The 144,179-nt window shown below is 42.4% G+C and overlaps 1 protein-coding gene across 6 annotated transcripts; it reads right to left on the bottom strand.

Moving 5' to 3' along the window:
• Positions 1–25,757: 25,757 nt before the first annotated feature.
• CYRIA (CYFIP related Rac1 interactor A) lies at positions 25,758–135,619 on the bottom strand. Of its 6 annotated transcripts, none has more exons than XM_050754280.1 (13): positions 135,503–135,619; positions 93,675–93,830; positions 86,577–86,766; positions 63,673–63,752; positions 42,321–42,442; positions 40,573–40,678; positions 38,584–38,720; positions 38,038–38,115; positions 37,744–37,860; positions 37,573–37,652; positions 36,050–36,176; positions 31,390–31,460; positions 25,758–29,308 (listed from the first exon to the last, which is right to left on the bottom strand). In XM_050754280.1, the coding sequence occupies exons 4-13, from the start codon at positions 63,740–63,742 to the stop codon at positions 29,245–29,247; spliced, it is 972 nt and encodes a 323-aa protein (XP_050610237.1). In that variant the 5' UTR covers positions 63,743–63,752; positions 86,577–86,766; positions 93,675–93,830; positions 135,503–135,619; the 3' UTR covers positions 25,758–29,244. The 6 variants fall into 6 exon arrangements, with proteins under 6 accessions (XP_050610237.1, XP_050610235.1, XP_050610234.1 ...); XM_050754278.1 differs by lacking the exon at positions 86,577–86,766 and adding an exon at positions 101,301–101,463 and having other exon boundaries at positions 135,503–135,551; XM_050754277.1 differs by lacking the exon at positions 86,577–86,766.
• Between the last annotated feature and the right edge of the window lie 8,560 nt (positions 135,620–144,179).

Here is a 144,179-nt window from a genome sequence, read left to right as displayed (position 1 = left end):
CTCATACCAGAGACGTGGGATTCATTCTGGATCTTTCCCTGACTTTTCTCCCCACATATCATCAATCACTAAGTCCTCCAGAGCTTTCTTCCGCACTCTGTGGGTCTGCCCCCATTCAGCCCCTTCCTTCTCCCTCTCCCCTCCCTGGATGTCCCACACCATCTTTTCTTCATTTAAAGCTGGAGGATGGTTCACGGCACTTTACTTTTCAGTGTCTGTCAGTGACTCCCCATGATCCTTCTGATCAAGCCTGTCCAGTCACCTAAAACTCAGATGCCCTCCATGCTGCACACTCATGAGGCATCTCCCATTTCACGCCCTACTCCTCTCCTTCGGGAGTCAAACCAGGCTCTCGACTCCTTGCAGGATTCAACTCACATTTTCTTGATACCTCCTCTCTCTTCTTGACTTTTATTCTGTCTGGAATATATCTCACTTTGTCCAAATACTACTGCCTGTTCTTCATACCTCACTCAGATGCCACTTCTGTATGAAGCCTTCCTTGACTTGCCAGTCTAAAGGCATCTTATTTTTCTTTAAATCCCTTTAAGACTTCTGTTTGGAAAAGCATTGAGGTTAGAGGAGAAGTTTTATATAAAACAGGTTTGGCCTTGAAATTTGATTAAGCCACTAAATAACCAGGTACTCTTGAGTTAACATCTTGAGCCTCAGTTTTTAAATCTGTGAAAGGGAGAATGATCATACCACCTACTTTGTTGTAAAGATCAGAGCTGACGTATGCAAAGCAGTTCCACCGTACACACAGTAGGCACTTGATAGAGTAGGAATTGCTCTTGTTATTTATGCCAGTATACTGTACTGTCTGTGAGTTTGCTGGGTGTTGGGTGAGGCTCTTGCCCTCATCCATTTTCAGACTAATTCTGGTTCTGGTGATGTGCTGTTCCTAGTTTGTCACAGGGACGCTAAGAGACGAGGCCCAGCTCTCTAAGCACCAGCACTTTTCCAGGAAAGGTCTGTGTCAGCTGCCTGTTCTGATAGAACAGGGTGGCTGCCCAGGGCCTGCCCCTGGTCCATGCTGGGGACAGCTGCATTTCCTGTACTGGGGGAAGAGCAAGGATCTGATCTGGGGCTACTGAGGGCACAGAGCGGTCACAGAGAACAGCAGGTCCAAGACCCACATTATCAAAGCCTGAGGCCCTGCAAGGACTGGCATGTTTCATTCAAACAAAAGGAAGGGTTTCCTTGAAAACCCCACTCTTGCCTCCCCCACATTTCCCTCTCGGCTGCTTCTGTGGCCACACATGTTTCCGATGAATCCACATTCAAATGAATTTCAGCCAACAAATAACTCGATACAGCTCTTTGGTGGGAGAGAATTCCATCAGGATGAGGTCATGGTTTGGCTACAGTAAAATTAAAAATAACCTAAAGCCCCCCACTGCCCAGCCTGGCATCAGCCCAGGACAGTGCATTTGGGAACCATTATCGGGTTTATCGGGGTAACATATCACAGAAAACCTGCTTCTGTTTATAGACCATTTTATTATTCCGTTTTGACATTTCCCTTTTTTCTTCAACCCCTTTCCCCCTTAAGCAAATATCTATTAGACTGAGTTGAAATGTGATCCAACCAAACATACTCTTTTTCAACTTCAGGCTAAAGCAGGTCTGACTAGAAGCAGAAATGCTTAAGTGAAAAGTTATGATTTACTTTCTTTCTAAAGGGAAACAGTGTCAGAAGGAGAATTTTATGTGACAAGGGAACTTACAGCACACAGAGCAAGGGCTGACAGCTGACACAGACCTTTCCTGGAAAAGTGCTGGTGCTTAGAAAGCGGGGCCTCCTCTCTTAGTGTCCCTCTGACAAACTAGGAACAGCACATCACCAGAACCAGAATTAGTCTGAAAATGATCATGTCTCCAGGGTGGATTGTAGGTGTGTGGATGGTTAGAATGGAAAGAGAATGTGGAGCTCGTGTCCATTCTCAGCCCCATTATCTTACTGTTGGGGAAACTGAGGCCCACATGGCTGCAGTGACTTGCCCAAGGACACTGCTGGGACTTGAGTGTTGGAGGGCTTGAGGCTTAGAGTGTGGAAGATGTGAGTTTGAGAACTAGCTCTGCCATGAGCTGTGACACAATGGTCATTATCTTGTTGCACCTTGAGTACATGGCCCATAAAATGGGATAGTAATTGTTGCCCTGCCTATATCAGTGATTACTGAAGGACTGAGTGAAGAAACAGCTATTCTAGCAAACATTTACAGAACGCTTACTTTCCGAATGTTCTAATCCTTCGTGCAACCCATCTGCTCCTCACAGCAGTCCTGCCGTTTAGGTACAATAACGATTTCATTCTCAAGATGAGGGACATTCATGAGCGATATAATTTACATGAGCAAATTATGGAGTTGGAAGATAATAGAGGCTTGATTTGAACCTAAGTGTTTGATTCTGGAGCCTGTGCTCTTAACCATGACATGATTCTGTCTCTGTGACCAATTAAATCAGAACCCAGATGCGAAGGTGAAAGGTGAGATCCAGGGTGAGCCAGAGCAGAGACCCAAGTCTTCTCACTCCTGCTTCCAGGTCCTTCTCCGGGACCGTGAGTTGCCCTGACTTATACAGGGGAGGCCGTTGGCTGCTTTCCTGTGCTTTCTGTCTGACCTGGACAACAGATTAAGTTATGAAAGAGAAAGATGGTTTGAATTCTTCTTGAATGCATCAAAGTCCAGATCTGAAAGGAATGTTGCCAGTGAGGGTTGGGGGCACAAGGGACAGGCCCTCCCCTGAAGGCTGACACACATAACGACATTTCACGCACCACTGGGAGGTTGTGAGGTCCCCGCTGCTGAATCAGGCTTCTGCTCTTTGCTTGCTCCCCTCCTGTCTTCCTCCTTCCCCTCTGCTTTTGATTGTTCCCAGGCACGGCTACCTCCAGGCCGGTCCCTACACCGGACCCTGGGTTACCGCCCCACCTTCCTCATTAGTTCCACGTTCTTCTCCCTTGAGCTGCATACTCCAGCTCCACTGCTTTGTGTGTGTGTGTGTTTGTGTGTGCGTGTGTGTGTGTGATTGTTGTTGATGTTGTGTTCTGATTCCTTCTTGAATGCACCAAGCTCTTGCCTCCCTTGGAACTGTTGCTTCTGCCCAGAACTCCCCATCTTCGCCCAGCTAACAAGTCACTCTTTAGGTCTTGGTTCAAATGTCCTTTCTTAGTCACAATTAATTACTCATTACTTCTCTCATAGAATTATTTCCTTTTGTTTGTGCCTTTCCTACATTTTGCACTAGCGTATGTATTTATTTCATTATCTATCTCTTTGTCTAGACTGGCGATCAACAAACTATTAGTGCAATAAACTGCTTAGTTGAGACGAAGTTGCCAATGGTTAAGAATAGTTTTTACATCTTAAATAGTTAGATTTCAAATATCTATATAAGCACCTATGTCATATCCTCAGTTTTGATTCTTTGCTTCATGAGCCCTAAAATATTAATATTCATTTCTATCTTTTTTTTTTTTTGAGACAGAGTCTCACTCTGTTGCCCAGACTGGAGTGCATCTCTGCTCAATGCAACCTCCGCCTCCCAAGTTCAAGCGATTTTCCTGCTCAGCCTCCCCAGTAGCTGGGATTGCAGGTGAATGCCACCACACCTGGCTAATTTTTGTATTTTTTGTTAAAGACGGGGTTTGGCCATGTCTCAAGGGACTCCTGGCTTGTCTTAAACTCCTAACCTCAGGTGATCTGCCCGCCTATTTGAAGATAAAGTTTGCTGATCCTGCTCCAGACTGTAAGCTCCAGGAGAGCAGAGACCATGTCTCTTTTATCTACTCTGCTTCTCAATACCTGACTTGGTGCCCGGCTTGGAGTGGGTGTTTAATATTTGTCTATGGAAAATCAACGTATTCTCTATTCCTTCTAGTCCCCCCAGTGGAAGGCGGTGAGTTCGGTAGAAAAAATTCATGTTACATACGAAAATCTCATTCGAACCCTGTGTTTACCAGCTGTGGGACTCTGAATTAGTAAACACCTTTGACCCTCAATTTCCCCATCCTTTAAATGAAGTTAATAATTGGAGGAATTAAATAAGGTAATAAAAAATGTACAGGTGATTTGATAAAATGTAGAACATTTGTTACTATCATAATAATTCATGACGTTGTGCAAATAACGATTTATTGTTTTATAGTTTCGCATCCACCTTTCATTCCTTGCTCTGTGATAATGGAGAGGGACCCTGTAAATGTGTCCGCCTTGCCACTTTGGGCAATATTTAGCACCTTCAGTAGAGGGCGCTGCAGGAACATGTCAGGAGGAGGGCTTCTCTTCTGGATTCTGGATTCTGGTGTACACTTGGAGCATGGCATTTGGGGGACAGCCACTGGTTTGCAGCTCCATCAAGTTTCGGTGGCATCCCTGTGGAGCATATTCTATTAATCTTCAGTGGTACCCCTGTGGCAGATCCCCAGTGATTCTTATGGGCACTTAGGGCTAACTCCCCAGCCTTGCCTGCACCATGACGGGTTCCCAGTTTACCAGTCATAGTGTGGGTAACTGCCTGTCAACTGTGGCCCACATGCACCCCAGAGGTGCGTTTCTTGCTTTCCAGTTCCTTCTGTGGGTCTCTGCTCACCTGTGTCAGTCTACCTGTATCTGAGAAGAGTATTTTTTTTTCTGCCATGTTCAGCCATGGTTCCCTGCTCATCAGCCTCAGCCCGGTATCTGTGGACTAGTTCCAATGTGGGGTGACTTAAGGAACCTCCTGGCCAACCAGCAGAGTGCAAACCCCACCTTCCCAATGAAGGGAGTCCATCCTTGGGGAAGAGACCCTTCCTTCCATGTTTGTTTCTTTTTTAAATGTTCTCCATCAATCTTAGGGAATCCTTTCAAGTATTTTTTACACCTTCATAGGTTAACTGCAACTGTTATAGATAAGAATCCCTTATGTTAAACTTTCTCTGTTCAAATAACCCTCTGGTTTCTATTTTCTGACTGGACCCTGACTGATATTGAATTGTCAGAATTGCTGTTAGTAGTTGTCTAGGAAGAGAGACACAAAGCTGGGATTTGGGGATTGGTTTGGTTGTGTTTTTAACCTTGAGTGTAGTGCTGTTTTTTATTTTTGCAATAGGAAGTGAGATGCTAATCCATGACATGCAATGGCATCATGATTGACAGAGCTGTCACCTGTGGCTGAATGTGATGAAACGCCCACTGAGGACATGCCTTGGGAGCTCTAGTGGCCACTGCACTTGATTGCTGTGGCAGTCACAAGGACTCTAGAGACTGTGGTGTGGGATGGATTCCTCTAAATTGTGGTTGCTCAAGCAACCACAGAAAGAAAATGACAAGTTCTAGTCCTTTGACTATCAGCTGAAGTCACAGATTGGGAATCAAGGAGCTTTCAAGGTAGCCCTAAAATATGCTCTTACTTCTTATAGCGAAAGGGCTGATATTGCTAAAATCTGAAACAAAATTTGTTGTGCAAGTTGCTGAATTATAATGACAGTTGCGTTCAGAGTCTTTGCAAGTTTCTCATGTAAAAGGACACTTATTGGGAAAGGTTAGGATACTAAAACTTGAAATGAGAACGTCTCGTTGGACCCTGATGAAACCAGTAACACTGGACTTCCAAATTTTTCTGAGTTTCCCTTGACATTGAGATTAGTTGGCCTTTCAGTGTCTTAGGAGACTAGCCTCCCTTTCCTTGATAAACCTTATTATAACCTTACCCAGTGTTAATGCCTTAATGGTGGACAATCAATCTCTTCAAAACCCACCACAACTACCCTTTGTTGCCACTATACTCATAGCTGTAGCCATATCTCTCTATGTCCAGGTAGGAATAGCTTACACCAAAAAGGATTGAAATTGTGCAAATAAATATTGGCAGAAACCAGAGGGACAAGAAGTGGATTTTATGGGTGTTAGATTAAGGAGGATAGAATATAAGAATAGACAGGGTCAAGTTCTTTGATATTACTAGATATTCCAAATAACGTGCTTGCTCATGCATCTAGAGGAGGCTTTAAAAGCTTACTTGGTTGGTTGACTGAAACTTGGTCTCAATAGTGGCCTATATTAAGGATTGATAAACTTCAGACTGTGGGCAAGCTCCCTGATTTCATAAATAAAGTTTTATTGAAACATGAACACAGGCATACTTCATCATTTGAGTATTGTCTATGACTGCTTTCACGCTACAACAAGAGTTGAGTAATTGTGACAGAGATCATGTGGCCTGTAAGCCTGAGAGATTTACTCTGTGACCCTTCAGAAAAAGTTTGCTGACTCCTAGGCTACATTTAATGAGGATAAAATGACATAGTTTCCCTATATGGTTGGTGAGATATTGTGACTGAACTCAATTATGTGTAATCTGCACACCATTTCCCAGCTATGTTCCATGAGGAGGCTGGGAGTATAATTCCTTCACTAAGACACTGACAAATGCATTACTAAGGGGAGCACCTTTACCCTTGAAAAATTGTGGTTCCTGTCATTTACAGATCAGTCATGAATGTAGGGGATGCCACCATTATGACGTGTTTCCTTATTTGAATGAAGATGCAAGACTCGTGTAGAAAAAGAGGCCAAATGACTGCACTTACCTGCTAAGGACAAAGTGGGGGCCTCTATCATGAAGGGCACCAGGGAAGTATCAGGGCTTGGATTGATTTGGGCCACAGAGATCTTTCATATGACAAAGATCTAGTAGGACATCAACTATTGCTAAATGTGTAAGAGGAAAAATCCTACTATATCTGATTGAAAAAGAGAGAGAGAGAGAAAAAAAAAAAAACTTGACTTTCATCACCAAAGTGAGCACTCTAGGACTCTTTCCAGAGTTAAGTAAAATCATAACCCCAGAAACTATGCATTGAAATGAGACCAGGTCTCCTTGAGAAAAGACTCTGAACCATTTCTTCAAGTACATACCGTAAATATTCCTCCAAGTATTTCCAAAAGGGAATGTGGCCATTTACAGGAGTGAATGTTCATTTGTGAAGTAGAAATACTCAGACATTTTGCAATTATTAGGTGTTTGTTCTGAATTGATGTTAATTCCTGGGGACCCTAATAGACACTGTGTCCCACTAGTCAAAAATGGTACTTATGGTGGACAGGTGATAGATGGGGTCTTAGCCTAAGTCTAACTCTCAGTGGGCATAATTGGTCTAGGATGCACCCTGTGGATATTTCCCTTTCTTGAATCTACAGTTGGAATAGACATATTTGGCAACTGGCAGAATCTTCAGATTGACTCTCTAACCCAAGGAATGAGGATGTTAATGGTAGAGAGGGCTAAGTAGAAGTACCTGGAACTTCTCTTCCTACCAAGGTAGTAAACTAGAGGCTATACTGCATAATTGCAAAGATTAATGACAACATTAAAGACTTGAAAGAAGAAAAGTGGTGTTACCTACTACATATTCATTTAACTCAACAATTTGGCTTCTGTTGAAATCAAATAGGTCTTAGAGAATAACTGGATCATATAAACTTAATCAGATGTTAACTGCAATTTTAGCTGCTATGCCAAATGTAGCATTATTATTAGATTAAATCGATGCAGGTTTTGATACTTGGTATAATGTTATTAATATGCATAATTCATTTATCTCCACCTTAATTTGCAAGGACCATAACAGCCAATTGGTTTTTATCTGGCATGGCTAACAGTATGCCATCACAGTCTTGCCTTGACACTATGTTGATTCTTCTGTCCAGAGTCATTTGACATTCCACAAAGTATCACACACGTGATGACTTTGTATTGATTAGATCTTATGGGCAGAAAATGACAAGTATTTTTGATGCCTCAGTAAGACATGTAAACTAGTGGGTAGAGACAAACTCCACAAAAATTCATGGGCCCACCATCTTAGACTCAGTAAAGTTTCTTTAACTATTATGGAGTATCTGGAAATAGTCCCTCCAGGGTAGAAAGAGAAGTTGATGGACCTCATACTACCTAGGATGACAAAACAGGGGCAAAATTTAAAAGTGCATTTTGGATTTTGGAGGCAGCACATATCACATTTGAGTGTGCCATGTTGACCTACTGTCAGAGTCACTTGTAAGACCACCACATTTGAGAGTAAGAAAACAGTAGAAAATTCACTGGCAAGTTCAGTTTGTAATGAGAGTTGCACTACCACTTGTTCCTTATCATTCAACAGATCTGTGGATATTTGAAATGGCCTTGGAAAATAGGGGCACTGTATGGAGCATCTGGAAAGCATCTGTGGAAGAATTACAGCAAAGACTTCTACAATTCAAGTACAAATTTTTGCCTTCTTCTGCATGCAATTATTGTTCTTTTGAGAAATAGCTTCTGGCTTGCTACTGGGTTTCCTTCTACTTGATAGAATCTGAGTACCCAGCCATGACTATTAGGCAGCTATGAGATCTGAGCTTCCCATATTCAACTAAGTATTCTCTGACTTATCTAGTGATAAAAGCGGTCTTGCGCAACAGCAGTCTAACAAAAATAGCAAATTGTATTTCATAGAGAAAGCTTGGACAAGCCTAGAAGGTACAAGTAGGCTGCATGACCAGGTGCCTCAGACTCTCTCAAAATAGACTCCTGCTGTATCACCTTCTCTCTCTCAATCCATGGCTACGGATTGAGAAAGAAACACCCCTGAGGTGTTTCTTGATCAGGTGACTCAGGAAGAGACAATTCAAGACTGGTTTACAGATGCCAGCACTACTCAAAAGTGGATAGCTGAAGCACCACAACCTTGCTCAGGGCAACCCTAAAGGACGGTGGTGAAGAAAATCCTCCCAGTGGGTAGAAGATAGAGCAGTACATGGTTTCCATGATGCCAGAAGTGAGAACTACACTGATTTGTAAACAATTGCTAGTGTTTCGCTGGAGAAAACAGGATTGAAAGAAACTGACAAGGAAGTCAGAGGAAAAGCTATGTGAATGGACTTACCAGCATCAGCATGGACTGTAAAGTTGTTTATATCTAACATGAATGCCCATGAAAGAGGATGTATCCAGTGCAGATGGGGCTTTAAATAATTGAGTATAAAGGAACACAACACTTTAGCAAAAGAAATTTGGTTTCCAGGCTTCAAAGATCCCATTGGCAACCCAAGAGAGTCAAGAGCACCATGGGAAGCCCTAGAAAGGGTGGGCCAGTGACAGATTCAATTTGTTTTGCTTTCCTGTATGCAAGGGCCTCCAGAGTTTCATGTCCCAGTTGGTGCATCTGCATTTTCAAGTCCTGTCTTGTACAGGGCCTCAGCCTGGAAACTATGAGCTGGCAGGAGATGTGGGGTTGGCACAGTGAGGAGACACAGAAAATTATAAGCCTCATTATCTCCATATCCTTAGAAGACTATAGCTCTGCTAGGGAGAAAGACACAGAGATCCATGTAAAAAGTGAATAAAAAAAATAATTCCTCAGGAAAGCAGTTGCCCTGAAACAGTGAGAAAGTAAGCAGCACAGACAGTCAGAACTGTGGTCCGCAGGTGAGAGAAACTCATAGGGGATGGAGGGGTGAAAGTGTTCCTTGGAAGGCAAAAAAGGGCTTTGGTTGGAGCTGAAGGGGTGCCAGTGTTTGAGGAGGTCAAGACAGTGGAGTGGGGGTGGGTGACAGAAGAGGCAGGCATTAGATCAAGAGTGAAAGCCAGGCTAGAGATCAGGATCATGAGATCAGTGGAACTTGACACAAGCCCCACAGATGCCTAGGGCTGCTCCAGTTCCTGACAGGGCACTGACTACCAGCGTGTAAAGCACAACCTGATCGTCTTCAGCCTGGGCCCAGGGCTGCGGTGTCTCCTTTCTGCTCCTAACATGTGATCAGCATCGTCTTTGCATTCTACTCCGAGGCACCCACATTTGCCTGTATCAGTGTCTAGATTTGAGAAAACTAAGCCTCAGAAGACTAAGAGTGACCACAGCTGGTAGTGAACCGTCTTCTTGTAAATTCTAGTTTCTTGACAGAGGACCAGACCTCTTGTTTGAAGTGATTATAAATGGGAATGTCTGCCCCTTTCTTGAGAGATGACTCCTAATCTTAGGGATGTGACCAACGCTCACACCTATAGTTCAAACTCTTAGTGACAATATTTTGACCAAATACAATAGTATTTTGACCAGGTATTCTGGCCAAGCCTTTGGCTCAGCCCTTGGACAATCATTTCCCCTTGGGGAGCATGCTCTCCTGCCTGCTGGTGAAAGGCTGGCACTGGACAACCTGTAAGTGTCCTTCCAGCTCAGAGACTTTAGGATGCTAGTTCCATGTGCTTTAAAGCTCAGTGTGTACAAAGTGCCCTCTTGGAGGATCCAAAAACAGCAATCTAGGGAGAGTGGTGCCCCGTTTTCTTGGAAGAGATTACCCAGGTCAAATCAGCATGGGAAGAAAAACTGGGTGCTTTTTTTCTTCCTTTTGGACTCTGACTTTCATAGCACCAGTCACATTTTAGGCTTCTGAGCATTGGTAGTAGTTGGTTGGTCACAAATACCATAAAAAGAACTGCAGCCCTTGCAGGGCAATGTGCTTGGAAAGAGGTGGATTATGTTGTGTCTGCATCCCAGTTGGGGCACATTTGAATCCGATGCAGCCTGATTCTGGGACCATCCTCTGGAAGCTAAGCTGCTGTCCAGCTGGGGAGTCAAATTGGCGTTATGGGAGAGGGACTCCTTGGGACATACCAGGGATGAGGAGGCTAGTTGACCATCCACAAGGAGATTGTCCTTTCATTCTTGTCTCAGATGACCAGATTTATATTTTTGTTCATTGTAAAGGTATGTTGTTTTGGAGATAGCAGAAAACAGGCAGGGATCTGACCCTCCACAGTAAGTAGTTCATTGCCACATAGTAAAGGAAAAAGACCAGGATAGTGATAGAGCTGGACAACATGCCATGTGAGGGACAATTGAAGATGCAGGAAAGAAAAGAAATGTAGACGGGGCTTAGTCACTGTCCTCAGACCTCTGGGAACAGAGGGTCGCCTTGCTTTGTTTGGCCCAGTTTATATCCATTCCAGTGCTTGGAATGTAATGGAGAGTAAATGAATGTTTGAATGAATTAATGAACAGATCCAAACAGCAGAGTCAGACAAGTGTAAGGTAAGAACAAGATGTATTTTGGCTGAATATAAACTCATTAAAAATCAAAGTCACACAGTTAATTAACAAGTGTTCTTTTAGAGGCATAGACACTCCAGCACTGAGAAACTCAGACATCAGCATAATGACCCCCTCCCAGGAATGTCATAAAAGAGCATTTCTGACCAGTATAGAACCCAGGGAACACATGCCAAGCTGTCACTATCGGGATTAATGCTGATTAAGTTGTGAGAGATATATGTGCGGTGGCCTTGTGGGGTGGCGTTACCCTACATATCAAAGCGGGGAAAGGACACTTCTTTTGTGGTTCCATCTCTGAATTTCATGGACATTACAGCTGTGTTTTATCAGTACCTCAAGGTTTTTCCCTAAGTAAAGCACAGACTTGTGAAAGGGAATAAGGGAAGACACAGAAAGTCGAGTGACCACTGCAAGGCTAAGTTGGACATGTCATGAATTATAAAATAAAGATGAAATATTCCTTATTATTTGCAAATTCTAACTAAATCTATTAGGACTATTTAATTATAGCTATAAAAGTTGTCATCAAAATGGCCTACACTAACATCAACATTAAGAGAAGACACAAGAAATCTTCATTAGTTAATTAAAATTCTTAATTTAAGGAAGTAAATGTCATTCTGATAGATTAAGTTAAGTAAATATGGTTTGCCCTGTAGGTTACAAATAAAATCCCCAAAAGAATAAAAGTTTAAACGAATAACATTCTTTCCTTGTTTTGTTCATTCATTCATTCAGTGTCCTCACTGTAGTTTAAAATAAGAGGCATGCTATTGAATGTCAGAGCTGGCAGGATCCAGGACAAGGGATAGAACTCAATAAACATCCTTGCACACATTGATGATCATCTACTTCAGTGCTCAGCCATGGCTCAACCCGGGGGAAGAAACACTCTGTGCCAAACACAGTTGCATTTTACTAAGGATAAAATACCTCATCTACAAGGGCATTATAGACATTATCTGCCATATTTGGATGAGTTGCTCTGTGTAGCTGCCGATAACTCTGTGTTAAGTTGGGGAGTAAGAATGAGAATGATTTGATGTCTGTCTCCGCCGCTACTGTGTATTAATCATTCCTCACAGATTGTAAAATAAGTTTAGAAATATTAGTTCATGGTTGAGTGTGATGGCTCGTGTCTGTAATCCCAGCACTTGGGGAGACTGAGGCAGGATGATTGCTTGAGCCTGGGAGTTTGAGACCACCCCAGGCAACATAGTCTCTACAAAAATTTTTTTAGAAAAATTAGCTGGGAGTGGTGGCACATGCTTGTAGTCCAGCTACTCTGGAGGTGGAGGTGGGAGAATCTCTTGAGCATGGGAGATCGAGGCTGCAGTGAGCCATGGTTGCACCACTGCACTCCAGCCTGGGTGACAGAGGGAGATCCTGTTTCAAAAAAAAAAAAAAAAAAAAAAAAAAAAAGGAAAAGAAAAGAAACATTACTTCATTAACAGATAACAGTCCAAGCCCAGGACCTGCTGCAGGTGAATGCGATAACATTGGCTCCTGCAGGAAACTGAGCCAAACTTAGTAATCCAACAAGAGGTATTATTCCGATCTAGGGTAGTGTATCCTCTAACCAGCCAGGATATCCAGATGCACTTGGTAAAGGATTCTCTTTTCTCCTCTCATGAAAAACTGTATTTTGATTGAGGTGATAGTTTGATACCTCTTCTCAGCTGAAATCTCACCTGGCTTCAATCTTCCAACATCAGGGACTGACTGAAGTCGCACATGCTGCGACCTCTATCAGAAACAGGCAGCCTCATCCTTGCCCCTTTGGATGTTTTAACCTCCAGTCTTCAAAGCTTAGCTCCGCTGCCACATCCTGGGTAGATTTCTTGACTTGCCCCCAACCTCAGCCAGGCTAGATTAGATTTCCCATGTTATTCCTATTCAATGACTTGTGTTTATCTCTATCACAATACTTATCCAGTTGAATCATACTTTTATGCCCCGCCCCCTGACAACTAGCATGTGAATTGTATGACTTTCATAAATTGTATTCTTGGCAATTAGCACCTGGTCTTACACTGAGTATAAGTAACTTAGTAACACTACAATGAATGCCTAAGTGCCTGAGCTCAGGAGAAGAAATGAAGGCTGTTTCTACTGAGAGCTTCCGCTCTATCCCGTGTCAATGATGTTCATGTACAACAACAGGAATTCAGGGATGCTAAACTGACAATCCTCTGAAAAAAATGGTGCACAGAAAACTGTAATTCCACAGTTAGAGTCCTGCTAATTCAAGACTGCAAAATGACTTAATAACAGGTAGTTGAAGTCAACATGCCATGCATGGCTGCTTCTCAAACAACCCAACTCTGTCTAAAGCTAGAATGGGACATTTATTAAAAACACTAGCAAAGTCTGTCGATGTGAAACCTTTCATATCCGTAATTCCTGCCATCTGTAACATCTTATGTTACATAAGATTCCCTATTACCAGTAGCAGTGTTAATCCATCATCTGTCTTAAATATTTTTAGATGTTCTTCATATACTCTACTTTGCTCCCCTTTCTGTTCTTCTAAGTGTATGCTCTTTACTTGTCATAATTAATTTTATATGAACTTTATCATATTAAGAAACTGTCCAAAAATTTTTGGAATGACTTTTCAGTAGAATAGGATGTAGTAGTGACTTATATTGAAATCAAAGAAAAAAGAACAGGTCTGATAATTAGGAGAGGCAATCAAGTTTTCCTCTCTAATAATATAATATTACAAATGTGATTTTCTTACAGGGTTATCATTTTTGCCTAGATAAGAAGTAGCTCTGTCAGGTGAGTGTTACTATTTGTAATAACAGGAAAGAAGACAACACATTTTCAGGAAATTATTAATGCTAATTATTTCAGAATGTATCTGTTCTATCTATTCTTAATTAATACCAAAGTGTTATTTTCTCTTCAAGTTCCAGTTTTACATAAATAAACTTAGTCAAAGAAATGAGAAAAAATATTCATCGTTTGTTAAATAAGAAGATACAGAATTATATTCCTATTTCTCGTAACATGATTATGCTATTATATATACCAAAATATAATTGTCTTCCTTGTGATGTATTCAGCTTCCCCTCAGTGCAAGATTAGAAGCAAAGATTGGAAATTATGCCTCAAAAACATCCTTAAAAAAACAAAACATTATTATTGGCACACTTCAAAAATGCAAGTGACTTTATGTATAACCTGTCATCTAGGTCTCCATACTCCCTGAGGCAAACATGGTGTCAGCTGCAGCTGTGGTTGACAGTTCATGTGCATTGTCAGTGGCCTGCTGCTGCAGACTGAATGTGCATGTCCTGTCCAAAAATCTCTTTACTGAAATCCTAACCCTCAATGTGATAGTGTTAGGAAGTGGAGCCTTTGGGAGGTGATTAAGCCATGAGGGCAGAGTCCTGAGAAATGGGATTAGTGCCCTTATAAGAAAAGGACCAAGGGAGCTCCTTCGCCTCTTCCCCTTCCAGCACATGATAATAGAGTGAGAAAGCATTGTCTATGAACCAGAAAGTGAGCCCCTGCCCAGACACCAAATCTGCTGGTGCCTGGTACCTTGATCCCAGACTTACCTGCTTCCAGAACTGTGAGAAATAAATTTTGGTTGTTTGTGAACTCATCTATGACATACAGTTATAGCAACCTTAACAGCCTATGACCTACCCAGACATTGAACTATCTGCCTCCGCTTTTCAGTTTCCCAGCTTTCTCTGAAGTCAAAGAGGCTTGAGGCTTGCTCTGTCCATGCACAGGCGCATCTCAGAAGGACGGGGCACAAATATCACCCTCACCCCAGGCAAAGTTCAGTTAATGGGGACTAGGAAACAGTGGATAAATGCTGTAGTATCAGTCTTTGAAAAGACAATACTTAGGAGTTTCCGTGGTGGCTCCTCAGAGGGTTTTGAAAGGACTGAGCGCTAGTTTCCCACAGAAGCAACTTGCTCAACAATGCATCTGTTGTCAGGTGCTCCTCTTTCCCTGTCTCACTCCCTCTGTCCTCTTGCCCCTGCTTCCTGGGTTTCTTTCCAAACAAATGATCTGGGCCTAAGTCCTGGTATCCAACTCTGTTTTCAGGGGAATTCACTATATTAGGCTACACAGAAAACCTTGGTGAATTCCAAAGTGGTAATGATAGTATAGATCACACATTCTGATCATCATGCAATAATACTAACATTAATGACAAAATTAGAATGCAAAGCCCAACAAAATCCTCAACTACTTAGATTTTTTAAAATTACTCCTAAATAACACTTAAATGGATAAAAAAATACACAGAGTACAAAACAGCCTGGTAAAAATAATTATGAAATGCAACTAAATATATTGCCATAGAAAAATGCATTTCCTGAAAGAGATTTCCCATAAACAGAGAAAAAAGCATGAAACAGTCCACAAAATAAGTTATGAAAATAAGAAATAAGAAAGTTAATAAGAGTAGAAAATTTAAGATGGTAGAAAATAAAGATAGAAGTTACTATAATAGATATATTAATAATTATAACTAATAATTATTGATTGGTTACTACCTACAAGGCCTTTATTACATTTTTATAATTAACAGCCCAACAGTCCACATTAACAGTCCATTAAATTGAGGTACAAATAAAATTGCCCAATAGTGTACATTTAATAAGTCATGAAACTTAAATAAAAACCTAGGATGTCTGCATTTAGAATATCCCTTTCTCTCTCAACCCATTTACTATTGTCCAATAGCTACTTATTACAACACACACACATACAACGAAGAGTGCACAAATACATACACACAAATAGATAAATACTGTATTTGTCTAATCAAGGTAAATAAAACAAAAAACAAAAATTAAAAAAAAAATAGTTCCAAGGAACTGAATATAACTACAAGTAAAGAGAAAATAATTAAAAAGATTTTAAAAAGTATAAAAGTTTTTACTAAATATTTTTAAATGTGGATAAAATGTATCATTTTCTATGAAAATACAGATCACTGAAAATCAAAAGAAATACGTAGACTACATGAACAAGGTTCACAAATGTGGAAGAAATTGAGAATATCGACTGAGAATTCCTCCCCTAAAAAAATGGGGTTGAGAGGGTTTCTTGTTTCAGATTTTCAAACAACACATATTCTATAGTTTTTTTTGTTAATGCTAGAGTGGATAGAAAAAATAAATCTTTGATTCTTTTAAACTCTGTAACAAAGATTGTGAACCTGCACATGTGCACACATATATAATATGCTAGTATTAATATTAATACTGATAAAATTACTAAATAAAACTAAACCAAGGGGAACCCAGAAGTATACACTACTGTATTGTAAAAAATTGTACAGTATGACTGTGTAGAATTCATTTTAGGGCATATGAATTGTATATATTAAGAAACTAGAAACTTGTATAATTTTGCTCTTGATTACATTTTATTTCATAGGGGAAAATGATATTCCCATTAGATACTTAAGAGCGTTTGGTCAAAAAATTATTTTACTCAACTATGAAGTTTTCCAGCCTTACTATGGACTGAGTATTATTGGACAATGGTAATAAGGCAGTGAGCAACACAGAAAAGGACACTGACTTTAAAGTCTGGCAGGAAAAATTAATAATAATAAAGCACTTACAGATGGCGTGTGCGTTAATGAAAGAAAAAATATAGTGGATCATGGTAACACATAACTAGGAAGGATGTAAAAAATCTAAGAATTCCAGATGAGATGTCCCAAGAAAGTGATACTTAAGCTAATGCAAAATGATTGAAGAGTTCAAGTTCAAGGAGTTTGAAGAAGGGTGACTGTTACTCAAATCTTCCAGAAAATTGAAGAGGATGAAAAATTTTCTAACTCAATTCTATGAGGCCAGCACCACTCTGATACCAAAACCAGACTGACATTACAAAGATAAGAAACTACAGACCAATATTCCTTATAAACAGATGCAAAAATTATTAACAAATTTTAAGAAAATCAAATATTAAAATGTATAAAAAAGATCATAAATTATAACTAAGTGGAGTTAACCTCAGTAATGCAAGTTTGGTTTAACATTCAAAAGTCGATTAATATAATTCACCATATTAATTTTAAATAGATTTAAAAAGAAAAAAATAATATGACCATTTTCATAGATTCAAAAAAACATCGGACACAATCCAGTATGCGTTCCTGATAAGTAGTTAGCAAAATAAAAAGGAAATTTCTCAAGTTGATAAAGTGCGTCTACATAAAACCTACAATTAACATCATTCTTAAGATGAAAGACTGAATGAATTCCCCTAAGATCAGGAACTAGATAGGAATGTCTACTCTTGCCACTTCTATTCAACATCGTGCTAAAGATTTTAGTTAGCGTTCTAAGTTAAAAAGTAAATAAATAAAAGGGATTCCAACTGATGAAGAAAATGTATTCAAAGATTATCTATGTAGAACATCTTACAAAATTAAAGACCTAAACAAATGGAGAGATTTACTACTTTTTTTAATGGCTCGGAAAACTCAATATGGTTTATATGTCTATTCTCCCCAAATTAATATATATATTCTAAGGAGCCTCAATAAAAGTCTCAAGAGGATAATGTTTTTGGTAGGAACTGACAAGCTAATTCTAAAATTCATAAAGGAATTGAGAGCATCCAGAACAGCCAAAATTAATTTGAAAATGAACAAAATTGGAGAATTTCCATTATCTGAGTTCAAGATTTATTATCAAGCTACAATAATCAAGACAGTGCTGTATTTATGCTAAGTTATTAAGTTATACAAATAGATCAATGGAATTGAATGGGAACTGGAATTAGATTCACATATACAGTCAATTTATATTTGACAAAGATGCAAAGGCCATTCGGTGGAGAAAGGACAGTCTTTAGCAGTTATGTAGGAACTACTGGAATCTGGATGCAAATAATGAAATTCAAACCATCCCTAACACCATAGACACAAATAGACAAACACCAACACAAATCGATTATGGACCTAAATGTAAAACCTGAAATGTTAAATCTTTTAGAAGAAAACCTAGGAGATTATGTTTGTGATATTGGGTTAGACAGAACTTTTTAGATACAACTCCAAAAGTGCAATAGAAGAGAAAAAGAGTTGATAAATTGGACTTCATCAGAATCAACAAGTACTGCTTTTCTAAAGCTACTGTAAAGATAATGAAATGACAACCACAGACTATGAGAAAATATTTGAAAATCTTGTATCTGATAAAGGACTTGTATTCATTACACAAAAATAAGTCTGAAACCCCAATAATAAGAAAACAATGAAGACAATAACAAAAGCAGAAGATATGAAAAGATTTTTTACCAAACAAACAAACAAGACATATGAATAGCAAATAAAGTACGTGAATATACTCTAAACACCATTAGTCTTCAGCGAAATGCAAATTAAAACCACAACAAGGTACTACCCTTACTTATTAGAATGGCTAAATTTAAAAAGGCTGGTGGTACCAATTGTTGGTGAGGCTTTGTTGGCAACTGAAACACTCATACACTGCTTGTGGGAATTTAAAATGATACAGTCATTTTGAAAAGCAATTTTATAGTTTCTCGAGAACTTTAAATATTTTTGCCATATGGTCCAGTCATAGTACTCCTAAGTAAATAAAGCATATATCCATATAAAACTTACAAATGGATGTTTATAATATCTTAATTTGTGATAGTCAAATAATTTAAATGTATGAATGTGTGAACAAACAGTGTTACCTGCATGCAATAGAATAATAGTCAACAGGCCGAGTGCGTTGGCTCACGCCTGTAATCCCAGTACTTTGGGAGGCTGAGGCAGGCGGATCACAAGGTCAGGAGATCGAGACCATCCTGGCGAACATGGTGAAACCCCGTCTCTACTAAAAATACAAAAAATTAGCCGGGCGTGGTGGCGGGCACCTGTAGTCCCAGCTACCTGGGAAGCTGAGGCAGGAGAATGGCATGGACCCGGGAGGTGTAGGCTGCAGTGAGCCGAGATCGTGCCATTGCACTCCAGCCTGGATGACAGAGCGAGACTCTGTCTCAAAAAAAAAAAAAAAAAAAAAAAAAAAAAAAGAATAATAGTCAACAATAAAAAGGAACAACCTATTGATACATGCAACAACTTGGATGAATTTAAAAGCCTTCATGGCCGGATGCAGTGGCTCATGCTGGTAATCCCAGCACTTTGGGAGGCCGAGGCCGGTGGATCCCTTAAGGTCAGGAGTTTGAGACCAACCTGGACAACATGATGAAACCCCATCTCTACTAAAAATACAAAAATTAGCCGGGTGTTGTGGCAGGTGCCTGTAATCCCAGCTACTCAGGAGGCTGAGGCAGGAGAGTTGCTTGAACTCAGAAGGCGGAGGTTGCAGTGAGCTGAGATCATGCCACTGCACTCTAGCCTGGGTGACGAGAGCAAAACTCTGTCCAAAAAAAAAAAAAAAGAAAAGTGTTTATGATGAGTGAACAAAATGAAACAGAAAAGAATAAGTATTGTACTATTCTACTTACAACAATTCTAGGAAATAAAAATGTACTTATAATGACAGTAAGCAGATCAGTGGTCATTTGAGAATGGCAGGGGTTGGAATGGGAGAAGATTAAGAAGGGGCATGAGGAAACAGGATAATGAACACGTTTATTGTAATGTGGTTATGGTTTCACATTACGTGTGAGTGTGCATACATGTTAAAACTCACAAATGTATGCATTAAATAGGTTGAGCCTCAATAAATCTGTTTAAAAAGTAAGTGAAAATAAATTGGATTAATTATATAAAAAAACAAATTTTATGTATAATGTGTATGTATGTGTGTGCTAATGTATACACCTGCCCCACTCTCATATGCACACACTCACTGGCCTGGAAAGGTGTTCATTATATATTTTAAATTAAAAGTCAAGACACATAATTATATATAGTTTGAATCTATATGAAAATAAGAATTTTTTATTTCATGTAAACAATAATAATAATAAACTATGCCAAAATATTAAAAGTTTTTAAATAATGACATATTATGGGAAACCATTATTTGTTTTAAAGATAGTTTTCTACACTTCACTTATATCAAGCCTGAAGCTTTTCACTGTAGGCCAGTGGATGGGATCAATCCTGAAAGTGGCTTTAGTTATCGCTCCCCTGGTCCAGTGGCTAATCCTCCATCATCTTATTCAGTGCCTAGGCATTCATCGTTGTTGACCCAGGAACTTTGAAGATAACTGGGTTTCACAACTCAGCAAAGAGAGCTATCCTCTAAATAAGTTCACTTTCCATAGTGGAAGCCTACTACCTTATATGTATGTTTATACTTCTCCACCTTGTTGAGGACGATCTCTATCTTCTTAGGCCAACCAGCCCAAATGCTATGCCACCTGGTAATCTTGTCTCTGTGTCCATATTGTATGATTGCATTGGACTACAACTCTGTGGTATATCTGGATCTGTGGTGATGTATCCATTCTGGTACCCAAGAACCTTAGTGTGGCACAGGCAGCTTTCAGCATTAAAGGTGGCTCAACCTTGCTGCCACCCTTAAATTTGACTATTACCATAGAGATCAGTGATAAATATTTGTGATTAGGTTTTGTTATTCTCCCTTGCCCACATGTGTCATTGAACAATAACCCATATCTAGCATGAACATCTTGGGGAAATGTTCCTGTTGGAAAATCCTATCAGCATCTTATTGACATATCGTGGGAAGATTTATTTAGGTGAGAGTAGCGGAGTACACTGGCAGTATCAAATACACTAACAGGAGTAACAGGGAACCAATAGTGTCTGGATGGCGTGGTGCATGGCTGTCATCATTCATGCTTGCTTTGTAAGAATACAAAAAGATGCTCCTTCTTCCAGGCTAGCACAGTCCATGCCAGAATCATGGCTTGGAGAGTAGAGCAAGAGCCAGACTATATCCATTACCATGACATCTATTTTGAATCCCACATAGCAGTTCTGGACCAGTGTCTTTGGGAAAATGAAGCTCCCACCGGAGGGAGATCAGCAGGCAGAACTGTGTTTGTGTAAAAGCACACAAGGTCATCTTGCTTTGAGTGGTGGGATGGCCTGGGCTTCAGCTCTAAGCGAGATGAGGGAATTCATTTAAATATGCCCTTAGCAGACATTGAATGCTATGCATTCCATTAGATTATGTGAATAGAGAGGTTAAGAGAGAAATTAGACATAGTCACTGCCTTTAAGGAATCCATTGTTCAGGGAGGAAAGCATAAGTAAACACATAAGTGAAACATATTATGATGAACATCCATATACAACATGTTTTCATTTATGTTTGACTCTTTATGTGTTTATTTCTCCTATCTCACTCATCTTTAATAAAATATTAAATACCATATTATATAGATTATGTATAAAACTGCATATATATTAAAGTATATGTATTATGTATGTGTGTGTATATAGACAGATCAATAGAGAGATAGAGATAGAGAGAGAGAGACAGAGAGAGCAGAGAGAGAAAGAGAGGAGAGGGAGGAGAACCACAGAAAAGAGTCCAAACTTTTTTGGGATAGGACACAGAAAGGTCCAAAGAAGAAGAAACATTTGAGCAGGGCCTTGAAGAATGAATAGAATTTTATAAGGCATATGAAAGGAAGTAGAATTTCAGGCAGAAGGGGAAGCATTATTAGCAACATATAATTATGAAAAATTTGATGGTATGTGAGAAAACTGTGACCACTTTTGTAGCATGGGAAAATGGGATACATGTTTGATAGAAGTGAGATAGGAGAATTAAGCAATTTATCTCATAGAAGGCTTTGTATCTCAAGCTATTGGGTTTGACTTAGTAATGTTTTTACAGAATGCCAATGTCCATGAGAAATTACAGATGTTTTGTGAAATATACAAGAGTCTTTAGACAAATCAACTTGAGAATTGATATATATCATATGGTATACCCTTCCATGGGGATTGGCAATATATAAAAAAATCCAGTAGTAAAAACAATAGTAAAATAATGTGTTTAATCTTGTTTCACAAATACTTGGAAATTGATATCTTCCTCTCACCTCAAACATTGAAAACCAATTAACAACTCTGAGAACATATTTCAGGAAACTTTCTAAAGACATTAGTATAGTCAGATACATGTCAGCAAAATGAGTGTTGGCTGCGTGGAGAAAAAAATGCAGCAGCAACAGAAAAGGCTAGGTGATCTAGGGAAGAGATGATGACGGTTTGAAAAAATAAAGCAAACCAACTAGGGAGAAGTTGCTATATTTTGAGAGCTCTTTTGAAAAAAATATGTATGACTAAGAGGTGTGGGGCTAAAGAAGAAGGAAGAGTCATGCCTATAAGTTTGGCTTAAATCTGAAAACACCATAAATATGAACACTTAAGGTGATTCCTTGGCATTTCAACTTCTTTCTGCCCGTCTTGTATGATATTCAGAAGTTCCACAAAGAAGAAAGTGGGTTTCTAGCTACCTAGTAACTTTATTTTTAGAAGGAGCATATTGTCTTTGATAACCAGAGTTCTAGAGACAAAATTGAACCAACTAATAGGGCTTGTAGAATCCAGTATGAAGACTGCTCTTAGGGCACGACACCTAGGTTGCTCTCCAAGGTGCTGAATCAACATGTACGGTTCTGTGAACTTCCCTGCTTCTGGTGCCTTTCTCCCTCTGAGTGTGTCAAACTCAGCTTTCTTATAAAGTAGCAGCCTTGTCCCAGACTGATGTCCCAAGACCACAATTTAACTACTATTTTGGCTTCCTGCCCTTGCCAGGACTAGCTGACTGACTTTTGATCAAGACAACAGCCTGATTTCTCATCTGGACTCCTGGCAGAGCAGCCACAAGCTGCAGCCTGCATCCACAGAAGTTGAAAATATCCTGACAGGTAGGTAAATATTTCCTCTTGAAATAAAATTGGCCAGCCAAGGAAGCAGGTAATTTGTTATTGTGGATAGTTGGTGAGCTGTAGAAATTAATTCTCAGGGTTTGTTTCAGTGTATCAGGTCTCAGGAACCTGAAGTTTCCCCTTGGCAGGCAGCCTCTTGGCTACTGGCTTATATTGAGCTCAGCCTTCTAAGGGACACACTTAGGAAATCAAAATGTAGTAGAAAAAACAAATGCTTATTTCAAGTGCTATAAAGGGGCCTGTATTTAGTATCAAATAAGTTAAATGCATTAGGGACCCAGAAAAGGAAAGATTATCATGGACTGACATAATTAGGGAAAGCTTCACAACGGAGGTGGAGAATGACCTGAGCCTTGATGTACGCAAGTAGACTTCATATAGACCAAAAAAAAAAAAAAAAAAAAAAAAGGGTGTGCATTAATCACAGCATCATAGGTGTGGAAATGCCCATGACACATCCTAGAGATAATAAATACTCACTTCGTTCAGCCCAGAGCTCCCTATCATCTCTATGCATAGTCTAGCTTATACTCCCCATTCACATCCACATGGAACCCCACTGCTACTGTACCTTTCCTCACAGTGATTTTATTATTTGTCTCATATAAAAGGAATATTTTTTCAAATACATTGACATTTGGAAGAAAATAATTTGATGGCCTCGCCCAAGTGCTTTTGATATTTTCTAGAGGCATGTTCTTCAAGGTGTAGGGAGCCTCTTAAAACTTCTGTTCCTCAAATCACAGCACTGACTTTACATCTTGGGTGATTTAAGAATGGTGAATAAAATATAGCTCCCATCTTGTAACAAAGCACATCATAGGGCAAACAAGAAACATTTAAAGATACACAGAAAATGCCGGCAGATAAAAGAAATAATCTGGAAGTGTGAGATTTGATGGGAGAAAGTGGAAGACTTCATAGAGAAAAGATTTTCTTTTCTTTTTCTTTTTCATTTTTCCTTTTTTTTTTTTTTTTTGATGGAGTTTCACTCTTGTCATCCAGTTTGGAGTGCAATGGCGCGATCTCAGCTCACTGCAATCTCTGCCCCCTGAATTCAAGCGATTCTTCTGCCTCAGCCTCCCGAGTAGCTGGGATTTCAGGTGCGCACAGCCATGCCCAGCTAATTTTTGCATTTTTAATAGAGATGGGGTTTCACTGTGTTGGCCAGACTGGTTTCGAACTCCTGACCTCATGTGATCCACCCATCTCAGCCTTCCAAAGTGCTGGGATTACAGGCAGGAGCCACCGCGCCCTGCCAAGAAAAGATTTTCTTAAGTTGAGTTTCAAAAACTGTCTCCAAAGACACTCTTTTAAAATTAAATTATGAGATTTACCTAAAATTCTACATAGCAGAATTTCAAATGGCAATCTGATGGAGGTATTTTGCAGCACATATTTTCAGACCATCAATTTCCAACAGTTCCAGAATTTTCAGACATTTATGTAAGAGAAATAGGCAAGGAAAGCACTACAGCATCAAAGTCACAACCTCAGGAACCTGATGGGACCAGCACAGAAAACCTCTCTTCTTTAGAGTTTGACTTCTGAGCAGAAGCAGACAGAATGGCCGATAACTTTATTTATGATGTAAGAGGCACTATGAAGGTGAGGTCAGCACCGTATTGGGCCAGTCTGCACCAGGATTTAGGTATTGGATGGATTATTGTATTTAAAGAATACGAATACCTTAAATAAATTTGATCAATACAATTCAGTATTATTTAATCAGTCACTTAAGTTGTGATGGTCAAATACAACATAGACCTTTCAAATAGAAAACACCTGGAAATTCTAGCTACACATTGATAAGCCAAAAGGTGAAATCAGGTGTGAAGACAGACTGCAAATATTCACCAGGTTTCACGAATCTGGCTAGCTGTGCTCCTCATCCCCATCCTTTCAAGAGAACCCTGAATAACAGTCAACTTTCTGGCTGGTATAAAGACTATTCTGAATTGCACATCCATCATCCATCAGTTCCTCACTATCTGTATTTCTCTTGACAGTTACACATATTCTCTCTTCCTTATTTATTCATGTCTTTGACTCTCAACACTCATTTAATTAGGGACACACACATGCACACTCTTCAGGGCCCCTTTTCCTTCTCTTTCCTTCTAGCTTTTGACTCTTTAAATTTGTCCATTTGTCAATTTACAGAAAAATTCCCATTTCTATTTTTTTCACTTTGTGCCACAAATAATCCTAATAATTGTGCTTTTGACTTTTGCACAGGGCATCATGGAAGGTCTCTCTTGGGAATTCTGAGCCACTGCGAGTACACACAATTAGGTCTCAGGTGATCAGTTTCAGAAGTGCAGGGATTAAAAATAATCCTCTAGGAAAGCCTCAAAGTTGAACAGCTAAAAAAATCATTTCAGGGCTTACATTGTCTGAAAAATATACTCAAGGTAAAACAGGTTATTTGCTGATCTTGCCAAACCCATAAAGTACTACTGCACTCAAAAGAAAGCATACAAGATCACTTATTAGTGTTTCTTAGCATCTCTGGACAAGCAGGACTCATGCATCTCTAGTTATCAATCATGTCTCTGTTCATTTTCTGCCCTTTTTTGTAATTTTCTGCCTTTGGCTGTTATTCAGGGTTCTCTTGCCAAAATGAACAAAAGACAGCTGCTACCAAGAGTAGCACATTTTGGGTATTACTTTTTTTTTTTTTTTCTAAAAGAAATTCAGGTATAAAGAGGTGAAGGGCCGCTTGTGTGGTTTTCTCAGAGTACGTGTCTAGCAAATATCTATGTAGACTAATCATCATGTGCTTATCACCCACTCAACCCTCAGTATTATATAAAATAGAGGTGCATTTTTAAATATAGGTACCAAACTTTAATTTTCATTTCACACTCAAAACTCCTGTACAAAAAGAGGCAAAGCAGGCAAAAAGTTACAATGACTTCAGCAAACAACATATGAAAACTTCAAAACAGCTTTGGGTCTGTAATGGCCCTTACAGATGTAGTGAGAAAATTGGGTTCCAAGGTTTTGAACTCTTTAAGACAAAATTCCAATGTTTATTCCTAACATTTAAAAAATATTTGTAGCTGTACAGGATACAAGATTAAATGAGAAATCTCTGAATTCTACTGCACAATTGGATCCCAAGATTGGGAAGCTTAATTTTTCTTTGGGGAAAACATGAAATTATTTTTACTTAAATGTGATGATGCATCAGTAACCTCAGTTTACCATTAATGTCTTAATTTAATGGTGATAACTAGGAACAAATGTTGATCAAGCATGATATTAACTAGTAGTTAAAAGGTAATATCCAAACCTTTCTTTCTGGTTGTTAATACTCCACCCCTAATGATTAGCACATGTGAAGACATCCATTTCCAGTTTTTTTTTTTTTCACTACTAATTCCTAGTGGTGCACAAAGAGTTTCTCAGAAAAGAGTCATAACGCCAAAGTAGCAGTGCATCTGAGAAACATAATTTTTACCTTGTTGCTTTCCCAAAAATAAATATCACAGTCATGGAAAACACTGTTTATTTGAAAACAATGAGACCTCAAATATGAAATATAGTTAACAATGACATTGACACTGTTGCTAGCACTTTCCCCTAAACCACCCATAAGTCTTGGACGCATGTGCATGCAGCACACACACATACACACAAAAAACCAAAAACAAAGCAAAAAACAAAAAACAAAACAAAACAAAACAAAAACTCAAACACAGCAATCCATGATTGTTCAATGACTCCTGATGCCGGGAGGACAGCCTGTTAGAATTTGTCTCCCACAATATCTCTGGAGTGGGCACAAAGCCCATCACCTGTTAGTGATCACAGACATTCAGTTAACCTGTCCTTCCAGTAATCAGAGACAATTCAGACCCTGGACTTCTCAGAATCCATGTACTGCTGAGTCTTGGCTTTGAGACAAGGTGGCCTGGCTACATTGAGGCAGGCCAGCAGCCCCTTCCATATGTTTGGTCCCATTTGTAGAAAGTCTAATTTAGAGTTATCAATGTGCTCATCTATTTACTCTGAGCTCAATCTAATTTGACAGGTAATTCCTCACATTTTCTCCTTTAGCCAGCTGAGAGTCAGCTGTGGTAGAGACACAGGACATGGGTCCAAGTCCCTCATGAGCCCTGTGGTGGTTGGCAAGTCCTTTCCTTTCTTCAAGCCTTAATCTCCTCACTCGATAGAGGGGGAGAAATTGACCCAATGATGATAAACATTGTGTGGTTCTATCTTTCTAGTTTAGACAATTGTTGCTCAAGTGTAACAAGTGACTGCCAAATAGAATATCTCTTAAGATGAATATCTCCTAACTTTCCTCAGATGGTATGATCACATATTCTGGCTTCCTCTAGGGTTTAGAATCCATAGGTTCAAAAAGGTCTTGAAGACCATCTAGCATATTTCTATTCTGATGACAGACCCTCCATCCAAGCAGTTGTACTTCTTCAACTTGAAAATCTCCAAGTAAAAGAGCCTTTTCCTTCTCTGTGGACTGATGTTTAGATGCAGACCAGGGAATCTTTCCTGCCACTTGACTGAACTCCCTTGCTAAAACAACATAAGACAAGTGTTTTTTCCCTTTTCTTGGAGGATCCAAGGGTAGATCAGCTGGTCACTAAAGTCCAGAAAGCAATGGTGTCTTACAGCTCCTTCCTGGGATATTGCAAATAATGCCAAACTCTGATGTACTCAGACTCAACTTCTAGGATTATCATTCACTAAACGTCTGGGTGGCTCCTTCTACTGGAAACAGGCAAGTAACAATATAGACCAGACTGAGGATTTACTTAGAAGGGTTGAATCCCATCCCATAGTATGTATTCACAGCCATATGGTATAAAAGGAAGAACATGGAGTCAAGAGTGAAGCATCCTGGGTTCTAGGCCCGCATGGGAGCCATCCAGTATGACCACACCCTCTGGGTTTCATTTTCCTTAGGAGGTCAGAATCAAAGATTTTCATGGTTCCATTCGAACTAAGCTCTGATCTACAGACAGAATGACTGCAGGTTTTATAATATTGTTCATCAACAAGACAAGGTGGGACAATGCTTGCTGGATACTACTTCCTAAGGAAGAAGGGCAGAGTCAGTCGTTTTATTGGCATTAACCTTACAGGCCTCTTGAAGATTGTTTTAATTGCCCATTTTAGAGACAAGGAGGTTAAGACTCAGAAAGCTTAAAAACGTTTCCCAAGATCACACTATGAATCATTAGTAAGGCCAGGAGTAAATTCAGGTGCACCAGAGCTTTCACATTGCAACAAGCTAGCAACGGGGTTGGGGAAGAGCTACTTTTTAAAAACCTGGGAAACAGAAAACATGGATTTTTTTCCCCTCTAAATTCCCCTATACCATTCTGGTAGCTAATGGAGTACCCTAGACCTTTTTTCTTGTAGAGTCTTCAGAGAACAGGGCTCCTATGAGGGGGTGCTGTGCACCCAGCACTCTGCAGGTAACTGGAAGTTGCTAAACTCACAAATAACTTCAAAGCCAGAGCTCCATTTCCCTAATCCCTATAGGCAGAGGGCTGAAGCAGAGAGATGGCTGTCCTGTTGCCTGAGTGCACCTCTGTGGACCTGTCTCCCAGTTCCAAGACAGCCACCTTCATCAGTCCAGTGGCAACAGCACATCCATCTATTTCTGCTGCTCTCCTACTAACTGATTAAAATACAGGAGTTTTTTTTTTCTTGTGAAATTAAAGGAGAACATTAAAGGAGAACATTAGAGGGATATAAATCCAAACAGAAAAGGAATATGCTGATTAATAAAACACGTGCAAACAGAAAAGTTGCACGTGTGGACTCCAGTCTGAGGACAGAGAAGGGATGTGCTGAATTCAGAACACTTGGGTTTAATTCTCCACATGCATTTTTCTTGGATTCCCCTCTTCCTCTGTCAAGATAACAGTTGTGTTTCTTGTAGCTGAGCCGACACAGGAAATCAAATATTTTGTGTTTCTATAAACTATATGTCCCAGAGAGATAACACGTCTAGAATTAAAATACTACCACAAACAATTAGGAATTTTTTATCGTTACAGGTGTTGTTAAAGGACTCCAGTAGCAAAGATCAAAGTCTCTGAATTTTGCCTTTGGAGAAGGGGGTTTCATTTCAGACATCAAAGGTAAGGCTCTCAAGTCAATTTATGCTCTGCTGGGTTGAGTCAGTTAGGATACAAATTAAGGTCCATATATTTCAGTGACAAGAAGGAAACGGTTATGTAAATACACAAGTATTAACATCAATCTGTATTAAATTATGTAAACATATACATCTTCTGAGGTCAGCACATAGATCCTCTTCTTTGAGCAGAGCTCTACTGAAGCATTGCTCGAATCTGTTTGGAAGTCGATTCATCATTCAAGTGCTTTGTAGTGAACCTGGATGGAGACAGAATGGTAGAGGTTAGCGGCAAACAGTGCTCTGTGTAAGCTCCAGCCCATCGTTACCTTGGGAAACACAATTGATATGTGGGCTTATTTCTTTAGACAAAAATCCACACTTCAATGCTCACAGTCATTTCAGACAGATTTAATATTTGATTCTTCCTTCCAAAGGAATTTTGTATCATGGTTATTAAACCAAGTAGATATTTTACATAATCAAATAATTACACAGAGGAGATATGAGCGGTCTCATTTACCAGGGAGGTGGATTTCACAGGATTGAGTGCAGAATCCTGACCATTGAGGCTGCCCCTGCTGACTCACACATTTCAGAATAGAGATTTGCATAGCAACATTGCCCAGAACCTGAATGTTTATGGTTCTCCACTTTCCTGGCAATGCTTAATTAACCTCATTGCCACCACAAGGGGGCACAAATCCAGGTAAGCAAACCCACAAAAATGGTGCAATCTGCAGCCTCCCAATAGCCGGGTGTAGAAATCATTTATGCAAAAGAAGCAAAAGAGAATTAACACGTAATAAAACTTTGGCCAGGTCGTGGGCACTCCATGTTAAGTTTCGTGTTACAATAACTTTGTAAAGGTAAGGTTATTGCCTTCATTTTATAGAAAAGAAAACTAAGATTCAGAGAGGTGAAATGACCTATTCCAGATCACAAGGTTACTGATTTGAGATTTGTGATTTGTGATTTCTGATTCAAACCCATATTTTGCTATCTGGAGAGCCTGTTCTCCTCTGACATCATCACAGTGCCTCCAGGAGGCACAAATTCTAACAAATCAGATGGGACTCATGGCCTAGTACAGGGTTTTGCTTGATTGAATGAAGCTGGAAAGCTCAACACATTCAGAAGTTAAAGCTTTATTCCTGTGTATAAAAAGTCATCCTGGTGTGAAATGGACACCAGGAGAAAACCTTGATTTTTTCCCACAGACTCTGGAAGGCTCTTATATTAATACTAAGTCTCTTCTAAAGGATAATGACTTAGCAACTCAGCAAAACAGCATCAACCTCAGGGTCTATTTTGTTCATTTTATGTGTGTCTCAGTTTCTTCATTTATTAAGTGGGGGTAACAGATCAGCCTTACCTCTCTAACTTGTGATGATTAAATGAGACAATGTGATTAGAAGTGGAGTATAAAACATGAGTGTTGTGTACATAGGTAGAGCATTATTGATCCATCCCACTTAGACTTATTGAACACTTACTGCATGTACAACACTGAGAGGAACACAGGGGAATTAAAGATGAATAAGACAACAGGGACCATAAACCTTCTAGACTGCAATCTAGTATCAGAATGATTTACATAGCAGTGTGATTCAAGCAATTCTTATAGATGTGTCAAAGCTAAAAAAAGCATCCCCTCTCTGAAACGGATTAAGCACATGCATCCCTGGGAAGAAAGCAGTTGCCTAGGCATCACTTGTTAGCAGTGAGAAGCTGAAACATGCCACAGCTGGCCAAATACTTAGGCATCTAGACAGTGGGTTCTCAATTCTGGTAGCTGCACATGTGAACCACCTGGGGAGCTTTAGAATAAACAAAGAAACACAAAATGGATACCTGAGACCCTAGCCCAGAGATTCTAATTCATTTGGTCTGAGTCACATGCAGTCAGAATCACATGGAATGTTTTCAAAGGGTACCCACATAATCCTCAAGTGAAGCCAGGTTTGGAAACCACTGGTAAAGTGGAAAGTGAGAGCCTGGAAGCCTCTTGTTCTGAGGAGTCCCTATAAGCCCCAAAGCAGTGTGGCTGAGAATTAGGTCCATGACCCGTGGGGTCACCCAAACCTGGGTTTAGGTCCTAGCTTGGCCATTTACTGTGTGACTTTTGGCAAGTTATTTGACTTCCTTAAATCTTATTTTTTTCCATTTTTAAAAAGGGGAATGATAAAAATGGTGCCGACCTCAAAAGATTGTTAGGAAGATTCAATGTGTTAAAATATGCAAGGGTTAAGTTTGGTGCTATCCACACCAGTATTTAAATGTTCAATAGCCCTGAAATGTTGGCTGTTCCCTGTGAGCCTGACACAGGGTTGAAGCTCACCTGAGGGCATTTAGCAGCCCCTCCACACTGTCTGGGGCCTGCTCCTTCAAAACTTTTATGCAGCCTTTCATCTAGGAGGAGAAAGCACAATGTTTGTTAATATCTTAGTAATACTGTCTATGCCAATATCTACCTACAATAACACACGCCTATAATGTCACATTATTTCTTCTCATAGAAATTCAACACAGAAATGACCAACGGGCTTTCCTACCCCCTCAGGCTGGTGAGCAGTTCCTCTGGGCTTCTAGAGGATTCTGTATGACTGCAATCATCATCAATTTTCATACCCTATTGTAATTGTACATTTTACTTGCCTGGCTTTAAGGACAAAGACTTGAGACTTTGATCTTGCCTTGTACTATGGAGGCAAATGCAGGGCCTTCCGTCCACTCAGTGCTCAGTTGAGATTTACTGAATAAAATCAGAATAATTTTATGCCATTCTTCTGCCCTGAATGTTTTCTGTCCTTCACCTGTTTGACTGGCAAACCCTTAACACTTATTTTATACCCAGCTGAAGACCAGCACCTCCTAGAATCCTATTCTGACCTCATTACCCTCATTAGATAGAAGCAACCAACACCTTTCCGTGCTCCCAAAACTGCTCTGTCATTTGTCAGAGAAACTTGGAGAATTTGTGCCCATATTAACTTCTTTCCTTCACTAGACCAGGAGCTCCTGGAGGTCCAGGTCTATGTCTCAACCATCTTTGAGAGGACTGATGAAGGGCCACTGTTCAGAATGTGAACTTCACAGAGGCTAAATGCCTGAGTTTCCTTCATGCTTGTTTCTTTAGTATCTTCACAAACCTAGGCAAGTGTCTTAGCTTTTTGTGTCCGTATAATACAGTTGACCCATAATTTGGGAAGTGCATGGAAACTGAATTTATATAGATTACATTTCATCATGCATATCTTGGAGTATTTTTTGGCAAGGCAAGAATCTTTCTGCAAAGCTATTCACACACTGTTATATATTGGATTTGGTTATACTAAGGGCCCCTTTTGTGACAGCCCTTAGAAACATTCTCCATCATTGTGCTTCTTGTATGTCAAAAGCTTTATCTTACAGGCCTGAAAGACCCTGATAGACTGATGGAAGCTACCAGAACACAGGGTTGGGAATCGTGAGGATCACTATAGGTTTATCAAAAAACAAAGTCATGGCAAACAAGAGATGTCTGTCATGCATACCGGATTGGGAGAAGCTACAAGCATGCCAGGTATGTGCCACCCCAGGCCTGAGATGGCATCAGACCCAGGGATGCATTCTGTCCCTCTCTGCATAGTTGATTATCATAGTGCGGAAGTGTTCTTGTGAACCAGGCCTAAGAAGCAGTGAGAACGCAGATGTGGAAGGGGTGGAAGAGCAAGGAATACTGTTTGGGAATCTGGAGTTCCACTTAGGGTGATTAAAACTGTAGGTGTGAATAACAAGATGCTGTCAAGGATGCACTTGGGGCCAGATGCAGTGTGAATTCAACAGCATGTTCAGGAGTTGGGGGCCTTTACCTGTGGAAAACATCCCTGATAAGTGTTAAATAATCTAGTGATGCGGTTAATATGGAAAGGGACCAGAAGGAAGCAAGAACAGAGAGAGGAGGGGCAGTGAGAGCCCCTGAGGGTGGTGAAGTGTGGAAGCAGCAGTGGGCATGGAGGAGCAGGGAGAGACAGGGACTAATCGGAGGTCAACTCCATAGGATTTGGTGACTGATGAGATATGCGGTGAAGAAGTCATTCCTCATTCTCAGGGACAATTCTAGGCTCCGGATTAGACTTGTTGGAGGGTGATGAAATACCTGAGACAGGAACCCAGCAGAAGGAACAGGTTTGGGAGGGGAGGGGAATCTCTGGTTTGGGGATGGCCATATTTCAGGGGTCCACGGGAAATGGGGTCTGGAATTCTGGATAAAATCTGAGATGGGGACAGGGATTAAGAGGTGATTCCTTATTGGGCCATTTCAAAAGATTCCAAGGAAACCAATTGAAAACACCACCTCACCCCAACCCTCCTTTCCTGGTGTCCACAATTAGCATCTCTTCTCTAAATGGCTTGTGCCGCCTTGGCGGCCACTTTGATGATTCCCCCTGCCTGGAGGACTCTGCTTTCCCTCTGTCCTCCTGGGAAAATCCTACATCTTCTTCAAGGTCCACCTCAAACATTACCCTCTGTCTCTGCTCTTCAGCAAAATGAGTTTCTCCCTCCCCTGGCATTCCAGAGCTCACCGCATGTTTATTCTGCACTCCAAAGCATGCCCTTTGTAAGCACACACACAGTGCCTCCCCCAGGCCCTCAGAAAGAGATCCTGGGGTTTTCACAGTTGATGCTGATGCCCTAATGATTTATAAGCCCAGTGCCTATAACTACTGGCTTAGAAACAGACTAGCATCTGAATGGAGACCCTATATGTCATTAAAAAAAAGGTCAGTCTCAAATGGTTTATTGTGCTTGGTAAACCTGAAACTTTCTTAGAGGTACATGCAAACGTCCGTATGAACAAACCTTATGTAGTGAGACCTCCATGGACAAAAGCAAACTTCATCAAGACTATGTGTGAAGACTTAACATGATATACTGTTTACAGCCTTGACTGAAAGACTCAGTAAATGACATATAAAGCCAAGCTTTTTAAAGATAAGGGCTACAAGGCATAATTTTACCCAGTGTATTTTTAATTGTTGACTCTGTGACAAGTTAACAAATGGCTATGGCAATGAGAATATCTTATGAGTCTCAGGTAATGAACTCAATCCACAGTCAAATAATATTTATAGAGTTATTTATACTCAATCTATAGTACGAAAATGTTAAAGCCTCACAAAGGATACAGTAAAAATATTTATTGGTATAAAAATGCCCATAATATACTTCTATGTAAATGAAATATGTTTCAAAACAGCACGTAAAGCAGGGTCCTAATTTGTTAAGGACATCCACACATACACACAAGCATCTACATTAAAAGAAGGTACACACATATGCTGCTGTATGAACGGTGATCCTCCGCCTATGGTGAGGTTATTACAGATATATTTAATTTACTACATCTTAATTTCCTAAATGTCAAAATGTTTTAACATAAATACTTATTTTCTTGGTAAATAGAAATGATTACATTAAAAATAATAAAGAGTCTATGAAGAAACATGACTAACCATACTATGAATCCAGAAACTCAAAATAAGTAACCCAAGTTACATTTTTCTTTTTTTTTTTTTTTTTTTTTTTTTGAGACGGAGTCTCGCGCTGTGTCACCCAGGCTGGAGTGCAGTGGCGCGATCTCGGCTCACTGCAAGCTCCGCCTCCCAGGTTCACGCCATTCTCCTGCCTCAGCCTCTGAGTAGCTGGGACTACAGGCGCCCGCCACCACGCCCAGCTAGTTTTTTGTATTTTTAGTAGAGACGGGGTTTCACCATGTTAGCCAGGATGGTCTCGATCTCCTGACCTCGTGATCCACCCGCCTCGGCCTCCCAAAGTGCTGGGATTACAGGCTTGAGCCACCGCGCCCGGCCTCAAGTTACATTTTTCATTGATACATTATCTTGCATTCTTCAGACTTATGGCCCTCTTGGGCATGTAGACTTTCTCTTGCATAGGGCCAGAGCATCAGGACGCTGTTCTCTGCAGATGAGTGAACACAGTGTGCCACCCAGACTCAGCTATTCTGGAGTAAGTAAGTTACTACCAAGAGGTGCTATTCTGCACTTTAAAGGCTTTAAATGAGTACATGGGATACACTATTGGGTTGGTGCTGCAGGCAAGTGCTGGATGAAGAGGAGGTGTGCTTTATGCCACAATCAACAGAAAAGCAACTGTGCGCCAAAATCATGTGTTTTCAATTATCTTCATTCATTCATTCATTCATTCATTCATCCATCAAAACCCCTACAGGGTGTCTGTTGAGTGCCACCCACTATGTGCCAGGTACTGTGTGAGGCAATAGAGCAGACATGAGGTGTATAGATTATGGTCTCTGTCCTTGTCAAGAAATTGTCTGTGGGGGAGTCAGAAAATACAAAACAGTGAGTGCTCTGGGGGCCAGAGAAGCAGGAAGGCTCATCCCATGCAGAAAATGTGTTCTTAGATGAGGTGACGTTTGAAGCATGCCTGAAAGGAACCCACCCATCAGAGAGGAAGAGGAAGGGCTCTCTGGGCAGGAGAAAGGACTCACACATATCATGTATATCCAAATGATGAGGAAAGGCATGGGACTTGAGTGGAGCAACAGGTAGGGAGTGGTGGGAGAGGAAGTGAAAGGGTAATCTGGGATTTGACCATGGTGTCTTGTAATGCAGTATCTCCCAACTCTTCACAATAGGACACATATAGAATAGAAACCATCTATTTGTACAGCACACTGGGTAAATGAAGGGACTGCGTGCAGCTGAGTGACTGTCCAGCTGCTCAGCTCCATTAGAGCCTGAGGGGATCAGCATCGTAGCATTGCTACTATGCTTTTGAGGTTAAGTGTTTTGTCCTAAGCACATGAAAAAGCCTGGACATCTTGCAGTGAGGACAGCTGCCAGGATGGGCTGTGCATATTAGAAAGATCACTGTCAGTGGAGTGGTCTTGAGGAGCCTGAGGAAGAGAAACAAGGTCTGTTTGGCAACACTCATGGGTCCTTTATTTGGAAAGCACATTTCACTACTATTCTTACATCGATCTTGGACGTCTTGCAGAAAGCTCCCACAGGGTGGACATGGTCATAGAGGATGATGACTCCCACCATCACCCTCATGCAGAACATCAGGGTCTCTTCACTCGTAAACCTACTTCTGTACTCCCTGCAAGAGAAGAAACAGCAGCGGCATCACTTCCTTGTCAGAACATGTACGTTCTTTGGCCCCACAACTGGATACTTTAGATGCCTCCAATCTTCTCTTGGGAACAATCCCAGACCTGCAACAACCAGTTAATATGTTCCTGAGTAAATCCATGATGATAATTATCTTTGAATCTATTCAACCAGCAATTCAGTGTGAAAATAAGGTAAATTAAAGGGCAGTAAATTCCCTTCTCATCTGCCCTTCAGCAGGGTAGCTCATCATGTACATCACTCCTCCACCCATCAATCTTGAATATTTTATAGCAGGTCCCTCTGGCTGTCCAAGATTATAGAGAGTAATGGCTTCATTACAGAGAAAAAGAATCAGGCTCATTTCTACGGAGCAGCTATCATGTCTCCAGTCGGAGTAACTTCCTTTGTTAAAACACAGGCTGCAGATTGTATTGGATTGGCAAAAATACCTAAAAAAATTATGTACCATTCATTGAGCATCCGAGAGTATTTGTAGAGTTTGAATTTTGTTCACTTACCTTGACAGGGTCACTGATGATTCAGATAATTCAGGCCAATTCTAGAGGCTTTTTTTCTAGAGGCTTTCTTACATCTATTTCATTATGAATTGGCTCTGCAATGAAGATGATTACTATTTCTGCCTTGGAATAAATCTTAACTTTGGTACAAGTGAAATATTTGAAATTAGTGTCATCTTACATTTGAACAGGCTATCAGATTTTATAAGGTACTTTTGATGCCTTGGTCTTCCTAAAGACTCTGCAAAGTAGACGGTCTTATGGAAACTTCATTAGATGAGGAAACCAACGCTCAGAGAGTCAGGCCAGTTATTTACAGGCATAGTAGGGGCTACAGACATAAGTGGCATTCAGAATTTCGAGCACAGATTACCATGCTGCTTCATCCCCAATAGTCTCAATAATTTTTAAATCTAACTAGTAGTAACTAGCTTAGGTACAAAAAAAACTTGGAGAGAGAGAGAGAGACCTCCATTCTCACTCTTGAAACAGTCTTATCATGTCAACTCTTGGTTTTACATCTTCTCTACAATATATTTATCATGATGCCCCATCATTTAACACACCCTCCATTTGGTTCTTACACATCTTCTACAGCATCTTTGATCTGAGCCTTGGTTCTGCCACCTAACAAGCTATGCAGTCATTGGGATGTCAGTCAACCACTTTGGGCCTCAGCTTCTTCAGCTATGCAATAGTGATAGTGACACCTAACACCCAGAGTTCTTAATGAAATTAAAGCAGATAATATACATGAAAACTTTAAGGTGTTGACCCAAATGGTACATGTCATTAACATCATCATCTTAACAGACACTGGCTGGGTGAAGTCTCAACCACAAATACACCTCTGATTTAACTTACGGAGTTTCCAGCATGACTTTACAGACACTTGTCATTGTGCTGAGACAGTCTGTGGTGTTCTCTATTGGCAGGGTTTTGTTCTAAATAGGAGACACAAATGTACATTAGCTCTGCTTGCAGCTCTTGTATGGAATTAAGAAAAAAAGCACCTCGTTGCTCAACTTCACTTACTTCCGAGACAAAGTGCATTGTGGCATTGCTAAGGGTTTTCAGCATTGGTGTGGCTTCTGCATAGAAGAGGGACATTCTATTGGCCATTTCATTATTGACTTCATTCTCAATGTCTAGCTGATGAAAATAAGAAGAGAAGACGGATTTATAAACAGAAAGTCAAACGCTCCAAATACTCTTCTCTGGAACTGAGTTACAGACAAGGACATTGTCTTCTCTCTGTGCTCTGCCTGATGCAGAAATCAAAAGAGCCATGGAGAACGGTGCCAAGTTCAAGGCGACCCAGGGACTCACGTGCATATTGTTGATGCGGTTGCGACTGATGGTTCTTCTGTAGTAGCTGAAGTCATTCTGAATAGCCGGGTTCCTCATCTGAAATTCAGAAGACAAGAGTGAAAGTCATCTCTCAGTATCAGATGGGGGATATGCATTAGGAGCCCAGACACTGGATTTTATAAATACTCCAGGACTTCTCTTTGTTACATAAGAGCCAAAGCAACTTTTGGTTAAAAATAAGGACCCACAACTTCATTATTTTAAAATATGCCCTGTGGGCTAGATTTCAGGGAAAGTATATTTGGTCTCAATGCGGAACAGATACTTGAAAAGGTTTTCTCTGATTTCATTTGGCAGATTTAAAATTTCCATATACAAATCATCATCTTAAATTACTTTCACCACATGGAATGCAAATTCTCACCACATTATATGTCTCTCTAGGGAAGGAATTACATCTTACTCATTTCTCTACCCACCCACCCCACAGCACTAACAGAGCAGCTGTAAACAGTAGGTACTCAGTACAAGTTCCTTAAATTTTCACAGCACATGTGGCCTAACCTTCAGCTCATCGAATCGAAGGGTAAAATGTAAAATTTCGGCAAACTCCTTTGCCAGGGCCTGCTCCCTTTCCAGGTGTTGGGTTGGTGTGTAGGGTGGACAAGTCAGAGATTCCAATAAACTCTGAAGAGCTTTTTCTGAAAATCAAAGGGATAAATAGGTATATTGGAGGTGGCCCAACGAAGTCCAAATAACACAATTCCCAGACTCAGTTGACAATCTCAGAGATCACCTGATTGGGTCTTTCCCGATAACTATGTGAGGTGTGCTGCATGTGGACCAGGAAGAGAAGGAATCCCACATGACCAGGCAGGGGGTCTCCCCTGCGGAAACCCCCTATGGCCACAGTGTTTTGTAAATTTCTCTCTACGCTCAGCTGGACCTGGACATATTTAGTAATCTCAATTTCTGACACTGTTAGAAAACCACAAATACGTGTTTTTGGGTCATGTGCATGAGACAGCCATTCATGATTCAGGATGAGGTGAGACAGTGCTCTAAACACATGGGTTAGATGACTGGTTTTACAAAGAAAGACCTCTGCCCCTATTGAACTTTTCTCTGCATCTACACTAACTCAATCCCAGGAATAATTTTCTATGTACCCATTGCCCTATCTACCTCCATTATAGTTCTTGCAACATTTTCACCACTCCCACTTGTCTGTTTCTAAACATTCCCTTATAGCTTGTTCTCCAATATATTTCTAATAGCACAGAGTCATTTAACCAATCCTCTAAAGCAGGGATTGGCAAGGTATAGCCCATCGGCCAAATCTGGTCCATTACTTGCGTTTTGTAAATAAACACAAGTTTTATTAAAACACAGCCATGCTCATTCTGTTATGGAATGACTAGGGCTGTCTTTACGTGAGAGTGGCAGAGGCAAGTAGTTGCAAAAAAGACAGGATGGCCCACAACTCTAAAATATTTATGATTTGGCCCTTTACAGAAAAGTTTGCAGACATCTGGTCTATATAGTTCTAACATAACTTTTACAGCATTTCTACAGGGATGTCTCTGGCCTTTTTGAGATATTTCCATCTATAAGAATACACTCTGTTCTGAGGCAGCCAGTTCTACCTTGGCCTGCTCTCATAAGGAATTGTTTTCCTTCTGTAGAGCAAAAGTTTGGTTCCTCAGAATTTCCATTCACTGGGTCTACCATTTAAGGAAACGTAGAAAGAAGTCTATGTTCTCTTCTACTCTCTCCTATCTGAGAGTCGTCAGAAACCCTCTCTTCTTGGAAAAGCAGTTTGGTTCATTCAAGTACCTCCCTTGATCTTAGCTGCTAGTCCTCTCAATATCATGGTCATTACTCCCCCAATGTATTTCAAGTTCTCTGTTTTCCTCTTAATCTGTGGCACTCACTTTATGGCAAAAGTAGAGTAGAATGTGCCTTCCTCATTCAAGATACACTGTATTAACCAATAAAGCCTCCTCCCTGGGGAGTGATTCTGTCCTATTGCTGGTCATATCGATCTTATTTCCAATCAGATTTGGCATTGCTCAACAACTACAAAGCCATCCTGTACTTCCTGTGCTTGCACAGTTTTTTAAAGCTTAAGGAAATAATGTTATATTTGTTTTTCTTATATTTTACTCTATTACTTTTATCATATGACTCCAGACAAGCAAGTTCTTTGTTGGGTGCGCAGGTAAACTGTTATCTTTCAACTTCTCTGTTATTCAGAAATGTGATCAGCCTGCAGTAAAACTATTAAGAGTTGGACACAGATGAGAACAGGACCAAGAAGAAAAATCACTAGTAGAGACACACTAAATGTGCCAATAACTTCAGGGGAAGAAACTTTGTGGTGGACTGAAAGAAATGAACATGACAAGAGTTGTTGTTCATACATGGCCTCTCATTTGACACAGTGGATGGATGTGGGGCATTTTCCAATATGCCAAGCTGTTCCCACTACCTACTCAAACACCAAAACAGAACTCCATATGTGGGCCATGAAAACTACAAACACATACTCACCTAGTCTAATGGAAAACTCGTAAAATCTCTTTAGCCTCACAACGAGAGGGCACACTGCATTCCAAGCTTTTTCTTGAAGCTGAATGTCATTGGGATTTTGAATTGCCTACAAAAACACAGTAGCGCTGACTGTTTAAAAAGAAGCAGTAAGCTCCACATCAAAATGCCCTAAGATTTAGTTTAAAATACAATCCCTGCTATACTTTGCTGATGTATACTACTTAAATCAACACCGCTTCGTTGGACTGTCCTCTAACATGCTCATTCTGAACGGAAATTTTAACACTGTATACTACTTAAATCAACACCGCTTTAGTGGACAGTCCCCCAAGATGCTCATTCTGAATGGAAATTTTAACACTTGAACATACAGCAAGTGGTTCTACAATTACATCCTGTGTCATCTTACTTGTTTCTGTTATTTTGAATACAAAAAATTCACATCTAAGTGGGAAGAAACTCAGCCCTCTCCATCACCATTTGACTCCTCTAAAGTGGAATTAGTGCTCATTATAAAGTGCAAATTCTGTAGACATTTCCTTTCTCTTTAATAGGTATTACATTCCTGCCAGTTTGTAATGTTACCTAAACTATCTAAATTAAATGGTGACCCCTAAGTAGAAAAATCACCTCTAACTAGACTGTTACTTTCTTAGAAACTCCGCCGTGTCTAAGTTTCAGCAACTTGAGGATTATAATGGTGGTGGTGGTGTGCTTTTCAGAAGCATGGGGGCAGGGGCAGTACTGTGTGCATGCGTGCATGTGTGCATGTGTGTGTGTATGTGTGTATTTGTATGCGTATATTTATGTGTTGGTATTGCCACAAAACTAATGCTTTCAAATAAAAAGAGTGTGAAGTTTCTTGCTTTTAAGGTATTGGGAAGTTACAAAAATCAAAGTGGTGATTTTCTTTTTTGTTTTTGTTGTTGTTTTGTTTTCTGTTAATTTTAGAAAATCTCATAAGACATTTGAGATGACAAACTGAAAGCAAGGTGATTTTGGCTCTTGTGTATCACACTGGTGGAACCTGCCTGAGTAATTACCAAATGTCGGAAAGTACATGTCCACCCAGACTTCATGGTCCATATTTCAACTGTTGTTCACAGACTTTACATTGTTTCCCTTAAATGAAATAATATATTGACACGTTATTGTTTAAATGTGAGTCCTGCAATATCATTGTGTGTTTAGGAAGAGAATGGGTAATGTTAATCTATAGCACTGTGTGTGCAGATTAATGCATTAGAATAAGAGGGGCCATTCATGCTTTTTTTAACTTTTTTTTTTTTTTTTGAGACAGAGTTTCACTCTTGTTGCCCAGGCTAGAGTACAATAGTGCGACATGCAACCTCAGCTCACTGCAACTTCCGCCTCCCGGGTTCAAGTGATTCTCCTGCCTCAGCCTCCCAAAGTAGCTGGGATTACAGGCACCTGCCACCATGCCCAGCTAATTTTTTTTTGTAGTTTTAATTGAGATGGGGTTTCACCATGTTGGCCAGCCTGGTCTTGAACTCCTGACCTCAGGTGATCCACCCACCTCGGCCTCCCAAGGTACTGGGATTACAGGTGTGAGCCACTGCGCCCGGCCCATGCATTTTGTTTTTAAGGACACATTACCCTCCTTGTTCTTCCTGGTACTCTAGGAAATACTATAACTATTACTTAATCTTGCTGTGTATGTCTGTGTGCATGTGTGGTTTTCCCTCTGCTCCTCTGGTGTTGTCAGTTCAGTGTGATCATTAACATACGTCTCGGATCTCTGGGCCTGCGCCTTTGTAAGCCTGCAGGTCTGCAAGGATGCTCTCAGAATCCTGAAGGACGGCGCTGATCTGGTTCCAGATTTCTCTCTCTCCTTCTGTAGGCTGAGCATCTAAGAAACAGGGAAACCGAGAGACACAGAATGCTGGTGTTTACAAATAGCTTGGGAGGAGGATGGATATTCAGTTTTACCTGCTTGACAATCCTATCGTATTCCTGCTGCTCTGGTATTTGCTCTTTAACCTAATAAGCTGCTAGGAATGGAAAACTGACACAACTTTTGCTCATTACTCAGTTCAAAATAGTCAATGATATTTTTATAGTCACAAAACAAGCATACAGGAATCATTATAGTCACTTATTTATGTGGAACAATTTTTTTGCACACCTCCTATGTAAAACAGTGCACTGGGCGATAGAAATAATAAACATTGTGTTTTTGAGCCCACATTTTTTGGTCTTTTTATTATTTTATTATTTTTTCAATTACTATTTTTATTGTGGTTAAATACACAAAACATAAAATTAACCATCTTAGCCACTTTTAAGTGTACTGTTCATTGATATTAAATACGTTCATAATGTTGTACAACCATCACCACACTCCATCTCCATGACTCTTTTCATCTTGTAAAACGGAAACTCTGTGTTGGTCTTCTTTTTAAAGGAGAAGCAACTGAATATTTCTGCTTTGATTGAAAATATGTGAATCTGAGTGTAGATGGGAAAAACAGTCCGCCTTATATTTCCATATTTAAAAATACGCTTAAAAACTGGATAACTAAAATCCTTCAAATCACGACATATCATTCCTGAACACATGGGTGTGTAGAAAGCACTTCTCATTGAACCTGATCTCATGTTCAGGAGGTTTGGCAAAGACATGCAGGGAGTTCATTTTAAAGACAAATGTTCTGTTTATCTTTGGTCTTGACCATGACTGTTACCCACAAAAATAAGTGATACACTGAAGCTTCCATAATGAAAACAATATTCTAACACTCGCAGAAGCACCCACTTGATTACCTTCCTGGAGCCAGTATGTATTGTTGTTCCAGTGAGCATTTCATGGGAGCTGGTGGGTGCTGGTGGAGAGGTAGTAAAGATTGGGTTTTATTTATCTTGCAATTCCTATGCAATAGGTTATCTCCCCGGCCTAGTAGGGAAGCTCATCTCTCCATCTAAAACAAAGGCACTGCTCATGGAGAGGTGACAGATGTTACTTATAAAACTCTGTTTTCAAATCTCCAGATCCTGAGGCACTGCATGCTTGCAGCAGACCTCACTAACAGAGGGTGAAGGCTGAGTTTACACCTGGTCTAACGCTCCCCACATCAAATCTCAGTTTTAACTAATCCTTGTGGAAGTACAAAGGGCTGGTCCTGCAAGACGGTTTTTCACCAGTGTTTCTCTGGGGGTAAAAAAAAGACACGGCCGGGCGCGGTGGCTCCCAGCACTCTCGGAGGCCGAGGTAGGCAGATCATGAGGTCAGGAGATTGATGCCATCCTGGCCAATATGGTGAAACTCCATCTCTACTAAAAATATAAAAATTAGCTGGGTGTGGTGGTGCGTGCCTGTAGGCCCAGCTACTTGGGAGGCTGAGGCAGGAGAATTGCTTGAATCCTGGAGGCAGAGGTTTCAGTGAACTGAGATCACATCACTGCACTCCAGCCTGGCAACAGAGCAAGACTCCATCTCAAAAAAAAAAAAAAAAAAAAAAAGACAGAATCCACAAGGTAAGTGATGGTGAAGTGGGGCACTGGCTATGCTGACTTGGTGTTCGGAAATGCCGAGGTAAGAGGAGGAACTGAGGCAAGGTGGCTGCTCCTGTTTCAGTTACCTAAACTCTCCATGACTGGAGCCCATGGAGATTTTTAGACTAGTTGACTCACCGGGTCCTGCCTAAGACCTAAGAAACTGGTAGAGTTTCCTAAGAGATGAAGAGTGAAAATCATCAGTGCCATGGCAATTCTCTTTGAAGAAAAGATCATAGGTCCTCATAGGTTATTCAAAAACCTTACAAACTATACATTCAAAGGATAAGACCATTTCAACTGGGAAGTAAGGAGGTACTAGAATGCATGTGCATCAGAACTCAGAGAAAGAGAAGATGAATGTGGTCTGGGAAGAGTGGAAACAGTTACACGTAAGGGATAGGACTTGAGCTGGGGCAATGGAAGGTGAAACGGAGTATATTCATGAAGAGAGCACGGCTTGGAAAAAGGCATGGCAGCTGGAGAAAGTGAGGCTGAGAAACAAACAACAAACAAGCAAATCTGCTAGGTTAGGAAACAGAATCTACTGGAGACAGTGAGGGAAAAAGACATTTATTACAGGTTGAGCTTCCTATATCCAAAAATCTGAACTGCTCCACCATCTGAAATGTTTTTAAATGCCCACGTGGTACACAAAGAAAAGTCTCACTGGAGCATTTTGCATTTCGGCTTTCTGGATTTGGGATGCTCAACTGGTAAGTATAATGCAGTTTCGTTTCAAAATCAGAAACAAAAATCCCACGTCTGAAACACTTCTGGTCCTAAGCATTTTTGGATAAGGGGTATTCAACCTAAACTTTTTTAGGTTTTTATGGCCTATCAGTGTTTCCCAAAAATATCTGGTAAGTTTCCTCAGATACAATGTTACTCACAATATTAATCACTTTGTATTTTACCGTTTTCTGCTTTCTCAAACTTTTCTCAAAGTGAAGCAAGTGTTTTAAACAGAAACCAAAAACTCCGTAAGCTAGGAAGCCCATAACGGGAGAAAGTCTTTTTGTAGAATAGAATTCTGGGGTAAGGCTGGCAGTTTCTGATAAGAAAAGTGTCAGGGAAGAAAACAAGGAAAAATGCAAAGCAACGATCCTAGAAAACAAATAAAAATACAACACCGACTATTCAAATCCTTTCTCCTTTTGAAAAATCAAAAGCTAAACAAAGACAGTTTCCTAGAGATGGATTTATTTGGAGAAGAAGAAAAGCAAGCTAGTCTGTGACCAAGATTCTCAGGGCTAAGACTATTTGAATGTAATTATAGAATGGTATGGGAAAGAAGGAGGCACTTTGAGGCCAGAACAGAAAGCCTTCTAATCTCAGCTGTCACCTGGCTCCACCCTAGCAAGTCACCACTTGATAAGTTTTAGACAAAACAGAATTAAAACTAAGTGAGCCAGAGAGGAGAGCTGGAAATTTTTTTTAAAAAATCCTGTTGATGATTACTTAAACAGAAAAAAAAGAAAGATTTCAAGTCAGTCTTTAAAAATAGAGGCCTTTCTTAACTGTTTCAAAAATAAGACTGTTTCTGATAGGGTGGCCTGAAAAAGGTACTGGCACTAGAGACAAACAAACTGCGCTCTCCATCCCAGGTGAAGGGGTCCTTTCAACAAATCAACATTGACATTTATATGACCACAGAGTTGCATGAGTAACCAGGGGGCTGGTACCACTTCTCTCCCAGAGGAGGCGGACTTCGGGGGCTGTGGTAAACAAATACCTTCCATCCTACAGTAATTCTCTCCTGGCAGCTGGGGTGATCTATAAGACAGGAACCTCAGTCCTCAGCCTCCCTCTCTAAGAAACTGTTTCTTTTGGCAGATTTCCTGGTCCCTATTAGAAATATTTCTCATGCGGTTTAGCAGTGGTGGGATGCGGTAGGAGAAAGCCACTCCATGATTTCCGTCTTTCATCCAGGCTTAGAAATATGTTGCCTCATTTTCATCCAAAATTTGTTGGTTTTATTGGATGCCCAATTTCTTCCTTCTTTCCTGTCATGAAACTGAAGTCACCTCTTCCAGCTATAGACGGGCAGCACAGTTCCTGCCTTACGGGCCAGAGTGCTGTAAGATTCTCAGGGGATTCAAATCACAAGTGGTGTCAGCTTCCAAGGAAGAGAGTGACAACTGGGAGAAGCTCCAGTCTGTCTGTCTGTCTTTCTATCTGTCTGTCTCTCTTTTCAAATGGGAAAAGAACTGTGTGGTCCACAGTGACATGTGACATTGGTCTAAATCCCTACGGAAGTCCATGATTCATTCTATTTTCATCCCCCAGCTAAATGATCATACAGTCAGAACTAATTAATGAAAATCTTATCCATTAGACTGTAGGACTCTGGTCATATTTGTTTCACTTGACATTATATTTCTAGGGTCTGGCACAGGGCCTAGCACATAGTAGATGCTCAAGAAAAATTTGCTGAACAGTTGAACAAATAATTTAAATATACTACTCACATTGTTTTGTGATATTTTTTTCTGCTTGTCTTTGAATTCTGAGATCTTTTGAGAAGGCCATTGGAGACAGGCAATAAACGTGTGATGAATCAATGAATACATGAAGAAATTGGTAAGGTGGGATAGAATGCTAGGTACTTGAAAGCAGTGTAGTAAGTAAAGGTCCTATTACGTTTAGATCCTGTCCTCTGTCTCTACTATCAAAATGACTTTATTTTATTTTTTTAATGACAGGGTCTGGCTCTTTCACCCAGGCTGGAATGCAGTGGTATCATCATAGCTCACTGCAGTCAAATGGCTCTTGTACGGTTATATCTCTCCTGGTTACCATTAAGATGTAGGTATTTACCTACAGTCAAATTGGCCATCCACTCTTTCATTAACATCTATGTTCTCAAGTCATCCATTATTGATCTATGGCCTGAATGTCTCATCAGTGTGGTTAACACACTAATAGGGTATTTGTTGAGTCTGACACAGTGAAAAACTGCACTTATGTTTACTTTTTAAATCTGAAAACTGTTATCATTTTGCCATCTGGAGAATCCCTTTGAGAGGCTTTGGAGTCTGCACTTGGCCTTCTCCATATTCAGATTCAAGTGGTGAACACGTTTTTAAAATTTATTGTGTTTTCAGATGTCATGGGAAGACATCTTGAAAGGAACCCTGAAGAATTAGTGATTGAAAAGGTTTCTAAATTTAAGCTATCAGCAACCCCTTAAAGCATCTGCTGAGTGAACAGGAACTCTGAACTGTGAGCTTGGCTTTTCTATTTTTAATACAAAGACTGACCTTTAGTCAAAGAAAGGTACAAACACTCCTCACCACACACACACCAACAATGTTATTGGTGAAAAGGGGTCCTTATTTCTAGTTGCAGCCAGTGTTTTCTTTGGTAATGTTCCTTCTAAGAACCATATTCTAAACTTCTAACCATTGCCAATTATTTCACTGAAATTGAGGAGAATGGTTATATAAACCTGGGGTTACTCCTAACAATAAAGCTGTTAAAAATCTGTGATTTACACAGGCAATTTCAGAAACCAATACTTCTAGGAGCCCTGGAACAAGTGTATCCAGGACATTATCTGGGTGGGGGGGATGATTTAAAGTCCTGTTCTGGACTCGCTACTGTGGAGAGTATGAAAATGTATCATGTACCCTGCGACCTTACACACATACACATTTGATGTCAAGAACTCACTAAATTCCAAGTGTCTAGAATTTGCAATAGCGTAAGTACCTTATACATTAAGATAAACAGGATTTGTCTTTTTGCAGGGGCTCAATTTCTTAATGATGGTGAATATTAGCTGTCAATACTTTGCTGTCGCCTGAGGCAGGGTGGAAGATTTCATTGTGGAGAACAGTGATATTTATTTAAACCAATGCATGGCACTCCTTGATGCTAAGGGAGAAGAAGGTGGCAATGTGCTTTGTTTGTTGGGAAGGTCTTTGTTGAACCTGCTACAGGGCACAACAGCAGGGTTTGCACTGGAGAAGCGCTATTAAATCCATGTGTTCTAATTTTTATAAATCGGCCAAAGACTTACACTGTCTCCAAATGCACCAGGAACATATACACATTTGCCTAACAACCTATTTAGGACTGTATGGACAATTTGACAGAGAATCAAATAAACCTAAGATAATGTGAGTAGAAAACACCATTTATATAGAGATGTCTTCGGTTTAGAAAGATGCCCTGGCATTTCATCAATAGGATATACAGCTATCTCTGTGTCCCATGACTGTTGCGTAAACACTAAAAAAGTACAGCAAAATGGATTCGCCAAAGCAGTAAATTAAATTCTGCCCTTCTTTCCCACCCACTTTCTCTCTCCTCCAATCTCTCTCCCCTTCAGGAGAAACTAAGAAGCATAAATAATATTTCAGGATGTAAAATGAAGTGATTTATAGCAGAATGCTAACTGCTTATGAAAACAGCATAAAATTGCAAAGGTCTGCCGGAAAATATAAGTGTGACAGGGATGACATATTTATTCTTAGAGGACATTAGTCATCTTACACCAGGGCCCGAAGCCCTTTCCTATGGAACAACCACAGTAGGACTGAAAAGAGTACGAGGGTCAAAGTTCCTGCAGGCTGTCTCTTTCCTTCACATGCAGTGGGACACTGTGGTGGCAACAGTCCAAGGATGGCGTTTTTGAGACCAGGTTTCACTGCTACTCAATATTAGACCTCAGGGTAAGCCAAGTAATCTCTCTGGGCCCAGATTCATTCTTGCTAAAAGAGAGGGAAGCTAAGAATAGCCTGTTTCCTCCCTACCTGCAGGGTCATAATGAAGATGATGGAACAGATTTAAAGTACTTAAAAAGCAAAAGTGCCGGCTAGGCATGGTGGCTCACGCCTGTAATCCCAGCACTTTGGGAGGCCTCGACGGGTGGATCATGAGGTCAGAAGATCGAGACCATCTTGGCTAACATGGTGAAACCCTGTCTCTACTAAAAATACAAAAAATTAGCCAGGCGTGGTGGCAGATGCCTGTAGTCCCAGCTACTCGGGAGGCTGAGGCAGGAGAATGGTGTGAACCTGGGAGGCAGAGCTTGCAGTGAGCCCAGATCACGCCACTGCACTCCAGCCTGGGCAACAGAGCGAGACTCCGTCAAAAAAAAAAAAAAAAAAAGAAGCAAAAGTGCCAAAAATTGAAGATTTTTTTTTTGGTCACAGAATCTTTGTGTTGCCATCAATAGACTGCTTCTCAGGTATGTTCTGTTTTTGTTTGTTTCCTTTTGTAAAGTGAGGATACTAGACAAAATACATCTGATATTTTCCGGTATTTCCCCAATTCTAAGATTATCAAGCCTCCTCTGAACAGCTTAGCAGATGGGAGGGTAGCAGAGAAGAACTGATGAAAGAAAAAATCAATAGTGGCAGGGAGTGGTCTGAGTTAGCAACAACAGCAACAATCCCAGATAATAGGTTGATTTGACTCAACAGCCTTATTTTAAAGAGTAGGAGTCTATATTCCGAATAGGTCAACATAGTCAGGGCATTTTTAAGAGTACAATGATTTGAAGACTTCAGAATTTCTTTCTTTACACCCCAGCCCCCACCACATCCATTACTGATCTTGGCATTCCTATTATGTTAATTAATGTGAGTTTGTCTTGCAAGAAAACCATTTTTTTCAGCCACTATCTTCTAAGAAACATTTATTTAGTCCAATCTAGAACCTGTACTTCTGGCTAGCATATCCCTTGCTCTCTGCTCTGTTACAGACTTCTTCCCTACTACCTGTACTACTGTCTCTTCCATATGCTTACATCTTATCGCTTTAACAAAATTATGTGCTTCTTGAACAAGAGAGCATGCTCTTCTAATGTCCCTATATTTATGTGCTATATCTCATCCCTCCAGGCCCCCTGCCACACTAAGAATCCACACCCCACTGCTGCTGTTTTTGTCTGAGGAATGCAAGAGATGTTCTGCATAGAGTTTCTTCATTGGTAACTATCAATCAAAGTCAGTGTTCCTCAGCTTACATTTCATGCTCAGCCCTAGGCTGGACACTGAATAAGACACAGAATAATATAAACATAAAATGCCATCTAAATTCTCCCCTCAGGGATGTACACCAGTAAGGAGACAAACATACATTTGCAGAAGAAAACTACCCAGGCTTGATCACTGACGGTGTCTCAGACAGTTGGTGATTAACCACCAGATGACTGATTCTTGGCACTAACAGATGACTTCTCCCTGCAATTAATTCTAACACATTGATCAAATATTCTATATTTCCAAAGTAGTACCAAGCCAAGGTATGAGAGAAAGATAAAATTCAGAATTGAAAACAGAGAGTAGAATATTATGAGATAATAGGAAAATCAATGAAGCATATTTATTGAGCACCTATGATATGGTTTGGCTGTGTCCCCACCCAAATCTCATCTTGATTTCCCACCTGTTGTGGGAGGGACCCAGTGGGAGGTAATTGAATCATGAGAGCAAGTCTTTCCCATGCTGTTCTTGTGATAATGAAGAAGTCTCATGAGATCTGATGGTTTTATAAAGAGGAGTTCCCCTGCACAAGCTCCCTCTTTTTGTCTGCTGCCATCCACGTAAGAAGTGACGTGCTCCTCTTTGCCTTCTGCCGTAATTGTGAGGCCTCTCTAGCCATGTGGAACTGTAAGTCCATTAAACCTCTTTCTTTTGTAAATTGTCCAACCTCAGGTATGTCTTTATCAGTAGCTCATGAAAACGGACTAATATGGTAAATCGGTACCAGTACAGTGGAGCACGGCTGAAAAGATACCTGAAAATGTGGAAGCAACTTTGGAACTGGATAACAGACAGAGGTTGGAACAGTTTGGAGGACTCAGAAGACAGGAAAATGTGGAAAAGTTTAGAACTCACTAGAGACTTGTTGAATATCTTTGACCAAAATGCTGATAATGATATGGACAATGAAATCCAGGCTGAGGTGGTCTCAGGTGGAGATGAAAAACTTGGGAACTGGAGCAAAGGTGACTCTTGTTATGTTTTAGCAAAAAGGCTGGCAGCATTTTGCCCCTACCCCAGAGATTTGTGGAACTTTGAACTTGAGAGAGATGATTTAGGGTACCTGGTGGAAGAAATTTCTAAGCAGCAAAGCATTCAAGATGCAACTTGGGAGCTGGTTAAAGACATTCAGTTTAAAATGGAAAACAGAGCATAAAAGTTTGGAAAATGTGCACCCTGACAATGTGATAGAAAAGAAAATCCCATTGTCTGAGGAGAAATTCAAGTGGGCTGCAGAAATATGTGTAAGTAACTAAGAGCCAAATGTTAATTGCCAAGACAACAATGGGGGAAAAGTCTCCAGGGCATGTCAGAGAACTTCCCCATCACAGGCCTGGAAGCCTAGGAGGAAAAAATGGTTTTGTGGGCCAGGTCCATGGTCCCTCTGCTGTGTGCAGTCTAGGGACTTGGTTTCTTGCATCCCAGCTGCTCTAGCTGTGACTAAAAGGGACCAAGGTACAGCTCAGACTGTGGCTTCAGAGGGTGCAATTCCCAAGCCATGGTGGCTCACATGTGGTGCTGAGTCTGCAGGTACACAGAAATCAAAAACTGAGGTTTGGGAATCTCCACTTAGATTTCAGAGGATGTACGAAAATGCCTGGATGTCCAGGCAGAAACTTGCTGCAGGGGTGGGGCACTCATGGAGAACCTCTGCCAGGGCAGTGCAGAAGGGAAATGTGGGATGGGCACCCCCACACAGAGTCCCCACTGGGGTGCTGCCTAGTGAAGCTGTGAGAAGACGGCCACCATCCTCCAGACCCCAGAATGGCAGATCCACCAAGAGCTTACACTGTGTGCCTGGAAAAGCCACAGACACTCAACAGCAGCCTGCGAAAGTAGCCAGGAAGGGTGCTATACTCTGCAAAGCCAAAGGCAGGCCATGGAAGCCCACCTCTTGCATCAGTGTGACCTGTATGTGAGACATGGAGCCAAAACAGATCATGTTGTAGCCCCTCTGTTTTGGCCAATTTCTCCCATTTGGAATGGCTGTATTTACCCATTGCCTGTACCCCCATTGTGTTTATGAAGTAACTAACTTGCTTTTAATTTTACAGGTTCATAGGTGGAAGGGACTTGCCTTGTCCAAGATGAGACTTTGGTCTTTGGACTTCTGAGTTAATGCTGAAATGAGTTAAGACTTTGGGGGACTGTTGGGAAGGCATGATTGGTTTTGAAATGTGAGGACATGAGATTTGGGAAGGACCAGAGGTAGAATGATATGATTTGGCTGTACCTCCACCCAAATCTCATCTTGAATTCCCACATGTTGTGGGAGGGACCTAGTGGGAGGTAATTAAATCATGGGGGTAAGTCTTTCCTAGGCTGTTCTTGTGATAGTGAATAAGTCTCACACGATCTGATGGTTTTATAAAGAGCAGTTCCCCTGCACAAGCTCTCTCTCTTTGCCTGCTGCCATCCATGTAAGAGACATGACTTGCTCCCCCTTGCCGTCTGTCATAATTGTGAGGCCTCCCTAGCCAAATGGAACTGTAAGTCCATTAAACCTTTCTCTTTTGTAAATTGCCCAGTCTCAGGTATGACTTTATCAGCAGTGTGAAAATGGACTAATACAACTATTAGGTGCCAATGATGCCAGACACTTTTGGGAGATATGGATCCAACAATAAAGTTCCTGTCCTCAAGGACCCTAGGAGGGTGAGGACAGGATCATGAGATTCAGAAAGCATTTATTGGGTACTTGTTATATGCCTGCCACAGTGACAGGTGATGAGGGGGATGAAGTAATTGATAAAATAAGACTGACATCCTAAAGTGAAAGTATAAACTATCAGTAATAATTTAGTAAAACAGTATAATAAAAGTCATCATGCAGTGAGAGCTAAAGGGCATTGAATGTAGAGACTTTTTTCAGGAACAACCTAAGTGGAAGTTAAAAAAGTCTCTCAGAAAGGAAGATGTAAAATATGGCATCACTGAAGCTATTATTTCACCCTTTCTTGGAAATCTTCCCAGACTTGTCGTTCTGCAACTGTCTCTTCTGTCTTATCTCAGATCAAATTAGTTATTCTCTCCTGTGAATCCTGGGACACAGGTCGTGTCCCTGCTACAGCATCTACCAATATTGCATTATTGATGTTGGTCATCATGTCTGCCTCCTCCAATAGAGTGTAAACTTGCAGCTGTTCACACCACAACTAGCAGAAGCTTAGCACATAGAATACCCCTTTTATGATAATGTGAAAAATTGAACCAAAAGTATTGAGTTGTTTCCATTTAAAATAAACAGATAAAGGAAATGTAGACTATACATACAATGGAATATTATTCTGTCTTAAAAAAAGAAGGAAATCTTGCCATATGCAACAACATGAATAAACCTTGAGGATATTATGCTAAGCAAAATAAGTTAACAGCAGAACACAAACTGCATGATTCCACTTACATGAGGTATTTCAAGGAGTCAAATTCATAGAAACAGAGAGTGGAATGGTAGTTTCCTGGGCATGGGGAAGGGAAAATGAGAGTTGCTAATCAACGGGTATAAAGTTTCCATTATGCAAGATAAATAAGTTGTAGAGATCTATGCTACAACAACTAGCCTATAGTTAAAAATACTGTATTATACACTTAAAATCTGATCAGAGGGTAGATCTCATGGTAGGTCTTCTTACTATAATAAAAAAGAAAAGAAACATAATCCAATATATTGTGTGAATTCATTTCAGTTCTGATTACAGTAAAAAAACCTATTAAATGCCATTTGAGAAAATCAGAGAAATATCTACACATACTATATATTAGATGATACAAAATAATGTTAATTTAGATATATATCGGTAACACATTTAGATATAAATATGTAACACATTTTCACATTTTTTTAAAAAAATGTAAAATTCACAAAGAATATTGCTCTCGCCCTAACAAGAGAACAAGTTAGATTCTCTACAAATCCTTGTTATTTTCAACTATAAGAAAGTTGAGGTTGCAAAGCCCTTAATGAATTATAATCCATAAGGTGACAAGACTTTCCTGGGAGATATGAGACCACAGGTGATTTCAAGTTTTACAGAGAAATGGTAAGAGGAGAAAGCTGCCATAAATGCAGGTAACAAGAAAATAGCTGACATTTTCACACACTGTAAAAGGAAGAGTGTGAAGTGTCATGGAAGCTGAGAGTCCCTGGGAGCTCCAGGCAGAAGGACAGTCTATGTCAACCTCCAGAGTCTCTTCCATGAACCTTCACCAAGTGCTAACAAAAGAAGTTGAGAACAAGAAAGGAAAAAAGATTTTAAAAAAGAAACCCTCTGGGTTAGGGGAAGATACACAAGAGAAATGCTCCTGCCCTCTCAGTCTTACCTAAGGGTGAAGCGTGACCACGGGAGGGGAGGAGCATTGGGAAGGTGCCCTCTAGGGCCCAGCATGCCAGGCCTGCTGTGGCAGACAGAGCAGAAAAATGAAGAGAAAGCCACCAGGCAGTCCCCAGTAAGTAAAGAACAACTGTCTGCCTGGTGAGGCTGAGGAGGTTGAGAAAAGCCATCCTGAGAAGCAGGTGCACTAGAGGGCCTTCTGAAGCCTGAAGATGTGACAGGAAAACTGAGACAAACTCTTCAGATCCCCAGCTCTGGTAAAGGGCTTGCTTTGATCCTTCCCTCCAATATCTGAAATTTACAGTGAACCAGGTATAACAAGCAATAGTGTAGCCCAGATCCAGATTGGATGGACTCAGCCATACTAGTGGACTGACAGAAGAAAAGGCATGTGATTTTCTGAGTGCACATATTATTCACATCAGTCATCACTGTTCTGCTGCTTGACATTTGTTAAAAAAAAGCAAAGGGAAAGCCTGACACAAAGCAAGAAAATACCAAACACAAAGCAAGAAAATACCACCAAAAAAGTAACGATTCAATAATACAGTCTAGAGATAGCCCAGAGGTTGAAATGTATAGATTAGGATCCTAAAATAACTATAAAAATATGTTAAAGAATCTATAAAGTTGAATAATGTATGTGTAAAAATGGAAAATTTCAGAAAATCCATTGAAAGTATTTATTAGGTGGTGCAAAAGTAATTGCTGTTTTTGCCATTGAAAACAGAAATACTAAAAATGAAAAATTCCACATTAGATGGTTTCTACTAATGATAAGCTCCTTGATAAGTTTATCATTAGTAGAAAGTATCAGTAAACTTGAAGACAGACCAATAAAAATTATATAAACTGTATACAAAGAAAAAAAGAATTTAAAAAATAGAACAGAGTATCTGAGATTTGTGAAGCAATGTCAAATCACCTTACTTATATAATTGGTATCCCAGAAGAAAAAGAAAACAACAGAAAAAGACATTTGAAAAGATAATAAGCAAGAATGTTCAAAATTAATGACAGGTATTAATTCATAGATCCAGGAAACTAGAGAACCATAAACAGGATAATGACAAAGAAAACATATACAGGCACATCAAAGTCAAACTACTACAAAACAAAAATAAAGATAAATGATTAATAGCAGCCAGAGAAAAGTGTATTACATTTAGGGGAGCAATGATAAAAATGGCTTCTCATCAGAAACAATGAAAGTCAGAAGACAATGGAATCATTTCTTTCAAGTGTTTTAAGAAAAACAAAGCAAACAATAACTGCAACTCCAAAATCCCCCAAACCTGTGGATCTAGAACTCTACGTAAGTATCATTTAAAAATGAAAATTAAATGGCAATATATTTAGACAGATAAAAACTCAAAGAATTTGTTTCCAATAGACTTGAACTAAAAGAAACATTAAATTAAGTTTTTTAGACTTGGGAAAATGACACCAGAGAGACCTTGTTATGTGAGAAGGAATGAAGAACACCAGAACAAGTAAATAAATATGCAAGTAAATATGAAGGCCTTATTAAAATGACATGCATGCACGTGCACACACGCACACATACACTCTTAAATGATAATTGACAGTTTAAAATAAAAAAAAAACCACATTGCAATGAGTAGTTTATGGCATATATAGAAGCAACATATATAACAAAAGCACAAAGTGAAAAGGTATTAATTTGCAGTCTGCCAGCCTCAGCCTCCCAAAGGTATGGTGGTATGAGCCACTGTGCTCAGCCTAAAGGCAGATATTATCAGCCTGGATGAAAAACCTAGGACCAGCTATATGTTGTTTACAAGAAACACACTCTAATGATAAAGACATAAACAGGATGAAAGCAAAAGAATGGGAAAATATATGCCATGTTAAACACTAACCATAAAAAGGCTGGTATAGTCAAAATATAAAATGCTTAGGGGTGTATTTGACAAAAGATGTGCAGCACTTCTATATTAAAAACTTTAAAATATTAGTGAATAAAATTAAATGATATATAAATAAAAGGAAAGATGTGCTATATTCATAGATAGGAAAAATCAATATTATGCAGATCGCAATTCTCCCCTAATCGTTCCATAGATTTGATGCAATTATAATCAATATCCCAGTAGAATTTTTTATTGTAGAAACTGATGACTAATTAGAAAATTTATTTAGAAAAGTAAAGGAGTTAGAATAGCCAAAACAATCTTGCAAAAGAGTTAAAAGACTTACTCTTTATTGACTCTAAGACCTATTACTTGTTATATTTGGTATTAATTGGTGAGAAGGTAGATCAATCAGAAAAAACAGAGAGTCCTGAAGTAGCCTGTATCACACATATTACAATTAGCACATTTATGAAATGGACATTAAAGCAATCCACCTGTGCTACTACAATATTATAGACTATGAAAAAATAATAAACCTAATACCTTTTTCACAACATATACAAAAATTAGTTCAAGATCAGTCACTGATCTAAATGTAAAGCTTAAAACAATACAGCTTTCAGAAGAAGACAAAGCAAAATATCTTTGTGACCTTGGTATACGTCATAATTTCTTAGAATACAGAAAATGCTTAGCATAAAATTTAAAAATTATAAATTGTACTTCATCAAAACTTGAAACTTCCATTCATGAAAAGATATCATTAAGAAAATAAGTAGGTAAGCCTACTAGGTAAAAATATTTGCAAGATATATCTCACAAAACACACGTATCCAAACTACAATAAAGAACTCCTACAATTTACCAATACGAAGACAAACAACCTAACTAAAACTAGGCAAAAGACATGACAAGATATTTTCTTAAACAGATAAGCAACTATACAACAAGCACATGAAAAAGAGCTCAACACTGTCAGTAATTATGGAAATGCAAATTAAAAACACCATGAGATACTACCCCACCACTGCTAGAACAGCTAACAGGAAAAAGACTGACAATACCAAATGTCGGAGAAGATGTGGAACACTTGGAGTTGCTTAGTTGTTAGTAGGAATGTAAAATAGCACATCTCATTTGAAAAGCTGTTTCACAGGTTTTTTTTTTTGTATGTATAAGCATGTTTATTATTATTTTAATTTTTATGTTTATTTTAGATCCAGTGCATCTTAGTGTATGCAAATTATATCCTAATGAAAATAAAATTTAAAAAGTGGAGTTGTCAGAAAAAGAAGAAATAATTCTTCTTTTCTGTGAAGATGGAATAATGTCAGCATTAACCAGAAGAAAAGAATTGAATCTTCCAAAGGAATCCTTTTTTAAAAACAATTTTACAACTTTGTTGAGATTTAATTCATGTGCCATATGATTCACCCATTTAAAGTGCATAAACGGTTTAAAATATATTCTTAGTGTTGTTCAACCATCATTACAATCAGTTTTAGAACATTTTCATTAACACCCCAAAAAGATGTTGTACCATTAGCAGCCACTCCTCATTTCTCTCCAATCCTCTCCCCACCTCCAGGACTAGACAACTAACCTTTCTGTCTTGACAAATTTGCCTATTCTAGACATTTCATACAGATGAAATCAACAGTGTGTGGTCTTTGTAACTAGCATCTTTCACTTAGCACAATGATTTCAAGGTTCATCCATGTCATATCACCTATCAGTACTTCATTTTTTAAATTGATCAATAATATTACAGTGAATTGACACAACATTTTATTTGCCCATTCATCAGCTGATGGGCATTTGGGCTGTTCTCACTTTTCAGCTATTATAAATAATCCTGCTATGAACATTAATGTGCGATTTCTTGTGTGGACATATATTTTCATTTTTCTTGCATATATATCTAGGAGTGGAATAGCTGGGTCATATGGTAGCTTTATGTTTAACCTTTTGAAGAATTTTCAGACTGTTTTCCAAAGCAGATGTACAATTTTACATTCCTACCCGTGGTGTATGATAATCCTGTTTTTTTTTTTTTTTCACATCCCTACTAACACTTATTATCTCTCTTTTTGATTAGAACAATCCTAGTGGGTGTGAAACTCTATCTCATTGTCATTTTGATTTGCATTTCCTTCATGACTAATGACAGTGAACATCTTTTCATGTGCTTATTGGCCATTTGTTTATTTTCTTTGGAGAAATGTCCACTCAGATCCCAAAGAAATCTTTGATAGATCAAGTTATTTGCTGATTGAAAATAAAATAGTTCATGTGAAGTGAGAATGCATAGATTTTAATTTACTTGAACCTCTACCTAACTTGGAGATCTTCCACTCCAAGCTTTGGATCTTGGAGCTCCAAAAGTTGCATGGGTTAGCTCCCCTGTTGTAAACACTAACTACGTATCCTCACCTGGATGCATGAATTAAAGGTGGTTCACAAAGCAGCTTATCATCAGAAGCACCTGGAAATGTGGGAAAAATGGATTCTTGGGACTAAACAATTGAATCTGAGTTTTTCGGTAAGTCTCAGGTAACTATATAAAAAGAAGGTTCACCAGATGTTTCTAACGATCATTTCAGCCTTAGAATTACTGAAACTACTTCATTGAGTGGTTAATGCCTGCTGCCCATGTTGGGTGCCATAATGGTGGGTCTGATTGCACAATCTTGAGTAGAACTTCAGACATACTTATTCCTGTAAACTGAAGCCATCACTCATGAAAGATTAGTTTGTTGCATTAATCTTTAATTCCCCCCTGTCTCCCAGACTTCAAAGACTTGGACATGGAGACATGGCAAGGAAGTAGAGAGAGAACAAAAAGAAGTAGAGGAATGAAAAACAGCAATAAAGAAGATGTTAACTGGTTGTAGAGAAACGTGAATACCAAGTTTATAGAATGCATTGTAAAGGTCAGATGAGAATCTAAATCAGATCTATGCAACAGGAAAACCTAAGGACAGATGTGTCTAATTTTGTATTGTGTTTTGACCCAGCTTAATTATATCTATTTGACCCAGTTCAATTATATTCTATCACTAACTTCAAAAAGAATATTTAACACTCAAAGTAGAGGTGCCAAATTCATTAAAGTTGCTACTACATGCTATTCAGCCTTCCTCCTTCCCGCCACCTCTTCCTCCTTAACTCTTTACAATCCAGCCTCTATATTCAAAGCAACAAATTCAAAATCTGCTCCTCTAGTGGCCACTAGTGACTGAACAGCTCACTGCCTAATTCATCAGTCCCTTTTCAGACTTCATTCTTCTTGACAGCTTTGCAGCATTGAATCCATTTACATTCCCTCCTTCTTGATCACCTGTGCTCTCGTGACTGCCTGGATAGAGCCCACTTCACTCTGTTCCCTCATGGGATCAGCATCTGTTATTGAGGTTCATTCATGGGTTAAGTGCTGAGTCACAAAACTGAACTGGGCCTGGACCCTGCCTCCAGGAATTTCAGTTTAGTAAGATGTCCTCCTGCTTCTACAGTCTGACCTCTCTCATAGATTCTTGGACTGCTCAAGCCCCCTTTAACACAAGCACACCTAATGTTCCCATCTTCTCAGCTCTCTGATTTTCTCTCAGGGATGTCAGCTATTCTCTTTGGAGGTGATCCCCAGTCCTGGACATCTAGCCCTAAGCTCCTAAGCTTGGCAGTCTTGTCTTCTATGGTCTAACTCAAGCCAGCCTTCCATCTCCTTCCCCATTTCTCTCCAGAAAGCATTTGGTGTTTGTCTAAATTGGACCTCTTGCTGTTCTTCAGACAGGCCTTTCCTATTCTAGTTTCCATGCCTTTAATCATACTGTTTCCATCTGCTAAATAAACTCTCCCTATCTGTGCCTATAGAAAAATCACTCATTCTTTAAAGCCCATTCCAAATGTCATCTCTTGCAAGAAGATTTCTCCAATTCCTTCCATGGCCTTCTGTTTCCCGAAACTAGATGTATGCTCTTTTTCCTTCCTTACTCTCATGCCACTCTGTGCTTGTGTAAGTCCTTTATTTATTTCATCTTAATCTGAGTGACCATATTGTCCTCCACTCTAACCTGAGACTTCATTGGGCAATGACTGCTCTTGTTTACTTCTGTGTCCCCAACACTGAGTGGCTTAGAAGTACACTCACAACCATACTCAACATGCTCTTAGTGGACTGAATTGAAATCCAGAGACTGAAGGAGAAATCATGATAGCAGCCCACCTCCCCTACCCCTCCGGCCCATAATCATTTCTTGAAAATTATCTTTAGGAAATACGATTTTCAAGATGATTTTTTTTTTCCATGAAATGTCTTAGTTTGCAGACAACTAAGATATCCCTCTCTGGTCAGGGATAGAACGATTGCTGTAGCTCTTCTAGGCAGCTGCTGGTGGTGAGCACTTAGGGGAAGTAAAACCAGGGGAGGAGGAGAGCCGAAGAGATCCATGTTCCCATCTTGATTTCCTAGTTATTTCCTGTGTGACTTCACCCTAGTTATTTATCTTCTCAGAGTCTCAGTGGAATAAAGTTAATCTTCTCCATAGGACTGATGAGAAAATAAGCAGGATTTTATATATGTTTATAAATTTATAGTTCTATATCTTCCTTAAATACTATAGCTCTAGTCCCAGTAATAAGCCACCGAACATGGGAATCCAGTTCATACTTCTTCCTCTTGAGGAAATTACATCGACAAATGGAGTTTTAGTACCATAAACTATCATCAAAATTTGAGACTTATAAATGCTCTGTTTAGCCACCATGATCTTTCTTTACATAAAACATTAAGAAAATATTCAAAGTACCAGACTAGGCAAAGCAGAGTACTCTGGTAGTAGTGGGTGGGGGCGCATAGAAGCCCCTCTCAATGCCTCCCTACATGCTATGGTGGTGGGGGACAGAGTTTTCAAACACAGACTCAGAAATCTGATGCTCAGGAGAATACCAGTTGAAAACCAGTTTTAAATACCTGCAAATTCTACTTGGATCACTTTAAAGGCTTTTGAGATTAGACTTGACCAAGAATTCAACACGGGTCTTTCTGGAAGCATGGAAAGCTGAGACTCCAAGAACAGCTAAACAGGCAAGTGGGGCCACTGAATTCTGGGAGGTACACATGAGCATGCACAGATGCATATGGAATTTAGGGTTTCCAAAACATAACAAGCACATTAGTCTCCTACTCCCAGGCCTTTATAAACCCCCACAGTTGTGAATAAATGGGACATGTTACCACTATTTTGGCCTTTGTACACACTGAATGCAACAATGTAAAATGCATCTGATAAGAAATGGATGGGAACAATTAAACATGTAAATAGTAAAAGAAGGGTGGTGAGATTATAGATAATTTGTTTTGTAATTTTTTTAAAAAATTAATAAACCATTTTTTTAACAACATATGTGTGTATGTACATGTGTGTGTACTTTTTTTAGAGGAATACCAAAAGGTAAACCAGTAAAAAAGCCCATTTGTTTGATACATCAACTCACTCTGCCTCTAGTTAAACCCCTTACCAAACCAAACCAAGCCAAACAATAACAACAACATAGCAGGCTGAGTTAAATCAGAAGCAAGGCATCTTTCATTGACTATAAACTATATTAAATGTGTTTTCAGAACATACAAGCTTTGGGGACACTTTTGCTTTTCAAGTAGCTATTTAAAACCTGACAAAGACATTAAAAAAAAAAAAATACACATACGGAGCTTACACTTTTGGTTTAGTGGACCTTCGGAGTCTTATAGCAATTCCTTAGCAAACTTCTGCTAGAAGGTTTAATCTATATGGAAGGAAGTTCCAATTATTATTTTTAATGCAGATAAAATACTTGAAAAATTAAAGTTTAGGTCGGGCGCGGTGGCTCACGCCTGTAATCCCAGCACTTTCAGTGGTCGAGTTGGGCGGATCACGAGGTCAGAAGATTGAGACCATCCTGGCTAATATGGTGAAACCCCATCTCTACTAAAAATACAAAAAATTGGTGGCGGGCGTCTGTAGTCCCAGCTACTCGGGAGGCTGAGGCAGGAGAATGGCTTGAACCCGGGAGGCAGAGCTTGCAGTGAGCCGAGATCCCGCCACTGCACTCCAGCCTGGGTGACAGAGCAAGAGTCCGTCTCAAAAAAAAAAAAGAAAAATTAAAGTTTAAAGAATGTTAGAGTTTGCAACAGATGGTGATCACTGGGTAAAAAAGACATTTAACTGTGCTTGCTATTGTGAAATTGGAATTTCAAAAAGGGGTGAACATGAGAGTTAGGGAAGAAACACGGGCTTAGTTTGAGCAGACATAAATGTTCCTCATTCATGTACTCATTCTCGTTTGTCAATATATTCAATCAAAAAATAAAAAAAAGTCTCTGTCTTTTATCAGTCATGATTCTTAAGCCATTTCACCTAAGAAAAAATTAAAGTTTTTGATAAGAGAAACATAACCTTTAGGATAAAAGAGATAGATGTCAAAATCCTGAAATGGTTTGTACAATCAAATAATACATAAAGAAAAAAGGAAATGACTAAAAATATTCTGTAAGCCTTATTTCTGGTATTGATCATGATTTTCTTTCACATTCAGCAATATTTGTTTTATATGAATCTTTGTAAATTACTGTCCTTAGTATTTTCTTTGGAACGTGATACAGTAATTCATAAGCATTTTAAGGAAAAATACATGATGGTTTTCTTCACATCTTTTTTCTTTTGTATGCACTTAATAATTGTGGGCTTACGACCTTCAAAAGAAAAGCAAAGACTAAAATGTCCTCTATTTATGCTAGAGCTATAAAAGTTGATTACTTCCAAAATCAAAGAAAACCATGGGTATATTAAACACATTTTCCATTGGGTTTCTTAAAAATTAGGGAAAAAAAGAAGGAAAATGACATTGGAAATGATTTCAGAAAAAAATGCATAATGACTGATATGATTTGGCTGTGTCCCCACTCAAATCTCATCTTGAATTGTAGCTCCCATAATTCCCACGTGTTGTGGGAGGGACCCAATGGGAGGTAACTGAATCATGGGGATGGATCTTTCCCATACTGTTCTCATGACAGTGAATAGGAGTTTCACGATGGTGGTTTTATAAAGGGGAGTTCTCCTACACAAGCTCTCTCTTGCCTGCCACCACGTAAGACGTCCCCTGCTCTTCCACTATGATTGTGAGGCCTCCTGAGCCATGTGGAATCGTGAGTCAATTAAACCTCTTTCCTTTATAAATTATCCAGTCTCAGGCATGTCTTTATTAGCAGCATGAGAACAGACTAATACAGTAAACTTTGGATTTGATTCAACTATGATATAAAATCTTTATGCTATAACTTCCTTATCAACAAACTATAAGGAATGTAAAAAAGTTTCCATTATTATAATTTTTGGAACTTACTTTCAAAATCCAGGAAAAAGTGTGGATAGTTTTCAATTTCCCTGGTAAGGACTTTGAGCAGGTTTCCCATCCCAGCAAACCTAGGAAAGGCAACACAAAACCAAATACCATTAGCAACATAAAAAAAAAATAGACTTGCATGAATATCCCTGGGCCCCCCATAGCTACCTTTGAATACCAGAAGCATCTCCAACCCAGGGGCTGAGCAATAACGTAGCAACTCATTTCTGAATTGGTGACAGATAAATATCTCTGAGGTGCTGGGTCTCTAAAACTTAGGGACATGTGACCTAAGTCATACAAAGTATGATAATGATAGAAGTGTTACAAGCTCTCTCTTGAGAATACACATGCAGTCCATATCTCGTTCACCATATTAAAAAAACATAAATAATAGTCTATGAAAAGAATCAGGTATTTTCGTTATAGGAGACAAAGTTTAGGAATATTCTCCAAAGTGCCTCCCTTACACTTTTCCTAATCCCCTGGATCCTTACAACAAATGTTTCGGCTTTGCTTTGTTTCCTTTAGATAGATGTGGAACATATCACATCAGTGGACAAGACAACAAAGGGGGCATTTTAAAAATAACTGTCCAAAAAAGTAAGTTCCTGAAAGCTCATGAGGAATAGAGTTTAGAAAACATAGATTTACACTGCCAGGAACTCCTCTTAACATGTATGAGGCCAGATTTCTCAGAGGAGTGGCCCCTGGCAACTTAGATGATCTTGTGATCTGATATTTCAATGGTAATGACATTGGATACTTCTAGAAGCTTAACAATGAAAAGGCATAATGCCCAAAAAGTTACTCTCCATAAAATTGCAGCCTAAGATATTTGCAAAGGTGAGTCAAATCAACAGAAAAATACAAACCTATTACATATCAGCAGCCTAACAAAAAGAATAGCTAACATGTAGGGTTTTTTTTAATAAACAGAAAATTTCTACTGCTCTCAGTTCTAGACATTAAACTATCTTCTTAGGGAAGTCACCAATCCACACATTCATTCAACACATATTTACGGATGAGCAATTAGATGCTGGGCACTGTGCTCTTGGGAAGACATTCCTCTAACTCTCTGTAAGTGAACTCTTGTGCCTCAGATATCTCAGTTTGTGAAGGATCAATCTGAAAAATTACTTAACTGGTGCAAGGAAACTGCTGGGCTTCAATTTTCTATGGCTATAATTTCTAACAATATTTATGTTGATACAAGGAATTTTTAAAAACACACCACTCTAAGCAAGATGTGGCGAGAGAAGAATGCACTAAAAGGATGACTCTGTGCATGAGAATATGTAGCAAGTGGTGGAATCTGTTCTCCGTAATCCTCCACTGGGAAAACACACATTTGCAGACATACTCCCCGATATAAATCACTAACATGAAACCAGAAGACAGACTGTTTAAGTAGTCTAACCTTTGTTAGACGGCCCAGAAGACAGACTGTTTAAGTAGTCTATCCTTTGTTAGACGGCCCAGAAGACAGACTGTTTAAGTAGTCTATCCTTTGTTAGACGGCCGGTGTCTAATCCCAGCTGTTTTCTACTACCTCTGCTATCCAGGCCAAGAGATTTCATCTCTGTAACCCCCAGTTTCCTCATCTGTAAAATAAACTTTTGAAAAGGATCTATTTCATCGAGTTGTGAGAATTAATGAGATAAAAGTATAAAATGCTTAGCACAGCACTTACAGGAAGTGCTCAAGAAAAATTACGTACTTTTACTATTGATGATGATAGTTACCATCATCATCGTCATCTACATGATTATCCTAACAGCCTTCAAATGCTTGTGTAGGATTAGGCTATGAAAGATGGATTATAATAGGCTGTATGTTGTGCTAGGAAAGAGAAGACAAACAGAGAAATGATGAGAAAAATATTCTAACCATATAGTTGTCTGAATATTAAGTAACTTGCCTAGTGAGACAGTGAGTTTTCTCTCGCTGGTGATAGTTACGTAGAAAAATGCTATATCAGCCCTTAACATCATCGGAAAAATGAGTTATGTGTGGGGCAGAAGGCTGGACTGGACCCATCCTAGACATCTCCCACCTTGAGGTGTAGGAATATATTCGGGCATGCACGCACATGCACACACATACACACACGCTGGAAAGCAAACATCATATTTCTCCCTTCTCAAAAATTATTATTTGTCTTTTCTGTCATTCTTCCATTCCTTCCCTGCCTTTATGCACATTTCCTTTTAAGATATTTTTGAGCAAAACCTTGTGTGAGGTAGGTTCTGCCGAATTAAAGGTTGGGCTGGTAGAGTCCATCCCTGCCACTGGGCAGCACTCACTACCCCTCCTGGGTCTCTAGGAAAGGATCTGTTTCCAGATTAATGAACAGATTAATTAATCTGTTTCCAGATTAATTCAGATTAGGCCTGGAGTCACTTCTTGTAAGAAGATGATTTTACTGTTTTTAGGACTACTGATTTTCATACAAAGTGCTTTAATGGAAGTTAAATATTCTTAATTTTCCTAGTTTTGTGCTATGAATGTGTCAAAGGAGACTTGCATGGATTGGGCTTCCCCCTAAAATTCTGTCCTGTATGTGATTTTACTGTCAGAGTACCTGAGTAGAAGACATGCCAAGCCTTTGAAACTCATAACAGATAGAAACAAACACATCTAAAAGTATGTCCAAATATTAGCTGTGGAATTCTATCTCTTCAAAAGGTTATCTCAGTGGATTGACTGATATCATCAGATATTTTTGAGCATCATTCTAACATGAACCAAAGTTAATCACTTGAAAATCCTAGGATTCTAGATGTGTCACCTCTCAAGCAGGGACCTCTAGGACAATGACTGTGGACACTGTGTAGAAATAGAGTACAAGTCGCCGGGCGCGGTGGCTCAAGCCTGTAATCCCAGCACTTTGGGAGGCCGAGGCGGGTGGATCACGAGGTCAGGAGATCGAGACCATCCTGGCTAACATGGTGAAACCCCGTCTCTACTAAAAATACAAAAAACTAGCCGGGCGTGGTGGCGGGCGCCTGTAGTCCCAGCTACTCGGAGGCTGAGGCGGGAGAATGGCGTGAACCCGGGAGGCGGAGCTTGCAGTGAGCCGAGATCGCGCCACTGCACTCCAGCCTGGGCGACACAGCAAGACTCCGTCTCAAAAAAAAAAAAAAAAAAAAAAAAAAAAAGAAATAGAGTACAAGTCTAGTCTCATAGAACCTAGAAAACAAGTGTTTCATCTCATTATGGCCTAATGATGTGATGCTTACTGCCCCACTCCAAGGTTGATAAGAATTAATGCGAGTGTCTTCTGGTTTAGGGGGACCTGCAAAGTGAATTGGTCCATCATCACACAGATGGTCACCTAGTAGACACCACAGTTATTTTTAATTGGACCCAGAGTTTCACTTGGAAAGGCCTCTCATCCATATCCTGCATGACAGATTACTCTCCAAGTTTTTCAAGCAGCTCGTCAGTGAATACAAAATATATATTGCTATTACCACAGTACTCGGTAAATAGCTTAATTAATTCATATACAGCTTATTTTTTATTATTTTATCTCTTTCAATAAAATAACTAGTTATTATGCACTATTAGAGAATGCGAATAAACAATGGAAGTAGGGGCAGTAGGAGAGTAAAAGTGAAATAGTAACATAAAGGTAGAGGCAAGAAGTAGATTAATAATAAGCCATCCCATCCAGAACATTTGTTGGAGATGGCTTATCGTTTGCTCTTGGATAGACAAAGCAAAGCAATGTCTCCTTCAATATTTGGTGTTCAGAAAATACAAACAGGTTATACTAGAGAAGTATAGCTTTTTGCTTTGATTGACTGATAAAAAAGAAAGAGAGTCATGGCTAACAGAGAGTCAAGACAATGAGAAATCTCTCCTTGGGTTTCTAAAGGAGAAGCTGTTTCACAGAGGAAGTCATATTTGAGGATGAGATGAGTCTCAGGGCTCCCATGGGCAGAGCTGTGGTTACACATCCAAATGGGTGGCAGAGTAGCTTGGTTGGGGTGTACTCTGAAGGGCTGGGAACTCTGGTTTCTACATTCTATTTTGGTGATTCCAAGGATACCCTCCTAATGTGACCTGCTGTTGGGTCTATCCCAAGGGACATCAGTTTACCACCTTTCCCTATGGTGTGAGAGCTTATATCAGAGGGAATACGGCAATCCAGCGGGCACTCTGAGCTCCCTAGGATGACTTTAATCTGAGTATCTGAGTTTATCACTTAAATATAGTATGTTGTGTATACTGTAAAGTTTAGAATTACTTTAGACATACATATACAAATATGTACACACACACACACACACACACACACACACACAATGACTCCCTTGGCATGTTCAGAAATCATTTCTAAGTTGAAGCCCTATTGTGACATAATGTAGCTACACTGGTGCACATGGAAGTTTTCAGATCTAAATTCATTCCTGTGGGGAGGGTCTGGTAGGGGTGGAGCAAGGACAGAGAGTACAGGTTGAGTATTCCCCAGTTTCAAAAACCTGAAATCTGAAATGCTCCAAAATCTAAAACTTTTTGAGCACTCACACGACACTCAAAGGAAATACTCACTGGACTCCAGATTTTTGTATCTGGAAGGTTCAACCAAGAGGTATGATACAAATATTCCAAAATAAAAAAAAATCTGAAATTCAAAACACTTCTGGCCCCAAGCATTTTAGATAAAGGATACTCAACCTATACAAGGTCTTGGCTGTCAGATTAAGAGACAGGAGAGGATATGCCAGTTGGATAAGCACTCGTGAAGGGATGGGGTCCTGAAAATCAATATCCTTTATTTGGATGTTTCCTGCTTTGGAGAGTGGCATTGGAAGGTGGTCCTCCTTTCATCCATGTCCTCTCTGGGAGGCCTTTTACTCTTAGAGGTGCCAGTCTTCCCTGCTTAGATTTTCCAGGACTCTGCTCCTTCTCTACTGAAGTGAAGGTGTCTGGGCATCTGGGTCCCTGGGTCCCTGGCACTGGCTGGGTCTATTTTCCCATGCATTGCAAGCTGGGACTAACTTATAGAGATTAAGACACAGTCTTCAGAATCTGAAGCACAGAGTAGGCCAAAGTAACAATACGATGTGTTGACTCAGCTCATTCTCAAACATGACTTCTGTGAAACAGCCTCTTCTCTTAGAAACCAGAGGAGGTTTCTCTTTGTCTTGACTCTCTCTTAGCCATGACTCTTTTTCCTTGTTTTTCATTAAAAAAGCTGTACTTTTCTAGTTTAACCTGTTTGTATTTTCTGAACACCAAATCTTACCCCAAAAGGTGTGTACTGTAAGTAATACATGAATAGCATCATAGAAAAGAGTGCTTGAAAGAGCCTCAAGAATATAAGGCACCATCTAACTGCCTGTTACTCCAGAGCAAGTCATTGTAGCTGTGAGTCTTGGGTTCCTCATTTGCACCACAGTATGATAATAGTATCTCCTGCATGGAACTCTTATCAGGACTAAATGAACTGGGTGTGAAAGCACCACGTATACCATAAAGGACTGGGCAAATATTACCTATAATTGTTCAACATTACAACTCCTCTTACAGTTTAAGATATTCAGGGAATCTGACAAATGGATTAATGTCCCCAGCATGGTATGATTCCATATGATTTCCATTTTTCTTTATTTTTCAATATTGGTGTCCTAAGATCCATGGTCCTTTATGTATACCTTTTCCACATTAAACTATAACCAGGTAAATGCTTAGCGGCATTAATAGCTGAAAGAGACTTTTCTACATGCAAGACACTGTATTTTAGATACATTTTCTTATTTCATATTCAAAATGTACTTGGGGGAAGATATATATTATTAGAGATTGGAAAACTAAGAATTATTAAAATTAAGTATAGAAGCTGATTAAAAAACATAAATTCTTACAAAAGACAGCTAAATTTTCAAAAGAACAATTTTTATATAAGTTTGTGATAGAGGCTTCAGGTATTTCTACAAAAATTAAAACCCATTTTCAATGCAAAATTCCCAAACATAAACAAATGCTTTTAAGAATATGAACAGTGAGGTCACTCTCTTAGTAATACTAGGATTATCATCAAAGATTTTACTTTTTTTTTCTTTTTTTGAGACAGAGTCTCACTCTGTTGCCCAGGCTGGAGTGCAGTAGTGCAATCTCGGCTCACTGCAACCTCCGCCTCCCAGGTCCAAGCGATTCTCCTGCCTTAGCTTCCTGAGTAGCTGGGATTACAGGCACCTGCCACCACGCCCAGCTAATTTTTGTATTTTTAGTAGAGATGAGGGTTCACCATGTTGGCCAGGATGGTCTTGAACTCCTGACCTCAGGTGATCGACCTGCCTTGGCCTCCCAAAGTGCTTGGATTACAGGCGTGAGCCACCGCGCCTGGCCAGAATTTTTACCAAACAATTGTGTCTATGTGTACCCCATGTCATATAGCACAAAGTCTAAAGAAAATAAATGTCTAATAAAGAAAACCCAACCAAAGTGGTTCATAAATACTTCTACTGAAAAGAAATGAAATGCCAAAGAACAAAGAGTTAACACGTAGATTTTCTAGCAATCTGAAGTGGGGGACTTGGGGTGGCTGCCCGCTCTGGTCCTAGGAGATCTGGTTTATCTTCCGCAACACTGACTCTCCTGGTGAGAGCGACCTACCTAAATAAAAGGAAAAAGCAATGCCTATCCCATGAAAAGGTAGTCTGATAATAGTTTGGGTGGCAAGTTTCTTCTTCCTCCTTTGGTTCTCTAATGAACATGCTACCTTTAACAATTACTCTGAGAGAATGACTCAATCCCCAGGGCAGTTACAGGTGGTGTATGCACTGAGAGAAGACATGGCTTCAGCATTCAGGTGATGCATATTCTATTTAGGGAAACAGCACGAGTTTAATTAAACAATTTAATCTATCTAAAAGCACATATCACATTCCTGATAAATTGTAAGTACTCAAAGATATTAATTGAATATGAAAATAACCTTATATCCCCAGTACATATTAAGTAACAGAGTAATTATAGTTATTAATTCTATGATTTATGAGAGAAATAGGAACATCAGCATTCTATTGAGTGCCCACTGTGTGTGTGGCACTATACTTGAAGCCTTCACACACTTTATTTCATGCAAACCTTACATCAAACATCAGGTAACTATAATTATCTTCACATTGATTGGGGGGATGAAAAGGAGGCTCAAATATCTAAACAATTTTCCAAATACTACAAGAAAACACAAGAATCACATTTGACACTGAAAATCTGTGAATCGGAAGTCTATGCTCTTTTCTGCACAGTAGAAAGTCCTGGGGCTCCACATCCCTAGGAGGCCCCTGCTTGGGGACGTCAGAGAGTGTGGTCAACTGAAGGTGTGTGTAGGGTGTTGTACTGTTGAATGAACATGCTCATTTTTCTGGGGAGAGAGCCCATAGCTTCCGTTAGATTCCCAAGGGGCTGGCTCTACACTAGTGTTATGCAATAGCATGTTCAGGAAGGGAGGTGTTTCTTTAGGAAATGAAGGAAAAGAGAAAACTATGTGAGGTGAAGTCTTCTGGAAGAGCCTGCTCCATAGAAGCAAGCTGCCACCCAGATGCGAAGAATACTGGGAATCTAGGTTGACTGAGAGAAGCCCTCCAGCTAGGGGACAGATTCTGAGTGTGAAGGGAACACAGAATACACATTGGGTGACTCCTCAATCCTCCAAAAACAGAAGATTTCTTCCTCAAGATTCATTTTCTGCACTAGTATTTTGAAATAGGTTTTTCAATTTTTTCCCCCAAATAGTCTAGAGGAAGGGTGTTTCTCTAGTGACTTTAGGAGTGGCAGCCGTGCCTCTAAAGCCCGCCTGCATGCTCTTGCCAAGGGAGGCACTCATCTTTAAGGGGTGACAATCTTGGATGTACTCATGGTATTTTCTATGACCACTTTCTTGGCTGTCAGTTCAAAGCCACTTCTATGAGAGTTGGCTTTAAGGTTACTCAGTGGAAAACCATGACTCTCTTTAAGAAATAATTCTCTAGTCACATTTCCAGTTTCAAAAAAGAGAAAAGAATTCACATACACGGACACTGTTTTTCACTATTTGGAACCCTATTATTTTTTAGAAGAAAAAAATAAGTTGATAGCATTAGCTGCACTCCCAGAGTATAAAACCAAATGAAATCAAGCAGGGTTTATTTTAAAAAGAAGTGACTATGGTTTATGGAGAAATTCATTTGTTTTCTATAAATAAGACATATCAAAGGAAGCAGGCCCAGGGAACGGGGTAGTGTGAATGATGACCTCTGCCTGTGTATACCAAAATTTCAATGCTCAACCTTCATGATTAGATCACAAGCTCCTAGGAGGTTTCTTTTTTTTGGTTATGACTATTTGAAAGGAGAATTCCTAAGCCAATGCTACTTTTTATCAATAATGAACAGAAGGTGAGAAAATAAATCAATACCACAGCAGCCCTACCAGGATTTATTTTCTAACCTTTTTTGAAAGTCCAAGACAAGAATACTCATCTCTAACAGAGAATAAGACCTCTATCAGAAGGGGTAGATTTTCTTATCATTTTGAATGACCCAATACCTTCCAGAATCTATAATCTTTAGCATCTCTGGTGCAAAGACTTTAAGAAATCAAAGACTCAATTACCTATAACTCAACACTTTGGGAATACGGAAGTCCTGATTCATCCAATTTTTTTGGCAACATAGCATTTAAACTACAGACTGACCATGAATATAGCAATGCCATATATTTATATAATTTCACATATTTGTCAAAGATGTGTCTGACTGCATTTATCTTCAGTATGAGCATGTGTCAAAGGGAGAAAAGTTATCATTGGACCCATTTTACAGGTATAAGAACTCCATGACCAGGTATAGTAAGTGTCCTTCCCAAGGTCCTCCAGATGGGTCCTGGACTTCATAATATACAGGCCCCCTACATCCCCAAATTTAATCTGAATACACTCCACATTAGAACTGGGGTCATCTTTTTAAAGCTCTCATTTTACAAAAAAAAGGATGGGCCCAAGAATCCACAGCACATTAGGGTCAAAGAAGGGACTAGAAGAGAGACGTTGTGGCTCTCAATCTCACGCTCTGTCCATTAGTACAAAGAGTAAGTGGGACATCAAGTTCATTTTCTAAGACATGATGACCTCAGAATGCTCTCTGCTCCCTAATAAGGACACCCTCGCTGGTGGTCCAGAAAAAATTTGCACACTTCCCTTCCTTCTCAACTTGATTTTCCTGATTCATACCCTTGGCAGAGCTTGCCAGTATCCTGGAAATAGCCTCCAACTTGATCTTCCTGACACGAGTCTTGTCTCCCTTCCACTCATTTCCATGCTGCTGGCAGAGCCATTTTCCTAATCACAAATCTGAGATGTTACTTCCTAGCTTAATATGCTTCTGTAGCTTCCCAGTGCCTGCTGGATACAACGCATTCAAATGCATGCACTGGGCACAGAAAGCCTGGACCCTGCCCCCTCTACTCCAGCCTTGCCCTGCACATCCTGTCCCTAGAGTGGCTCTGCTCTTGACTGCCTCAGGGCCCTTGCACATGCTGCTCTGTCTGCTTCACATTCTTAATGATCTGCAGGCCAGAGTGAGGAGGGAGCTTTATGTATTATCATATTTTAATTTTTACGAAAACCGTATGAAATAGTGACTGCTATTATCCCAATTTCAGAGATAAAGAAAGAATCTTAAAGACTTAGAAACTTACTGCATTTCACCAGTGACAGATCAGGGTCACTGGAATCCCCTTCTATCTGACATCTAAGCACCAGCTCTTGGCAAGTGCTTCCCCTACACCTCCTTTCAAGTGGGAGGGTGAAAATCAGGACCCTTGGAAGGACCCCCTGAGCCCTCCCTCCCCTTCTATTCTACATCAGTAAAACCAAAAGCCATTCTCGTGAGTGAGCTCCTCCTCTCTGCTTACCTAACATGCCTTGGGTGCCATGCGACAGTGCCTATCACAGCAAACCATAATTACATACACTTTCTCCTGTATCTCCCTGTCTCCTGGGGCAGGGCCGCTTTTACACCTCCTTGTATTCCCAGTACTTAAGGACAGGCCTGGCATGTAGTAAGCATTGAAAAATAAATCCTTGGGATTGTTCTGACTGGTGGTTCCCAAGTCCTCCAAGGCAAAATTAGAAAAATAAAGCCTATGTCATGAGCCTTTCAGAAAGTTATTCAGACATTTCTATGTTACAAGGTTTTTATTTATCTTGGAAAACGATGTTGTAATTATATCCTAAATTTGCCAGGTTTATTTGGAAATGTTACTGGTTTTTGAAATCCTGAAGTCTAGGAACACGCACCCGGGCTCTGCCTTGTGCGGGACTGGGAGCAGAGCTACAAGCGTGACCTGGTCTCTCACGTCGTCGGGCCAGCGCCTTCACCTGCACCTGCTACCTCGCTTCGTTTTACTGCCTAAGTCTGACCTTCTAGCTACAATGCGGCCCCAAGATTTCCCCAGCAGGGTAGAAGAAAACAGAGTAGAGGAAAACAGTCCAGTTTTGGATTTAGGAATGTTTCTGGAGACTGGATGTGATTTTAGGAGGGCGATTAAGACAATCTACCTTTCATGTTGATCAGCAAGGTTCAGAGTTAGAGAAATCCTGATGGGCAGCCAGGTGGCCACTGCTGTCAGTGACGTCAAAGGCTTGCAGATGTCCCACAGTGCTCTGCAAAGCCAGCAGCACTTCTGGCTTCTCCCAACCATTGGCTGGTATCCAGTGGGTGTCCCAGGAGGAAGGGGCCCAGCCCTGACATGTCTAGTATTCAGATGACTCAGATATGCTTTCTCCTGGTCACCACAGAACCCTGTATACAACATGTACACCACTTGACTGTTCTGAATTACAAACTACCCACTTCCATTTAATCATCAACTTACCATATGTCAGATACAAAATAGTTGGTGTTAAAAAATACTTCTCATCGAAAGGTACATTTCTTAAATGATAGAAGCAGCTGCTTTTCTGGGGAAAAATATGCACCAGTGGAATGAAGTAGCTCAGTTGATACACTCTGGGAGCCTGTATTTGCTAAATCAGGTTAGTGATTTTAGATGGCAGGGCTGGGCTGCACATCGCTGCTCCATCTGCCGTTTTTTGCAATGAAGTCATGAGGTTTTCCATTCCATTGCCGAATGTATTGCCAAGAATCCAACAGATGATTTCATTCCAAGATGAAGGAAGAAAACTGAAGTGGAGTGAGTCTATTAAGCACTTTCATCTGACAATAAAAATGAGTTAATGGCTAAAATGTGTTTTCAAAATGTTTTAACACTACAAGTAATGGCACTCAAATGAGAAAATGCCTTGAATATTCTCATCGATCATTAATACTATGGTGTCCCTCAAAAGGGCTTGGCATTCCCCATGGAATACAAGCTGCTAGAGTCCAGTTGTAAGGCAATTCGTGGGAATTCTAAAAAAAATACCATGAAACCATTATGGAATTGAACAATTAAGTGTAGGTTTAAAATAGCTCTTTCAATATCTGAGTTCAGTTTTCTAAAATAGACTATTACCTCATTATAGCTAATTTTTCCATAAACATCAATAGTACAGCAGCAAAAACTACCTAAGAAATGAGGGCAAAATCAGATTCTTTTTTAGGGAATGAAAGTCAATGTGTCCCCCAATTTCAAACATTACTGACATGGGAGCAATTAAACTGGGCTCAGCTCTGGCCCAGGCCACCACTGGGAAGTCACTAGTGAATCTGTCCCCTTTCTCTTGGGAAATCAAGAACATGCTTATGAGGAAACTCCTTGAGACATCTGCTTCTTACCTAGGCAGGCAGATACTCTCAGCCCACCCAGGCCTGTTCTGCCTAATTTCAAAGGGAAAGGGACACCGTGCAGGGCAAGGGGCCCCAGAGACCCAAGCGCTCATCTTGGAGACACCATTCACTTAGTGTCATGTTGAGCAAGTTGCGTTTCCTCTCTTGGTTGGCTGCAACTCCAGTCTAGAAAGTAAAAGGGAACACCTAGAAGTCACCTCAAATTTGGGCTGTTCTGACAGTGAATTCACTTAAACAGGCTGTCAGTTCTCTGGATTACGAACCTCCTTTCTCCAGAATTCATTCTCAAGTATTTAAATAAACAACAGCCAAGACCCTCTAACCCTCTGAGAGCAGAGCTGCAGGTGAAGGCTTGTCATGGGCACCGCTGATCAACTCCTCCTTGCTGAGATGCTTGGGACCCATCCCCTTCCTCATCTCTCATCTCTCTGGAAGTTCCTCCTCAAGTTTCTACTTTCTCCATCTGGCCTTTAAGTCTTGGTCTCCATGTTCTTTCTTCAGCCTTTTCTCATACTCCCTGGTGAGACACTTCTGACTCAAATTTCCACCCATAGGTGGATGACTCTCAACCTCTGGCTCTATAGTGGACTTCTGTTCCCAGCTCCAGGCCCATCAATCCAAGTGAATGTCCCACAAGCATAGCCATTCAGGGAAGGCCATAGAAACTTCACTTTCCACCCTTTCCAAAATCTCCTCCTCCTCCCTCATCCAACAAAAGGCATTAATATCCTTCCAATGACATGACCAGAGCCCTGGGCACCAACTGAGATTTCTGTGCCTGCTGTACCCCTTGATCCACTCTCCTCCACGTCTTCCTTAGCTCCATTCCTCTTCCCTATGCCCTTCTCTTTGGTGTCCTCATCCCCTCTCTCTCTCTCTAGTCTCTCTCTTTCCTCTCCCCACTCTTATATTGGATACTTGAGAGACCGCTGGGATCATTCACCAGTCTCTGAACATACTACACAGAATGTAACATATACAATGAATTCTGGGGAATTAAATCTCTTCCATTTCTGTTGTCTTACAATATAACTAAAAAACAAAACAAAATGAAAAAGAGGCCTTCTTCTTTTCCCTGCTCAGCTTTCATTCCACGGGCAACTGCATCATCCATAGTTCTCTGGCAGGTGATAAAATATAACCTATCATGTCAAGGGACAAGGAGGTGAGTCCTGATGAAAACGGTCCTTCTGGCAAGCAAAAGGCCTTGCAGAATTCAATGGCCCCAGGACCATGGGATGACTTGACATCTAAGAAGGTTTTTAGATGTTGAGTTTTCTTAAGCTGGAGCTCATCTGGGTACCAAAGGAGGCTTTGGATTTGACATGTCAAAGCAAAGGAGCAAAGGAAATTTGCTCCTAGGTCAAATTTATTTTGAAAAGTGCAGGGGGATATAACAAATTATTTTGGTACTGAAACAAAAAAACAATCCAATAAAAGCCATCACATACAAAAAACCTGAAGAATTTGAGGCCAAGAAAGATTAGCATGCTCTGTGAAATCTCAAGCATCAAGAATGTCCAGAGTGTCAAAACCTCACTTGAAATCTCAGAGACAGGTGCGGCTCTGCCTTTGTTTCCAGCTTCTGAAAGGAGCAATTGCCCTTGTTTCAACGTACTCAACATTGCAAACAAAACTAACACATTAAAATAAAAGCCCTGGCTTGGTATCCGAGCAAGCTGTGCAGACGGTCAACCTAAGCCTGGGACAGGAAAGCTAGATGAGGTGAGAGTCTCTAGAGTGGTGGGAGGTAGGCCTGTTAGGCAGGGAGGGGCGGTTGGGGGGTGCTACTTCCTGAGACAGAATCCAGGGATCAAATAGAACAGTTAGCCGGGTCGACGAAGTTAGCCATGGTTAGCATAAACGCTTGCTAAGCTGGCTGTCAAATAAAGGTGGGTAAATTTTTTACTTGGTATGCAAGGCTATAAACCTGGCTTAGAGCTCTCTTTCAAGATTCTGGCCCTCTGCTGAAGCTCCTCTGATCACTCTGTACATAAGCCACACCAGAATATGACAGTGGAAGGGCTCCTGCCTCCTTGCTTCTTTTTTTTTTTTTGAGATGGAGTCTGCTCTGTCATCCAGGAGAGACTGCAATGGCACTATCTCGGCTCACTGCAACCTCCGCCTCCTGGGTTCAAGCATTCTCCTGCCTTAGCCTTCCAAGCAGCTGGGATTACAGGTGCATGCCACCACACCTGGCTAATTTTCGTATTTTTGGTAGAGACAGGGTTTCACCATCTTGTTCAGGCAGGTCTTGAACTCTTAGCCTCAAGTAATCCACCTGCCTAGGCCTCCCAAAGTGCTGGGATTACAAGTGTGAGCCAGAGCCCGGTCCTTGACTCTGTTTTTTTGCTCATGCTGTTCCTTTTGCCTTGAACACCTAAAGACGGCCTATAGTTTCTCCCAGTAACCTCCTCCCCAAATCTCAGGTATAAGTAAGCACCTTTGCTGTTGTGGATTCTTGCAGGGGCTATCTCTGAGTGGCTGTCGGTGTTTTAGCCATTGCAACCACTCCTCCTCACTCCTCCCTGCCCAACCATCAAGCAGGGTCCCACACATCACATTATTCATTTATGGCCACTGAACGGAGGAAAGGGCTGGATAAGTAATCACTATCCAGCAACAACAACAAAGATGTCAACCACACAGACTGAGCAGAGAAAACAGTCATTGGTGAGAGAAACAGGTCAGAGAAAAATAAGCATTTCCCCAAATATAAACACTTTTGGGTGATTGGCCCCTTTGTTTTAGGACCACAGACTACTTTGAAAGTCTAAAGAAAACTGGCTTTCTCAGAAAAATGCAAACATGCAGACTGATACATTTTCAGGAGGTAAAATAAATACACGGAAGCCCAGAAACGAGGGAATCCCTCATCTATTTTAAGATCGCAAATTTCAGTTTATAGATGGCCAAGTGGAATGAGGACGGCGTTTTGCAGTGTGTGGACCATGGGCTAAGCTACTCTAAAAAGGAAAGGGAATCATTTCATGGAAACAGCATGAGCTTTGGAGACGTTGGGAGAGTCATTGGACTCTTTTGAATCTGAGTTTCCCTTGTTAGTAAAATGCGAATCAAAATATTTCCTTTTTAGTATTGTTACTAAGTAAGTGAGATAATGCAGGTAGAAGTTCTTAGTGTAGCATCTGGCATGCAGTAGGTCCTGACAACAAATAAGTATCTGCGCCCCCTGCCTTGCATTTTAAAAATTGCAACCACAGTGCAAACAAGTCATTGCCCTTTTAGCAATAAATCCTGCACTGTTGCTTTGGAGCTGGAGAAGAAGGCCTACTCAGACCACCACGTCAGTGAAGAGGTGAAGCTGGGTGCTGAACTGCTGCTGCGACGGGATCATTCACATGGCTATTAATCATACAAGAGCCCATTTATGACAAACGCAGGTCACTCCCTTTGCATGACAAGGCACATGGGTCCACAGAGCCCCATTATCCAAAAAAAACACAGAGCATTGTGGGCGATGCAGGCGAAGGCGAGTGCACACACACAAGCGGACATTGTAAGGCTGTTTGCACAACCCCGCCGTGCTCCTCGCGGATTTCCTGCCAAGGAGACATTTAGATCTCACAGAGGCGGCTGCAGACATTTGCTCATTCAACATGGCTTCAGGCAGTGGCTGTGGAAACCGGGTGCACGGTACCCTCTGCTGGTCATCTCTGGAACTGCAGACCAGGAATACAGAGGATAAAGCACACAAGGGGAAACCCTGGGGCCCCAGGCTCTTCTCTCCCTCCCCTGTCTAAAGAGTACAGTGCAATAGGCATGAGCTTTGCTGTCTGAAAAGCCTGACTTTAAATATCAACATCTCAGTTGTAACATGGATTCACTACAAGACCCTGGGCATGTCATCTCACCCCTCCTCAGACCTCAGCTTCTAACTGGAGACCACATGTTTCTACCACAGGACCCTTGTACTTGCTAGTCCTTCTGCCTGGAACGCTTTTCCACAGTCTGCAGAGATTTTCTTTATATCTTCATTCGGGATTTATTTTTCAGTGGAGTTCAACCTAACTGTTCTGTCCAAAATACTACTTTACCCCCACTCCCCAGTAACTCTGCTTTTCTTTTTAGTATATATCTTAATTTATTTATGTACCCTCAACTCCTAGAATAGGGCCTGACACATAGAAGGAATGCCATACATATGAGTGGAATAAATAAAGACATCGTCCATGACTCCCCTGTCGCTTCTCCTCCTGAAACAAACCATAAGCTTCTTCCTCCATCTCACTGGGGAAAAGAGGTTCTCACATCATCCTGATATCTTATTCACACATTCTCACTGGTCAGAGAATTTACTACCATGTAGTATCCAGAACTGTTTCCAGGCCTCTGAGTATGGTCTGACCAGAAGGACTCCATCTCGCTTCCATCTGGACACTAAACCTCTACTGATGTAACCCAAGATGGTACTGAGGAATTTTGGCAGACACAGCATATTGCCAATATGTACTGATTTACAGCCAACAAAAAATGTAATTGAGTACTTACTGCTTACTTAGTAAGATGAATAATAATGATGACTTCCACAGAGTGTGCATATATTCTGTGCTAAGCATTGTGCTAAATACATATAGTGTCATCTTTAATGCCAAAAGCAAACTCAAGATTCTGTGCTACTACCATCATCTCCCTTTTAGAAATGAGAACACTGAAGCAAGTAAATAACTTGCCTAAGGTAACTCAGTTAATCACCAGCAGAACTGGAATTCAAACACAACCCATCATACCCGAAAACTCACACTCTAAGCCACTATGTTATTTTGTTGAATACTCCTGCGCTATAATTAGATGTTTTTGGGAAACAGAAAATGGCTTAAGACATGGCCTGTGGCCTCTGGTCAGGGCAAGAGGGCTGTGGAAACTCATAGCAAATTGTGTCTTCCTAATTAACTTATTAGCACATGGTTTGGCATTAGGTTGCCTGAATACATTTTTGCGAATTGTTGACATTCTCGTTGTATAAAACCCTAGAATGCTGGAACAGGGAGGAGTGTCCCTGATCCAGCCCAGTGGCCCAGTCCTGTTGAGTTACAGACGATAACGATGAGACTAAAAATCCCAAGTCCTCGGCAGCCTATGTACACTGCACCATGGAGTTGGAACACATGATAAACTTTTGTGAAGTTTCTAGAAATTATAAGCATAACCAAAATTTCTGAATAGTTGGCAAAACTGTATTGGCTTTGCTTAGTTATCTAACTACCCACATTTCACTTCCCATTTTATTCAGTTCTGCTGATCCTCCCTCAATCCAACACCCCTCATCATCCTTGACACTTGCCCCAAAGGTAGGATTTGCTTCTTTTAGTCCATATATATATATATATATATATATACACACATACACACACACACACACATATATATACACTCTGTATATCTTGCATATATTTCTATCAAAAATATAATATTCACACCTGTCTGTTGAACTCCTTAAGGACAGGTGTTAATCATCAATCCATCCTCTGTACCTAGCACAGTTCTTAATACAGTGCTGAAATCTGGTGATCAAGCCGAGGGCCGTGGCTCAGGCCTGTAATCCCAGCACTTTGGGAGGCTGAGGCGGGCAGGTCACAAGGTCAAGAGATTGAGAACATCCTGGCCAACATGGTGAAACCATGTCTCTACTAAAAATACAGAAAGTTAGCTGGGTGTGGTGGCATGTACCTGTAGTCCCAGCTACTTGGGAAGCTGAGGCAGGAGAATCACTTGAAAAATCTGGTGACTAGTCAAAGAAATAAATACATAAGCATTGCTCTTTTTAGAGACTAGAGCTAAATAAAATGTAGCTCCCGCAGTAAGGACCAGTAAGGACAAGAATCTGTGTTCAAAGATAACTGTAATGGGGAGGAAGACTCCAGTGAGGACTGTGATCTGGGTACAGGCAACGTGTTTGGGGAAAGGAGTCTAAAAGAAGAGGTGCCTCAACTGGACTAGAATATTCTGGAAGGGTTTCCTGCAGATAGGGGCTATAGCTCGAGGTAGAGGAGAGTGAACATCCCACTGCCAAGAAGCCTGTGAGCTGTGAAGAAGGGAGCCCAGTGTCCTTCACTTTGGGATCTGCTGAGATCACATGTACTAGGGGGTGGGTAGCGGTTGGACATGAGGGGTCTCTGGAGTGGCAACTGTGACAGGGATGGCTTTAAGATCTGTGAAAGCCAAGCTACTGACGGCTTCCAGTCTTCTAGCTATGCTGAAGCAGTGGGACCCGTTTTCCTGTGTGGCTCTTAAGTCTGCTCTGAAAGTAGTTTCCTGCCAGGCCACGATGCCTGTCCCAGTCCTGCAGGGGGGACTCCTTGCCCTCTGCACCTTGTGCCACAGCCCCCTGTATCCTCTCTTCCACCACATTTCCACATTCCTGGTCACTCCCGCTTGCCTGCCTGTCTTTCCTCCTAGGATGTGAAGACCCCTTGGATGGGAACTGGAACTTACTTGTGATTGAATCCACAGCAAGCCACCCAGGAAACGTGTGTGGCTGAATACATGAAAGAATGAGTGAAGAAAGATGGTCTGAAGGCCATAATCAGAATTCAACTGCCTCCAGCCTGAGGTCCTTCCAGGTAACTACTTAGAAAGAGAGAAAGAGGGAAGGAAGGGAGGGCATGTGGATGGGTGGTAGGGGAAAGGGTGAGAGGATAGGAAGAAGGAAGGAAGGAAACAAGGAAGAAAGAGAAAAGGAGGAAAAAAGAGGGTGGGATGAAGGGAGGGGAGGAATAAAAATTGTTCCACCATGGTGACACTCAGTTTAATAAAGATATAGCTAAAGATCTCATGCTACGCTTGCAAGTTAAAAGAAAGGCAATTTGAGTTGACAGAAAAGTGAAATATGTCCTCAATGATGCACAAATTAACTTCTAAAAAAGACAGCAGGATTTGAGAAGAGCCTGCCTCCCACTGCTAGGATGCGATGGCCAGAGACTTACTTTCACGATGAGAAGCCTGCAGAACCATCTCTGCTCTGGCCTCTGAAGCAGCCAATCAGCTGCAGGAGGCTGAGCTGTGTGAGAAGTCTAACTTCAAGGACAGACGTTGCAAAATAGCCATGTCTCCCCACCAAGCGGAGGTGTATGCTCATTTTATGGATGCTCCTTGATATGGCTTGATGGTGTCCCCACCCAAAATCTCATCTGGAATTGTAGGTCCCATAATCCCAACATGTCGTGGGAGGGAGGTGTATGGGAGGTAACTGAATCATGGTGGCAGTTCCCCCATACTGTTCTCATGGTAGTGCATATGTCTCATGAGATCTGATGGTTTTATAAATGGGAGTTCCCCTGCACAAGCTTTCTTGCTTGCTGCCATGTAAGACATGACTTTGCTCCTCATTCACCTTCCTCCTTGATTGTGAGGCCTCCCCAGCCATGTGGAACTGTGAGTCAATTAAACCTCTTTCCCTTATAAATTACCCACTCTTGGGTATGTCTTTATAAGCAGCATGAGAATGAACTAATACACTCCTTTAAGTCAAAATTCCAGCTGAAGGAATTTCGAAGAACACTGAAGGCTGGGAGACTTCCATGCATTTTCAGGAGTGCATTTTCAGGTATTTACTGCCTCCACCCCTGAGCAGGAGAGCCAGCAGGTAGTGCTGTCCCAGGAGAGGACATGATTCTCTTCAGTACCTTTTCCTAATGCATAGCAGAGCAGACACAGAGGACTCTGACACTGAAATCCCAAGGAGACTCATTCCCCTGCTTTCAAAAGGCCTTCATCTAAGTCCAATTCTCACGATCCGATAACTACACTAACAGCAGCCATCTGCTGAGTGTCAGCCCTGCACTCGATACTACGTTAAGTGCTACACGCAAATGCTCTCATTTAATTCTCACCATTACCCTCCAGTAGGTTAGTTTGAAGAGTTACTATATTGTATATTTCCACTAAATTGGAGAGCTTTTCTTTGGGCAAATGCAAGAGCTTGCAGTTAAGTACTTTATCCACTAAGGGGCATTATCATCTCACATTAAAAATGCCAGACCTGGTCAGGTAGGTACTTAACACAAATGTAGAAATTTGTGAAAAAAGGACAAAGCAGAGGTATCAAGTTCAACATCCTGAATATTTTCTAAACGTGATTCCCCTCATTTGTAAAAAGTGTTTAAACTCACAGTTGTAGTAGCCAATACTTACTAATATAGTAACTCAATTCCCGCTTCAAGATCATTTCAAAAGCATCTGTTTTGACCCTTTGCCAGAAAATGGGGCTATGACATTTGAGAAGGAAACATGAATAGACTTAGCCATTTGGCTTAGTAATTATCCTCTCCAGCCCCTTCAACTAATTTCTTAAGTCACGTTTTCCACTGAGGAAAACATCTGTGTTGTGGCTGAATCAACTTCACTCAAGTTAAGGATAAAAAGAAAGGTTGGAATCCTACCACGAGCTTATCAGGATGAGTTTCTATAACTCATTTAAATAAAACCCCCACTTAAAATTGTATTTTAGGTCTGGAAAATACTCTGGAAATGGACATGCACATAGTTGAAGACCCTCAATTCATGATCTGTACCCCTGAGCCTGCTCTTCTGGAAAGACGGGAGATGGACAAAGGTACAAGTTGCTCCCATGGAGGATGTCCCTGCAGGAAATCTGCAATCCAAAAGAGAAGACAGTAAAGTCCTTGTGGAACTTCCCTGTTTAGATTGATAAGCCAAGACCACAATTAAACCAAACAAACAAATGCACAAAGTTTGTCTCCGAATTTCTGTGTAAGCCCAGCCTGGCTCCTGATGACTCAGCCATGCTCTATCCTGATTTAAACTTTCCCCTGTCGTCGGGGTTCCCAGGCTGCAGTCTGTGGCCACAGAGCCCTCTACATTTGAACACTTTGCCTTTCACCCTCTGGAGAGCTTGCAAGCCTCCCAGACAGATCAAGCACTCTTTGGGCTATTTCTTCATTCCACTTGAAGACAGCAAATTGTGATTCCAACATGAGGTCTGAGTTGCTCCCCAGCTCATATCATCTGACAACCCAGCTCAACTACACAAAATAACCTCAGGTCCTCTGGTGCTCAGTGGAGGATGGAAAATACACTGAGCAGGGAGTGTGGTCACACCAGTCACCTGCCACGTAGCAGCTGTATGGCCTTGGCAAGGTGCCACATCCCTCTCCACGGCTGCCTTTTCTTGAATGCCTACTAGATGCCAAGCTCTTTGCTGGCTCTTACTCATCTTTAAAATCTCTCTGCAGAGTAGTGTTTTTAGATAAGGAAACTGCGGCACAGCAAGATTCTGGAACTCATGAAGACCGTTCCCTTCTGTGTGACTCCATTAGATGGACTGAATCTGGCTCCACACAGGAGCCAGTAGTTCTTGTCCATAAAGGAGCTCTGGCAATGAATTCTGCACAAATTGTTTCTAACCATGAAATACAAAAGGGATTATTTTTTTTTCTTTGAGTGTTCTAGGCTCTTACTGCTCTCAGCATGGTCTGGAGACTGGCACCCACCTGGGAGCTTGTTACAAATGCAGTCTCTCAAGCCCCACCTCAGAACTGCTGAACGCAAGTCTACGTTTTAATCGAGTCCTCAGTGGCCTCGAGTTTGAGAACCACTGCACTTGACTAAAGATCTGAAGTCCCAGTGTCATATACCCTTTGTTTCTGCATCCCCAAGTACCCAGTGGTTGTTTTAGGATTGGTCCCTAAATCGGGAGTTCCTCTCCTACCGGTTTAGTATGCATTTGGTTTTACAAATGGGACCCTTTATTTGTCCCACTTGGCCCAAATGAAAGTTTACATTGTAACCAGGGATAGGAGTTACTGAGCCCCCACTGCAGGCTGGGCTTTGTACTAAGTGCTTTACATACAATATTGCAGTCCTTGAGCTGGACTAGATGGCTATGAAGTCTTCACTCTTTCCACAACCAACACTACCTCCACTCTCGCAGCCTGCTTCTTCACCTGCAAATGGGATCGCACAGAGATAGACCCAATGATCCCTCAGATCCCTCCAAAAATAAGCCTTATGAAATTTCCAAGGTTCAACTCTCCACAGAAATCTCTGTTACAATAGAAAATCTACCTCGCTAAATGCAATGCAAAAGCAGAGAACAGTCAGCCTACTTATTGCCGCTATTACTGAATGTTACTGTAACATTTGGTGGCTCAGTGACTAGACAGCTGGTCTTTCTGAACCGAGACCAGCAGCTCTACCACTGGGATGTCCCTGGTGCAAACTGGGAAGTGCAGACAGGACACAGGGCAGGCGCCCTCCGCAGGCCCAGGGTTGGCATGGTGACGCCTGGGACCATCTTCACTCAATTCTTCGCTTCCGTTTCACTCGATTGTTACTGTGTGAGATCTTGCCCCAGAAGGACAGAGCAATCCTGAGGGCGAGGCCTGATGTCAGGGGAGAACAAGCCAGTCTTTGTCAGGTCCCTCAAGGGGACGAGGCCAGCCTGGCTCAGGCTGCACACAGAGGAGGCCTGTGCTCACTCAGCCGTAGAGTGGTGGCCTGCTCCATCCTTCATGGTGGGAACCCGCCACTTGAACATTCTACATCCCCCTCCTCCTGACTCCAGGGCTGGGCAAAGTGGAGGGATCTGCTCCTGGGGCCTGCAGGAATTTGCACTGAAAAGGCTTCAAGCAGAACTTACTGCTCACACTAGCACCAAAAACTCTTTGTTGAACAATTCCTCTCCCTTTGGCTGGTTTCCCACTGTCCCATTCACAATGGCATCCTTTCCTACGTCACCCTTTGTCAACTCTCCAGCCTTCCCTGGCTCCCCCGGGCTCCTGCTTCCACACTGACTCTGGGCCTCTCACTCCCTCTGAGAGGACTCCTCGCTCAGAGGACCGTCCTGCCTCTGGTCTCCGAAGGCCTTTCGTTGGTTGTCTGAAGGGCACAGATAGTGTCACACACTAGGGATGTCTGCTGGGTGTTCATCCTGATAACTGTCAGGATGCTGGCCTGGGCTTTGCAACTCAATCATCCAGGAGATGCTTCACAAATGGTCAGCAAGTGTTTGAACCTACCTTGTACTGCAGACGCTTGCTTCTAATAGAAAATTCAACTGAGGCTTTAAGTCAAAATAAAAATCGGTCATAATCACAGAGTCCTTACAATGCTCCAGGCACCTTTCTAAATGCTTACCTGTATTAACTCATGTAGAGATCACAGAACCCTTACAAGGTTGGTGCTATTAGTCTTCTCATTTTAGAGATGAGGAAATTGTCCTATGAAGAGGTTTGATAACTTGCCCAAGAGCATCAGCCGGTAGGGGGCTGAAGAGGATTCCAATCTAGGCAGTCTAGCTCCAGAGCCTGGACTCTTAACCGCAGCACTACAAAGGATTATATCAAGACCACAATTAAAGCAAATCTTACCTGAAGCCCACTAACATGTACAATATTTGTTATATGGGGGTCCTGAGACTAGGTACATGTGCCTCTGCAAATGTCATCAAGTTTCTAGGCTCCTTGTATTACACGTTATAGCAACTGAAGACAATTGATAGATGGCCATTCCCCTCTTCCTTGATGTGCAGCATAGTAAAGCCTTCAGGTCTGGAGACAGGAAAGAACTGAGGTACGAGAAAGAAGGTCCTAAGAGGGGCACTGATGACCAAGTGGGGATCTTAGAGGAAACACTGGCCAAGTTGGTTTCAGCAGTCACAATTCTTCATAACTCCTCTGCTAGTGTGCACCTGGTTCCAACCCCCAGACTCTACCTACTTCTGGGTCAGTGCAGTGTCCATCCTGGGGCCAGTGTGCTGCCAGCTTATAGCTCCAAACAGAGAAAGGCAGGTTTGCCATCAGGCCTAGGCTAAAACCCTCTGCCAAGCTGGTTCTCCTGGATTCCAACCCAAAGAAGGAACAAAGACAGGATTGGAAGAAGGAGAGAGAACTGAAACCAAGGAACTGAACATTGTCGCTATGCCAGAGCTCTCAGCATAGGGCTGGTAGCTGCCTCATTCAGGCCTGCAGCCGGGAGGGTGGGGTACAAGCTAGCCCCACTTCACTTTGTGAGCCAGATCAGCTGTTGTCTGTTGAGGGCTGACAGAGGCCTTGCCTGCCATGAAGAGGTGAGGGGTAATTTATCTCCCTCCAGCGGGGCTTCCTGTTGGTGGTGGTTTCAGTGCAAACCCCACATCAGGGTCCCGCCAGGCCACGTGGGATTCAACAGGACTCAAGGACTTTTTTGGGAGTTGGGTGTCTTAAAGACAAGTTCAGAGATGGAAGAAGCTGCATGATCAAGCCCAATTCCCTCATAGTTATGACGAAGGGAGGAGGGCTGACCAAGGTTAATTGGTGAGTCAGTGGCAGTTTGGACTAGAATCCATGTTAACCCCAGATAGCATGGACACTTTTTGCTTTTTGTTTTTCTTCCGCTCTCCCTTTTTGTTTATTTTTAAATCTGTATCCCTGTTGTATCAAGAAAGTGTGACAGAGAGGCAGCACTGTGGGGTTTTGAAGGAGAAAGGAACTCTTTTCAGCTGGGCTATCAAGTCAGGCTTCTTTGGGGAGGTGGCCTTTGGTGTGGATTCTGAGGACATGGAGGACTACAGAGCCCAGGCCAGGATGAGAGTGTGCTCGAACCTGGCTCAGTGCAGGAGCAGGGGCAGGAGGATGCTGCCTCTGAAAAGAACACTGCCCCTTTCTCCCCTCACTCCCTTTTCCCAGCATCTTCTCTTTCTCCTTTTAAACTATCCTTTTGAACTTCACTTGATGTAAAAGGAATGCTCACTCCCCCTGGCTGCAGCCAGGGTTTTGGAGAGAATGGGGTCAGAGAAAACACGTGTTGAGGTCTACTTCTCCTTAGAGGAAGAAGAGAAGAAACCCAGGTCATAGGTCTTGCCTCCAGCCCAGTCCATTAGGAAGAACAAATAGGGCCCCTAAGAACAAGAAACCAGACAGCCCTGGCTGTAAGGGGGGCAAGTGGTTCTAAATGCAGTTTGGTAAAGGGCATGTCATAGAGCTGCCCTTGTCTCCAAAAGATTCCATCAGAGCAAAGCACTTACCCCAAAGCCCCTCGCTGTTAAGATTTAGAGATGATTCTGTAAGGAGGGATAACTGCCCAGTCTCTAGAACTAGAACCAGCTTCCTTGTAAGGTGGTGAGTTCCCCATTCCTGGAAGCATGTGAGCGGACACCGAAGGGAAAGATGTAGCTTTCAGAGGGCTTCTAGACATATGCTGCTCTGACCTCACTGCTTGCCCAGTCCTGCATTTTGGAGTCTAAGTGAGACTCAAGTCCAAACACAATGCTTAGTTTCATAGTTTCCTCCTTGGTCTGCCTGAAGCCCCATCTGCTTATGGAGAGGATGATACACAGCATGAACAGTGCAAGAGGGGACAATTAGACAAAAGTTTTGATCCTGATGTCCTCATAGCTGTGGGCTTTGGTCAAGCCATTTCCTCCCTGAGTTTCAGTCTCATCTTCTGTACTTGGTCCCAGGCTACCTCCTGGAGCTTGTGAACATCCAATACCATGAAGTGCAGAGATCTTGGCACATCCGGGGAAGTGTGCAGGTGAAAGATTAAGTCTAGCGCATCCATTCATCTTCCAGCCAGCAGGGGTGATGGGAAGTCAACTGCACCATGCTCTGAGCTAGGTTCTAGAATAAATTCTACATAATGTACACATATATACATACACACATATATACACACACGTACATGCATATGTACATACACATGTACATAAAACCCTCTGTGTGTGTATGTATGTGTGTATATATATATATACACACACACATATACGTATTCCACCCCAAGAGTTCCAAAAAGAAAGTAGCAGGGGAAATACAGTTTTCACTTAGAAGAAGCAGACTCGGGTCTCTGCAAAGCTGCATTTTACCACCAGAGAGCTATGGTGCAATCCATGCTGTTAAATCAGTGTTTCTGGATGATGAAGACGAATTCCTCCTCCTCTTCTTTCTATTTCTTTTCTTGGTCCTCTTACCCTATTCTGCTCACTAACACCTCCATAGGGTCAGAGAAAAGATCAATTCAAATTAGTCAATTTGGTTCTTTTTAGTCACTGTTGGGAACAAAGTGGGAGGATGAGGAGGTGGCTACTAATGGATTTTTGAAAAGCAGAGTTGAGGCATTATCTGAGCATGAGGAGCAGGCTGGCTATTTCCTCCTCACCCATGACAGAGAAATCAATGTTGGCCCTTATTTATAGAGTGCAGTTCTGTACCTGAGTATCTCTCTTTCAGCTCCCAACTCCTACTCATCCTTCAATGCCCAAATCATACGGCTCCTTTTGGAGCCTTCTCTGACTGTCCTGGGCAGAGAACACATTCCATCCTCTGCATCCACATCGCTTTGTTCATGTCTGGGTTCTTATCTGCCATGTGCTCCTCTGACTGTTGGCTGCCTTTGTCTTTGTCACGTGATTAGAAACTCCTTGAGGTGCTGACCATGTCTCATTTGTCCTGATGTTCACGGCCCAACACGGGGTGTGGCCCTTGGTAGATACTCAGATATTACCTGTTTAATGAGTGTGTAATTTCTAAAAGAACACTCTGATTTTAGTATTCAGTGGAGAGACGGTTAAGGAACGGATATTACTCATTCATTTTCTGATGGGAAGAAAATGTAACAAGACCTAAATCCCATCATTTCTACTAGAATAGTTAAGTTTTTGCCAGCCAATTCTATGAGAAACAAAACTTACGTTCTAACCATTTCACAGCTATTTGTGTACTAAGACTTGGCATGAAATGATGATGTTTAACATTCATTACAGCACCAATGGTGGGAAGGGTCATTGTCTGCATCTACAACCCGTGGCCATCTCATTCAGTTGATCTGTGTGAACTTATTTTACAGCCAAGGAAAATATAATCTTATATGAAAGAGGTATAAAATAAGCATTTTAAGGAACTGGGGTTTCAAATAAAATTAGGCTCTTTGCCTCTTAAAACTCCAATCTTATCGACTCATCCATTTTTGCTTAAAACTGTGAGCAGCTCTGAGCTGTCCTCAAAATAGACTCAAACCACTTGGCTTGGTCTGGAAAATCCCTCATTCATACCCTCGCTTCCCTCCCTAAGTGAGTCCCTTGGTCTCTCAGACTCACCTCTCCAAATTCCACAGTCTCAGGAAGGAGGTGAAGGTGCACAGTGTTCCCCAAGGCACAGCTCTTGCCTATGTGTCTCCATCTCCCGGCCTGGAAATTCCTAACACCCTTCCCTGAAGCATCTTGACCTCTTTGCTTGATACCTGCCTGGCTATATCTCATCTCCAGGACTGAGTGCAGACAACCTACTCCTAGGTAGCTTCCGTGGTTGCACCCCTCTGTCTGGGTCAGGGGACTCCTTCTCTGGTCTCCCCAAACACCCATTCCTACTGCAACACTGATGAAAGTGTGTTGTCTAGCCATTAGTGTGTCTCCTCGTAAAACCAGAAGCAACTCAACCTCAGGGGCTGACCTAGTCCTCATTTATCCCCAGTGCCTGGTGCAGCATTCACATAGAAGAGGCACTCATATATCTGCTGAATGAATGATCCTCCTTCTACCCTGAAGGCAAGAAGCAGACTCAGGTCTCTGTAAAGCTAGACCAATTGTCTAGATAGACCAATTGTCTACCATGTAAGTAAATTCCAAGAGAACAGGTAAAAGTGACCTGTGGGAGGTTCCAGTGGAAAATTCCTACTCTAACAAATTGGCTCTATGATGATCAAATTAAGACAACTGTTTACTTCAACTTACTTTATCGATGCAACTTCCTCAAGAAGCCTTGATAGCACCAGGCCATGGAGTCCTAAGAAAGGGACCGAGACTCATTAATCTGCAGTCTCAGTAGCTAGGGCCCAGTAAAGATTTTCGAATGAATGACTAACACAACATTGGGTAAGAGCTCTGGGGAAGAGAAAGGAGGGGTAGAAGAATCTCCAGAAAAGCCAGTCAGAACATAAACGCCCAAGTCCTTTATGCCCTCGCTTCATTCCACAGGCTCCTCATTCCTTCTGCTCCAATCTTACTGGTCACTCAAGGTTGGGTAAAGCCCAAGCACATTCCCTGCTCAGAGCTTTAGTTTTGGCTCTTCTTTCTAGCCTTGCTCCCTCACTTTCTCCAGATCCTGCCCAAATAATGCCTTATCCAGAGGTGTTCCCTGGCACTGTATATAAAACACTAATGCCCATTTCCCTCAACTCTCTAGCTCTCTGACTTAGCTTTATTTTTTTCTGCTTTACTTTTTTCATAGCACCTAATACTGCCTGATGTAATACATGCATGTGTGTTACTTGTTGATGATCCCTTGACTCTACTTAAATGCAAGCTCCTTGAGAACAAGAACTTGGTTTTGTTCTGTCCTGTATCCCTAGCATCAAGATCAGCACGAGCCACCCACTGCATGGTTCATGTTCCATGAACATCTATTGACTGAATGAATGACGGGATGAATGACTGCCTTAGAAAAGGTAACAGGCAAGGAAGAAAGCCCTGAATGAGCATATGCTTGGACCCTGACTGTCTTGCTGAGTGCCAGGCCAGGACACCTGCCCCAAATCAATTGACCCTTACTCTTGGTCTTGGATGTAAGCTAGTCTGAAGGGAAAAAGCCACCAGGAGGGAGTTAGTTTTCAGCTAATACCTCATGGGACAAAGGGGTAGGAAAGTAGTGGTTCTAACTTTGGGTATGGCAGAGAAAACCTTCCAACGGCCAGGTTGGAGAGGCAATCTGGCTAAAGTCCAGGTGAGAAAAGGCTTCTATGGATGAAGAACTCTGAAATAAAAAAGGCTGTTAACAGTTTCTCTCCTTTTTAAATTGTTGAGACTTAACAGTATTTGTGGACAAGGCCTGTCCTAGATTTTAGGCACAAGGCTCAAATGAAATCCAGATATGGGATCAAAGCTATATTTAAGTAGCTCTTAAAAAGGGTGGGTAGGGAAAGGAGCTGGTATTTGCTGAGGTCTCCTATAAGCAAGAAACCATGCTCATGCATGATCTCACTTAATCCTCAACGCCAGCTTATAACATGGAGTGTACTATCCCTACCTTACAGGTGGGGAAACAGCAGCTTGGGGATTTAAAATGGTGATTTAAGCAAAATCACTGAGCCAACACATAGCACAGCTGAGATCTGAAGTCAGGTGTGTCTAAGTTGCAAAGCTTTTCTCCTTCCTCTGAATTATGCTATAGCTCAGAAACTACTCTAGAGAAAGAAACTACAAGAGGAAGAAAGGAAGCAGGCATGAGATAAACATGTTCCCCAAGAATAAGAGTCTGGCATAAGAAACAAGTCTGGGTTAAGACAATCCTGGGAATGCAAAACGAGCTTTAGATATCACCTGGTCTTACCTTCTGTCCTATGCTTAGCTTTATGAAATGCTTTTGCTTCTAGTTTTCAAGAAAAGTCAAGGTATCTAGCTGAAAAAGAAGAGTTTCAAGACAGAGGATAGCAGAAGATAACACCAAAAACTAGTGCAAGAGTGAAGATGTGTGGCCATCTTAGTGTGTTGGCTTTTTTTTTTTTTTTTTTTTTTTTTGATGATTCCTAACCGCGAGTCCTTACGCTGGGCCTGCTTAAGGGAGATGTGTTAATATACCACAGTCCAGGCAGCTGAACCCTTGACCCAACTTTAGTCATCTGGGAGGGATGTCAGCCTAAATCAGGTGCAGTTCCAGTGAAGACATTCTAGTATATATGGCCACATTCCTCGCACATAAGAAGGAAAGGATCCATAAGTGATTGGGAGGAGGGGAAAGAGAAGACCAATAAGCAGACAGAGCCATTGTATTGGCGGTCAGGGAAGTGGGTAATGAGAGTGGTTAGCTGCAGCCTGTCTGCTGCAAGTGCTCTTGGATGAAACTTCATGAACTGAATTTGTTTCTAAAGATATTGTAGCAGGTGGGATGCAAGTCAGTTCTCTGACATGGGATCTAAATTCCATCTCAGATTGGCTACCAAAGGACCTCTCCTCCTACTGTCTAAATCTAGCTGGGCAGAAAGGAACACTAAATGGTTCTGCAAGGAAAAAGGAACCTAGATCTACAGCTCGAACCTGTTCTTCCCCTGCATGTAATTCTCAGCTACCTTCTTTCATTCCTTAACCCCCAAAGACTCAAGATAGCACAGATCCCATTCAGAATACAGCTATAGAACCCAGAGCCTTGAACGCCTTCCTTGATTCTTTCATGTCTTTCATAATATAAGCATGCCTATGACATATTTCCTGCAGTACAATGACAGTTATCACTGTGCTACACGCTATAACCAAAGTCAATTGTTTCTTACCTGGAAATATCTCCTGTGATTCAGTTTCACCAATCCAGGCTGATGGGATGAATCAGCTTAGCTGCTGTCTGGCCAAAGGAAGTTGGGCTTCCCAAATCAGGACGGTGGCCTCCTAAAGTCCTGTAGCTTTTCTGTCCTTAAGATGGTGGTACCCTGCTAAAAAGGGAATGCAAGTCATGTTACTGTGAGAAGCAATTTCCTATTCTCTACTAGTCACAATATATTTTTTAAGGAGAGCAGAGAGTCACAAGATCATAGATTATCAGGCCTGAAGGACATCTAAGAGATAATCTTGTCTAATTCTTTCATTTTATAATTAGGAGGTTGAGGCTCAGAGAAGAAGCAGCCTCACTCGGGGACTCAGCAGTTTGGGAGTCAAATACACATTGGAACATATCTCTGACTCTCTGGCCTTTGACTTATTTTTTAAATGCAGCCACATGGTCAGGTTGACTTCTCCAACACGTGGTCATTGACCTTGAATGGGAAGTCATTTTATTTTTTGTTGAACAGTTTTGAAAAAGGGAGGTGGCACTTTTTCCAGATTGCTGTTTTTGTAGTTTCACCCCTGGGAGCTAAATTAGTAAAACAGCCCACCTCAGGCATGTGATTGGGATGGTTCTCCCTGTTTCTCACTAGAAAAATATTGTTATAAAATGCCATGACCCATGAACACAGTGACACAGTGGGGAGTGAGTGCTGCTCTTCAGTGAGAAGCATATGTGGCCCCAGGTCTCTCTCTCTCTCCCTCTCTCTCCATGTTTCAGAGAAACACAGCAACAGACATGGACTCTTTTTCCATGAGTGTTATTTATTGCAGGGTTTTCTTCCTGGCTCCTGTGCATTTGAATGGCCACTCCTTTGTGCAGAAAACCAAACCACAGAAAACAGAGGGGAGCTCTCACGTATTAAGCAAATATCTGTCAGGCATACCATGAGAATTGTATAGATATACTTTCTTATTAATTTATCCTTAAAAAATCCCGGTGAGATACCGTTAATTCCATTTTTCCAAAGAGGTAGGAAACCAGTCTTTCAAGATGGTTTCTAGGATGATCTGCAGAGTCAAAAAGAGATACAATGCAGAACCAGAAATAAACCCATGCCTCCTAAATCTACTTTTTGCTATCTAAACTGAACTATAGTTTGTTTCTAGGGCAAAACACTAGAGTTGCCTGCTTTTTCCAGTGTTTCAGCTTAAATGTATGAGACAGTTCTTTGGAAGCTGAAATTGTTATAAGGGCATGAAAAATTACTCTTATTAGATTCTCTTTCTGATGGGGGTGGGGGATGGTGGTGGGGCTTGTTGGGGAAGGAGGGGGTCTACAAGCCAAGACTTCCTGACAGGCTCCCAGGCCCCTAGAGGCTGGGCTGGTTCTGGCTCTCAGCAGCAGGGCCAGCAGCAAGAGGGCACCTCAGGAAGTCATAATTATCAATGCTCCCTGGCTCAAGGCTTTGTTCCTGTTCTCTGACAACAAGGGACATGCCAGGAGAGATGGGGTGGGGGTGGAGAAAGAGGAAGAAAAAACAGGAAGTGAAGTGGGGGAGGAGGGAAGGAAATGATAGAGAAAACATAGCAACTCTGAAATGTCCTTGGCTTGATGAGAAAGTGATTTCTGAGTGGACTTTAGTGGAACTGGGCCCTGCATTTTGGGAAACCGGATTGTGATGGTAATGGGGCGGGGCAAAGACGTTTATTTCCTCCAAACTCAGGGTTGGGGTCCACAAATTCCATTTCCCACCACTGGGCACAGCCTGGTACAGGGCTGTTTTCCACACACTCTGGTGTAGACACGGAAGGTGGTGAATTTCCAAAGAAGGAATCTGGGGTAAGGCCATGTTCCTCACCTCCTGACTGTGGCTGAGGGGACAGGCGTGTCACAAAAGGATCTGGAAAGTGATCAGGTATCAGGGAGAGCTATCCCATCCTCACTGCTTTTTTTTTTTCTTTTTTCTCAAATGTCCTCAAAATTGAACCCATTTTCAGAGTGCACGACTGGGACGGATTCACTCAGCTGGGTTCAGCACGAATGCTGCTATCTTCCACCACAAAACCAAGAGGGTCAGTCAGGCGGAACACTGGGTTTCCTCCTGATCATGATTCTAAGGCACCTCCTGCTTGTTTTCCTATCCATTTTGTTCACTCCATTTACTTACTGAGGCTTACAGAAATTCCCCAACTCCAAATGCACATCATAAAGAATGACAGTCACCTGGTAACTTGAACAACCACACACCACATACAGAGATGACCCTAATAATAACTTAATAATCAAATACCACTTCTACTCATGCTAATACTATTCATAGACCCCTGATGGGCACCAGGGGGTAGAGAATGCAGAGCACCCTTATGGGTAAGCCATCACATACCGGTCCCCCCTACTCCAGCAGGTCCCCCATACTGGCTATGCATCTAAGAAGCTAACAAAAAATACAGACACAATCCAGAGTAGCGATCAGGACACTTGTATGGTTAAAAATCTTCTCAGAGGGTTTTAGTGTCACCAACCTGGCTCCGATCCATGGACTAGCATTCAGTTAACATGGACCCCAACTCAGCTCTCACCCTCACCCCACCTTCTCCCAGCTTACAGATGCAACCACAAAGGCTCTCCAAGGGAAGGGGCTCACTCCAGGTCCCACAGCTAATGGCCTCCCAGGGATCTGCCCCACTCCTCCAAACCAAACATAGAACAAAAAGTCAGTATATGTTTGAGAGGACTCCACGCCTTCTGAAGCAATTGCTGATGGTTTACTGTGTGGGTCACCCCAGGGCCAAGTGTCCATTAGGGAGAACAGAGAGCAAGGAGGGGGGAAAGAAACGGAAAACTCTCATCTCTCGTCTCCACAGACTGCACAACCTCACATATCACCAGCAACACCAGCAGGCATTTGCTGCCATCCAAGCAGCCACGCTCGGCCCAGGCTACTTCCACAGTGCTCTGCCCCGTGCCTGGCCTGGTGGGGATGCACACAACCCAACACAACCAGGAGTTTGCCCTTCTGTAGCACCTGGCAGCCAGGAAAACGCTTTCCCATATCTTTTCATCTTTGCTCATTTCGAGAGAGGTGCAAAGCTGAGGGGTAATCACCCCAGTTTATAAATGGAGAAGCCGAAATCAGAGACAGGAGGTGCCTTATCCAGAGTCTCAAAACAGACCTAGGGCCTGAAATAGGCATCTCCTGTCTTCCAGTCTAGTGACCTTTCCCTGTGTCCTGTCCCTCCCCACCCCATTCAGGGGAGGGCTAGAGAACAGCATCAAATGGCTGCTGCCTTCCCCTTCTAAATGGTTCTGGAAATTGAAAAGCAAGGCAGAGCAACAGAAGGGAAGGCAATATCCACTATGAGAGGCCAAAAGGGCCCCAAAGACCACATCCTCACCATCCGGGGTGGGCAGTCAAGAGACCCAAAGCCCACGGTGGGGCATGCTTGTGCCCACAGTTTACCAGCAGCAGGGCTTAGATTGAGTCCCTCAATGCTAGCAGCACAGACCAACACTGAAAAACCAGAAGGGGTAGGTGTTTAGATAATAAAAATAGCTAACACTGATCAAGTACTTACTGCGTATTGGGCTTTGTTTAGCACCGTACATATGGTGACTCCCTGAAACCTCATGGCAACCAAACTACGTAGGCATTATTATTGTCCCCTTTTACAGATGAGGTAACTGAGGCACAGAATGATTGAGGCACAGAATGATTAAGTCACTTGTCCATGGGATTTAGCTTTTGAGTGAGAGAGTCAAGGTGTGAATGTAGGCAGTCTGGCTCAAATTCTGCAAAGCCAAATAGTGGAAAGAAAGAGAATAAAGCAAATACACTAGGAACAGACGACACCTTCCTTCAAAAGGAGAGAAGGAAGACAGGAGACTCTCCAGGCAGGAAAGACTGAGAGATGCTGTGCAGGCAGAATTAGGAATTTATTCCCTAGTCCCCTCTGGGTAGCAGCTGACCAATGTCAGCCAACACCAGTAAATGACATCCTAGTCTTCGTGTTTATACAGCAAGACTGTGGGAGGAGCGAGTGGCTGGGCCAGGGAGGGGACAAAGGGAGGGCCTGAGATGGGAGAGTCACCAGGATGGGTGGAGGGGATGATGCTTTGGGAATCCAATTCCTATGTCCCACAGGGATGGAGCAGCTGGGCAGGCTGGCAGGCAATTCCCTTTGCGCATCCCCAGCACCAGCAGGGCACACATGCCCAGGACACCAGGCTTTGGGGATGCCACTGGGTTTCAGCCTCATGAAGCCTGGGAAGCCAGGAAAGACAGGGGTCATCTGTCACCATTTCCCCCATGAAGAGACTAAAGCCAAAAACAGTCACAGCCCTAGAACAATAACAACAACAATAACAACAGTCACCATTTGTTGGCAGGTTATGATTTGTCAGTAAATATGCTAGATGCTGTATATAGATTATGTAAAAACAATAACAACTCTGAGAGGTCCATATGATTATTCTTAATTTAAGAAAAGCTAAGTAATTCTGCAAAGGTCAAAGCTAGCAGGCTATGAGAAAGGATCTGAACCACCATTTATCGGACTGTGAGGCCCCTGATCTCACCTCAAAGCCATGTGTGCTGTGAAATGGTTAAGTGACTTGCCCACAACCGTGCAGCCATGCTAACCCACAGCCAGCTTCTGGGCTGTCAGAGCACATGGGCATAGGCTTTTACGTCCACATACTCCCTACACTACACATCCACACTAAGTGCTGCTAACCACTTTTATATACACAGACAAACAACTGGGGTGACTTAATGGTTTATCATCCAAACCAGGATACCTCTGAGAGTGAAAGGGGGCCCTTTTAATAATATTGCTGGGACAACAGGCAGACACCAGGACTGTCCTAGGCATGTAAGAACAAGCGGTCACCTGAATACAATCCACACTCCCACAGGCTGGTTACTTTTATATCCAGTTGTGTTGGTAGAGAACTCTCCTGGACAATGCCTTGCTTCCCAATCCACACAAATACTTCTTTGCAATAATTCACTCTCCCTGTGTTCACCTGCCTGTCTTCGGAATTCATGGAACTCGTTGGCCTTATAGAGAAACAGACTGATGCCACTTGGTTATAAAGCAGACATGCTATGGTTTCAGAAGGGAGGGTGTCACTAACTGAAACAGTGTATTTTAAGAGACTGGTGGGTTCCTTGTGCCCTGGCAGCCCGGAACCCGAATACCCAGCTGTTCTGATAAGCAGCCAGTCAAGTCCCTTAAGCGCGAGGGCTCTGTGGCTTTCCCATTGAGGACTGCCTGAGGCAAGCAGACGGGAAACCAGCACAGGAGTACAGCTGCCACCAGTACTGGGCTTGCTGGAGAAACTGCAGTCTACTGGGAGGACACAGACCTGGGGTCCTCGGGGGACAGGCACATCTCTCAGACAAGGCCTGGCCTTTTTCTGCTGCCGATCATGCCTGGAGGTGAGCAGCTCTAGCCTGGTGAGAGATCTTCCCCTTTCCCCCTGACTGGGCCTCGTGGGGAAGGAGGTGGCATTTAAAGCTCGTTTTTGTTTTGCTCTTTCCCTAAGAATCTGCCTTCTTAGGAATCTCTGACCAAGAGGAAGGAAGAATCTGCTGTTCTTTTGAAGCCAGAAAATCAGTCTTAACAAACTCTCCCATCAATACAGGTAAAGTGCAGTGCTAATGAGAAAGCAGAGGGAATTTGTCTGTTCTCTGAAGAGACCGTTTCTGGCATATGTTTAATCGTGGAGCATCACAGGGCCTCGAGGCCATGGATTTTCAGAGGCCCCAGAGAAGCCTGCCAGCTCCCAGCAGCCCTAGAAACTGGCAGGGCTCTTGGAGGCACTGATGGGCAGGGCTCTGGGCCCTCATCCTGCGATAACAGGAATAGAGATACTTTTTACCTGTTTTGTGTAGGGGCTTCTACAAGTGATGATTTTTTTTGGTAAACAGATCCTTTTGCCAAATTAGGCCATGTGCACAGGTTGTGGGAGTTAGGGAATGCACTTACCTTCTTATGGGTTACCGTTCACCACACAACAGCTGTGATTATGACTATATGTTATAATGTTATTCTGGGGGACACTTGAGACCTAGAGAAGGAAAGCATCTGTCTGATGCCACCCAGCATACAGCCTTCCCACGGTGGGAAGCCCAGCATGGAAGGAGCCCAGAGACCAGATAGTGACTAACTGGTAGTTAGTTACTATCTGTGGCTCAGGCAGTCCTAGACAGTCAGAGGCCAACAAGCCAGTGATGATGGTGATGGGGCAGGAGATATCAACCTTATTCACTGAGCACTGACTGTGTGCCAGGCATGGTCTAGACATCACCTGGATGTTCCATCCAGCCCTCGCCCCACTCTTGCTGGAAAAGGCAGTGCTCCTATTATCCACATCTTACAGATAAGGAGCTGGACAGTCACTCAGAGAGGCTGGGTGACGAACTCTGGGTTAACGGCAAGTAGATAACGAAGCGTGCATTTGGACTCACATCTGAGGGACCCCCTCCTGGGCCCTGACCACTGTACTCTACAGCAAAGGAGAGGACCCAGGCCACCCTCAGAGGTGGCGTATATGAGTCATAGGGTGGGGAAGGCAGTTGCAAGTGGCAAATGGTATCAGAACCAGAACAAGAGCCCAGATCTCTACTCCTGGGCTCACATTAGTTCCATTTCCCATGGCTGTGGTTTAATATCTCTCTGTGGTCTTTGTAACACCTGAATAGCCATTAAGGTGAGTGTACCCATGTTCAGGGCAGGAGAACACCTGCCAAACTGGCTGCAGCATTCAGGAAACTCCACCAAGCTTTTCGATGAGTTCACATCGCACTGCCTGAACACAACCGCTGGGGTGGGTTCCTTCTCCTTGAGACTGCATTTCAGAATGTCAGTTACACCAGGTCTCCTCTGAGTGAGGAAGTGGGAGACACATTAGAAACCCAAGGAGACCAGCTTCCTCTTCTCTGACAGCCCCAAGCAACAACACAATTGGATGCCAGATAAAGGGGCATTTTTACCTCCCCTCTTCCCATCCAGGGCTCCAACTATAGGAGCATCACCATTCGGGAGGGGTAAGGGGCACACCTTAAGCAGGTTGGAGATGTCAGCAGCTGACAGCCTGCCTTGTCTCCATCAGGAAGGCAGCAATAAGACAAAAACCAGCAGTCTGGGCTGTGGAGTCTGAGCCTGACCACCCCCAGGGGATGCAAGCCAGGAGGATGCCTTGACTTAGTCTTGACCTGGGTCTACCCCTAACTTGGCCTTGGCTGGGCTGTGTGACCTTTAGTCAGTCACTATGGTCAGATCCTCAGATACAACACCTGTTAAATGCAGATCATATGGCGATATATACCAGCAAGCCTCTTTGGACTACTTTGAAAACCAAATGAGCTATTACATTTTTGTTCATGTTTTATCTCCACCATTGGGTGGAAAGTTACTTAATAGGAGAGGTCATGTCTCATTCATCTTTACAAACGATTGTAACTAGCCCAGAGCCCTGCACAAATGAGGAGTTGATGGTTGAATTTGTAAAATTCAGCTTCTCTGAGGGCAGTGAACAGCCCAGCGTAGCTGGGGATGAAGGAAAGTGGTGGCAGAGATACAGTGAGTAGAAAAAGAGGCTGTTGTCAGGCTGTGGAGGACTTTACACATACCGATGCTTCTAAATTTCATCTGTAGCTGGATGGTAAGCTGGTATCCCAAAAGCTTTAGTAAGCATTAGTGGAGGATGGTGCTGTGGAAAGAGCCTGGGGTCTCAAGCCCAGAAATCATGAACCTCAGTCTCTGGTGTTTGGAGCTGAGCCTTAGTTGCCTTATCTGCAAAATGAGAATAACAGGTTTATTCCAGGGTCATGAGGGGTGCCTAGCATTTAAAGTGACCAGTGCGGTATTTGGCATCTATTTGAATTTCGGCAAATACTACTGCCCTAAATGAGTCAAGCTGACCTTGACTATCAGATGTAAGGGCATGTTACAGAGGTTCTAGGCCAGCGCTGCCTTGGAGTGAGAAACTAAGCAATGGTACCATGGCCATACTGCAGTGAGGACAATCTAGAGTCTAGAGTCAGTCTGACTAGAGTCATGTGCTGTCCAAGTTTCCAGCAATCCTGGTATGCTCCGGTATATCCTGTGAACACCTACAGCCCTCATGCACCCAAAGGCCACATGGTGTCACATGGCAAACACCCCCTGAGTCCCATAGACCACCTCAAAGCTTCCCGGTGCCCCAGCCTACAGCACTATCTACAAGGGACATTGTCAGGTGGCTTCTGTTGGGTGTTCTGTAGAGACCACTTATGCCCTAAGGCCGGCTAGGAGGCACAGCACTCTGGGCTGAGAAGCAGGAGATCTGGGTTCCAGTTCTACATGGCAAGTGACTTGCCCTGTGCACAGTGGCTGAACAGTCTTGGGACTCTCAATGTGTGGAAGTGCCCTTCAGTGCAGTGTTTCTGTAAGAGCTTAACCTGAGACATACACTGCCATTCGAGAAAGTCATGTTCTTATCAGGCAAACCTCTGCTAAAACTACCCTGACAATGAAGCCCCTTCTGTAGAATGCTCCTGTTCAAACCCAACAGGAATATGCTAAAGTTCAGAGGGTTCCTGGTTTCTAGTTTCCGCCTGACCAATTCCTGTCTGTGCCACCTCCTGTGAGTCATTACACACCGATGAGCCTCAATCTCCTCATGTGAGCCTCAGAGGCAACAATATATCGCTCATACTATTTTCTAGCAAACTGTTTCTTAACACTTCACAGAAAACACAAATCTCATTTTATTTGGATACTCTGAGGTCGGTCATCCTTCATTTTTGTGGGCAGAGCCAGACACACTTTCACAAAGCAGGCACGGGGGAAAATGAAAAACTTCCATCATTCTTGGGAAGCGGGAGAGAGTCAGAATCCATAGGATGAGGAATGATTGAGAATGTACCCATGACAGCTGGGAGCCGGCTTATCTACGACGCTGGCAAGGGTCGCCCCTGGCCTCAGCAGACAAACACTGGCAATTGCGCTCCAGACAATAGCACAGCTGCTCTTGTTCCTGGGCTCCCTGCTGTGAGGCAAAGCAGGGGTCATATGATCAGTATTCAGCATTGCATTCGTCCCCAAGATGCAAAGGGATTCTGCCTTCCCCAACAGCACAGGGCTACAGGAGGGGGGTGCACACCCCCCATCCCAATCGGGGGAGCAGTGGATAGAAGAATGGATAAGGATAAGATCCCCACAGAAATTGACTACAGGAAAATGCAGTTTCCATGTGAGAACCACCACCTCTAACAAAATCCATATTCCTTAGCTGAGGGTACAAGTTCTTCCATAAACGACTGCATACTAATTAGAGCCATCCTTTATGTAAACTCCCAGCTTAAGCCCAAATGTGATTTACTGCAGCTTTGTACTCTCTTGCCCTGCCCTGCAGCCTAGATTTTCACCCCCTACCCTGTCTACCATCCTTCAAGGCCAGCAGCAGAGTCTTATTTCCTCCATGAAGTGTTCTCTGATACCCACCTAAGACCACAATCCATACTGACCTCTCCCTGTTCTGAACTCTCATAGAACTTTCTATCTGTGCCACTCAGCATTTAGTGCCTATGAGTTCTCTCATGACTTTTATTTATTTATTTATTCATTTTTGAGACAGGGTCTCATTCTGTCACCGAGGCTGGAATTCAGGTGCATGATCTTGGCTCACTGCAACCTCCACCTTGAATAGTTGGGATTACAGATGGAGGTCACCATCCCTGACTTTTTTCTTTTTTTTTGGTATTTTTTTTGTAGAGAGGGGGTTTCACCAAGTTGCCAAGGGCTGGTCTCGAACTATCTGCCAGCCTCAGCCTCCTACGGTGCTGAGATTACAGGCGTGGGTCACCACACCCAGCTACCTCATCACTTTCTGACGGGACCGTTACACCAATCCCCTAACTGGTTTGATCCTGCTTGGGCTGTGGCCCCATCCTCTGCAGAAACAACTTTTCAAAACACACATTTGATGATGTGTCATCCCTGCTTAAAACCCTTCAAGTATTTCCTACCACCTTCATGATAAAGTCCAAATGCCCTACCATGCTCCTACCCTTCTCTTGGGAGTATCCACATTCCAGTCACACCAAAGTGTTTCCCAAGGTTATGTAATGAGGTGATATCAAAGGCAGGAAGAGAACCTGGATCGCCTGATAACTAGCTGAGGGTTCTTCCCTCAGTCCCTGGTGCTTCCCAGGCTAACACTGGACCACAGACAGGATGACTAGGAGCACATGACACTGAGTCATGGTCAAGGTGAGAAAGTCAAGACCTACTAAGTCTTTAGGCTTGATGAGCTTACACTGTTGATAGCCAGCCGATCCACCAAGCAACCAAGTGGGCAGTAGGCGTCTGAGACTCAGGCAGAGGTTCATCTGCTCTTTCACCAACAGTGGGAAGGGGATCACTATTTCTCCTTTTGTAGGTGTGGAAAATGAGACTCCCAGTGGTCATAGCTGCTATCGGGACTAAAACACCAGCCATATCCCTTCTCTTATATTCCAGAATGGTAAAATCCAACATCCCCCCACTGTCACCACTTTGATGCCTCCCAACCATCTTACAGTAGACACATCTGATGGTGAGTAACAGCACCTAGTCCCTGCCCAAGAGACCATTCTGTCCAAGACCCCCTTCTGGGGAACTTCATTTCTGCTCTAAGGCCAGAGCTATCCCATGACTTTTCCAACTTCTTCAATGGAAAGACTGTGAAAAGAAACTTTCATTTAACAGAAGCGAGGGAAAACTCCACTCTAACTGCTTTATGTTTACCCAGAGAAGTTATCAAAAACTCTTACCAGGCGACTGCTTTCCCCCTAGGACATCACAGTGATAAGCGCATGTGTCTGGGGGTGGCAGAACAAGGTCCAGAGGAGAGCAAGACTAACATGTGATGAGCAGCACACATGGACCCAGGGGCATTCTGAGCCAGCTGGCACCAGCTCACCAGAGTCAACTGTACAGATCCCTTCCCAACCTCACAATCAGTGAGGCCATGGAAGTAGCTTGAAACCAGCCATGGTGGAAGTATTTACACCATGGAAATTGTCCCATGCTCCCAGCAAGTTTGTTTGGCTTTTGTTTATCCCAGAGAATTTGTTATTAAACATTTAGGAGCACACCACTGAATGGATCCATAAGATGGACACTGGGTTGGGAAGACAAGATTTAAATTGTAGCTAAAGCTCTACCGCTAACTCACTGTTTGACTTGGGCAAGTTTCTTCCTGGTGCCTAAGTTTCCTTAACTGTAAAGGACATAAACAGCACTTTGGTAAATGTAAAACAGGGAGGAGACATTTGGCAATGCCTGCAGACATTTTTGGTTGTCACAACTGAGGTAGATGTGGTGCTACTGGACAGAGATGCTGCTAAGCATCCGACCACACGCAGGAACACCCCTCCTCCTCCCTTAACAGAGACCTACTTTGCCCCAGACTCTCTTACTAGTGCCAAGGTTGAGAGATCCTGACGGGGAGATAGTCTCACAGTAGCCCATTGAAATACCTTGAACCCATCAGCATGCAGAAGGAAAATAAAATGAACTGGAATCAGCTTGCAGGAACCCTGGGAGGGCAGTGGTGCAAAACATTGCCACGGATGCTACAGGTTTACAATGCAAGGATGAGGTAGATCTCTTGCCCTAACATGGCACCGGGCACACCATAGGTGCTCGGTAATCATCTGCAGAAAAAGCAAATGTGTCTAGTTGAAATAACAATGTAGCCTCTCTTTAGCAAGCCTGTATTCCAGCGCGTGTGCATCCCCTACAGTGGCACCAGGCAGAAGAATCTGACAAGTGTCTATTCACCTCCTCTCACCTCCTCTGGGAGGGTAGTGAAAAGACACGGTGTGAAGTTCCAGCCCTGGAGACTCAAGTCAGACAAATAATCACTAGCCTGGCATCCAGAGCAGCGACGGTCAGAAGAGCAATTTTATTTAAGTCATTTTCTAATAGGAGTTGAAGCATCTTGAAAAGTGAGGTTTTCAAAGGCTCCTCCGGGGAAGCAATTGTCAAAAACACACAGCAGGCAACCTTGCTTTCGACACATTCAAAGCCACTTTTTAAAGACAATCCTTTTATTCTCTGTACCACTTGGGATTGAGAATGCATTTAGCACAAACCACCAGAAGCGGAAACAGAGTTGGGTAAGAAACGCGACCGACGTTGTGGCAAGCACAGGGAACTGCAACAGAATCTGATCAGGCTGGCACCACTCAGACACACACAAGGAAAGAGGCAACGCCAGGCAGCATATCTACTGTCCCCTAGCCTCTGGGGCCTGGAGTCAGCGAAAGTCAGGGGTGAGTCGTAACCACAAGCTGTTCCTGGAAGTCCCTTGCAAGACTCTGGATTCTGAGTTCTCACACTGAGAGAGGTAGCTGATTTCTAAACAAGCGATGACAGAACAGAGGACCTCCCTCTGTGTCTCCCTGAAGATGTGAATCTGACCGTAAACTATCTGACTCACAAAGCCCTTTAATTAAAAGCCCAAGGGCCTAGAGCTAATTCGAGATGTGGCAAGACCCAGTAGTTTCTCAAGCACCAGAACTGTGAGCAGATTAATGGGGATAATTTCACCCTTCCTGGTCTATAAATGACAACTCACTCAACTATAAATTAGATGCACTGAATGCCAGAGCTGGAAGCCACCTGGGCAACTCTCTGCCCAGCCCCTTGCTTTGCGGATGAGGAGCCCATGGTCCAGGATAGGAGGCTGACTGCCCCAGACCTGGTCCCCAGCTTCTTACTGACTTTCAGCAAAATGCAGCTTTCTTGGTGTCCAGTGCTGAGTCACCTATCTATTCGGAGAAAATGTTTTTGTTGAGGTCTCTATACTCCCTCTGCAAGGCTTACTCAGAACTCAGGACAAGCTGGTTACAATCCATCTGGGACCTAGGGTCACAGGTTGGAAGTAGGACAACTTCAGGGAAAGAAATTACCCCTGCCTGGGTAATATAGTAAGATCCTATCTCTCCCCTAACCCCTCGCCAAAAAAAAAAAAAAAAAAAAAAGAAAGAAATACAAAACATTAGCTGGGCATGGTGGCATGTGCCTGTAGTCCCAGTTACGAGGAAGGCTGAGGTGGTAGAATCACCTGAGCCTGGGAAGGTGAGGCTGTGGTGAGCCATGATCATGCCTCTGTACTCCAGCCTGGGTGACAGAGCAAGACCCCATTTCAAACAACAAAAAATAGAAAAGAAATTTCCAAAACCCCCACATACCAGGAGCTGGCTCCTTCCATCACTCCTCTGTCATTCATTCCTCACATCCACATCCCAGGACAGTGGGTCTTCTGATGCCCAGGCTAAGTGAGATAAAGAAATCTGCTTGGCCAAACAACTAATGGATTTCTTTGATGCAATGCTCATCAAACTCTTTTCTTTTTAACTTAAAAGTTGTAACATCTAAAGCAGCAACAAGATGACTTCTAGGAACTGAGTGTTTGTATCCCCCTAAATTCATATGTTGGAGCCTAAATTCCCAATGTAATGGTATTTGGAGGTGAGGGAAGATTCTTTGGGAAGAATCAGGTCATGAGGATGGAGCTTTGTGAATGAGATTAGTGGCCTTCTCCAAAGAGACACAACAGCGATGATGTTTTTCTCTCTTCACCATATGAGGATGCAATGAGGAAACAGCCATCTGCAAGCCAGGAAGCCAGCCCTCACCAGACACTGGATCTGCCCACACCTTGATCTTGGACTTCACAGCCTCCAGAACTTGGACTTTACAGCCTCCAGAACTGTGAGAAATGTATTTCTGTTATTTAAGTACTCTAGTCTGTGTAATCTGTTACAGTATCCTGAACTGACTAAGCCAATGACTTCTTCAGTAATGACAAAATAATTTTACCACATATTATTAATAAACCTCTAATATATTGGATTGCAAACTTGAATTTTTTCCTGCTAATAATGGCTAATACTTATGCATATGATTTATGTACTTTTCATTATACAAAATAATCTCTCATTAACAAAATAGCTTCAAGTAGCATCTACCATTCTCATTTCACTGATGCAGAGACAAAGGTCCAGAGCGCTCAGATGAAATTTCTGAGATCACACAGCCAGTCAATGGCAGAAGGGTGTCTGATCCTGAACCCTGTGTCCTTCACCAGGGACTGTGTCCACTTAGGGACCAATCAGATGCCACAGACCCTGGAAATCAGTATCTTTCATTAATATGTCTGCTGAGCGTGGTGCTGAGGGCCTGGGTAATAGAGGGTGATGGGTGGGGTGGCAGTAGTGATCTCATCTTGGGGTTTGGAAGGAGTCACACAGCTGAATGGCACACAGTTCCCGAAGCCTACCTGTTAGTAAAGGCTTTGAGGTGCATTCAGACAGAGGTGCAGTAAGAAGGAGAAGGAATCTCACTGGAACCCTCCCTGCAGGCTGTCACGGGCTTCCTGGATTTCTTCCACCCCTGGGGATGAAGATTTAGAGAACAAGGTATGGTACTTCCATCTTGTTTGCTAACAGCCCATAAGCTTCCAGGAAATATAAACACAGGAAATGACGATTAAGTACAGTGTGGCAGTTGCACGGGCTGGTGTGGAAGTATCCGTGGTGGGCACCAGACTCCACCTGTGTGACGGGATCTGGCCGGGAAAAGCTTCCTGGAGGGGCTGGGGCCTAATCAGAGTGCGAATTCCATACACCACTAAGGGAGGCAGTGAGGATGTGAAGTGGGAATAGGGTGTTCAGGCAGAGAGCATGGGCCTTGAAAATGAACAAGTGACAAAGCTCCTCATGGGAGGAACTCTGTGTGAAGGGGTGTGACTAGAGCATAAGAAATTGATGGGATGGAGTGGGAGGGAGGCTTGCATCGTGTGTGAGGCAGGGGCTGGGAGGACCAGAGGGCCCAGCAAATCCTTGTAAAGGATTTTGAATGTCGGGGTTTACCTTTTATTATTTCGCAGAGATAGGGTGCTATTGTCAGGTTTGTATTTTATACCGTGTGAGTGTGTGGTGTTGTGTGTGTAGATCTAGATCTAGATCTACATAATATCACTCCTCTGGCAGTAGCGCCCTTGGTCAAGTGACTTCACCCCTCCTTCAATTATTTTCTCTCTCAAATGGGAAAAACATGATGGGCCCTCCATATCTCAAAAGTGTTGTAAGAATAAAGTGAGGTAACAAATAAATAATTATTAAAGATTAAGAAATCAACAAACTTATATAAATAATTATACCTGGATTCTCTCAAGGCCACATACAGTAAAGCTCAGAACTTTAAAATATCCACTTGAAAAGAATAAATTGGGAGGGAGAGTGTGAAGCACGGAGCAAAGAAGGCCACTTCCTGCAGCTGTCGCTGTCACTGTCTGGAAGGCCCTGCCCAGCAATGCACTCTGGCAATCGCTCGTCCTCTGCTCCCGTGTTCTGGGCTAACTTTCTGATCCATCCAATAGTGGTAAGGAAGCAAAGTACCAAGACCCTCAAACCCACCTTTCTTATTTAGCCAATGAACGTATGTTTCCAATTTTAGAGAAAAGAATGACTTTCACAAAGCTCTTCCTGAATCTTACAGAACAATAAATAGATAGGCAAAGCATATCTGATATTCAAATGAAATGGCAAGGTCTTTGTCTTACACGATGGGCACAGAAATGCCCAGTTGATTCCAGTTTCGCTCTTTCAATCTGTCCTCACCCTGGATGTATCTGACTCCAGCTAAAAGAAGGCAAGACCAGTGGAAGCAGCCTAAGTACCTGCAGTGTGGGGCAGTCTGTGGAGGATAAAAGCCTCTTTCAGGAAGGAATAGTTTCCAACCACTGCACAATTACCTTTATTAGCATAACGTCTCATTGTGCATTTTGCAAAACACTTTCCCATTCCATCTCAGGAAGACTGCAGCGACAGAAATTGTTGCCACTGGGGGGAAGAGCATGTCTGTAAAATTTAAACCATTGGGCATTTGTTCAAGACTCCTGGGAAATGATGTCCCTTGATATATAATTCATAATAGCCTTAAAGCTTGCCCTACTTCTGACACATAGATGATATATTTTGGAGAAGTCAAAGAGGGAGGAGGAAGAAAAATTACTTTCAAATGGCTCTGCTGTTCTTTGCCTTTTGAGTAAAGCCTGACAATATTTTGGACCACTCTTTTCTACCATAAGGGCTCCCCTTTAAGAGCTTTTTATTTTATTTTTTCTCTTTTAAATTGAAGAGGCAGCATATCATCCAGTTTCAGTTTTATCTTCTGTAACACCGGATAAAAGATGAGGCTGAATCCATCTGTTAGCACATACAGGCTGCAAACTGTGTGAACGCAGGCACACCCGAACGCGTGCGCCTGCATGCACACACACACATATCCTTGCAAAAAGGGGGAAAAATCCACACTTTTAAAAAATTTATCATCAGCAGTCCTACCAATGCCGACCAGATAGCAGCACTTTTATCCTTTTATGGGCAGATTCAGGAGGAAGCCAGCCTCGCCCCCACAGAGGCTCTTCCCCCTGCACTGCCATAGGAATTGGGATGCTGGGACTGGCAGCTGGCCAGCCCTTCCCCCACAGTGCTACGGTTCTAGCCTCCTGAAATCAGTGATGATACCACTGGGGGCCATAGCCTGCCAACCCCAGCTGGGGGCTGGGAGAACCACAGGGCATTGAGAGGCCTTCCATTCTCTGGCACAATTGGCCAAACGACTAGGCTGTTTTTCTAGGGAAAATGGGCAAGTAGCCTGCCTAGTTTTATGGAGGCACAGTGGAGAGCCCCATCTGGTTGCTTGACCTTTCCTATGGTGCTGCTGGTCGGGTGGCACTGTGTATCGCCCTCTCTAGGCCTCCAGAGCTGCTTTTGCTCAACAATGATTGGCAATGCTGCATGCAATGGATCAGATCAGGTGCAACAGAAGATCAGAGATTGGAGGCCAGAGATGACCGGGATGCGCCAGCTCTCCACCTTTTTAGGTGGACACGGTGCAGGTAGAGAGTCCTGAAAAATGCACAGGGTTCTTTTGTTTCCTAAACACAGCAACTGTGTTAATCACAGAGTTCCAAAAATAAGCAGCTTCATTTCATTAACGAGGTGAAGCTTGAGCACACATGGGCTTGGAAGAGGATGGGGTGGGGGTGGGGATGACAAGCACGAGGGACAGCCGAGGCCACTGACCTCAAAAGGCTGATGAGTTTCTCAGGGAGGGCCCAGGGCCCCAGATCCAGACCATGTGTCCATCCCTCTGGAGTGCTGAGCCCGTGAACTCTGCTCCTGCAGTGCCTCACATCCGCCCCCTCCTCTGCCCCCACTTCTGCTGCCCTAATTTAGGCCCTTATTATCTTTCTCCTGGACAGTTCTGCACATACAGCCAGATGACTCTTCCCAAAGCAGCACAGCTATTATTGCATCACTCTATGGCTCAAAAACCTTTAATGATTCCTCCATTGACTAAGAAATAAAGCCCAGCCTCTATTTTCTAAGGCCCTCTTCATCGGGTCCCTGGCCCAAATCCTAGCCTCATTCTCCACTCCTCCTTCTCCTCCCTATACCACACCTTCAGTCCAGGGTCCCCTTTCCAGCCTTCCCACCTGCTTGCCCTTACTCCTATACGCCCCTTTTTCTAAAATATTCTTTTCTCCTCCATTTCTTTAATTCTAAATCCTATCCAGCATTCAAGGCCAAATTTAAAGGCCACTTCAGCCATGGACTCAACCTTGACTCCCAGAGAAAATTTCTTTGTCCTCTGAACTCTCATAATTTTACTATCCTTCAATCTCTTTCTTCTGCTGTAACAGATTCTAGACACCTTGCTTTTCTCCTTAGGCTGTAAGACATCTGAGGGTAGAAAAATACCACGTTCAACTCTGCATACTCATTCCATCTAGCACAGTTGCTGATACATGGGAGGTGCTCATCAATGTTGCATAAGCACACAAGTGAGCGTGACTGCAGGATGGCAGACAGAAAAATGTTTTGCAGGAGATGCAGCTACATAAGCAGATCATGCCATGATGGCATGCAAAGGAGGCGGGCTGGGTGGGCTGGGGGTGAGAGCAGAGGACACAATGATCTCCACGATGCTGAAGCCAATGGTCAACTCTGTCTTCGTCGTTATTAAATCCATTAGTAATAATCAATATAATTGAGTTATCATCCCTTTTAGAAAGTCTTTATTTACTTGACCACTAGGAGGTCGAGGTCTCTTAATTTTCCTCCTAGTCAATGTCTGCTCCTTCTCAGTCTTTTTGGTTGCTTCTGTCTCTTTTTCTAAATTCTTGACATTGGCACTTCCCAGGACTTGGCCCTTCAGCCTCTCTACTCTATCAGGACTCACTCCTTTAGTGATCTTGCCTTAGTTTCACACCTTTAAATATCATCTCTATTTTGACAAATACCATATTTATATTTCCAGCTTTGACCTCTCCCTTGCCAGCAATAACCAGCAGTCTACTCAGAAGCTATACTCCGATGCCTAACTCAAACTCAGCGTGGCCCAAAACAGAACTCCTCCTCTTTCCTCCCAATCCTGCTCTACCCACGTTATTTCTCATGCCAGCTAATGACAATTCCATCCTTCCAGTTGCTAGGACAAAAATACTGAGTCATCTGAGCCTCCTCTTTATTTCACGCCCCAAATTCAATCTTTCAGAAAATTCTTTTGTCTTTACCTTGAAAATATATCCGGCATCCCTGCATACATACTAGTCCATCAAGAACATGCTGCCACCAGGGTCCCCTGATTCCATCCCTGACACCCTGTGGTTTACTTGCCATAGAGCAGCCAGAGTGATGCCACTACAATGTGAGTCCCACCGGGACCCTCTGCTAGTACATGCTCTCCAGGAGCACCCTTCATCAGACTCAGGGTGGAAGGCCTCGCCTCCCCAGGACCTTGCTGACCTCATCCACAGCTACTCTTCTTCCTTTGTTCTAGCAGGTCCACCACATTGACCTCCTAGCTTGTCCTCAAATTTATCAGCCCCAATGCCCTTTCTCTTTGCCTAGAACACATTTCTCCCAGATATATGTGCGCTCACTCCTTCACCTTTTAATAGTTTTTGTTCAAATGTCATTTTCTCAATGAGAACCATCCTGACTTCCCTTTTCAACTACAATGGCCTTCCCTGCAGTAGCCATAATCTCCTTGGTTCGGCTCCATTTTTCCCACTGACTTTTTGACCTACTAATATACTAGAAGGCAATAAATATTCCTTTATTACCTTACCTTAAAGTTATTATTATTATTTATAATAGTATACTATATATAAAATATAATTGTTACTTAAATAAGATAAATACATTACTTTAGTACTTTTTTCTTAATGTTATTATTACCATAATAAAATACTATTATTATTACTTTAACATTATTAAAGTTATTATTTATTACTTACTTTTTTTCCTTAACTGGTATGTCACATCCTTACTGCCTAGAGCTATGCCTGGCATGAAGTAGGCATTCAATAAATATCTGTCAAATGCCGGAATGAATCACTTTAGTCGTTCATCCTTGAACTGTAGCTTAAACAATGAATGGCATTGAGCCACAGAGAAAGGCAGCTGAAAGGCTCCTGCAGGCTGGCGGAGCTTGAGGAGCCAGGGCCTGGAGATACAGTCTTCTTGAATACTTCAAGATGGGACAGTGTTGCACAAGCCTGCCTAAATTAAAGGACACCACTAGAGAAGCACTGCTGAGCCCAAACCCGCCATGGACAGTTTCGAGAGACTTCGATATGCAGCAATGCTTTTAAAAAAAACTTTTAAGACATATAGTCACGATGTAAATGAAACACACTAAAGTTAGTCAATAATTGTGTACACGTTCCCTCTACAATTTTGCTTGCATTACACATATATTCACACCTTTAAAAATGATTACAAAGACCGTATCCCCAGTTCTATCTGTATTCGCCCACAATTAGACACCCTGCAGGCTTCCAGGGCCAGGCTCACATCAGTGTTGCCCTCTGTTATGTTCCGAGGGCCCACCCAGACATACTGTTTTAAAGCCTTTGTTCAATGAATGAAGAGATGAATGAATGCCTTCTGAGCATCCCCTGCTAGGAGAAGTTCCATGATGCAAGAATATATTCTGAGAAACAGCACTCCACTAGACTTCACCTATGGGCAGAAAATGCATTAACCATCATTAGCCCCAGTGCCAAGCACAGTGCCTGCAGACATTCCTTAAGTATCTGATGACTGAAGATCAAGCTCATCTACCTGCAGGCCTGGGCATAATAAAGGCGACTCCTCAACTCTCTGTGCCAGCATCTCAGGGCTCTTTACCCTGCTGCCAAACCAGAGGTTTGACTTCAAGTCAGTCTGGAACTAGGTACCTCCCCTCTTTGAGCATCAATTTCCTTATATAATAAAATGAAGCTGATATGCACCTTATATAGCTGCTGTGGAGTTTAAACGAGCTCCTATGATGATACAGCTAGTGCAGTATTTGATATGTAATAGACATTTTAAAATGCAGAGCTAGAATTGAATGCCTGGTTTGACCCCAGGTAGAGAGCCGATGTGAGTGAAGTCACACATCCCATTTAGTTGATGTGTCTGTCCCGCCACACAGGGAGGTTAGGACTGAAACTCTTAAGATCAGTCCCTTTGGTGGATGGACTGAGTCATGAAAACTTCAGTGTTTAGTCATACTGGAAGTCTGCCCTTGTTATGTTCCAGTCTCAGGTGACCATTTCTCCTCTGGACAGTCCTTGCCATGTCCACCCATGAGCTGGAACCTATCCCACTGCTCCACTGGCATCTGTCACACTGTTGTTGGGGCTTAACTACTGTTGTCTGTCAAAGCTTCCTCTAAGCTTGTTTTTTTCCCCAGATGTTTGCAAAGACACTTGTCATTACCAAATTCAGAAGCATGATTGGGGCTTCCGGGCTCTGATTAAGTCAGAAATTAACTGGCTCTAGAAGTAACTTCCTTGGAGGCCACACTTAGATAACCACATGGAAGACGATTCCAGCATCACTGCATATGCCTTCTTCTACCTTTGCGGGAGTCTTTAACGTGCAAGGGGGTCAATTGTTGCTATGGGAAATCAGAAGAAAATAGAGCAGAAAAATAAAGACAGTCCTGACCCACCAACCCCCCACACACAGAGCCACAACCACTCAGTCTTGTAGCAGACAGCAGCTGATTGAATTTACCTCTTAAAGACAAGACTTATTAAGGAAACCGATTATCATCAAAATGAAAAAGTATAAACTTCAGCTTTGATGTTTGTAGAAATCAGGAAAGAAAGCCTTGGGAAAGTGATAGCATTCTTCCATCTGAAAGTCATATTTCAATTGAACTTGCAGATGTTTCAGGGACAATCCGTAGGCGAGCAGAACTGATCCATGAGAATCGACGTTCTTTTCATTTTTTATAGTATAAAGGTATTTTCACAACGATTTCCAAAAGCCACAAATGACATATGTTCAGCATTTGTTAGCCTTCAAATGAATTAACTCACCTATTCTTGGCTTGCATATTTATTCCACATACATTTGCTAAGGTAAGCAGGCAACTATCCTGGGCTAAAACAAGGGTATGGCATTTGGAACCAGAGGTTTGGCTTCAACTTAGTCTGGAACTAGGTACCTCCCCTCTTTGAACATCAGTTTCCTTATATAATAAAAACGAAGCTGATATGTACCTTATATAGCTGCTGTGGAGTTTAAATGAGCTCCTGCAATGACACAGCTAGTGCAGTATCTGATATGTAATAGACATTTTAAAATGCGGAGTTAGAATTGAATGCCTGTGAAGTAAACACCACTGTCTTACACGAGCCACACGTATTCTACCTTCAAGGTGGTCACGTCATTGGAAAAGAAGACGGGATATTTCTACCTATGACTCTAATATAAGGTGGAAAGTGGTAAAAGCTCTATGATGTCACAAAGAAAATGCTTTGGAAGGTGAGACAAACCAGAGATCATTGAGAGCTAGGTATCAGCAAATACTTTCTGGAAGAAAAGACATTTGAAGTAGGAGGATGCTATAGTTTATTTTAAAGGCTAATGGTGGATGATTATTCATTTATACTTTAATACATAGAAAAGTACGATCTGATATGCCTGGTAATTTGTAGGGTGTAAGAAAAGAAAGAGAACACGACAAAGACCCTGTCCCCAGATGCTTTATTATCTAATTGGGAAAAGATCATATGTGCTTATACACGCACGCACTCACACACCCACACAAGTCAGCTGTCCCTGACGGTCTGTGACAAATGCCCAATGAATAATTCAGAAATGAGGAGGCAGAAAAGGATCAGGCAGGCAATGCAGTATGACCAGAACTGCGCAGGCAGGTCCCAGGAGAAAACCAAGTGACTCGACTCTGCTATTTCCCTCTCTGGGCCTCAGTATTCCCACCTATAAGATGGATGGCTTGATTTAAATCAGATTTTTCCAACCATGTAGCAAAGGTACACTTGTGGTCTAGGGGGACAGTTGGTAGAATCAGGTGTCTAGAATTCCTCCTCCCCCACCAGGCCACTCCCCTGTGGCTATAAGCAGCTTCATCCATTTCTTCTGTGTGCTGAACAAAGAGGACCATTTTCCATGCAGCCATGACATAGCACATTTTGAAAATCCCTAATCAAGATTATCTTAAAGAATGCTGCCTGTTTAGTTGACCTACGAGGCAGAGCTTTTGAAAATGGAGATGACTTGTATAGGCAAAAAAAAGTCTCAGGAATCTAGAGAAGCGACAAGGAAAAATGGGGCTCTGGGACAGGCAAGCTCAGGCCTCCCTGCAAGACCAGAGAAGCCATGTGCAGTGTGGGAGTCTCCTTGTTGCAACTTGACGTTTTCTCTAATTGCACTTACATTCATAAAAAATGGTCTTTGTGATGGTTAATTTTATGTATCAACTTGACTGGTGCACAGGGTACCCGGATATTTGGGTAAACATTATTCTGTTTGTTGCTGTGATGGTATCTCTGGAAGAAATTAACATTTAAATCAGTAGAAAGAGTAAAGCGGGTGGCACTCTTTAATATGGATGGGCCTCAACAGATCCCTTGAAGGCCTGACTAGAACAAAAGGTGAATTACAGGGGGGGATTTTCTCTCCTTGCCTCTATGTCTTTAAGCTAGAAGATGAATCTTCTCCTGCATTTGGATTCAGACTTGAACCAGACTTACACCATTAGCTCTCCTTGTTCTCAGCCTTTCTGACTTAGGCTGGAACTATAGGACTCGCTCTCCAGCCTGCCAGATGCAGATCTTGGGACATCTGAGCCCCCATAACCATGTTGGTTAATTACTTAAATAAATCTCTTTATATCTGTAGCCACATCCGTATCTGTGTCTATCTCCTACTGGTTCTGTTTCTCTGAAGAACCCCGGTTAATGCATACCAGGTAACAGGGGATGTGTTAATTTGCTCAGGCAATGAAACCACACCTGGTACAATCTTCCTTCCAAAAAGATTTTTTACAGTCATTAATTGTGTTCATGCAAAATAGGGAGTTGAAATTTAGCTTTCCTGTATCATCTCAGTTGACTTGAAGCAAAGAAATGAACAAGTATATTCAAATACTAGATAATTAACAAATGTCTAAATTTGAAGCAGGTCTGGAGTATGCTCTGAAATCCAAAAGACCTTGTCTAAATTCTGGTTTTGCCATGTGTGAGCCACCTGATTGATTATATGCAAGAATGTAAGCTCCTCTTTCTCATCTGTACCAGTTGCTCTTGCAGAATTATTAAAAAGATTAGACCCAGCCCAGAGTTTAGCACACAATGTGTCCTCAGTAAGTGCTAGTTTCCTTTCTCCTTGATCAAAACCCGTACTACAAGGCCCTGCAGGCCCAGTCTCCCTCTTGACCCTATCACTGCTGTCTTCATTTACTCCTTGCCATATATACTGACCTCTTGTTTTTCTTTGAATTAGTAAAGCACACTCTCATCTTGGGCTCTCCCCACTTTCTTTCTCCTCTGCCTTGTACAATCCACATTTTTCCTTCAGATTCTGGCATGGCTCACCCAGCCCCCACAACCCTGCAGTTCAAACACTTCTTCCAAGTGTCTGCTCATCAGACTGCCTTCCCTGACCCACTCATATCAAGGTGAATGACAATGTTCCTGTGAAAGGCCTTTGTGCTTCCAATGAGCATTACTTTGAGAGGTTCCTGTTGGAACCACCACTACATAGTTTGAGGCCCACGATCCTGTCCAACCAGGATGCTCATCTCATCCCCCTGACCTCCCGGGCTCTAAACACTTTACATGTATCACCTCATTAAATCCTCCCAGCACCCCTAAGAGAAAATGCTACTATTATTATCTTCATTCCATTAATCTGACTAATGAGGCACAGAAAGGTTAAGTAATTTGCCTAAAGTCACACAGCTAGTGAATGGAGAAGTGTCCCAGCTGGTCTTATCTATCTGGGAGAAACTCAGCCAGGGGGGATGGAGTCTCTGCCACACCCACTGCATAGCCTGGCCCTGCCCTCACATGTTGTGGCCTTGGTTCTGTTGTTTCTAAATTTAAGAGGTTACCATTGCTCCCAGGAAGACAGGGTAGGAACAACAATGACAACAGCAACAAAAAGAATGTAATGAACAGTAAGCATTTGGGACGGCCCCAAAGAAAGACACAACAATGGTCAAAAGCACTATGTCAATACTCTCCCTGTCAAGGTTACTGCCCATCAACAACGCTGGGGACCTTGAGTTAAGTCTGTGCCACTAGAGTTATTTGATGTGATGACATGAGTTTCATCAAAAGGGGAATTTCAGCAAAAGGCTTTGTGGATGTGATTACACTTGAATTTAAGAAATAAATTGATAAACCTGTTTATCTCTCTAGCATACAGTTGAAAATTTGGCTTTGCTGTTTTCTAATCTTAAATAGACTTCAGAGACTTGAATTCTATTTTACTGTCTTGGGTTCCCAGAGTATTGAGCAGCTGTGATCTCATGAATTTACTCAGAACAACTAGTATGTACTGAATACCTGCTATACGCCAAGAAGAGAGTCTAGGCCTTGCTTTTAAAATGTAGGGGTGGGTGACACAAAATTTCCTCCATCATAGACCACTACATTCTAGCGTGATACTTCCCAATAAAGATTGATACCAGACATGAGCTCCATTCTTAGTATCCAATCAAATATTATTTTACTAAGAACATAATGTTCACACCATGTTTAATAAGCTTACAATGTACTTGTTACACTGCATTATATCCTCAATTGTAAAAGATTTTATAGTCAGCCTTTCATATTCACAGTTCCACATCCTTGGAATTCAACCAACCAAGGTTGGAAAATACTCAGAAAAAAAAATAACAACAATAAAGCATAATAAAAACTTAAAAAACAACATGTATAGCAACTATTAGCATTTACATTGTATTAGCTATTGTAATCTAGAGATTATTGAAAGTATATAGGAGGAGATACATAGGTTATATGCAAATACTATACTATGTCATTTTATATAAGGGACTTGATCATCTGCAGATTTCAGTATCTTGGGAGAGGGGTGGTCTCTCTCCCAGGGATGATTATAGTACAGGGGAAGGATGTACAGCACAGGGGACAGTTGTACAGTATAGGGGATGGTTATACACTACAGAGGACAGTTATACAGTACAGGGGATGGTTGTACAGTACAGGGCAATGTTACACCATATGGGAGACAGTTAGTTGTACAGTACAGGACATGGTTATACAGTACAGGGGACAGTTGTACAGTACAGGACATGGTTATACAGTACAGGGGACAGTTGTACAGTACAGGGCATGGTTGCACAGTATAGGAGACGGTTGTACAGTACAGGAGACAGTTGTACAGTACAGGGCATGGGTAGTACAGCACAGGGGACAGTTGTATAGTACAGGACATGATTGTACAGTACAGGGGACAGTTATACAGTACAGGGCATGGTCATACAGTGCAGGGCATGGTTATATAGTAGAAGGGACAGTTGTACAGTACAGGGCACGGTTGTACAGTATAGTCTTGCTGGTTGCCAGATAACTTGAATAACTTGGGAGGAGGTTACAATTGGCATAGGACTTGGAAATTTGCCTTGTTTACCAAATGGAGTGAGAATAGAATAAAGAAAGCCACATCCCAGTAGAAGTTTCAAGAAGAGTCTCAAGTTCCTGCCACCTTGCTCGATCGCTCTGTCATGAGCATGACACATTCCAAGAAGCAGACACCCCCCTCAAACCAGGTTCCAGAATGAGTAGAAACGTACACTAGTGCCACAGAAACCAACCTGCAGCCCCTGACTCAGGGCACAACAAGACAGTCGTCGCCATCCACTAAGATTTGGGGGTTATTTCTGACTACAGCAAAAGTGACATACTCCACATTTTTTCCAGATTAAATAATTTTATGTTCACAGGTATTATGTTGGGGTCTGAAGAAGAAATTAGGTCCATTTTATGGATGAGATCACTAAGGCGTAAGAGTGGTTAAGCAATGACCCAGAAATCAACCAAAAAGAGGAGCAAAGCTATATACTCAGCTGAATGAGTACATAGTATAAAACAAGACTGACTCACTTTAATGTAAAAATCTCTGCAAACTGCAGATCGATTAAAACACTAGCAAATCATAAAGGTTTCATGGGTCTCTGGGCCAGTTCCTGATATCAGGGATGATGCAACAACAGACCAAGAGGCCTACAATAGAATAAATGCAGAATCTTCTCCGTTAAGCTTCATGGGCTGGCAGCCCCAGCTCTCGCACCCAGCGGCTCCACAAAGCAACGCTAAACATCTCAGAGACTGGATGCTCCTCTCTGGCCATGGAAAGGCCTTCTGGGCTCAACAGATAAGCTCTGTAGTGGTTCTGTGACAAATATTCCAGAATGCCCATTACATGCCTGCAACTGGCACTGGGAATGGCAACAATCAGAGGGTGTGTTATCTCACCAGGAAATTCAAACAGAAAGACCGTGACCTTAAGGCAAGTCAAGGAGGAAGGTAGCAATTCAGGACAGAGGCTCACAGGATTTGACATGAGTGACTAATTCAATTTTTTGCTCGTATTGTTTTAAATTCAAACCTTATTGTTCTTTTTCTTTGCTTTATTATCTTCTTTCTCTCTTACTTTCACTTTAAAAAAAACATTCCATTCAACGGGGGCGAGTGAGTCACCATAATCATTTATTTAGACACATTTCAGGCTCGCTCTATGCTATCCGGCCCCACTTGCTGACATATACGGAAGGCGTTCTGCAGCAGCTGATCTTTTCACCAGAAAGCCCAATTTTCAACAGCTATTTCTGGGGGGTCTGGGAGGGTTGGCACCTTTCATGTGGCTTTTCATGACAATTCACACCCTTGGTTTCCTACCCTGACCCAAGCTAGGCTGACTTCTGGCACCTCCCACTCCTGTATACCCACAGATGCTGTTTTCAAGCCTCCTCAGACCTGGAGCAACAATTCTGGCCTTTGCCTTCTTATACTGTCATATCAACTACATTAAATTATCATCCTAGAGCAATTAGGTAAACATATACGTGTGCATGTTTGTAAAGCACTGCATTGCAGTGCAGAAGTCAAATATTAGTATAAAATCAGGAAAAGTATTTCTGACAGCTGCAAAACATCCCCAAACAGTTGCAGACAAACCTGGAGAAGTAAAGTTGATAAAAATTGATCTGTGAACAGACTCTATCCTTCATCCAAAACCTCTCACCAGGTAGCACCTTGTGAACATGGGTCTCTCACAAGGATGTGAGTCACACCCTGCAATTTGTACAGAGCTTTCAACTTGTTTTCAAAGCTTGTTATCTTCGAATATTCCTCAGAGGGACACAGGAAGGAAGATTAGCTCCACTGGAGGATGAGGAGATGAAGACCCAGGGAGGCTGTCCACCCACTTTGAGCAGGTCATTGGCAGACCAAGAATTAACGTTTTATTATTTTAATATTAGGTGCCATGATTTTTTTTTAATTTCCCCATTTAAAAAACTTGTAATATGCGGTTGAATGCAGCAAATTCCCATCATCTTATCTCAAGTACCTTCCAGTAAGGTTCTTCAAGGAGGCCGCTTGGAATGGGTTCCATGAGGGCAGGGTTTATCTGTTGGAACAACTCCAGCACCTAAGCACGCTCAGTTCTCAAAAAACAGCTGTCGAATAAGGAAAATGCAGGTCTTTGCTTTTTCCCTTTTTAATATTTTTAAGCAAACCTACTACCTGATCCAGCAGCTAAAAGCAATCTTCCCTCCCCAGCTCTCGTTAATGGACACTCCACAACTTTGTAACTATGGGGTCCATCATTTGACACCCACAGATACCTCTGGTTGGAAATCCACCTCCATCGCTCCTTTGTGAAAATTCCCTAACAGCTTCCCACATCTTCAGGATGTCCTCTAGCTTCAGTCTTCAGTGAGCTCTACCCACCCCCCTCACACTCTAACCCTATTGAGCTACATGTTCCACCTGCTCTAAGTTGGTACAAGTTGTTGTAAGCCACTTTTTGTCCTGAGGAGCAGGATTCAGATGGGGAGAGGATATGAGGTGGGAGGTGGCAGCCTCCAGAGGTCCCCAAGCCTCACTGGGGCCAAATGCTTTCCTTAGCCCTCCTCTCTCCCCTTGCTTTAGCCCCATTACATTTGCTAGGATTTTTCCCTGCATTTGAAGAACCTCAAACTTCTCAGAGACTGGCATTTTGCTCTGTGAAGGGAAAGGCCCTGCCAGGAGAGGTTCTTTTCCTTCTGGAAACGTCTCCAGCGACAAAGTCTTCCAGGTCCCACAGGCTCCCCCTGCTACTCCCTGCGCCAGCAAAGTGGGGAGTGGAAAGTCTTGGCTGAAATCCTGACACACTTTGAGGGTTTCTCGAGAGCCTCCCTGTTCCAGTCTTTGGTCAGTTTTTATAAACACCAGTCCCCAGCAGAGACTGGACGAGCAGTTAATCCCCGGGGATTCTGAAGAAGCCCTCTTCCTCTGGACTCCAATTAACGCTCTCCTCTCCACAGCTTTCACTTCCAGCTTTCTCCTGGCACCTTATCCTTTCCTTAGCAATCCTGCCCATCTGATGGTGGTCCAGCTGATTAATGGGGATTTAGAGCCAGTGTTTCTTCAAAGTTCCAATGTTTATTTAAAAAAAAAATCACAAATAATATTTAACTAGGACTCTTGGACTTAAAAAAAATAAACAGGAGCAGAGGTCTTCGTAAAAGCTGGGCTCTCTTTCTATCCCAGATCCTGTGCTATGTGCTGGGGATGTGAAGATTGAAGACAAGCCTAGGCCTGCCCTGCATGGCGCACAGGCCAGCGTGAGAACAGGCCAGTGAACTGGAGACAGCAAAAACGTTCTGGGTCAGAGGGAGCGCCAGGAGGGCCTTGAAATCACAGGCTGGCCTGTGATGTCTCCATGACCCCATGGCCTGCAACTGGTCACTTGTCCACTCAGCTCCGGCCCTGGCCTCCCTGCAGTTTCTTCACCTGGCTAGGCACACTCTACTCTGGTTTGGCCCTCGCTGAGGCTCAGACTGGAACAGTTTCCCCTGATTATCCACATGAATTATTCTCTTACATCCTTCAGGCCTTCACTCAATCCTCACCTTCTCTGACAACCCTATTTAAAATGGCAAGTCTTTCCCCAAACTTCGCGTCAACCACCCATCCTTCTGTATACCCATCCCTGCTTCATTTTTCTTCATGGAACTTATCACCATCTAACATGATATACATTTTACTCGTTTATGTGTTTATGGTCCATCTTTTCCCAACAAAATATAAGCTCCATGGGTTAGGGAGTTTTGTGTGTTTAGTTTACTGCTAAATCCCCAGAAAGAAACAGACCCAGAGAAGTGTGCAACTCATTGTAGGTGCTCAATAAATATCTGTGGAATAAGTGAATGGACGAATGGATGGATGAATTTGATGGGGACCAGGGGAAGGTTTTGGCAAATATTATACCAGAAGCGAATCTCAAAGGGTCTATCCAAGCAAAGAAAGGGCATTTTGAAAAGAGGATGTAGCTCATGTGTGATTCTGGGTAAATCACATTACCATTTTCTCTTCTGTAATACGAAGCTAACGCATAGTATTTGCAAGTCTGTGATAAGCCATGAAACTGAAAAAGGACTTTGGGTGAGCTAAACTGAGCCAATAGCGGGGCAGGCTGAAACAACATGGGAGGAGACAAAAGGAAGTTGCCTTTCTCCACAGCCAGCAGATTGAGTTACGACCAGCGGACAGATACTGGGTAAGCCCGGCCCTGTGAGGTGGGAGCTGGTGGGTCAGCTTGATCTCCTGGTTCAACAAGGAGTGTTTCTGTTCCAGGGCAAGGCCAAGCCCCAAGCACTCTATAAAGCTGCAGCCTGTGAATCATTGATTCACCAAGCAAGCCACAATGTTTGCATCTCTCCGAGCCTTGGTTTTGCTCTCTATATAATAAAGAGCACAACTTCTTCTTCCATTGAATGACACATCTGGAAGTATCCAGAAAACTGTCTGGCACTTTGGGAACACATGGTCAAAGTTTGTTAAGCAGAAACACCATATACTATTTGCATGAAATTTACATTAAGGTAGGGAGTGCCATGGGACTCCATTCTGGAGAAAGGATAAGAAATCAAGCTATGATCGTATTTTCTGAGGCTTAAGAGACTGCAGTCATGGCAGGAAAAAGGATTTTATTTTCTTAAAAAACAAAATAAAATTGTGGCCTGGAAGCAGTGTGAGCTGTGTGGTATGGAAACGTGTAGAAGTTTTAGAGCCAGGCAGACTTCAACCAAATCCTGGTGCCCCATTTTCAGCCCTTTTCAGTCCTATGTCTTAAAGCAAATTTTAAAAATCCTTCTTAGCTTCATTGTCTTTATCTTTAAAAGAGAAATGAAAATATCACCTTAGAAGGTGCCTGTGGGAAGAAAAAATGTATACAAAAATACTATCCAAATAGTTAGAATGAATAGGTGCTAAATGTATGCTGAATAGCATAATTCACTGTTGTTAACATAATTAAAAATTTGGGACTACTATGAAAAATTAAGGGTCATGTCTGGACTGGGCAACCTATAAGTCACTGGTTAGAAAAAAAAACTCACATTCATATACCACAAATAACGATCACACTGTAGCTATTTTAGTTTCTATGAGCTACTCGATCTGTTTCCTGAATCTGAGGTTTAACAGATAAATTTACACAACCATGACCTTACTAGCAGGTTACTGGACACGCAGTGTGAAAGGGAGAAAGAGGGACGAGGCCTTGACACACAGATGTTTTAAAGGGAGAAAAAATAGGAGATATGCACTTAGCATTTCATCCACACCCGCACAAGCTCACTCACTCGCCCCGAGTGATGAAAAGAGGAAACCCCAATTCAGACCCATGGGGAAGAGGGCTCTTGGTTTCAGTAATTGCAAGCCAGAGCTGAACAATCTCCTGTCCATCTCAAGAATGCCTCTGAGCCTGGAGTGTGGGGCCCAGTGTGTGGGTTTGCCTCACCAACCCAGGAATGGCCTTAAACTTCATCTAGTCAAACACACTTGTTAAAAATGGAGGAACTGAGGCTCAGGGAGAGGAGGACGCTTACAACAAGTTAGGCAGAGGGTCAGTGGCAGAGCTAGGCTTATACCCAGGGGAGTCCTTGGACAGTGCTCGCTCCACTGCCCACATGGTCTTCTGGATCCTCCACAGTTTGGTAAGCAAAACTGCAACAGTCTTTCACATCCTCTTCTGTTCCTTCTCCCTCACATCCAGTGTCTCAACTCTGCTAAGCCCTGCTTGGGTTTAACCCTAAAGAACTTGAACCTGAAGGAGCTGTAAATGAAGAAGCTGTAAATGTGTGGCAGCTGGAGCACGGCCTGGTCACACAGGGGCTCAGACAGCTGCAGCACAGCTTCTCCCTCAGTGCTTCTCCTGCCCCCTCCCTTTCTTTTCTCCTTCATAATCTTTTTCCTACTTTCTCCAACTGACTATTACATAAAATGGAATGCGTTCTTGGTCCTTTTATTTTTAAACCTGTATTGGGTTTTTCTTTCACTTATTTTTATTTCTAAAGTCGCATGTGCAAATGATTTGGGTGTTTTTAAAATGTGTAGCATAGGATTTACAGGGTTCTATGTTTCTGAAGCAGTAGAATTGGATATTTCTCCCTAAGAAATGTAATTCAGTTGCTTTCTGCCAGTTAATGTCAGAACTGCCTTTCTTGTTGGTCACTGGTCCTTGAAAGACAAAAGGTCCCTTGGCTTGCAGGGACATCTGAGTAGTCAGTTCCACCTGTGAGCTACACAAAGGCCAGGGCAGAGCCTTGTCCAGAGAGCGAGATTCCTGCCCTCTGCATCACTTCCTTGGAACTAAAAGGATTCCCCCAATGCACATGTACGCACTTACACATACACCTGTACACATCCACATATTCACCCCCACACATCCACTCACAAGCCACACACACACACCCATATTCACACCACCCACACTCACACATACCTATACACACACAGCTATAAACATCCACATATCCACACCCACCCACCCACTCACAAGCCACACATAAACACACATACATTCAAACCACACACATCATACTTACACATTCACAAGTCCAGGCCTCTCTAGTTTCTAAGGGCCAGCCATCCCCAGAGACACCCTCTTCTCCATGTGCCCTGATGTGAACCATATTTACAGCTCCCTAGTGGTTCCAAGAGTCTATGCAAACCAAAGGCCTTCAGGATCCTGCCTGTTAAGGTCACTCCTCCATGGTGGAAGCCACATGGCTAACACTGGTTATGAGTGGGTGAGACCCTCCTCCAGAAGGGCAGAGTGGGTCCTCAGAGAGGAGGAGCTGCTGATTTTTAAGCATCATCAGATTCTGAAAGAAATGTTAAGCTTTTGATCTGGGAAATGTCAGAATTATGACACATTAATAATAAACTCAAAAGACAAAGATATAAAGAAAGAGAAAACAGGAGAGAAATGCAGAGTAATCACTGGAATGGCCATTGCCATTAAGGCCACGGCCAACGGCCTTGCTTGGTCAAGCAGCCAACAAGACCTCATGAGCATCAGTGGTGTGAATGGCAGTAGAGGCACCAGGGCCAAAATACATCTGATGCAAACCAGCCAAAAGGCAGAAACACTAGAGCTGTGGAAGAAGTAAAGGAAGACCTAGGAGGGAACCCAGTAGAGCACAGGGCAACTTTCTACATCCCTCCAGAGGTCAGCCTGGGGCTGGCAGAAGTTACCAGTACAGCCAGCCAGAGAGCTCAGTGCTTCCCACTCTCCTCCTCTTTTGATGTCCTAGCCTCCATGTCTTAATTCTCAGAGAGACAAAGGAAGAAGTAATTTACTTAGACACTCAGTTCCTAGGGGCCAAGGAAGGGAAGTGACAAGCTCAGGCTCACTTAACAACCCAAAAGCAGACCCAAAATAAGAACCAAAACGTTCTCACGCTCAGCTGAGGCTTTTCACTTCCCCATGTTCACTCTTCTAGCCCTGGCTCTTCCTCACATGGGTAAAATGATGAGTAAGATTTAAAAATTCCCTCTACCATGCCCCCACAAGGCCAAAACCGAAACTTAATTATAAGCCACACTCAATAAAAAATTCCCAGCTTATTTTTACTTCTCAGGAAATTTTCTTTTTTTAAATGACTTTGTTCCAGTGAAATTTGAGAGCCCATGTTTTTTAATGCTTTTTTTTTTGTTTTTGGCTATTGTTTTGTTTTTGTGCCAAGCATTGTCATTTAATTCAGTTAATTGACAAAATATAAAAATGGCCACTAATGCTTTTGATAAGCATGAGATGGGCCATGTCACCATACCCTCTGATATCCAAAGGTAGGATATTCACTTGTGTCATCTGGATTTTGCCGACACAGTCAGTTCTTTTAGGCCTTTTGCAAGATCCACAAACCCTTCTTTGAGACTCTTTACTCAGATGTGCTTCCAAATTCAGAAACGTCTTTTAGAAAGGTGAAGAGTGCATAAGCCATATATTACGTACGTGCCCAGCAGGGTCTGGGACACTCATCTTTGTGCTGAAAGCCTCATTCATCTTGAGTGTAATACATAAAAGTTATAGAGTCTCTGGGCCAGCTTTTGCTTTCAAATGCATGATGAAATAAACTTCCCATTTTCAGAGCTTTTTGGATTTTGGACTTAAAAATAAGTGGATGTGTATGTGTCAAAAAAATAGCTTATGACCCCATTTATTACTTCTGAAGGTATACAAGGACCTGGATTTAAAACTGCAAGATTCCAGAAAAAAATACACTTTTAAAAAATAAGAAAAAGACTTAGGATAAGGAGATTGATCATATAGTTCACGTACAGTGCTTGGTACTGATGAGAATCATTACCCTTGTTACAATCTAGGAAATAATGTGGCTAGCTTCACTTCAGGCATAAATTGAAAGCTCAAAAGCTAGAAACAGAAGTCTAGAGGGGTTGACTAAGTGGGGCTTTTTCAGGGACAATTCAGGAATGTGTTGTTAGAGAAAGGAGAAGTTTCATGTCATTTCCCACCCAGAAAAACAAATAAAGAGGAACCTAGAGGACACAGCAAAAACTTTACAGACAAATTTTATTCAAAGGTCAGGCAAAAAGGAAGATGGATGTATATTTAATTCACATATTCCTCACAATATTCCTGAGACACAAACATTATTAACTTTAGTTCACAAACTGGAAAACTTAGCAAGCTTAAGGAATTTGTCCAAGGAAAGGGCCAAGATTCCATCCAACCCAGGTCTGTTTGCTTCCAAACACTCGCTCCAGAACTTCAAGGAGCAGATGTCACTTGTCTGAATTTCAAAGAGTTGTGGTAGCTGAGTTCTTGTCTCAGCCTTGGAAAAGTCACTGGTCTCAGTTTCTCTTTCTTCCTCTTTTCCTGTCTTTCCCTTTCTTTCCTTTCCTTTTTTTCTTTTCCTTCCTCCCTTCCTTTTCTCTTCATTCCATCTGTCTACCTACCTATCTAATCCCTCAGTTTCTGTGGAATAGAGGAGAAAGAGCAGGGGTATTCATCAGTGTGCATGCCTGTCACTCTGTAAGCTGAGAACATAGTTATCTTGTGTTCCTTCTCAGGACTGCAAGCTGTCCCAAGGAAGGGCCTAAGAAGTAAGTTGGATACCACCTGCCTCGACTGGGAGCCATCCACAGCTCAGCAAGGCCATAAGCTACACTCACTGCAGGCTCAGCTCATTACTTCTGGGTGGCATCCTCCGTGGAGGTGGGCTGAGCAAAGGACACCCTGAAGGACGTCAGCCAAACACAGACACACCAGTCATAGGGAAGCACTTGAAATGCAAGCTATATTTCATTCAGTTTTAAGGTATGGAGGCTCCTCTAGCGAGCCGAAACTTACCACCTCTTTGAGATGAGTGTTCTACCCAAGGCACATGAACTCCACACTCCTCACATATGGATAGCTCTTATTTATAGCGTGGGCGGTACAGAGAGATCAGGCTTTGAAGGCACACAGATGTGGTTTCAGATACCAGCTATGCCACCTTTCTAATGAGGTGACATTCTGCAAATTCCTTAACACCTCTGGACTTCCATTTCCCCATCCATAGAATGGGGATAATATCTGTTTCAAAAGTTCTTCAGAAGATTGCTAAAAGTGGGTACAAAATGTTTATCGTTGTCCTGCTGACAATACCCTACATGGCTCAGTAGGAACACAAGACTCAGGAGATCAGACAGCTTGTCAAAGCCCAGGCTGCTTGTGAGCTGGCAGCATGACTACAAGACCCCGGGTCTTCCTGGACTCTCCACTTGCTCTTGCCCCGACCACAGCACGAAGCTTCTCACATGAGGTGACTGGGAGCCAGCCTCATCGTTGTGGCTGGAAAGGCCTGCATCTGGTTGCCAATGCGAAGGAGAGAACTTGAAAAGTGTTGGGATAAGTGTGTGTCACTCATTGTTCCTCATGATCAAAAAATGATTGTGCATTTAATTTTGAAACTCAGGAATCATCAAACTTAAATAATGATTTTAAAAAAACAACATTAACTTAAAACAGAAGAGCACATTGCAGTAACCAAGGCATCTGTGAGGTCAACCTTCTTCTGCATTCACTGTGGTGAAGGCTCTGGAATACGGGAGTAAGCTGGTGCCTCTGTGCCACTCCTGTGTCTCTGCTTGTCTCTTCTCACTGTCATCAGCCTTTTATCGGGATGCTCAGCCAGAAAGTGGTTTCCTTTCTGGGAAGGAAAACAGGGCTTCTCACCTCCTTAAGAGGATTCCTTGAAAACACACTTGGTTCTCTGTATCCCAGCTCTCTCTTGGCAACCCTGCTAACTAAAACAGCTAGATTTTGCCTCTTCACCTGTCAGTAGAGGAAATGAGCCCATGAGCTTATTAGAATCATCAGGCTAGATGTGGAAAGGCACTTTCAAGTCATCAAATCCAGCCTTCCGATTTCACCAGCAGCGAAACTGAAGCACAGAGACCTGCTCCTCCCTTACAAGGAAGTGAGGACTGCAGCTGACAGCTGAGCTTAGGTGGGCAGCCTTCCAGGACATGCATGTTTCTGTTTCGTACTCCCTCTCTGTGCAACATCAGGTGTAATTCAGGTGCTCCACGGAGAGCGCCTATGTGGAGGGAAATTGACTCTATTGCAGTAAGAGTCAAAACAATGCTTCCCTCTTCCCCCAGCACACTACACTCCGTATAACACTGACCATGCTCCACTTGGCCATGTGTTTCCTCCCCTGATTCTCCCGTGGAGGGAGAGCTACCTGAGGGCAGGGGTAATGTCATGTTGATCACTGTATCCTAGCGCAGCACAGGGCAGGAACCCACCCTGTACATATTTGTCAAATGAATAATCTCATTTACGCTTGATCCATCATAAAACTGCAATTAAACTCTTTGGGGCACTCCATTTCCCCAGTTTCATTTAAAAAATCTAATTATCTATGCCATACAGAATTTTTATTAGAAAGTGAAGTCATTAAATAAGCAGACACCAGACTCAGGCCCTGAGATAATTGCAAATAGAAACGCATCTGTCTGCAGTGCTCAGCTGGACCTGGTAAACACACTGCTGGGAAACATGGCACCCATTTTCAGCACTTGGATTCATGGGGGAAATGGGGTTCTTAAGCCAGGGAAATTAGGCTTCTAAATTACCCAAGAAAGGCTAATGAGCAATTCTATAACTGTTTTTCAATCCCTCCAACTTCCTAGGTGATAGCTGTACTGACAGACTGAATCCCAGCAATCTGGGAGGCCAACGTGGAAGGACTACTTGAGCCCAGGAGTTCAAGACCAGCCTGGGCAACATGGCAAAACCCCACCTCTACAATAAATGAAAAGATCTTGGTGGTGCACACCTGTGGTTCCAGCCACTCAGGAGGCTGGGGTGGGAGAATCACTTGAGCTGAGGAGGTCGAGGCTGCAGTGAGCCACGATGGCACCCCTGCACTCTAGCCTGAGTGACAGAGCGAGACCCTGTCTCAAAAAAAGAAAAAAGAAATAAACTGAATCCAAATCACCTTTGTATTTGAAGAGCCATCCACCCATATGTTCTGACCTTGTTTCTTCTGTCTCTGTATCCCTGGAAAGCAACTGTTATACTTTCCCTTCATAAGTTCAATCATAAAATCTTGGCCTGCTTAAAGGTTCAGTTTATTTCAGTGACAAATCAGCAATCCATTCTCGTGCAACGGAAGCTACTTCTAGCATCATCAAACATTTTCCCTTAACTCAGATGTGTCAAACTCCTCTTCTATTCGTCACTTATAGAAATAAAATCTCAGCCAACTGCAGAAGCAATTCTTAAGGCTGTGGTGAGAGCAAATAAACTCTAAATATTTACTAAGAGACTGAGTTACAACACTGACCAGTTCCACCCCTGTTAAAATCTGCCTGCATTCTCCAAACACAATTATTTTAGGTCACTGACACGCCAGCCAAGGAAACGACAGGGCTGTGTACTACAGCACAAAGAGCAAGTAGAACCTAGCTTTAAACTCTGGTCCTGCCACTTCCTAGCTTCTAGACATGAGGCAAGGGACTTTACCTTTCCCCATTTTCTTAACTGTAAAATGGGGACAATAATACTAATGTCACAGAATTGTAGTGATAATTGAGAAAAATGTCTATTAATGTTTACAGTAACTTAAAAAAAAGAAGTTCAAAGTGCTCACAGTAAAAAATATGAGGCATTCATTTTAAAGTATTCTCACAGAATATGTTTCTAAAACTCAGGGTGTTTGTTGCCACTTCAAATTTGTTCTCCTTTGAAAAAAAAGTGTTGGTGATTCGTGCATTGTTGTGGTATTGCAGAACATAGCTTATCTAGTGAGAGATAACTTGAAAATTAACCAGCAATGCTAGGAGCCTGAGAATGGGCAATTTTCAACCTTCTCAGATAATGAATGGATCTCCAAAGGCTAGAAATTCATCCAAAGAGCTTTGTACCATGGTTTTAAGGGGACCCAGAGGTCTAGTAACTGAGAATGCTTTTCTAATCAATATAACTAAATAACAGCAAGTCTACTGTGAGGCGGGCACCATGCCAGACCCTTTAAATATGTAAGATCATTTAAATCTTAAAAGGCAAGTATAATTATTGCAATTTCTCAGATGTAAGAATTGAGACCCAGAGAGGTTAGATGTACCTTCAACCACAGTTAAGACAAAGCAGTAGTGGGGTTTGAACTCATGCCTGACTCTTAAGACCACTTTCTTTCCAACCACCATGATGCCTTGTCAGGTAATTCATGCAGCTCCTGAGACAAGATTTGAACCATGATGAAGTGGGAACTGGAGGCTTCTATGACAGGATGAGTCAAAACTCAGTGAGAAAGGCAGCCCTGGCTCCCTGCCATGCTTCAATCCCCTACCCTGCTCACAAGGGCTGATGTGTGGCTCTCCAACCATCACTCCATTGCTCCTCAAGTGAGCAGTGGAAGGACAAATGTATTTCAGCCCCAAAGCACAAATCACCTGATTTAACCCTCATGGGTGACCTAGTCAAGTGGCCATCTCTGGGCCTTACATCAGCCTGACTTTCCTTTTATCATACCACCTCTCTAACTGTATTACAAGGATCTTTTTCCATGACTAAATTGTTTTTTGAAAACAGAAATACTGTTCATTTTTCGAATCCCTAGTTCCCAAAACCATATTTGGTACAGAGCAGATACTCAATAAATGTAAGGTACATAAATAAATGAAAGGATTCAACATCAAGGCTGGGGCAAATGGGGCAAAATGCCTCTAGAGGATGCCTCTAACCCTGAGATTTTACAGCTTAATTATGCCTAAATTGGTTTTCAATCTCTGGACAGTGGTCCAGGGCTCTCTTTAAGATTGAGATCTCCCAATAGAACTAGGATATTATGGGTCCTTCAGCCTTTCAAAGTGTTCAAAGCACTCCCTGTAGGCTATTCTATGCCATCCTAAAAGAACAAGAAAATGTGGCCAATAGGACAGATACTGTCAACCCCATTTTAAAGACAGAGAAACTGAGGCTATATGAGAGAACTGACTTTCTCAGGGCCAACATTTGACACTGAAGCTGCTGATTGTCTGGTTTTTTCGTGCTACCATAATACATGCTCAGCTTATTTTTAACAAACCTAGAGCACGGCAATGTGAAGGGAATGGCAGGGAATGGAAAAGAAGAGAGTGTACTGAAGAGAAAAACACCAGGGAAGGGAAGGAATAGCCTCACTGAAGAGTGTCACTGACAGCTGACGGTGGGTGCCCTTATGGCCCTTGGGAGCTATGAACTCCTTGCCCAGGGCTGGCTTGGAAGGGTCTACTTGACTCTGGATCCCTGACTTATCCAGTTGCATCTAGGCCTGGGAGTAAACGCAAACTGAATTCTTCTTGGTGCTGAGTAAAAACAGGAAGTCACAAGTGGCTTTGCTCTGCTCTCAGCTGGGGTCCTCAACAGTTCAGGTCAAGGGTACACTTGGGACACTCCAGACAGCTTCCTGGCAGCTCCCTCCACAGTAGTCCAGCAGGGACAGGAAAAGTGGAGACACCTTCCAAAGAGCCTCCTGTAGTGTGGGTTTAGGCAGCTGGACTAACGAAGTCCCTGTGATCCCTCTGGGACAGGACCAGGGAGTCCAACAGAGATGCGTGTATGTCAGCTTCATCACTTTTCCATTCATTCAGCCAAAACTGAGGGCTGACTGTGTGCTCAAATCAATGTCACCTTAGGGAAATAACTCACTTGCTCTGAGCTTAGTTTCCTCATCTGCAAAATGGAAAGAGCCCCTGCCCCACAGGGCTATTGTGAAGGTGAAAGGAAATAACACCAGTGAGGTCCTTCGCCACATTTGGTATCTATTTTTAGCACCAAGGCAGTATGTGCCCACTATGTGCCCAAATCCCTGATGCTGCTGCTGCCTCCTTCCCAGAGTCAGAGCCCAGAGGCAGGAGGGAATGTGGGCAGGTCTGTTTCCACCTCGCTTTCCCACTCTCCCCTCACAGGAACCCAGGGCCAGCAGGAGGTGAAGTTCTGCCAGCCCCCAGCCTGGGCCCAGCGCCCATGTTTATGACTGTTTATTTCAGAGCAAGTAGAAAGGAGAAATTAGAGCCATGAAAGACAGGACAACGGACCAATAAAAACCCAGAAGAGTCAGAAGGAGGAAGACAGGCAAAATGTCACCATAGCAACACAAGACAGTCAGAAGCACGCAGGGAAAACAGCCCCTGCTCTGCCTCCTGTCTCCACTGCAAAGCAAGCCCTCGAACCCCAACCGGAGATCAGTGAAAGCCGACAAGGATCCACCCAAAGAACCCTGGTACCCAAGACCAGACCTGGCTAGCAGCCACTCTAACCCTACTGCCCCAGGACAAGTCCCAGCCTTCCAGGGTCCCAGATCAGCATTCTGTGCCCTGGGGACTCGACACTGTGCAGATGGCCAAGGTCCCATCCAGAGGAGATAGTGACTGGTGACAGAGAGGAAAGTTTCTAACAGGGAGAAAAGGAGGGTCACAGAGCTTCAGGGGAGATCAGGGCCCTAACCTCCAGCCCCATGACCCTGTCTTGGGTTCCCTGGGGAGCAGGCTGGTAAACAAGGGTGTGGGAGAGGATATCAGGCCCTGTACCTAGAAAGATTGCTCCATCAGTTCTGGACCTGGCACCCCCAAAACAGTGGCTGGGGGAATTCTGGGGATGGGTGGGGAAATAGCTTTGGAGGCCTTAAATGACAAAGATCTTGGCCCTGGTCTCTGAGGACATTGGCTAGAGAGTAGGAGCAGCTTGGAGGAGGACCCACGGACGGGCTGGTACATTTTGACAGAGAATGTCTCCTGGCAGACAAGACAGGTGTCCCCACCAAAAAGCATGGCTGGCCTGGGACCAGCATTTTGGGAAGTGGGTCAAATTGTTCCCAAAGCTCAGTATTGGAAAAGCGCCTTTTGCCAAACTGGGGTTCTGGGTTCTGGGGGAGGAGAGAGGGTGACGGCAAGGAGTGCTGGGTCCTAGGCACAGCAGCATTCTGCCTGGCTAATAACGTCTGTGGCAGGTGGCAGCAAAAGGATCCAGGTGTGTAGGGGCTGGGGAGGGGGTCATCCTCCCTTTGGGGCTGTAGAGTACACAGCGGCCCGGGGCCCCAGCTGGTGGGAAGGGGAGGGTTAGGGGTCCCCTGCAAGAATGGAGCTTACTCTCCACCTGGGGTGGGGAGTAAGTGAGTGAGGGACGAGGGAGGGTGGTCTGGGAAAGGAACACAATCAGGAACACTCAGAAAGAGGGCAACGGGGCACAAAGCCGGACCTCTGGCCGGCGACCGCTGGAGAAGGGCTCCTGGACGGTATCCTCTGCTCTCCCTCCCTCCCGAAGGCTGCAGGGGCGTCCGGGAGGAGGATAGCCGGGAGGCGCCCGCCCCGCCCCGTGGTGCCCCGCAGTGCCCTGCGCAGGCTGAGCCCCGCGCCCGCAGACCCCCGCTCGCGCCCCTGCCGCGCCCCCAGCCGCGCCGCGCTCACCGAGTCGCCGCCGCCCTGCTCGGCCGCCCGCTCCGCCGCCGCCGTGGACGCCTCTCCCGCGGCCGCCGCAGCCTGCGAGACGGCCCCGGAGCCCCGCCCCCCCCCCCCCCCCCCCCCCCCCAGCCCGGCTCGCGGCAGCCGCCCCGCCCCGGCCCCGGGGGATCCCCACCCGCGCTGTCACCGACCGCGTCCTCACCCTCGCCTGGACAACCCCATCTCCTTGCCCGGCTCTGCCCTCTGCTCCTAGGAGCTGGTGCGGACCCGCCCCAGCAGGGTCGCTCCTGCCCCTTCTCAGCCTTGGCCTCTTGGCCTTGCCTTCCCAGAGGAAGCCTGAACCAGACCTTTCTGTTTCTGCACACCGAATTCCTCCACACCCAGGGTTGCCCTCCAAGAAAAAGGAGAAATCCCCGCAATCTCCAGACGCATATTCACCTTCAAATTAATGCCCAGCCAAATCGTCCCAGTCCCTAGGCACACTCCCAAATTACTTGAGATTCTGAACCCAGCCTCGCTCCCAGTCCCTTTCTGCCCATCCTATTAACAGATATCCAGCCTTGAGGCCCGCAGTTATCTGATGGGACCACCGTAAAGTCTTCCCAAAGGCTCAATCAAAAAAAATGTAATTAACCTTAAAGAGTAAGTCTGCAAAAACACTTACAAAATTCTATGATGCAAAAAGAAAGTAGTGGGTTACAGCATCATTGACGTGATCATTGTTCTAAAACATCTGCCATGGAGGCTTTTTGCATTAGAGAGAGGGAGATTCAGGAAACCAGAGAGGACTCAGCAGTGCCAAACAGGTTGTGAGTCAGAGCTCCTGTTGAGGGGAGGGAGAGCTCCTGGGGACCCCGGCTTCGGCTGCTTCCTTTCCCAGTCCATCAGCCAGAACATCATGAAACACGTGTTAAATCCCCATAGTGTGCCAAAGTATGTGCCTGAAGCTGCATGGGTTGGGGCCCTGTGTGGGTTGGGATCACAGGAGGTGGGAAACATCAGGAGAACCTGGTCAGGCCCCTCTCCTTTCTGAGATCCAGGGTGTTTCCCCTGGGAGGACTTGCTGCCCAAGCTTCCTTTGCACTCTGAAAGGCTCTCCTGAACTGCCCACAGAGGCTCTTGGTCTGTTTTTTGGCAAAAATTCAGAGGGCAGGAAGGCACTGTCTAGTGAGAGTGAAATAGTTTCTCACTTGGAAGGGATCCTTAGGACCAGAAGAAACACTTTCCCATTATCTTTTTGAGTTTTCCCCATGCCCTAGACCAGCCTCGGCTGTCAATTCCTGCAAAGGTGTTTTTTTGTTTTTGTTTTTTGAGAAGTCTCACTCTGTCGCCCAGGCTGGAGTGCAGTGACGTGATCTCGGCTTACTGCAACCTCCATCCCCCAGGGTTCAAGCAATTCTCCTGCCTCAGCCTCCTAAGTAGCTGGGATTACAGGCACCTGCCACTGCACCTGGCTAATTTTTGTATTTTGTATTTTTAGTAGAGATGGGGTTTCACCATCTTGGTCAGGCTGGTCTTGAACTCGACCTCGTGATCCACCCGCCTTGGCCTCCCAAAGTCCTGGGATTACAGGCGTGAGCCACTGTGTCTGGCTGGCAAAGGCGTTTTATCTGTGAGTAGCTCTATGAGAAAAGCCTTCTTGCCATGAGGTAAACCATGTCTGCTGCTGCTACTACTACTACTACTACTGCTACTACTACTACTATTACTACACACACACACACACACCCCCCTAATATTTTCTGGCTTAATCTGTCCACCTTGAGCTTGGCCAGGTTTTGAGAAGAGCGAGGACTAATCAGCCACAAACACCATTCATCCCCATAAAACACTATCATTTCAGACCATGAGAGGACTTTTCACTTTACACCCGTCTGTCTGTAATAATACAGCTTAAGTTTGTGAGTAGACGATTTGATGTGTGAGATTTCACTTCCACTCACTTAGAGATGGCTTCTGTTTCAATAATTGAGGGATACCTTCATGGTATTGCCCAGCCTATTATGAAATAATAGGGTTTTCTAATGATCAGTGTGGAATTTAATAATTGAATGTTTCCTAAGACACAATTACCAGATGAAAGTCTTTTAACTTTATCAGTAATACTAATAACAAGTTTAAAGGTTATTATAATAAAGATTATAGTGAAATTAAACTGCCATTTAGGAGGCAGGTAAGTTGAGATTGAATTTTAGATGGTTGTCACTCACAATATGTTTGCTAAAACGAACCTTAATATCTTAATTAAATTAAATGTAAACTGAGCTGTTCTAGTTTCAAGGACATGTTTTTCATGTATTTATTTTTAAAAAGAGAGTGATGAAGCATGGACAAAGTGCCAGGCACTGTGCTAAGTTATGAAATAAGGACAGAGTTCCCTGGTCTTGAGGAGGACACAGGCAGGTTGCCTGTGGAAAAAGGCTAACATAGAGAGATTTGCCATGCGGACCCAGGAAAAGAAAGGATTCTTTGTGATTGGAGGAAACTGAGACCAGATTCTTGAAAAGGGCAGTTTTAAGCTAAAATCTGAGGTGGGAAGTTAGACTTCAATAGGCAGGAAATGGGGACAAAGACTCTCAAGTAGAGAGAGAAAGTGGAGGCCTGTGTGAAAAGTGGTCTGGGGTGGCCAACGTACCAGGCAGATCCCGCAACATGGGGAAGTGGAGAGTTAAGAACATCAGCCTGAGAATCTGCAGGCTGATTCTGGGAGCACCTGGGGACTGAGTGGCCTTAACCAGAGCCCCAAATAAGGAGACCGAAGATAGGTTAAGGTCCTTAGCAACAATGAATGAAGAAGGAAGAGGAGGCAGCCGTGAAGATGGTAAACCCCACACGGCTGATTCTATCCAGGGCGCCTCTCCACCCACTGAGACCTATCTAAGGGGATATGAAACATTCCCTCTAAATCCCTCAACAACTTAGATTTCCCTTTACCACCTGACTCCCTTGTCTCTTGAAAGGATCCTTTCTGCTTCTGGACTTTTGCTGACATACCTACCTCTGCCATCTCAGCTGCCAAAAATTATTTCTTCCAATGCTAGTGATGCACCTTGGGGACAGTGTGATACTTTGGGCAAAAACTTCTGTCCTCTGAATATTTCTATAAAACTGACACTCTGAACCACTTACTCCTCTGACACATCATGTGTGACAGCTCTTTCTCAGGAGTGGCATGCAGGACTTTTCACATACACAACTTTCTCAAGGACAGAGAATTTTTTTTTTTTTTTTTTTCTGAGACACAGATGAAATCGTAGATTTGAAGTCAAAGCCGAACATAAATCCTAATTCTGCCATTCACTGGATACTTTATCATTTGGTGCTTTTGTTTCCTCTTCCATAAAATTGGAGTAATAACATCTACCTGTGAAGGTTGATGTGAAGGCTATTATAAACCGCTTTGTAGCTGTGAAAGAAAAAATACGTGGTGTGTGTGTGTGTGTGTGTGTGTGTGTGTGTGTAGCCTTGTGGTGCCTTGAATTGGACTGAGCATGTAGGAAGTGCTCATTACAAACTGTGAAAGTGCTTATTAACCCACTAGCCAGTGCGTTAATAAGCACAGGAAAGAACCCACTGGCTAGTGGGTTAATTCATAGATAAGGATGTGGCAGGGAGACGGAGGGATCCTGTGTCGTAAGGCCCTGTGGCACTCTCTGCTTACTACTCTGCGAGGAATGTATCTTTATTTTTGCCCTCTAAGCCCACTAACCTCCAGCAGAAATTATATAATGTTTTCCCCCTGGCATTACTATAATGGCTTACAAAGGTGGTGGGTTTTCTTGCCAATTGCTGGCCGGGGTCCCTTTATGTAACTAGGGGTTTCTACGGAAACATGGACTAGGCTTCAGAGGGAGCATAATAGACTTGATTATGAACATTGAGCCAATTTTCACAGCTGACATGCTGCACACTTCCTTACTGCAAAAATCACAGCCCAAACTGTGTAGAGAAACTTTGTAATGGCTGGAAATCCTTGCCTGTGGCTGAGTTGGAGCACACGACTTAAGAGCTCTGACTTTACTTGCTTTTTAATCACTGAACGTGTCAAGCTCTTTCAGACCTTCCTTCCTTCGCACATAATTCGCCACTGTCTTGAATGACCTTTCAACCTGGTCCATTCTTTGAGTTTCTACTCATTATTTTGAAACCCGATTCAAAAGCAACCCCTCTATAATGACTCCTTCAACTCTCCAAGACCAAATCAACTGTTCTTTCTTGTGTGCTTCCATAGAATAGCACTCACACCTCTACAGGAGCACTCACCAAGCTATGATGATTGGATAAATTTCTCAACAGTCGATTCATTTTACGTGCAGTAGCTATATTCTATAAAATCATCTTAAACACTGAATAAATGCTGAGTGATAGCTTCCAGGGGAAATGTAGGGTTAAGTTCCTGCAAGCTTTGGTCACATAATTGTCAACTAATCAACACATAACCTTGCTTTATGTGTGTTTATGTTTAAACAGACTTTATTTAGGCTGGGGGTGGTGGCTTACATCTGTAATCCCAGCACTTTGGGAGGTCGAGGTGGGCGGATCACGAGGTCAGGAGATCGAGACCATCCTGGCTAACATGGTGAAACCCCATCTCTACTAAAAATATAAAAAATTAGCTGGGTGTGATGGCAGGCACCTGTAGTCCCAGCTACTCGGGAGGCTGAGGCAGGAGAATGACGTGAACTTGGGAGGCGGAGCTGGCAGTGAGCCGAGATCGCACCACTGCACTCCAGCCTGAGCGACAGAGCTAGACTCCGTCTCAAAAAAAACAAAACAAAACAAAACAAAAATAAAGATACTTTATTTAATATACAATATTGATTCATTAATATTGAACTCACGGTCAACAGCACTATAACTCATGCCTGAAGGAAGTTTATTTAACACATGTATTTTCTCTGCAAGGAACCTCACAGTCTTCTTGTGCTTAGAAACACTAGATGACACTTCAGCACTGTGCTCAGAGGTCTTTTCTTTGAGATGGAGTCTCACTCTGTTGCCAGGCTGGAGTGCAGTGGTGTAATCTCGGCTCACTGCAACCTCTGCCTCTCAGGTTCAAGCGATTCTACTGCCTCAGTCTCCCGAGTAGCTGGGACTACGGGCGCGTACCACCACGCCCAGCTAACTTTTTTCTATTTTTGGTAGAGATGGGGTTTCACCATGTTGGCCAGGATGGTCTCGATCTCTTGACCTTGTAGTCTGCCTGCCTCGGCCTCCCAAAGTTCTGGAATTACAGGCGTGCACCACCGCGCGGGGCCCCCAGAGGTCATTTTAAACAGTGAAATCACTGTCAACAAGTACAAAAATGTGAAAGAAGTGTAGCACTAAATAGATCACAAAAAGCACACTGTATGAAAGCTGAAACAAGAAGGCAGAATACGGTCTTGTTGGACCTCAGCTCAGAACATGCATGTCTGGGTGCCTCAAGTGTTTCATGCTTGGTGCATGTCTATATATAGATCACAAAAGCAATGAGAGTATTGATTTGTGGTTACGAATACATTTTCACAAGTAGGCAATATCACAAATATAGAATCTCCTGAGTGAACAGCAACTCTATGTGCCTCCCGAATAGACTATGAGCTCTTTGAGGCCAGGATTTATGCTTTATTATTGGTCTTTGTATCTCCTCAACACCTGGAAGAGCACCTGATACGTTAAAAATATTAATATTTAACAAATGCAATTGACTGAATGAATCATTTCATCTGGCCTTGCATTTCTTTAGGTTTTTACCAACTATTTATAAACTTATATTAATAAAACAGAAAGAATGTTGCGGGTTCTTTTCCCATATGACTATCAAAGACCTGACTTCGTTCCTGCCAGTTGTTTGACAAAAGCCCACAATTCTGGATGTAAAGAGCATTCTATTTAGAGTAGATTTCTCATATGTAACAAATCTGGATAATACGTATGTTGCCTTCCAAGGTGGGGAAGAGTATAAACAGCACCATCCACCTTTCTCCCCCAAAAAGAGAAGTGGGGGATGAATTCTCAGGATCTGGAAAAATAGAGTCAAATGATAGCCAACAATGAAGAAAAATTACATAGCCCAGGAACTTTAAGGGTCGCTGGTGACACAGTGATAATAGGGAAGGAAAGTGGAGGCAGGGAAGTTAGAGGAACCATGTAGGAACTTTGCACTGTGGTCCAGATATAAATCTGGGCCCCTCCTCACACCTAACAGCAGTATGACTTTGAGCAGGTTATTTAATTGCCCTCAGTCTTGTTTCTCACATTCATAAATAAAATGTTGTAACAGGACTTGCCACAAGGAGTTGTTTATGCAGCTAATGTTTATTGAGGGCCTACTGTGTGCTAGACAGAAATGTTAATAAGATCATGAATGTGCAGACAATTAATGAGTAGCTAGCCCAGTGCCTGATGTAACCCAGTGTATTAGTTTGTTTTCACATTGCTACAAACAAATACCTGAGACTGCGTAATTTATAAAGAAAAGAGATTTAATCGGCTTACAGTTCTGCAGGCTGTACAGGAAGCATGATGTTGGCCATCCGCCCAGCTTCTGCGGAGGCCTCAGCAAACTTACAACCATGGCTGAAGGTGAAGGGGAGGCAGTCATGTCTTACATGGCCAGAGAAAAAGTAAGAGAGAAAATGAAGGAGGTATTACCCACTTTTAAAACATCCAGATCTCCTGAGAAGTTATGCACTCACTATCATGGGAACAGCACAGGGGGAATGGTGCTAAACCATTCATAGAGCCCTGCCCTCATGAACTAATCACCTCTCACCAGGCCTCACCTCCAACACTGGAGATTACAATTCGACATGAGATTTGGTGGAGACACAGATTCAAATCACATCACCCAGCTACCAAGTTTAAAAAGTTATTTTCACCCGCAAACTTTTTTAAAAACAATTTATTTCTGTCTCTTTTTTCTGTCTCTCTGATTTGCAAACTCTCAACATGTTTCTTCCAAGTCCAAATCTTCTGATACTTTTTTATAGGTCAGTTGACCTCATTCTTTGGCTGGCCAGGTAAACCCAGAAATTGCTGATTGCATCTATTGTTGGCACCTTTGACAAAATGAGTCTGCCCCTTTAGGGGACTCAAACTCACCACCTTCAAAGCTCATAGTCTCCAAAATCACTACCAACGAAGTAATGACACCTATATGGTAGCCTTTGAGCAGAGGCTTAGAGCATTTAACAAGCATATCCTAGTCATCCATTCAGCTACACAAACAGGTAAGTAGGGGTCACTTACGACTATACCCATTTATAGCCTGGAAATTAAGGCTTGATGTAACTTGTTCAAGTCATCAACTGAGTTACAGCCACAGCCAAGAAATTAAAGCACGAGTGTCATGACTCATAGTTTAGGGCCAACTCTTGATTTATTTGGACAACCAAATCTTCTTCTTTTTCTTTGCAAATACTTTCTTTGCTTTTCAGAAAATACATTAGTGAGCAAGTGGGCAGGTTGGATTCAGACATAGGCCAGGATTCTCTCTTACTAGCCACTGTGTCTCTATTTCTCTTTCTGTCTTATTTGAAAAGTTTCAACAAATGACTTCTGTTTCAAGTCCAGATCCAGTGATACTTTTTCAAAGGTCAGTTGATCCTAATCTTTGGCAGCTGAAAAATACAATTTCAGTACTAACACAGTGTTAAAATTATCATCAAACAGAATGGTTGACTCTGTAGAGCTTCTTCGTAAGCTATGCTAATATTTTATTAATATTTTATGTTTAAATGCTCATTACTACGTGCAACAGCTACATAAATGGCTATATTCATGGTTTTCAGCCTATTGTGTTTGCCTTTTAACCCTGTAACTACTTGAGAAATATCTTAGAATAGTGATACCTGGAGAAAACTTGCTATCTTTAGAAGTCATATTTATTATATCTTCTTTATTATCCCCCCTTCAGTCACTGCCCAGATCAACCCCTTATCAATTGTCACCACAGTTATTTCAACAGGTTTCTGGTTGGTCTCCCCTGCTTCATATTTAGCCTATCTAATTCACTGTCCACCCTGCAGCCCAAGTGACCTTTCTAAAACACAACTATGATCATGGAATCCCTTTATTGAAACTCTTCAGTGGCTCCCCATTACAGTAGACCAGAGTCTTACATTCTCTGCAGAACTCATATGGCCAAATTATAATCTGCTTTTACTTGTTCTTTCTCTCTTACTGCATTTCTCTTCAATCTTTAACTGGAAATATTATATCACTTCTATCTGTTTTTATTCCTATTATTTCCTCTTCCTAGAATGTATCTCACAGTGTTTTAATTCTGCCCATTGCTTCCTGGGCTCCAGAAAATTGGAAATTATACATACACACAGAAACACACGATGTTCGTGTTCTCAATGTTTGACATCTAAATATCTAATATAAACTTAACATAACTTAAACTTAATATTGACATCTACCATAAACTTATTTCATATCCACTGAATTGATCTGAATTACACTGAATCCTCAAGATCCAGAGATTAGAAAAATTGCCCTTTCAAATTACTTCTGGAAAAGTACAATCAAGCCTGGAAGGGCAATGTAATAACTTTTTCATAAAGAGAGCTGTTTGACTGCTTTTGTGTGCATATAAATAAAGTAAAACTCCACACTGTTGTATGATCTTAAAATAAAATCCACATTAGTGATTATTAATCAAATCCAACAAATAGTTCTTGGCTTCTGATGTTGA

The sequence above is a fragment of the Macaca thibetana genome, chromosome 13 (genome assembly GCF_024542745.1).
Source record: "Macaca thibetana thibetana isolate TM-01 chromosome 13, ASM2454274v1, whole genome shotgun sequence".
In the NCBI taxonomy this organism is placed as follows: Eukaryota; Metazoa; Chordata; class Mammalia; order Primates; family Cercopithecidae; genus Macaca; species Macaca thibetana.
Note: the sequence above shows the minus strand (reverse complement) of the source record. Positions and strands in the feature narration are given on the sequence as shown.

Coding starts and splice junctions, on each gene's coding strand:
- CYRIA (XM_050754280.1), bottom strand. CDS start 63,742: ATGGGAAACCTGCTCAAAGTCCTTACCAGGGAAATTGAAAACTATCCA. Junction 37,861..38,037: donor ACCGCATCAACAATATGCAC/GTGAGTCCCTGG, acceptor TATTTTCATCAG/CTAGACATTGAGAATGAAGT. Junction 36,177..37,572: donor AAAGTCATGCTGGAAACTCC/GTAAGTTAAATC, acceptor CTTCTCTTGCAG/GGAGTACAGAAGTAGGTTTA.